The sequence below is a fragment of the Diabrotica undecimpunctata genome, chromosome 3 (genome assembly GCF_040954645.1).
Source record: "Diabrotica undecimpunctata isolate CICGRU chromosome 3, icDiaUnde3, whole genome shotgun sequence".
In the NCBI taxonomy this organism is placed as follows: Eukaryota; Metazoa; Arthropoda; class Insecta; order Coleoptera; family Chrysomelidae; genus Diabrotica; species Diabrotica undecimpunctata.
This window is the reverse complement of record NC_092805.1, coordinates 727,943-872,121: the sequence shown is the minus strand read 5'-3', so window position 1 is coordinate 872,121 and position 144,179 is coordinate 727,943. Positions and strand designations below refer to the sequence as shown.

At 32.9% G+C, this 144,179-nt stretch overlaps 1 protein-coding gene across 1 annotated transcript; it reads right to left on the bottom strand.

The window, feature by feature from the left end:
• Nucleotides 1-42,279: 42,279 nt before the first annotated feature.
• LOC140437928 (uncharacterized) lies at nt 42,280-142,639 on the bottom strand. The gene is made up of 24 exons (XM_072527714.1): nt 142,549-142,639; nt 139,248-139,322; nt 135,926-136,196; nt 132,374-132,608; nt 129,080-129,350; nt 128,923-129,026; nt 124,072-124,264; nt 119,718-119,894; nt 119,291-119,390; nt 116,562-116,744; nt 114,450-114,544; nt 111,194-111,344; nt 104,540-104,652; nt 71,768-71,848; nt 70,940-71,210; nt 68,089-68,320; nt 64,865-65,135; nt 59,606-59,709; nt 53,937-54,129; nt 50,352-50,525; nt 48,053-48,152; nt 45,763-45,945; nt 43,262-43,356; nt 42,280-42,589 (listed from the first exon to the last, which is right to left on the bottom strand). The coding sequence occupies exons 1-24, from the start codon at nt 142,585-142,587 to the stop codon at nt 42,434-42,436; spliced, it is 3,867 nt and encodes a 1,288-aa protein (XP_072383815.1). The 5' UTR covers nt 142,588-142,639; the 3' UTR covers nt 42,280-42,433.
• Between the last annotated feature and the right edge of the window lie 1,540 nt (nt 142,640-144,179).

The window sequence follows — 144,179 nt, the reverse complement described above, 5'->3', positions numbered from 1 at the left end:
CACAAAATGCAATGAACACCGCTTAATCAGTTTAATGAGTCACTTGCTGAAACTCTTTCTTAGGATATTACACTCAAGAATGTACAAGATACTAGAAGAACTTAGCGGGTCAACACAATTCGGTTTTAAGGGAGGACTAGGAACAAGAGATGCAATTTTATGTTTGAACACCTTAATACAAAACTGTTTAGATCAACGAAAAGATGTCTACCTCACCTTCATCGACTACGAGAAGGCATTTGACAATGTTAAACATGATATCATGATGGAACTACTACATAGGGCCAACATTGACCAGAAGGAGATCAGAATTATTCAGAATCTATACTGGAACCAAATGGCAAAGGTGAGGATTGAGCAAGACCAATATACGGATGAATTTGAAATCCGGAAAGGTGTCCGCCAAGGCTGCATACTCTCTCCGATGCTTTTTAATTTATATGTTAAAAATATATTTGCGGAAGCATTAGAAGACACGGAATTAGGCATTAAGGTGAACGGCATACCAATTAGCAACCTACGCTATGAGGACGACACAGTGATTATAACTGATAATTTGGAAGATCAGCAGTTATTACTTGATAGGGTGAATAGCATAGGTAAAAAATATGGCCTCAAAATCAACATTTTGAAAACGAAATATATGGTCATTAGCAGAAACCCTCCAGAAAACCCGATAATATGCATAGGTGACGATCGCATAAAACGCGTGAAAACTTTTAAATACCTTGGAACCACAATCAATGACCAATCGGATCCGCAATAAGAGATAAAAACCCGAATACAAATGGCAAGACAAGCTTTTGTGAAATTCAGACCGCTCCTATGTAATCAAAACCTAAATTTCGAAATACGCTACAGAATGGTCAAGTGCTACATATGGTCCATCTTGCTTTATGGCATGGAAACGTGGACTTTGAAAAAAACATTTATCAACAAACTTGAAGCATTTGAAATGTGGTCATTGAGAAGAATGATGCGCATACCTTGGGTGGATAGAGTTCGAAACGATGACGTCCTTAAGAGAGCCGGCGTGGAAAGAGAACTCTTTGAATTAATTAAAAAACGCAAGATTGGTTACCTTGGGCACATATTGAGAGGAGCAAAATATGAAATACCACAGTTAATCCTACAAGGGAAGATCGAAGGTAGGAGAGGAGCCGGCCGCAAACAATTATCCTGGTTAAGGAATATTAAAGAATGGACAGGAATACACAATACAGGCGAGCTGTGTCACGCCGCCAAGAACAGAATTCTAGTAATGAGATAGTCGCCTACGCACTTTGGTGTATGGCATGTTAAGAAGAAGAAGATGGACTCAAACAATTACAGTATAAAAACATAGGTAGACCACCTACAGATGGACAGACGACGTCAAAAGAATCGCTGAGAATCGACTGCTGGAAACTCGAGATCGACAGAGCTGAAAGGAATAAGGAATAAGGAATAGGATCATATTCAAAGAAGAACGATACAAGTTTTTTTCTGTTCTACTAAAATATGTATATCTTATAATAAAATATGACACTTTGATAAATCGACCTTTAATTCAAAATTTTGTATTTAAAACAATTTTGAAAGATTATAACAGCAAATTTTAAGGTCTTCTTTTTTTCTGTAATCTATTTATGTTTATAATCTACTACTTCACCTAGATATATACCCTGGTTATATATTTTTTTATTATTTTGTTATTTTGCTTTATAATTCTGCACCGCATTTTTCGCTGAACTCGAACAATTTACGGCGTTTATTTCATTTTAATGATAGTGGTAACATTAAGTACCCGTAGTATTTATATGGTTCAATGTGTGCATCGTCATATCTTTATATTTATATCATTATAAAAATATTAATTACTACATAAGTTATTTTATCAGTTTAATGTGCAATGCTCTACTTAATTAATAAATGATCTATCGTTGTTTTCTCCCGCTTTTACTTTCTGGTTAGTCGCTGCTTTCTTCGTCTATACAGTTTTGTAAAAAATATTTGGTTCTTTATTCTTACAGATCCTGAAATGGATTATTAATTTTTTTATTATTTTAGCCGGATTTTGTCTGAATATGTAAATTTGTCGAATACTTGTATTTTTTGTGCTTACATGCAACTGACTTCGAATCAACTCTAATTTTATTAGCGAGAAGCAAATCTTTACAATATTTTAAATATTAGATATTTACAAAATTAATAGCGTTTAGGTAATTTAGCGAATATTTAGAGAATATTAAACATGCCGTAATGCTGGCAGGGAGAGAAAATTTAACACCGAAAGAAAGGAAACATAAAGAATGGATGAATGAGGAAATACTACAGTTGATGTGTGAAAGAAGGGTACACAAAACAAATAATCCGATAAGATACAAAGAAACAGATAAACTGATAAAAAAGAAAATAAGAGAAGCTAGAGAAAGATGGCTAAGTGAGCAATGCCAGGAGTTGGAACAACTGGAGCCAAAATATGACTTTTTTAATGTACACAAAAAGATTAAAGAAATGACAGGAAGGAGAAGAACAACACAGACAGGACAGATCAAAGATACAGATGGTTTACTCATAACAGATTTACAACAAAAAATGAATCGATGGACAGAATACATATCACAACTTTTTGATGACAAAGATAGACAAGAAATCTCAAACGAATATACAGATGATACAGGGCCTGATATAATCAGAGAAGAAATAGATTATGCAATCAAACAAGCGAAAAGTGGTAAGGCCCCCGGTCCTGATGAAATTCCCGTAGAACTGCTCAAACTTATGGACGATGAATCTATTAAAATACTCCTAGATCTATTTAACACAATATATAGAACTGGAATAATACCTAGTGAATGGCTCCGTTCGACCTTTATACTACTGCCAAAAAAGGCAAATACAAGGGAATGCAGCGAATATCGTACGATAGCTTTGATGAGTCATGCTCTAAAACTGTTCCTGAAAATAATCCATAATAGGATCTATAGGAAATTAGACGTAGACATCAGTAACACTCAGATGAGATTCAGAAAAGGGCTGGGTACAAGGGAGGCTCTGTTTGCAATGAACGTTCTCTCACAGAGATGCTTAGACATGAACCAAGAAATTTACACCTGCTTTATTGATTTCGAAAAGGCCTTTGACAAAGTACAACATGAACCACTAAGACAAATTCTAATAAAGAAAAATATAGACAGCCGAGATATTCGAATTATATGCAACCTATATTGGAATCAAACAGCAAATGTGAAGGTTGAGGGTAGGCTAACAGAAGAAATTCAAATCCGTCGAGGAGTCCGGCAGGGATGCATCTTGTCGCCACTTTTATTTAATCTGTATAGTGAAGCTATTTGTGAACAAGCACTCGAGGAAGAAGATCTTGGTCTGATAATAAATAGTGAGACGATCAACAATATAAGGTATGCTGACGATACGGTTCTCCTAACGGGAACGCTAGTAGAACTACAACATCTCGTTCAAAGTCTCAATATATACTGTAACAGTTACGGCTTGAAAATTAATTTGAAAAAAACTAAATTTATGATAATCACGAAATCAAAGAACATCAGAGCTAATCTTGTAATAGACAATACAACGATTGAGCGTGTGTCCTGTTATAAATATCTAGGTGCTTGGATCACAGACGATACTGATCAAACAAAAGAGATTAGATGTAGAATAGAAATCGCTAGATCAGTCTTTAATAGAATGCGCAAACTCTTTTGTTATCGTGATATCAATATAAAGTTACGAATACGAATGCTGCGGTGTTATGTCTTTTCTACCCTGTTGTATGGAGTAGAGGCTTGGACACTAAAACAGTTGACCACAAAAAACATCGAAGCTTTCGAGATGTGGTGCTATAGGCGCATTCTCAGAATATCATGGATGGACCGCGTCACTAACACGCAAGTACTCCAAACTTTAGACAAAAGATGCGAAATTCTAAATGAGATAAAAACTAGAAAGATGGAATACTTGGGGCACATTGTGAGAGGTGAAAAGTACGAACTTTTAAAAAATATCATGCAGGGCAAAATTAAGGGCAAAAGAAGTGTGGGAAGAAGAAAAATATCGTGGCTTCGTAATCTACGTGAATGGTTCGGGTGTAGTTCGATTGAACTTTTTAGGCGCGCTGCTAACAAAGTCGCAGTGGCCATGATGATTTCCAATCTCCGCTAGGAGTGGCACGAGAAGAAGAAGAATTTAGCACATTTGCGGAAAACAATTTGCATCAAGTACTTTCTCCAGGTTGTTTGGGATACCTTCATTGCTTCTTCTTACAGAGAAACTGGACAGTCTATAATAAAATGTATGGGGAAACATCCCCAAACTTTAATGTTTGGTTTATTATTCTGAAGATTGGACACTGAAAATTGCCGCCAGTTTTGCCACTTAGGATCAGCGATTTGGTAACACTTAAAAACATTAATAGCTATCACATATTTCACGACCATAGAGTCAGCTGAGTCGACTGCTTCTCACACTTATTAGCTTCTTCATTTCCGGGAATTCCAATATGTGATGGGGTCCAAACGAAAATTACCTCCTTATTAAAATTTTGGATATCTATCAGATTTTGTTTGATTTTTCCTAAAATGTGATTCTCTGGGTATATATATTGTTATGATCTGCTTTGAACCTGTTGGTGTTGATGGGACTCCAACTGCTTTAATTAATTAATCAAAAAAATTTTACTAATTAAGCAAATCAAAACATAAATAAAAAACAAATCTCAGGGTTCAATTTTTATATAAATCCACTTCATTCGTTATTTCTAGTATTTCTTAGTTGTTTTATTATCGGTGTGGATACGGGAAAATAAAAATACACACATAAATTCAATAAAAATTATCAATACCATTTATTTTATCAACAGGAATTAAATATTTATTTATGCAATTTTCTTAATTCTAGTATATGTATATAATACTAAAAATACGAAGAGAGAATCTTATTTCTCATTGTCTCCTTTGTAACTAAAACCAACTTTAACAATTTATAACAAACAAATCTGATTGAATTTGGATAATTTTATAATAATGAAATGTTATGAAATTTAATATGCAATATGGTATTTAATATAAAAAACCCATACAATTATGTTACAAAAGAAAACGACTGACCTTTGCTGATAAATCGACAATGTCAGCACACGTAAAATTTTTCCATCCTGGACTGTGTTGTAACCAAAAGAAATCGTCCACGTTCCCCAACAATATGTTTCTGCTACTCTGCAAATTCTGCGTTTCTTCTTGTTCACTGCTTCCCACAGTGCTCGTTCTTATCTTCTCCTAATGCAATTCTCCACCTTTTTTTTTTAATCACTTCTACTTTTTATGACCCAACGATCTCTTTTATCGACTTGGTGCCACAAATTCAAACAAACTTTTCCTCGTTACTTACACAACAGTACACATCAGACTCCAAGGAGTTTTCAAAAGAACCTCTCTACTTGGTCTATCACCCGTTACACTATTCTGCTAATAACACTTGTAACTTTTAACACAACCTACGGTAATTTTCTAATACAGGGTGTTCAAAACTGGACTTCTCCTTTCGATCGAACAAACACAACTCTCAAAATATTCTCATTCATTCTAGACATCGGCTCGTTCTCTCCTTCCATCACAAATTTCGTATTTGTTTGTTCTTTCTGGAGTTCCAATAATAAATACAATTCCTTATATCTTTATAACCACAACTTAATTCTACACTTTCCAAAAATTGTGTTATCTATTTTTAAGAAACTAATACAAAAGAATATTTTAAAAACTGTCTACTTTATACAATAATCGCTCTTTGAAATATATACATTATATATCCGTAAGAGGAGCAAATGCGGGTTCTGATCACTACTGCATCGAAAGTAATGTAACTGCGAGAATTTAAAAGTTTAAAAAAGGAAATAGGTTCTAAACATGAACAATACAATGTAGAAGGACTTAAAAATACAAACAGAAATAAAGAATATAAACAAAACATAAACATCACATTTATATGAAACATTATATAAAAGTCAAGTTATTCCAGAGCTCATCGAACAACCAATACAAAAGGTACATAATGTAGGATCGGAGGATATACCAGATATATCACGAGAGCAAATTCAACATGCCCTCAAAAATATGAAAAATAATAGAGCTCCGGGGGAAGATGGTGTAGTCATTGAGACAATTAAACTAGGAGGTCCACTTTTGATGTCCCGAATCCAAACACTTTTTATTCTATGTCTGCATAGTGAAAACATTCCAAGTAAATGGAAGAATTCGGTTACAATCCTCCTCCACAAAAAAGGGGATAAATCAGATCTCGAAAACTATAGGCCAATTAGTTTGCTTAACCACCTATACAAGCTCTTTACTCGAATACTGACAAACAGATTAGAAGCAAAACTCGATTTCTATCAATCAGAAGAACAGGCAGGATTTCGAGCGGGACACGGAACAAACGACCATTTGCAATGCCTTAAAACTCTAGTTGAAAAGTCTATCGAATATAACAGACCCCTTGCTCTTATCTTTGTCGACTTCCACAAAGCATTTGACACAGTCGAAACAGCTGCTATCTTAAAAGCACTATCAGAATGCAGAATAGATCACAAGTACGCAAATATTATTCGAAATATATACGAAAATGCGACAACAACCGTTAACCTCCATTGCATGACTGAGAAGATAAAAATTGGCAGAGGGGTGCGGCAGGGAGATACCTTGTCGCCAAAACTATTTATAACAGTTATGGAGTACGCATTTAAACGGCTAGAGTGGGGATCAAAGGGTATTAGCAACGATGGAAAGATATTCAATCATCTCAGATATGCCGATGATATTGTTCTCATAACAGACAACTTAGGAGAAGCCAGAGTTATGCTACAACAACTACAGCAAGTAACCCAGAAAGTCGGTTTAAAAATAAACTATGGAAAAACAAAAATGATGACCAATCTCTTCCCCAATGAGCTAATAGAAATCGAAAAGTCGCCCATAGAACTTTTGGAAAAATATGTGTATTTGGGTCACGAAATAAGGGTAACGCGAGATAACCAAACATGCGAGCTACTCAGAAGAATAAGTCTGGGTTGGGCTGCATTCAGAAAAATGAGAGACGTATTTAAAACAAATATACCGATCCATTTAAAAAGAAAAGCTTTTAACCAGTGCGTTCTACCAGTCCTCACATACGGAGCAGAAACCTTAACTCTCACAAAAACATCAGCCGAAAAATTGAGAAGGATACAACGAAAGATGGAAAGATCAATGTTTGGAATAAGCTTAAGAAATAGAATAAGAAACGAGGAAGTTCGTAGACGAACCGGAGTGGAAGACATTATCGAACATATTACAAGGCAAAAATGGAGATGGGCAGGACATGTTGCAAGAATGAAAGACGACAGTTAGACAAAAAAATTGCTTGAGTGGAGACCACGGGCTGACAAGCGAAGCCGAGGAAGACCCCCAACGCGATGGACCGACGACCTCAAAAGAATCGTGACCAATTGGATAGCAGAGGCGCAGAACAGAAGCAGATGGAAAAGTCTAGAGGAGGCCTATGTTCAACAATGGACAACTCAGGGCTGATTGATGATGATGATTACAAAACAGACTAAAACATGAAAACATAAATGAAGAGTGGGAAGGGTGCAGAAACATCATAAAAGAAGCAGCTGAAGAATTATTAGGCATAAAAGGTAAACAAAGAAGAACAAGAACGAATGACTGTTTTGACGAAGAATATTAGATTATAATAGAGATGCAAAACAAAGCATATTTAATTATGCAACAGGAGTACAGAACCCGACAAACAGAAAGAAGAGAGAGACTATGAACAAAGAACTTCAAGAACTACAAGGTTTAAGTAAGCCAATAGAGACGAGAAAACTTTACCAAAAACTGAACAAAAGCAAAAAGGAATTCAAACAAAATAAATAAAGAGATAAGAAGGGTAATAGATTGACATAACAGTAAGAAAAACTGAGAAGATGGAATTCCTGAACGAGACTGATAATGTTTTAGATTATATTTATATATTACATGTTCGTTTGTATTACTCCATTTAAAGTTTTTTTTTATCAAAATATTGCTTTTAATTTTGTATTCTTAATATGCCATAGGGTAAATAACAAACAAATTCTCCGCTTCTGATACGCGTCTTGGTAAAACTCATGACAGCTATGACTCATTTCATTATTTCTTTGCTGGAGTATAGCTCACAGAAATATTGTATTCAAACACCTACAGATAATTACTTGCTATGCAATGCATAGCAAAGCATCGCATCGCTGATCGCATCATAGCAGTCTGTGTGAACGTACACTAAAAGCCGGAGCTGTCACTTCCGACATTGCCGATGAACCGAAGATTTTTTGTACGCCATCGCTGGCGTTTTTGTCTGCACCCGTATTCCTAAATAAGTATCCGTGTTATACCCACCAAACGGTGTACCAATCTAAACGACGCCTACTCTGGCTCAAGATTTAAATTACGTGGTCAACAGAGAGTGTGACTATGCTCCCTGTGTGCCGGGTTAAAAAGCGTATCTGACACAATACTTAAAGGCGCTGAACGGGTCAAGCGATCCAAAGCCAATAAACAAAGATCATTCTACGAAATGGCGAAGATAAGTAAATCCCCGAATTTGCACCATTTCTTATCGTACGCCCTCGTATAATATTTAACATAATTATTTCTCTAAAATGTAACAGTTCCTACATTTTTGTTTAATGTTTACTATTGTTTTAGTCTACTTGTATAAAACTATCTGACCCAATTACTTCGTTTCTCATTTTATCTCTCGTCTGTAATCTAAAGCAATGAATAACCCTGTACATGATCTTTCTCACGTCCACCGTTAGTTTCTATTCTAATATATATTTTTAGACCTTATCATTATCACAATAGAATTCATATTAGAAACCGTCTACAAGAGACATTTATATGTATTTGTTTATGAGTTTATGACCGATCTACTTTTTTATAATTAACACTATTTACAGTGTTTTCTGCGCTTTCTTTTCCACTAAGTATTTAAGAGAACATCAATCAACGTAATTACCTGAGTATTTATCCTAATTACACGCCGGGCCGAAAGATTTTGCTTAGAGCCAAGATTTTTTTAACCTACTGACTTGTTCTTTGTCATTTACGCCATAAGCAGTCATCGAGTCGGTCAATTTTACTTTTGTCGGTGTATATGTCGTGACTAATATACACATATAATCATATTTTACAATTATTTGAAATCCACTTGTAGAAAATAACAAAGAAATTTAATCTTTTTTTGTATCGCCTTGTCCAAATCATTTTTACGCTGCAGCAAAGGATTTGTAAATTATTTTAGTTTATATATATATATATATATATATATATATATATATATATATATATATATATATATATATATATATATATAAATTAGACTCTAAACATCAAATCCCCCAAGACACATTATCTCTTATAAAACACTGCATGTCTAATACTTACGTTTTTTGATAACAATCACACGTCATCCGAAATCAATTTAATAAGGCAAATACTCTTACAAAACAGCTACCATAAAACCCAAATCAATAAGAGCATTCAAAAACATCTAAGCCTTGCCGCCGGATCAACAGACTGCCCCCCATCCTATATGGGTCAAACTAATCGTACAATCCAAAATAGCATTTATGAACATTCCATTTCTGTCCGTAATTCCCATTTAATTTCAGCTATAGGTCAACACCATCTTCATTTTCACAAAATTGATTTTTTTCTGATTTCTGGTTTTGGAAAGAGATTATTTGTGGTTACTGGTAACAACTGGTCATGTCGGTTACAAGAAAACTAAGTAAAATGCAGGAAAGGAAAGAGGATAACAGATACGAAGAAGTAATTGTAAAAGAGGGATCTGACAATGAGGATAATGTTGCAGTATTTAAGAAAAAACAAGAAACAGGCATGTTAGAACATTTAATAAAGACAATGATAAAAACAGCAAGAAAATCGAAAAGGAAATAAAAAAAAATGATGGAGACAACAAGAAGAAAATCAAAAATGGCGAACCGAATAGAAGAAAATAGAATAGCGAAAAAAACAGAAATAAAACTAGAAAGTAAAAGGAAGAAAATAGAAATTTTACAAAAAATAAAAAAGATTGAAGAGAATTCATATAAAAAATAAGAACTTGGGTGGAACAGGTGGAAGAGAAACTGGAGAGAGCCCTGCAAGGAGATAAGGTGGAAACAAAGAAGGGGATTAAAGAAATCGAGAAGAAAGTGGAAGAAATGGGAAATAAAAAATTTTCCGGGAAAATCGAGAAGTACTCATACAAAAGGCTAGTGACATCAAGATCAAATTTGGCGGGACGTCAGAAAACAACATTCCGTAACTTTCATTAAAAGATTGAAAAATAAATTATAATTTATTGAAAATTATGAAGACTACAAAAAATAATTAGAAATTAAATAAAGGATGAAGCAGCTATATGGTTTGAAAGCAAAGAAAACAATATTGTATTCTAAATGGATTTTGAGTCTAAACTTGTAAAATACTATTGGGGAAAAACAAAACAGATATAAATTAACCAGGATTTCTGCAAAATGGAAAATATGATGAAATATTAGGCATATCTGAGGAAACGTATGCAAGTCAATTCTTGAACAATGCACAACATTTAGAATATAATTATACACCGGGAAAAATTGTTAAAATTAATAGCCCGTCATTTTGATGAAACTATGGAAGATCATGTGATATTACCAAACTATATTCAATAGACCACAAGGACAGTTTAATTAAAAATTATGGACAAAATTGATTCAGGGACGGGGACACCATAAATACAACAGACAAAGTAGATATGAGAGATTCAGTCCCAATGGACCTGCGGTAAATTGGAAACTTCTCAGGTAAACAAAAGGAATCCAAATACCATAGTAACAGGGAAGACTATTACAGATCGGAAAATTATAGACTAAAAAGCCGAGCTAAATAGGCTTGCTCTTATTGTTGTTATTTTTTTAAAACTTTCGTATGTTATGCTATGGTCTTTAACAAAGATTCTTTGTTTTTTTCTTTACTTCTGTGACTGTGACCAATAACTCTTTCACAAGAATTCCTTGTGGACTAAATTTTGTATTACAATTGACGATCGTACTCCGTTTTTTATTTTCCAATTGTGCATAAATAGATTCACCCAGAAGTGCTAATTAATGTCGGTCATACATTCATTATCGCCAACTGATAAAATTGCCCATAACAAAGTTAGAATGTAACACGCACGCATACCATCGGATTTTTCCTTTTTCTTAAAATGGTTACCGATGTCGTGCGGATATTTCGAATAATTAGACTGAGACTGCATAAACAGATCGTGTATTTATATCAACAAATATGTTTTTGTTGTTACTCTTCCTTATTCAGTTTTCATGCTTGTCGTTATCGGATGGCGCACCTAACCATTCTTCAAATACTAGGAATATTGTTTAACATCGAATGTTGTAGTCACATAAGCTACGCTTATATATACATATATACATATATATATATATATATATATATATATATATATATATATATATATATATATATTGTTATGATCCGAAATTGTAGAAAAAATTTTAAATGCAGAGAACAGGAAGAATATCCCAAATGTATAAAAAAATGTTATTGATATGAATTTATTGTGGACTATTATAATGAATGATTAAATTTAGAATATTCTATAGTATTAGCCGTGCTGGTTCTAGCTTGCGTGGGGAAGAGCTCTGAACTGAGTAGGGACTTTACAGCACTTCACGGAACACGAACTGGGCAAGGGCAGTCCTAACCCGACACAGCGCGTCCCAATGCCCATACAGGTCTAGTGTAAATTACTCACGATCACAAGCGACAACTACATCTTAGTTCAACTGGCTATGAGATTGCGATCAGGCAAGCCACGGGAAACCACCTGATTATCTTCCCAGAGAGCGTTATGATTGACGCAGTGGGGACAAAAATAATTAAAAAACATATGTGTACAACTAGAAGAACATGCTGACTGCCAAAAATCTTAAGAACTTTTCTCAAAAGTCAAATATCTAGCAAAAGACTTCAAACCGCAGACACAGATCATCAAAGATAATACTGAAAATACTATAACAAACCCAGACGGTATTGCAGAGGTGTGGAAACAATATTGCGAAATATTGCGCAAATATTGAAATTAGAAATTGAGGCGGCAATTAAAAAGCTAAAATTCAGAAAAGCATAAGGAGAAGATGGAATAACAGCTGAAACACTATAAGAAATGGGAGAATTAGGGACGGAAATATTGCTTAAAATTTGCAATGAGATCTGGAATACCGGAAAGTGGCCAAATGACTGGAGGAAACTCACATTTATTCCCATATATAAAACAGGTTCACTAACAGATTGCGGTAATTACCGTATAGTAGCATTGATATCACTAATCTCTCACTGACTAAAATCATTTTTCTGACCACAAATTCCACAAGAACAATGCGGATTTGTCCCAGGTAGAGAAACAAGAAAACATATTCTTAATATTCGTCAAATTATCTAAAAATCTCAAGAGTTTAACATAGAAACATATTAATGCTTTGTTAATTATTCCAAGGCCTTCGATGTCGTAAAATGGGATAAAATATTGCATCATGATCATCATCCAGCCCCATTTTCTTATTCATTGTTGGATATAGGCCTTATCCAAACGTCTCCAGTTCTCTCTATCTCTAGCTGCTGCAATCCAGTTTGTTTCTATTCTCTTTAGGTCGTCGGTCCATCGGGTGGGTGGTCTGCCTCGACTTCGCTTGTCGGCTCTTGGTCTCCACTCCAATAATCTCTTCGTCCATCTCCCGTCTTCCATTCTAGCAACATGTCCAGCCCACCTCCACTTTTGTTTATTGATTCGCTGTATAATATCGTCTACGCCAGTTCGTCGGCGTATCTCCTCATTTCTCACGCGATCTTTCAAGGTCAGGCCCAGTATTGATCTCTCCATTGTGTTACTCTCAGTTTTTCGGCAGTAGCTTTCGTTAAAGTTAGGGTCTCTGCTCCGTAGGTCAAGACTGGTAAAATGCATTTGTTAAATGCCTTCCTTTTCAGGTGAATTGGGGTATTTGTTTTAAAAATGTCTCTCATCCTTCCATATGCCGCCCATCCCAACGTGATTTGTCTATTTAGCTCGCAGGTTTGGTTGTCTCTGGTTATTCTAATTTCATGACCCAAGTATGTGTATTTATCGATTAATTCTACCTTGTTGTTATTGATCTGTATCTCTTCGCTGGGAACCATATTGGTCATTATTTTGGTTTTCTCGAAATTTATCTCCAGCCCAGTTTCTTGTAGTATGTCATTCAGTTCTTGGATCATGTCTTTGATCTCTCCCAGATTATCTGACAGAAGCACGATCTCGTCCGCAAAACGTAGATCTTTCTCCATCGATGGATATTTCTTTCTGTTGCCATGTTAGTCTTAAAATATGGCATACACTTAGAGAAATGGGTACGCCAGAACATCTAATCTATTTATTACAAAAACTATATGTAAATAATACTGCTAATGTAAGAGTTAATACTGTGGTTTTTGAAAACCTTTAAATTAAAATCTGGAGTTCGACAGGGATGCATAATCTCCCCAATTCTATTCAATATATATATATATATATATATATATATATATATATATATATATATATATAGTGAACATATTATGCACCAAGTTTTTGAGAACTGGCAAGGTGGAGCAACGATAGGAGGAAGAAAAATCAAAAACCAACGTTATGCTGATGACACTGTTATATTGGTGTCATTACGAGAAGAACTGGAACAAATTATGAATGGGCTAGGCACGGTGAGTACGGAATATGGTTTGAAAATAAATATGCAAAAAACCAAAGTGATGATCATCGATAGAATCAGAAACAACTATTTAGAGATAAGAATCATGGCAGGTTACGAAGTGGTCAGAAAATTTAATTACTTATGCTCCGTTATTACTAATAGTGGAGGTTGCGAAGATGAAATCCGTCGACGCATAACAATAGCCAGATCAGCAACAACCAAACTCACAAAAAATTGGGAGAACACTGACATCACAAAAAACATAAAATTACGCCTTGTTCGAGCATTGATATTTCTTATCGCCAACTATGCTTCAGAAACTTAGACAATAAAAAAGCCAATTTAAAGCGTATAAAGGCATTTGAAATGTGGTTCTACAATAGAATGTTGCGCATACTATGGACCGCCCATCGCACAAATAATTCATTTCTAGTAGAACTTAATATAAAAACTAGAGTCATCACAACTATCAACCAAAATATACTGAGATATTTTGGACATATAACTAGAAGAAAAGAAGTCATGGAGCGAATGATAGTTGAAGGTAACATTATATACAAAAGATCCAGAGGAAGACTCCAGTACGATGGTCGGACCAAATAAAGGACATGACTGGCTACTCATTCTCCGAAGCAAAACAACACGCACAGGAGAGAGATAATTGGACAGAAGTAGTCAAACAAATTACATGACGCCACTACATCCTTAAGAAGGAGAAAATATTGAGGAGGGTAGTATTAGATTTACCGTAGGTAAAATAGACAGTTTTTTTTTTCGTTAGCAAAATTCATTGGAAAAACCTTTTATTTGTTTCTTCGTGGTTTGATTAACAGTTTTTATTGTGATGGATTCGACCGTTACGTGATGAAAATTCATTTTATATAACAATAAAACACTAAAAACTCTTGTTTTCAAATTATCAGGCTTCAAAACAAACATAAGTTCTCCGTATTTTATAAACCTACCAATACTGTTACGACTATACACAATTTATCATCTCATCCTACACAACATACACTGGCAGCCTACCATAGCATATTGCCTATCCGTTACGAATGTTGGCGATCATCATGGCAATCTTTATCTTATCTGCAGCAGCGCGGAAAAGCTGCACATATGTTGTATTGAACCAGATTCTGAGGTTCTTTAACCAAGATGTTCTTCTTCTTCCTGGACAAATATTTTTCCTTGCAAGATGGCTTGAAGGAGAGAATATCTGGATTTATATACATAGTGGTGTATACAAACTTAAATGTGGCGACTGCCCAAAAACTTACATCGGGCAAACGGGTAAAACCTTGACCAAACGTATAGCAGAACACAAAAGGACTTTCAATAATAGGAAAACAGATTCTATGTACGCACTTTACCTTCAAGACAATAATCATTCTTTTAGTAACCAATTTCAAATTCTTTACATTTAAAATAAAGGCCTTAAGCTATCTTTATAAGCATCTATGGAAGTTAACAAACTAAAAAATACATCCATAATTCTAAATGACCATCTTGAGATAAACAGTTCTGCCCTCCTCAAATTATTCAGTTAAAGACTATAAAGTGTAAACACATACCAAAAATAGATTGCTTGAGAAAGACACTCTGCCAAAACAGCTGTAGTGATAAGAATTTATAATACATGGTTTTTAACATTTCTAGTATTTCGGAGAAAATTAAGTAGGCGGTTTCATTACAAAATTGGGAAGGGTTATTGGTTATTTTTGAAATACTAGAAGATGAGAGAGTGGAGGAGATTCTTCGAAAGGTATCTGTTGCTGACAGTAGAAGGAAGGACATCCAATCCTGACAAGTGATGGCAAATTTAAGCAGTTTAAAAGTAATTTGTGAATTAAAGTTAAAAAGAGATAGCAGTTCTGATCTATGGATGCTGATTGGGAAAACAAGGTTCTAAGGTGAAATTTGATTTTCCAGATAATATTTTGTTTTTGGTAATTGCTAGACTACATTGGCCTTAAGTAGAAGAGAAACAGAAACATTTGATGTCGTGGAAGCTCTGTGTTGTGCTGTTCCCAAAGATTCTGTTTATTTTGATCAAAAAGATTATTTTTTCACACAGAAAGAAAGACCACACTAAAAGAGATATATGTGGTTAAATTCGGTTTCACTCGATATAGATTCTCAACCATACCGATATTGCAATTCTTAGAAGGAATAAAGGAAGATATTTAACGGTACTTCTTAGGGTAAGAGCCCACCGCTACCTGCCTATATAATTTGGATATTACCAGAGTTAATTAAGAAAAAGCCATCACAAAAGTCGGTCGCAAAATCCCGTAAGCTGAAATCGCTAGCTCGCAAAATATTCGCTTTGCTTATTAATATATTATATTTGTAACTAAGTATTTCGACATAGAAACGACATTGCGCTAAGCAATTCTACTTGTAATTATATATACTAGCCTCAGTGAAAAGTGTAGTGAAATATCTCATAACACAGTGTTTCCGGACAGCTATCAGAAATTGCTATTTAATCTTAGTATTAAATATAAGTTAGTGTTTAATCTGTTTTTCATTCCAGCCCTTGGCTGGTGGTCCTTTGATTCTTTAAAATAAGTTATTGTTTAACCAATATGTAAGAGAAGAAATACTCAAGTAAACGTTTTAATAGTTGTAACAGAAATTACGTTTACAGATATTTATTTTAAGTATTTGTTTAAGTATATTAATTAAGTTTTTTTGTTTGCATTGAAACCATTTATATAGAATTAGCAAACAACGTGATTTGACACCAAAGGTATATTATAACGTAATAAAATTTTATGTAACTTTAAAAATCCCGCCAATAACCCTTACGGTTTTTTGCGGTAAGAAATAAATAAAGCACAGATGTCTTATATACGTTTAGTATGTTCACGTACGCCCTTGCAAAACCTAAACATTAAAAAAAAGAAGTAATGTCTTTTATGTACAAGACAGATGTTTCAAATTAGTAATTTAAAACCTAATGAACTACAAGAAAGGCTGTAAAATTGTTTTAAATAATAATTATTGTCCCCAAAGGAATACCTAGAGTTGTTTCCAAGATTGTTTACATGACGGTAATTTTTATGGGGATTTTAATGATAAATCTTTGTAATTTGTTTTTTGTTATTTATATGTAAATATAAATTAAAATATAAAAACCTGAAAGATATATGTACAATTATTTGATAAGACAAAAAATAATTATTGCTGATAAAGCACTTTAGGAATTTAGTACAAATGCAAAACGTAATTTTAGTGCTAATGACCGACTTAAAGAACTCGATGGATTAATGAACATGGCTTTAATGGTTCTATATACAGGGTTGCGAAAAAATCTAGCAACAAAGTGCTATCTTTGAAATGAATAATTGTGAAATAAATTTTTTGCGTTCTTAGATGACCATTAAAGTAGAATGAATGATATATCACCTAACATAATATAAATTTATTCAAAGAATAATTTGAAACAAACCTATTTTACAGTACATAAAACCGCATAATTAGACTAAATCAAAGTTGCTTTATTACCACATTTGCAAAATATGTGACAATAAGAAAGCGTTCTCTCTATTTAACGGCTTGAGGGATTTTTAGCACAAAACAGAATTTCAAGAAGATGTAAAATTTCAGATGTAATGATTGGATTTGTAATATTATGGTCTTAAATGTTTTTTAGACCATAATATTATGTATGAATGGAGTGTGTCATTTTACAATATGCAGATGACTTCTGTTTTTATGTTAAGAAAAAAACTTTTTAACAATGTTTTAATGCCCTTAACCCTCTAATACTAATGTTTCTTTAACATACGTAAATGCTAACTATATGTAAATTTTATGTACTCACTGTTTTAGGTCTACCGTAGAATGGGGTGACTTTGATTCTATAAGGTGACTTTGATAAAACATGAATATTTTGTTTCAAGAGAGTATACAACCCAAATGTTTCGTCCGTTATGGTGGTTGTCTGAACTTGATTTCAGTGCACATGTTGATTCACTATAGCAGAAGGTGTTTGTGGCCAGTATCAAAAGTATACGGTTGTAAATTCACCATTGAAGTTGAATTTGAAGATTTTATATTGTGTTACTAAATTTAAACATACAGCTCTTACAATAGAATTGCAGGTAATTTTGTGTATGTTGCCTTAATGTAGGTCTAGTTGTCACTATTTTAAAATATTTAACCTAACTTATTTCCGTAACTACTCCATGAAATTGAATGATTTCTTATCCGGGGTCACTTTGATACATTTTTCGGGGTGACTTTGATACTTTATTTCTTTTTATAGTTTGCTTAATGAAACTTCAAACCGTTAATTATTTTCAGGATTTGGTCATTATCTGCATGAAAAGAAAAAATGCCGCGAGTTTATAAACGAAAGTTGGGATCAAGAAGCTACAAGAACTTCTCTGACGAAACTCTTGAACATGCTCTGCTTCAAATAGTAAACGGAAACTTGTCTGTTAAAGCCGCTTCAGAAAGATTTAAAATTCCGTATGGTACTTTATATAATAAATACAAAGGGAAGCATGTGAAGAAGCCAGGGGGCCAAACTGCGTTGAGGGAGCTGGAGGAAAAATCAATCGTGTCCTGCATTGTCAAATGTGCAGATTGGGGATTTCCATTATCGACGCTAGATGTACAACTTTTCACTAAGAGTTATTTAGAAAGAACTGGAAGAATTATCTCTAAATTTAAAAACGGGGTAAGTCCTGATAACGACTGGGTAAAACTTTTTTTAGAGAGACATAGTCAGCAAATCTCTGAACGACTTGCGTCTAACATTACTAGAGCTCGGGCAGGTGTCACAAAAGAAACGATAGAATCATATTTCAATAATTTAAGAACAACTCTCTCAAATTGCCCTCCATCACACGTTTTCAATTACGATGAAACCAACGTTAGTGATGATCCGGGGAAAAGAAGATTGCTTTATAGAAGAGGGACCAAATATCCAGAACAAATCACTAATCATAGTAAAGCCGCCACATCAATAATGATGTGCGGTGCTGCTGATGGTACACTACTTCCTCCTTATATAATATATCGCAGCGAACATATGTGGGATGCATGGACATTAGGAGGTCCACAGGGCTCTCCTTGTTGTAGTAGTGGATGTTGCGCAAGAGGAGCTAGATATAACCGAACAAAAAATGGGTGGATGGAGGTAACTTGTTTTACAGACTGGTTTGAGACCATATTATTACCCCACGCAAGACGGCTGGAAGGTAAAAAAGTTATGATCGGCGACAACTTGGCGTCTCACTTTTCAGATCATGTTTTAGAATTGTGTGAATTGCACAATATTGAATTTGCGTGCCTTCCCAGTAATTCAACACACATATGCCAGCCTTTGGATGTGTCTTTTTTTAAACCCATGAAAGTCTCTTGGCGAAAAGTTTTGACGGAATTTAAATTGCTACACCCAAAAATTACTGGTGTACCTAAAGATCAATTTCCGTCGTTATTAAAAAAATGCTTGGAATTAATGGATCAGACAATTGCAAAAACTGAGTACAAATGTGGAGATTGTGAAAAAAGTGCAATTAAGAGAGTTTTGAAGAATGGGTTCGAGGCTTGTGGCATGGTCCCTTTCGATCCAAATAAAGTCTTGAGTAAGATTACACCAATCATCCATGATGTTGATTATGTAGAACCTCTGATTAACGACAGCCTCACAGACTATCTGATGAATAAAAAGTCCGAGATAGAAGTTACTAAACGGCAAAGTAAAAAGAAACTTCATATCCAACCTGGTAAAAGTGTAAGTCGACATATAACGGCAGATGACAGCTCCTCCGATAGCAAGTTAAACAGCTATAATAGTGAAAGCGAAAATAAAATTGAAAATGAAGATTCTGTGGAGGACCAATCATATGAAGATGAGATGAATACAAAACCCTCCCTTGCTGAATTGAATGTTGGAACTTATGTGCTTGTAAAAATTATGTCAGGTAAACAAAAATGTAAAAATTACGTATATGCCGGAAGGATACAAGAGAAATTACCTTTTGACGAATACGAACTCATTGGATTAAATCACTGGATGAGACCCATAAACATTTTAAAGTTGTGGAGACCGACGTTTTTAACGCTCCTTTCGATGATATCTTAGCAATTCTGAAGACCCCATCGGTTGAAACAAATGAAACAGCAACTACATGTACATTTCCTGGCAGAGTTGATGTTAAAGAAAAATAACTTTGATTTTGTTTCCGTTCAAAATACATTCTTTTGGCTTTTTTTACTATTTTATACTGTTTTACTAATTTGCTAAAATGTTTTTTACCTGAATAAAGTATTAGCTACCTGTAAAATTATTTATTATATACTAATTATTGTGCCTATAGCAGCTGTCAAAGTCACCCCAAAAATTAAAATTGAAATATCTAAAAATTGGCTTGATCGATTTAAAAATGGGTTGACATTGACACCATTACAGCTTTTATGCATCGTCCAAGCTATTTTAAAATAGGGTATCAAAGTGACCCCACATCAATGGGTGATTTTGATATACCATTACTTTTTTTTTTGAGAAAATCCTCAATTTAAAGATATATATACTAACAGTACAAATTACATAAACATAAGATGCATCCCAATGGACATTTTTCCACATTTTTGGGATCACCCATTCAAAAGTTACGTAAGAAAATATAACAAAAATTAACAAAGTCACCCCGTTCTACGGTAGTATTTTATTTTAATTTTATATCTAATTAAAACAAAATGAACATAAAATAGATACTTTTAACACAGAACAGAATCTTGTAATAATATGTACACGATAAACCTGTGCATATAATAAACATTACAAATATAGAAACGATAACCTTCTATTGATGTACACATTCCATACACATTTTTATTTGATGCTCTTCACACAAGGCACTCCCACACTTGTAACATTTGGTAGTTGTCATTCGTTTCTTTGCTATAGAGCATAAACCACAGTAAGTCCGTTTTCCTTTCCCTTGGAGACCTCGGTGGTCTTCAGCAACATGCGTTAAATTCAAAATCATGGAAAGACTCTCTTTGAGACTTCTTGATAAAGTTGGTACTATTTGGAGTCTTATTTGTTGCCACGGCTTCGTTAATTGTTCGTGTAGTTTCAGCATAAAATTTAATCTTGATAATGGCTCCTGTTTGTCTTTAGTTTTGAGACATTTGGTCAAACGTATCTACAGCTCCTTTAGTTATATTATATGTATGGATTATTTCGGGATTTGTTGTTTCATGATTAATGTTTCCAAAAAAAGCATATTTGAAAGTAGAAGAACTGTCTTATTTTGTTTAAGTTTATAAGATAATAAAGTCATGTTTTCATCGTACACAAACATACTTGAACCGCAGTTCCAAGTTTTGTTATCGAGCAATTCAGGAGGCATTTCTCCTTTATTTTTCCGGAGTGTTTTCCACAGTTTTCAATAAACAATTTCAAATTTAAGATATTGGAGCAAAACTACTTTCTTTTTTTACGTTTTTCTCTTGTCAAGAGGTTATCAAATCGTAAAGAATTGATCAAAAAGGTAAACCTTTTTTTACTCATCTTTGCTTTATATCTATGGCCACAATAAGTGCTATCAAACAAAACGTCAGCTGAGAGGTGAATATTTTTTAAAGCCACAGATAAAAATAGCAAACCTTACAGTGCTTTCAGTTCAGGCAATGTCGTTTCTAAAACAGTAGCTTTTTTTGTTTGGTACTTCTCTCGTAACTCTGCAATTTTTTAGTTTGATTTTCTTCAATCTTCTTCATTTTAAGCTGTTACCACTTGGTCATCTGCAAAGCTTAATGTGTATAAGAAGTTGTCCCGGATTGGTATTCCCATCCCTTCACATTTCCTTTTCCACGGTTTAAACATAAAAATATGTGAAACGCATAACATCTAACCGTTCCGAGATTCTTATACAATCAAATTTCACTGGTAAATAAAAATTTTAGTGACTTACTTGCACTAATAACACACATATAACAATTAATTTACTATTGCACCGACCTACATTTCCCACATAATTAAACACAACATTTTTAATTTTTATCGGCGATTGTAATTAAATTTTTTACCTTTTATCGGTTAACTTCACGGTAAATATCGTTTATGGAGATATTATACATAGTATACATATATATTACCATCACTAATAATAATTTTGTGCTAATACCGTATGAGTATGGTTGACATTTATGATTGACGTGGTATTTGTGGAGTTTTAAATAGTGAACTATTGAAAGTAATGAGTAAAGCAGTAAGAAAATTAAAATAAGTACTTAACATCCAACCAAATCTACATGATTATTACCATACTCTGGTACGAAGTCCGTTCGATATACAGATTGGTTGGTACATTTTATTAAAAAATGCAAAGATTTTTATTAAAAAACGTAGAATTCTTAATATGTAGGCAATATAAGCAAATAATTTATTATTTATTATACAAAGTCAATTAAATGACTTTGTTAATTTTAATTTAACACAAGTATCTTTGAATTGAATATTTCTGAAAGGGCTTAAGTGCTATTTCGGCCATTTTTCTGTTAATATGCGAAAATAATTATTGACCCAAAACCTACCGTTTTGTTGCAGAAATGAAAATATCTGTGAAATATAATATGCTTTGGTGTCTTCAACCTACATTGTAGTGTTTATTATATTCTTTATGATCGTACGTAATCTATTATTGATTTTAAATTTGTTATTTTTAATTGGTGGTTTTCACATATTTTAAATTGTCACTATTATCATTCTTGGTAATTTATACATAATATCAGTCTCAATGGCCAAGAAAGAAGAAACTAAGATCTGTTACTTAAAAGTCGATTTTTGTCTCTTCTTAACTCTCTCGGTGTTTTCATTGCCCTAGTGGATAAGTAGTCATGGAGTGTATATTTACTGCTAAAATCAATTTATTGTATTGTGTGCAGGACTAATTTATATAAATTCATTCCAAATGAAACTATTCCAATAAACAACAAACTTATATCTTTTGATGTTTTATCTTTGCTGAGCAAAAATTGGAGAGAAAATTAAACGTCCTTTTAAATTTACGTCTCATTTGACTCCTTTTTCTATAATATTCAGAGATTCTACAGTATTCACTGCCTTCCCTCGCTCAACCGTTTCCATCTCTCTCAGTTGTCCCATTCTCCATCGTTTAGGCCTCTCTTACTCATGGCGTCGTCTACTTTGTTCCTCCAGGATCTTCGGGGTCGTCCTCTTTTCCTCCTTCTTATGGGGCTGTAGTCAAGGCTTTCTCTAAGTATATTTTGAATAGGGTTGGAGATGTGGAACAACCCTGCAGGAGGCCTTTTGTTGTGGTGAAATCTCCTATAATTCTTGTTCCTATTTTAATGCACTTTACTTTTTTTATACAGAGATTTTGTAGCTTTTATGAGTTCCGTCTGTATTTCTAATTTATACATTGTCTCCCATTTTACCTTTTATCGCTTGCTTTATCTTTTCTCGCAGTATCTTCCCATATAATCTTTCTATTGATGATATTACGCTTATTCTTCTGTAGTTTTCGCATCGATTTCTATCCCCTTTCTTAAATATAGATGTCATATATGCCTCCGTCCATTCCCTTGGGAGCTGTTATCGATTTATGTCTTTCTGAAGTATCCATTTTATCATCCGGTGTAATTTTTTTGAGCCGTACTTTATAAGCTCAGGTGAGATGCCTCCAGGTCCCGGTGCTTTCTTATTTTTTATTGCTTTTATGGCCTTTCTCATTTCCCTATGTTATTTTTATTTCTCGTGGTGAGGATCTGCTTCGTCTTCGCCTGTTTTCTTTTCAATTGAATTGTGGTCTTTGTTCTGTTAACAGTTTTTTGTAATAGTCCTTCCATTCTTTGTCCTGTATATAGTTACCAACTTATTTTTTTGAGTTTTGTTTTAATCCTCCCAGTACTTTCCATGACTCCGAAGGTCTTGTACCTCCTATGCATGTTTGAATATTTAAGCAGGTTCTTTCCCATTCTTCATTCTTTTGTTGTGTTATTTGTTCTATCACTGCTTTACTTTTTTGTCTATATTCTTTATAAACTTCTTCGTTGTTTGTAGTCAGCCATTTTCTGTACAGTTGCTTATTTTCTTCAATTATTCTTTTTGTTGTTTCATTTATTTCATAATAGTGCTATTTATTTGTTATATGTTCTTTCTCTCCAAGTGCTTCGAATGCTGCTTGTTTTATACTCGCCTTTATATGCTCGTATATTTCCTATACGTTCTTTATATAGTTCTCCTATTGATTGTTCTTGGAGAAGTTCTATATTGTATTGTTTTTCTCTTATAGTGTTCAACTATTCTTCTGTAGAGGGGTTCTTTCTATGTTTCAAATTAATGCTCATTTTTGCTGTCAGTAGTTTATGGTCAGTTCCACATTCTGTGGAATGTGGGAACCCCTTTTCTTTTATCTGTAATTAGAAATTTGGATAAAAACACTTTATTTATTTGAAAGATTTTATAGAAAACGTATATGTGTGTCAAAACTTTTTATTGAAGATTTTGTCTTTAAGAAAACTGTATTTGGCTTTTATTTTCGTATTTTTTTTTATTTTGATATGCGATATACTGTAACCAATTGCAAATTACTAATTGGCAGTTGCAAATTTTCCCTAGGCAAAACCCATCAAATATAGCAGACCTACTTTCACGCATCTTGTCATTATTTTTTTCGTATCATTTTGTATGTATAATGACTTTTAAGATTTAGCTCCTCGTTAACTTGGTGCTTTATGTATCGGTGGTAATTATCTCTTTTTTTTTCTGCATTTTTTACTCGCAATGTAAATTTTACGAATCTCTTCAAGGTTGATGTAATTAATGTACTGGAAAAACTAGACTGACTGCGATTTAAGAACGAATATTTGAGTTATTATTGATGAGGTAGAAACTAGATCAAATGCCTGACATTTGGTACAATTTAAAAAATCGGAACAACTAAGTACTGAAGCCTTTTAGTAAGGGAACGACAATAAACTAGCTTACAGGGCGGTCCTTGAAGTACACACAACCAAACTTATGTGGAATCATTTGATATTTCTTATTATTTCAAGAGAATTTAGAAAAACTAACAAAAGAATTTAAGGAATATTTATTTTAAAACAATTTAATTACCAATACATAAACATTAAACAAAACGGTAAATTCTTGAAATAATAAATTGGAACCACAAGTCAATAAAATATAAATTTTCAATTTAAACCGAGTATTGTAATTTAAACCTATAGTTCACGATGGCATGCTCCTAAACAAATTCTTCATATTTTATTATAGCAGGTTGTTCCATTCTTCAAGAGTAGCTTGTACTAGCTACGCCGTGTTTTGTGGATTCTCCCGGTCAGCTTTAATTCTTCTTTTAAGCATATCCCATAATTACTCTATAGGGTTAAGGTCGGGTGAGCAAGTAGGCCACTCCAGAACAGTGATATCTTCTACTTCAAGGAAGTCTGTAGTCACTCTGATGGTATGTGGAGGAGCATTTTTATGCATGAAAATTAAATTTTCTCTCATTGCACCTCTCCAAAGCCTAACAATAGGTTCTAGAACCACATCAACATACCTTGCAGCTGTTAAAGTTGGTTGAATAGAAATTAAAGAAGATATTTTACTGATCATGCCTCCTCAGTACATGACACTTCCTCCTTTATAGCTGTGTAGGAACCTTGGCATACAATTTCTTTTGTAGAAGTAGGTGAATCGTGAAAAATAGTTCTCCTTTAATTCTTAGAAATAATCCCTGTTTCATTTAATTATCATTCGACGAGAATATAAATTTTTACCTAAGTAAAGTAAGTATATAAAATAATGAATAAAAGAATCATTTAAGCCTCGGCATCACAAAAAAATTTGGCGTAATAGACCAAGATAATGTACGGCATTGTGCCGAAGGTTATTCAAAAAAGAGATATCATTGCAGTTGAAATAAAAATTGAACAAAAAAGATGTGGAGATGAGAAACTTTTGAAGAAATGGCATGTCAAATCAACTTGGCTCGATCAGATTCTGTCGCACTAGTAATAATAGTCTTCCTAAAAATTTTTTTTACGAATCAAGGGCATACAAAATTATGTCCATGCTGAAAAAGTCGAACCTTATAGAGTTGAATTCCAGTGCAGATGTTTTCTTAGCACTTTATAATCCCACTGAATTGACTGTAGAAGATAGTGGAGGTGAAGACTGTGTAGGAATATTCAATAACCTAAACAAAATTATGTTGGATGCGGAATCAGAAGCTGTAATTGATCAAAAAAAAAGAGAGAAGAATCGACGAAGAAAATATAAATCCATATGAAAAGGAGGCAGATCTTCAAAGTGTGGCACAAGTTCAGGAAGAGATTAAGATGGAAACAGAAATAGAAACACAATATGAAGAAATTCAAGATATTTAGGTGGCATCTACTGAGATTCGTGCAAAAAGTGTAACTCTCCTACCGCAGAAATGGATTCAAGGAGATTTACCAGATCAAAATTCCCTTTACTTAGATATTGAACATAAAAAAACTCAATGGAACACATACTCTCCTTCATTTTATTCAATTACTCACTCCTTTACAGATCTTTGATTTTTTTTTCAATGAAGAGCTTTTAACAAATATTGTAAGGACAGTTGCTCACTTTGAGGTGATTTTGGTACCTTTTATGTATTTGTAAGGCTACACCTTCTTTGGCCCTGTTTTCTTTTGCTACTCCACTGTAGATTAGTATGTATTTACGTAATTTTGATTGACCTTTTCCTTTCTTTTTCTTGTTTCTTGTAGAGCACAAATGTCTATTCCTTTCTCTTTCAGCACTTGGGTTAATTCTTGGTCCCTTGAGTTGAGCGATCTGATATTCCAAGTAGTAATTCTCATTTAGGTTTTGGATGTTTTTCGCTTGTCCTTATTTTTTGCCGCATTCGTCTTCATAGTATCAATCCGTTTCCGAGGCTGTACATTTGTTCTTTGAGCAGTACAGATTTCAAGTTCGTTAGTTCCCATGAACTGCCCGTTTTCTAGTGGGTGCCTAAGTTAACATCTAATAAAAAGAATGCCGATGGCTACTAATTCTAAGGATTGGCATATCTTAACCAAAAAATTCCAACGGGATTACTTAAAGAAAGCACCATTGCAAAACAATCAACTACTTTTAATCGAAAATTAAAATCAAAAAACTAAATGGCGACCATTTGAAGATAAAGTTGAAAAAAATCGATTTTTTTACCAATTTTTGCATGTTAAAATTAATTTTTTTAGTTTTTCTTTTCTAAAGAGTCGTTAATTGTCTTATAATGACGCTTTCTTTAAGCAATTTAATTTTGAAAATAAAAAATTTTTTAGCTTTCTAATCTGTACAGTTGTGTATTTTCTCGTTGAAAATTTCAGAAAAAAATTTAATAGTATTTACCAGTGGTGCATAAACGCACCAGTCGTTTTTCTATAAAAAATTTCAATTTGTTTTTCATTTTTGTTTTAATTACACTAATTATCAAAAGCACGTTTTTGAAAATATTTTTCTCATTATTACAGTTACCTTTTAAATGTGGATAAGTAACTCGAGACTATAATACATAATGTTCTAATGTAATAATGCATCCTTTTTAAGTCTCAAAGTTCAGAAAAGGTCTATCTCGACGTTAAATGCACACATTTTCTCTTGGTGCGTAATCTTAAATCTTTAAAATGATAATATACATCAAGCATACGCAAACGAGTAGATTCTGTAGTAGATTACTCCTTTTTTATTTTAAATAGTCAACTAAGGTATCATTTAAAACGGCGATATGTATGCACGAGACGATTAAATCCAACAATGGACTGGCTCTTTTATTATGTGTGGAAGGTAAAAGGTTATGGCACGGTTAAACAATAATTGATTAGCATAGCAATTGTTGGCGATACAAAAAGAAAGTAAAAATGTTTGTATAATTTAGTAAATTGCTTTCCTTTTTTAGGGAAAAGGGGTTAAGTAAAGACAGATCAAATAAACCAACGATTTTAATAATAATAACTACGTGGAATCTACAAATTCTACAAGAATATAAAATATCAAAGGTATAAACAAGTGTCTCGAATATAAAATAAACATTTTTTCTTGGAACTATTGCAATAGTTCTTAAGAAAATGAAAAAGAACTTCATAAGTCAAAAGATTGTAACAAAAAACAATTTTTTGCCCCTCAACTTCCAACAAAGTAGTGTTTAGGTTAAGTTAGTATAGTGTATAACCTTCACGGTTGTTGATTACTGTCCTACATCTGTAAGGCATGGACTCAGGATCAGATGGTCAATGTCTTGCTGCAGTATTCTCCCCCACCCCATTGAAAGGCCCTCAAACAGTTGCTGTCTTGTATTGAACGCAATATTTTGTGGTAAAATACTTTTACCCAATATGTCGCATATATGCTCAATTGGGTTTAAATCTGGCGATTGTGCAGGCTATGGTAAAACCTTAATTCCATTATCTTCGACGAATTTTCGCACGACCCTGGCAATATGCAGACGCTCATTGTGGTGCATTAATTGAAATTGGGGATCAGCTTATTGTCTGGTTCTTCCACCAAGAGTGATGTCACCCCATACCATTATACAACCGCCTTGCTGTCTATGAATCTCCTGCGTGGTGGCCAATTGTTCAGTTATAGAAGTAACAAAGAAAAGGCCCACTCATGTCTAACCAAATTTGCGTGTTTTTGTGCCCACTGAAGTCGATGAGTGCGATTTCCTCTGGATAACACGCCTCACTTGTAATTATGATGCAGTTTTAGTACGATATCGCAAAGCCTGCAACTTAATAAAACGGTTGTCAATCTGGTTGGTTATACTTGTACGGCCTGTATGACGTTCAATGACATCACCAGTATCTTGACGCCTTAACCAAAAACGATTAATGATACTTCTGTTCGTGTGGAGGGCATCAGTAACGTCTTTTGGACTTCTGCCAGCTTGAAGCACCTCGATAGCACGCCACTGCGTTTTGCGATTTAAATGATGTCTCTCCATTAATCTCAATTGAAAAACTAAATAAAAATCCAAATAGACATCGAAAATCAAGTATCAATAAAGAAATATTACTATTTATCTCATAGCTAAAAACGCATATTGAAGTTTTGTTAAATTTTTTATAGCCATTCTTATCAGTATTACCCTTCAATGGACACAATAAACGACAAAACAGCAAAAATAATTAGTTAGTTAATAATTATTTTTGTATTTGCAGTTAACATTGATTCATGATGAACTATTAATATAGGTGTACCCTGATTATTTTGATGTGTGTATAATCACATCAAAAGACGTCACGTCAATAAAATTTTAATGGATTTATTTAATGCTCTTTATTCAACAAGGAAGACTATTAAAATAGAGGGTGCTCTCCACAATTAAAACGGTCTATATACATGATTGCTCAAAACCTAAAGATTATAAATATTGAAATATTTATAAAAACAATATCACCACCCCAACTGCACCAAATTAGATAACTCTTTTTTTGTTGGGTTTGTTATAATAAGGAGAAGGTTTGGTAAAAGATAATTTTCAAAACATTGTACGGAAAGACTTAAAAAACAGTTTTTTTACCATTTTAAATCGCAATATAACTAATAGATGGAGCCGTACTATGACTAAGAAAGGAAGGTAGGATTAACAAAATAAATGCCAGTATGCATAGATTGAACAACAACCATACTACACTAAATATTCCGCTTCCAGTTCGATAACCAAAGTCAAGGAATGTCGGTTGCGGTTAATACTTGGATGAGGGACCGCTTGGGAACATGGCATTACGCCATTTTCATACGGTATATGTATTCTGCAGGTATGAAAATAGGTTGAAAGGTATGAAATGAGGTATGAAAAATCTATTTTTCATACCTCTAAGGGGTAAAGGTGATCCAACCTAAACATTTTATTTGTATTTTTAAAAAATACAAATTTTTATGCTTTTATCTTCTTCTTTAAGTGCCTTCTCCGGGACGGAGGTTGGCAACTATCATAGCTATCCTAATGTTAGATGCTGCCGCTTTAAATAGTTCGATTGATGTGCATCCTCACCATTCCCTGAAGTTACGCAACCATGAGATTTATTTCCTTCCTACACTTCTCTCTTAATTAAAGTATGTTGTATCTTGCATTACGCATAACATGCCCAGGTGCATGTTATGCGTAACATTGCAGCACATTGCAGCACATTGCAGCTTTCGTGTCTTGATGGTTTCCAATATTTCCATTTTTTTGTTGGCTCTTCTCATTACTTCGCTGTTTGTTACATGCTCGGTCATGATATCTTCAGGATTCTTCTATACACCCACAGTTCAAATGCCTCTAACTTTTTAGTAGTCAACGCGTTAAGTATCCATGCTTCTATTCCGTAAAGCAGATTCGAGAAAATATATTACCTTGCCAGCCTAACTCTTAAGTCTAATTTCAGTTCTCTTGCACAAAGTACCTTTCTCATTTTATTGAAGTTTTTTTGTGCTTTCTCTATTTGAACTTTGATTTATTTGGAGTAATCGTTTGTGTGAATAATTATTGTGTCAAGATAATTGTAGTTTTCAACTTGCTCTAAAGTTTTACTGTTAATTGTCAGGCTTTCATCATTATTTTAAGTTTTTGATATCCTCATAAATTTAGTTTTTTTTGATGTTTATTAATAATCCATATTCTTCTCCACACTCAACTATCTTGTTCATTAGCTTTTGGAAGTCGTGGAGGTTGTCTGCTATTATGATAGTATCGTCAGCATATCTAATGTTGTTAATTGGTATTCCATTGACCTTTATTCCTGCTGTTTCTCCCTCAAGAGCTCTTTTCATAATTTCTTCAGAGAAATTTCTTCAGTATGCATTAAATAGTAGTGGTGACAATACACACTCCTGTCGCACTCCTCTTTTAATTTTGAACTCTTCTGATGTGTGTTTATTAATGCGTATGTGTACCTGCTGTTTATAATATAGATTTGTTATAATTCAAAGGTCATCGTCTTGTAATCGTATTGTAATTGTAATTGTTTGATGATGTTGATCAATTATCGCTCTTTGCGCATGGTGTTTAGTACACGATCGTTATATATTTGTGCTGTCCACGTGATTCTGAGCATGCGACGGTAACACAATAACTCGAACGCTTCAAATTTATTAAGATTTTTTATTTTTGTTGTCCAGGTTTCACATACATAGAACCAAGCGGACCAGACGTAGCATTTCAATACTCTTAGACCTATGGTCAATGACAGACTTCTATTGCAAGATACGAAACGCCAGTTAATAGTTTTTTCGTGCAATTTCTATTCTAATCTAAATTTTTTCGTCACTTTCAACCCTGCAGTCAATCCAACTACCCAGATATCTAAAGTAGTCCACCATTTCCAGGATTTTGTTATTTAATTTTAGTACTGAGTCTTCGATATTAATTTTTCCAACCTTTGTTTCCTTTGCCTTGATTGTTAAGCCTTTTTCACTGCATTCGTTGTTGACAGGGTTTATTAGGATTCGAAGGTCTTCTAGGCTCTCTGTTATCATGGCGGTGTCATCTGCGGATCTGCACATACAACCCTTAATTTCTACCCCTTTATCACCAACTCCTATTGTTTAATAGCGAAATTAGTGTGACAGTTATTAGTGTCACAGAGTTAGTTGCCACACTCCTTCGAGACAGCGTGACCGATTTTTCTAAATTGTATATGTATATTTGGTTGAATATACTACTTTGAATTTTCTTCCAGGAAGATGTTTTCATTTAAATCTGTTAACACAGTTATAGATCAGAATGACGCTGTCAACTGTCCTACAGACTTTTTGAATTCATTGGAATTGCCTGGACTCCCACCTAACTTTAATTTACAATTAAAAGTAGGATCAGTTGTCATTATGCTGCGTAGCAATAATCAACCTCGACTATGTAATGAAATGTAACTGACTTTGAAATGGTTAATGAATAATATCCTTGCGGCAACTGATATATCAGTATCCCATTATTTTGCACATACTGATGATTTCGACGAACGTACGATTTGATTTTAAACGTTTACAATTTCCCGTGCTTTTGGCATCTGCAATAACAATAAACAAATCACAAAGCCAACCGTTGGAAGTTTACGAAATTTACTTATGTTTGAGCTATTTTTCGGGTATTGCAAAACTGTCATTGTTGTATCTTTATTTAACAAAAAAAATATTTTTATCAGAAAGCATTAAATTGATTCAACTTTTTTCATGCATAATACGTTTGAGTGTTTTTTATTTGTTTTATTTTCTTAGACACTATTTTAAGATATAAAAAAGTTGTGCGTAATTTGATTTAAATTTAAAAAATTTCTCGCTGCGTTTTTCTTCTCGTAATAAACCTCTTGTTAATTGCTCAGCATTATTTATAATTCCGTACTCTATTTGCCCCAGATCTGCTAATAATACTCTCTCGCCATTTACCATTCGGTGAAACAATGTACGAATTTGTCGAAAACCTACTAATTGGCACAGTGGCACTGGCTTGTAAACATGCTGACAGGTAAAAAACTTTCATTTTTTTTTAAATTGCCGCTTACCTTTCGAGATTAAAGATATACTTACTAATTAGTCAACAGAGTTTAGAAAATAATAATTTTAGCTAATTTGACTTTAACAAGTTTCTTTTATTGCTTTAGGAAAACAATTATCATTTAAGTCGTAAACTGTGCAGCTGTTAAATTTGGCATGAGAATAGGATTTAGACTAAATAATTTAGTACTTATTCCAACGTAACGATAAATTGTTTCAGAGGAGTACTGACAATATTGTTATGGGGTTTGTATTTGTACAGTTGCCACAATGATATTGTTATCCTTAATTTATGTGGACTTGTTTTATTTTGGCCAGTATCTTGTCATGAAAATGGTTTTTGCATTTTTGCATCCGACCCGGAACCAATATGGCATCGAGAGTAATTCGGGTCACTACATAATATATCTTCACTTTCTGCTACTGTAATATTTGGAGAAATTCTCTTGGGAATATAATAGTGGTCTTCCCTTGCTTTCTGCACCACAATATTGCTTGTGGTAGTTCAGTTTCAAATCCACCCAAGATCATTTCATTTGCGGTTTGAGCTGATACTAGTGATCGCTACTGCGCTTCACCAGGGAGGGATGAGAAACAGGGAATTAGATTTTGGAAGGAAAAAGGGATGGGGCACAGTTTTTCTAAGCATGCCTCGCATATATATATATATATATATATATATATATATATATATATATATATATATATATATAGTAGTTCATATGCGCCTACGTGTACCATCGTGCATAGTTTTTTCTATAAAAATTTACCGCCGAAAGTTTTTGCACTGGTTAAAAAAGACCAAGATTTAGCAAACATGTTACGCGCAACAATGTGGAGAATACTCCATGAAATGAACTTTATTTTTTACAAACGAGGAGTAAAGTCAAGCCTGATTGAACGGCCCGATAATCTAAAATGGAGTCATCAGTATTTTCGTGAGATAAAAAATTTCGTTCTCAAGGATACACCGTCGTTTATTTGGACAAAATTTGGGTGAATGTTCGACATAGTGTTTCCAAAGAATGGAAGGACCTCTCAGTGACTTCAAACAGGAATGCCTTTGTGAAGGGGTTGTCAACCGGCCTAAAACAGCCGACACAACGAGGCCACCGATTTGTGCATGCAGGTAGCGCATTATGCTTTGTAGAAGATGCTGCTTTTTGGTTTTTACCTAAAAAACAAACTCAGAGGACTATCATCATAAGATGGATGGTCCTATATTTAAACAATGATTTAAGAAAAAGCTGCTTCCCATTCTTTCAGAGAAAACTGTTGTGGTGATGGACAACGCTTCGTATCATTCTAGGAGAGAAGACGTGATTCCGACACAAGCCTTCAATAAAGATCAAATTAAGACACGGTTGCTAGAGAAAGATATCTTTTGATGAAAGTTGGTTAGTAAATTTGATCTTAATCTAAAAAAAAATAATATAATTCAGCCAATAATTTAACGGAGCATTTATTAATTTTAATCCGGTGCCAAGTTTACCAGGTCAGCTTGTCTTTAATAAAAACACGATGTTCCTCTTACCTTACGGTAGCTGCGACAATGCTTATTGCAGCAATTGTATGCAAATTTAACATACGCTTAACCGTACAAGATGTAAAGAACTAGTGCTTGGTCGAAAGCATAGCTCCTCGTATCTTAATTTAATTATAACCTTTTTACAGTTACTACAGATATATTTAAAATTTATAGTGTTTTGGTCTGTTAGAAACTTTAGTGTAGTATGTGTTTTATTTCTAGCATAAGAAAATAAGAAAATACGGAACAATATTACCGTTTTTAAAACGTGTTTATTACGTTTTGTAATTAATATTCTACAAGTAGACGTGAATATAAAATAAAATGCAAAATAATAGTAAAGTAGACGATCGACGAGACAATTTTTTTACCTTGTTTAGGCTATTGCCTCTTCAAGGAAGTGGTAGTTTTTTTTTCGGAGTAAGGGGGTGTTGTAAACGTGATGACGAATGCTTGTGGAGATGCAGGTGAATTATGTGGATGTGGCCAGAAGGTGGCCTGTATGATGTAGACGAAACTCTTAAATAGGAAACCAAGTTTCTGAGAATAAGGTCCTCTCCTAACAAGGTTATCCAGCCATGAACATTGCGACAGTTGGAGGATTTGAATAAAAAAAGTTGTGTTTTGGAGGCGTTTATGGTCACTCTCCATTTATTGCACCACCTAATAACGAGGTCCAAATAGTTGTGTGCTCTTTCGAATACAGACAATTGTCCAAGTGCTCTATGTGGCCTTAAAGGAAGGAGTGCAGTGTCATCCGCATACAGAAGAAGGGTTTCCGATCTATACTGCGGGCGGGGATGTCACTATTGTAGACTGTGTATAATATTGGAGCAAGAATTGTGCCCTGGGGAACTCCAGCTTGTAGAGTAAAGGGTGTGGATAAAATGTCGCCAACTTTGATCCTGATCGTCTGATTGTAGAGATAGGAATTTCTTAGCTTAACGAAAGGTGTGGGCAATCCAGCAAGGTGGAGTTTTTTGGTCAGGCCTGTGTGCCAGACCTGATCGAATGCCTTCTGGATGTCTAGGAATATTCCTATAACGTGACGTGTTTCCTTTCTTTAATTGATTTTAAGATGAAAGTTGTTGCTTCAACCAATGCATTTTGCGAGGAATGTCCAGCCCTGAATCCGAATTGGTAATTTGGAATGGCGAGGTGAGCGTCTAGGAATTCTACGAGTCTTTCCTTAATGATCCTCTAGTAGACTTTACCTAGGGTGCTCAGTAGAGAAATGGGTCTATACGATTCAGGGTTGGTTGGGGGTTTCCCTTGTTTGGGAATCATAAAATTGTGCTGGCCACTTTCCATGGGATTAGAAAATAGCTCAGTGTAAGACATGCGTTGATTATATTGGTGAGCAACGGGATTATATTCTCTGAAAGATTTTTAGGGCTTCTTCTAGGAATGCCATCTGGGCTAGGAGATGTGTTTTTACCAATGGGACGCATCTGTCTGACGGTATACTCAGTCACAGAGGTCATCATCGGGTGAGGATGAGATATAAAGTAGACCAGGGAAATTAGCAAAAAAAAGCTTTTTTCGTGACCTTCTTTGATATCTAACAACCTCTTAGGTAAGAAACAAGATATGCAACAGATTAAACGTTATTTTTTACTTATAAATAATATATAAACAATGAAAAATCGCTATTTGATTTTATTTTTAGTACTAAAGGTGAAGACTGTTAAATTATATGGAAAAGTGACGCAATTTTAGTGAAAAAACATAGAAAATACTTTAAAATGAGGTGGTGTGAAGTTATGATTGGTAATTTGTTTCTAAACTGTTGCAAAAATAGCTTCAAAAGTCTATTTTTTGAAAATTATTAATACCTTTTCTAAAATTATACAAAAAGCTTTAATTTAGCGTGAGAATGGTAACAATATGACAAACATTCATATATAAAAATTTCAAGAAATTTCATTTAACAGTTATTGCAAAATTGAAATTGTTTATCCCAAAAAGCTTTTATCTACAACGTTGTTATGTGTAAACTATTGGGTCTACATGAATTTTTAAAGCACCAAATTGAAGAGAATGGCTGATTTTATCAAATTAAATCATCTAACGATTAAAAAGTTTATGCTAAATATTGTAAAATGATTTTACAAAAGTACTGTGATTTGAAGCTGATAAACATTTAAAATAGACACATCAACATGCAACATGTAGAAACTTTTTTTTGTTCGAAATTTTGACATTTTGACACGAGTTAAAAAAAACGATGTCTTACTATCCTTAAAACCCAAATTATTTCTTTTTTATTTAATTTACCAGGGCTTTGTTTATAAGCATAAAGAAATTAAAAAGCACCATTTAATGAAAGCAACAAATCCAATAAAAGTGATTTCGAAATAAGATATCTACTTAAAACTTTTAGTAAACAATAATAGTGGCGAATCTTTGCTAAACAAAAAAGGAGACACATTGTGAAACATTTTATACAAATTGGACTATACTTGGGAAAAGCCTGAAAGAACATCTGCGCTTATAGAAAACAGAGCAAACGATTTGTTGGAGCAGGCACCAACATTTTTTATCTGAATTATTATTCCCCCGGAAGACATCGCTTAAGGCATCGATCCACTATCAAGTTAACTTGCGACATTTATTGCTGAAGAGACCCTCAGACTTGTGTAGACACGTCTTGAGAGTTCATCCACAAGCTCACGTTACTTTCATAGTCGCTCTCAGCAAGTAGCTGGCCAGTTAACTGTATAAACATTTGTACAATAGTGTCTGGATAGTTATTTTAACTTTCGTTACGCATCCGAAATAATTTGCGAGAGTTTTATAAAATTAAGATGGCGGATAAAAAGTGTTGGTTGAAATAGGAAACCGTAGACTTAATATCGCAATGGGAATTATTTCCGGAGCTCTGGGACATAAAAACTAAAGATTATCGCAATAGAATAAAAAAACAAAATGCTTTAAAAAGTTTATCAGTGACATTCAAAACGAGTGAAAGTGAAATTTCTAGTAAACTACACAATTTACGAACACAAGAACTGCAAAAATCTGAACTGAAACCTAGTGGTTCTGGAACTGATGATCAAAAGTACCTGGTGGTGCATAAGAACCAGCGCGACGTGCCATAAGAAAATTATGCAATACACATATTGCGGATACTATGATTATTGTTTTTTCTGGAGATAGTTCCACTGGTGTTTTTAAAACGTGAAATTTATTGGCTATAATACCGAATGCATTTTCAACAATGCGTCTAGCTCGTAACAAATGATAATTAAATATGAGACTAGGTGCTGGTTGTCTATGAAACGGATAAGGCTTCAATAAATACGTTTTTAATTCAAAGGCGTCATTAGATACAACAACATAAGTTATATTTTTGGTACGTCCTTTTAAAGGTTGAGCAGGTGTAGATTGATTGAGTTGGTTGATAGAGCATGCGATAGTGAGCAAATAATAAATACACCTCCATTTGAAATTTTTCCATTACAGCCAATATCAACGTATATAAACTTATATATTGCATCAACCAATGCCATTAACACTATGCTATTAAATCCTTTGTAATTGTAATATACACTGCCCCTATATTCAGGTGCTTTCATAGCTATGTGTTTTCCATCTAACGCACCTACGCAGTGTGGGAAGTTTTAATACTTTTCAAATAAATTTGAGTGCCTATCTTATTTTTCAAAGTAGAATTGGATGACTCTAACCGGGAAAGCAAAAAGAGATAGAAAACCATATCTAAACAAACCGAGCATACTTTTATATTACAAAAAGCAATAAAAATTATCGATAAACCAACTGACGAATTTCAAATTTTTGGTGACTTCGTAGCATGTTAGTTAAGAAATCTCCGGTACCCATCATACCAAACAAAACTAAAAAGAAATATTCAACTGCAAGTCCTGTTATATAAGGTTCATCAAGACCTTCATCAAAAGCCTCATTTTTTCCAATTTCAATGTTTGCTCACCACAGAAGGTAATTTATTATATATTTGTATGTTAAAAATGTCACACTTACTTTAAGGTATTCATTTTTCAGAACTTCATACAGAGTTTTGCAACATTCTGGAATTAGGCGACCAATCGTACATATATAGATATACAGATATGCAGATATACATATACAGATATACATATACAGATATGCAGATGACACTATAGTTTTTGCCGATAATCTGAATGACTTACAGATATTAACAAATCGCATAACAGAAGTCAGCTACAGATACGGACTAGATCTTAACATAAAGAAAACCAAATTTATGACAATTAGTAAAAAACCAATACTAAACGCTCAACTTACAATCAACCAACAGAATATCGAAAGAGTCGAGCAATATACATATCTAGGCACCAATTTAAATAGCCAATGGGACCACTCAACAGAAATTAAACAGCGAATAATAAAAGCAAAAGCAGCATTCGTTAGAATGAGAACTATTTTCAACAGTCGAGACATATCATTAAAAACAAAATGCCGTCTATTGAACTGCTACATATTCACAGTTCTGCTCTACGGAATGGAAGCATGGACACTGACTGTTGCATCTATGAATCGGCTCGAAGCTTTCGAAATGTGGTGTTATAGGCGCATCTTACGTATATCCTGGGTTGACAGAGTTACTAATGTGGAGGTCCTGCGTAGAATGGGGAAAGAATGTGAAATTCTCATGACCGTCAAAACTAAAATGTTGGAATATCTAGGACATGTAATGAGAAATCAAGAACGTTACGGCCTTCTCCAGCTGATTCTCCAAGGAAAAGTAAATGGTAAGAGAGGACCGGGAAGAAGACGCATTTCCTGGCTTCAAAATTTACGAAAGTGGTATAACACGACTACCACTGAACTGTTCCGCGCTGCAATAAACAAAGTAAAGATAGCCGTGATGATCGCCAACATCCGGAACGGATAGGCACTTTAAGAAGAAGAAAATCGTACATACAGGAATCCTGAACAAGTACATGAGAGCGTTGGTACGAGTCTCTTGAAATTCTTAATAACAATAATTATGTACTTTTATATAAGTAAAACTTTCTATAAGTATATATTGGACTAATATTTTATTATTATTTTCACCTATCCGTTGCCAAAAATCTCAGGGTTACACATAAACGTTCTCTTGCTAAACTAGACGGACGCATTTTTGTGTCAGTTTTTGATGTAATTGGGTTAACATTGTTCAAGATATAATTGAAGTCATTAACACTCATACGCAGAAAATTATTAGATTCTGTAGGATCCTCCTCTCTCTCAACTCAGTTAAACGTTTCACAAAAACCAAGTGTAGATCTTCTTAAAATCCAATCTCTCACCAAAACATTTCTTTTTTTCTTCTCTTTGATTTTTAATAGAATTAATATAAGATTCAGTCTATACACCTCCGACATTTATTCCGCAAAAACCTTACATACCTCTCTCTACAATAATTGCAAAGAGTAACGTGCCTCAATATTTGCGTTATGTGTACACACTTGCAGAAGTCGCTCTCACAAGAACAGTTGCAAGTTATTTGCTAGTAGACAGGTGCCTTTATAGATTTTTTTTTATTTAGAAAATCGCATCGACCAAATGGCCATTAGCGAAAAATTAGTGGATTACATTAGGTACAATTACTTCAATACAATTTGGTTTATTAAATATTGTGGTATACTTATTAATGTCTTTCAAGACATATAGATTATCCTGATATAAAAGCTGCTTTATTTGCTTGTATTTCTAAAATGTGAAAACAATAAACAAATTAATAAAAATGTTTCGACAGGAACTTTAAAATGAGTTTTGGAATGATCATAATATTTATTATTCAACATGCTGTTGGCATGTGTTAATTTTCTGTATATATTCGATATTTCAATATAACTCTTCGTATTGGCAGAGTTAACAGTATAAAAGGCACACTTAATTTATGCGGTCGCCGTCAGTTACTTCTTAATACTCAATAAATCGTCTAATAGCTAAAAGCCACAGCGGCGCAACGTTTATAAGAAAAAGCGTTAGACCTAAACCTCTATCAGTATTCTCAACATTAGCAATAACCGATTGAGATCGTGACAGTATGCAAAAAATAATTCGATCGAAGTTTATTTGTTGTTGGAGCAAATATAGGTAGATACGGTATCATCTGTTAATCTAATTTATTTTGCGGTCTTTTGTGAAGTCAACTGTACCTAATTGTGTACATGAAAGCTGGTAATAAAAAACGTTGAATATTAATGGAGATGTATAACACATTAGCTATATTATCAGAAAAGAAAATTACAACTACGAAAACAATAAAACAAAAAATTAGATTTTTGTAGCTATACTCGATTTGAAAATGCTTGATAGTACTGCTTTTTAAATTTATTTTTATATATTCTTTATATAGAGGGCAACATCCCGGAGAAATGGCTTAAATCGATATTTGTACCTCTACCAAAAAACAACAATCCCAAATCATGTAATGACTATAGATTGATAAGCCTAATGTGCCACCCTTTAAAGATTCTCTTGAAAATTGTTCAAAACCGAATTTATAAGAAATGTGAGGAGCAGATAGATCAAACGCAGTTTGGCTTCAGAGGAGGCATGGGTACAAGAGAGGCAATTTTTGCGTTGACGGTACTCTTGCAAAAATGTCGGGAATATATCAAGAGTGCATAGGTATGCTTTATAGACTTTAGGAAGGCCTTTGACTGAGTGCAACATATGAAGTTAATAAATGAATTAAAAAACATCAATTTAGACAAACAAGACATTGAGTTTATTAAGGCTATATACTGGAACCAGAAAGCAGTAGTAAAGGTGAACGATATAGAAACAAATAATATACCGATTGCGAGAGGGGTCAGGCAACGATGCGTCTTGTATCCGACGCTTTTCAACGTGTACTCACAGGTCATATTCAGAAAAGCCTTATGGGAAAGAAAAGAGGGAATAACAATATGTGGAGAAATCGTAAACACCATTAGATTTGCAGATGACACGGTAATTATGGCTGAGAGTCTAGAAGAACTACAAACATTACTAGATGCAATAAATAGTGAATGCATTCAAATGGGCCCTCTATCTTCCCACTTCGTCATTATCATTGTCAGTAGCTTCTTTTAGCTGATTATAAAAATTATCGTAGACTGGCGGAATATAAGGAAATAAATTTTTGAATTTTTTCTCTTTGAGGCTCTTTGAATTTTTTTTTAATGTTTGACAACTCTATTGTTACAGGTTTGCCTTTTCTTATGACATTAACTTCTTGTTATTCTCCATTGACACTATGTTTGACAAAAAATAACTCAACAAAAAAATAACTCAACAATTTGTGATTTAAATCGAAAGCTGTATGTTCCAGCAAAATCTAAGCGCTGCTTGCTTGGCAGGAAAACGTGCGTTTTTATTAACAATCTTTAAAAGAGGTCCAAAACTGTAAAAATCATTCTGTGTCATCTGCGTAACAACAAAAGGATTCTTTCTATTTGCTTTCATAATAATATCTGCCCAACTTTCTGGTGAATAAATAACTGGTGCACGGTTTCTCTGGCGTTTCTCAATTTAAGCAAAATCCCGGTCTGATGGCATAATAGAATGACCACTTAACTACTGATGACTAATGACACTGAACTAACTAAAATCAATTTGAGTTCTTACAATCGTTTGATTATTTTTTTCAAATGATTTACATTTATAGATTCGCCTGTAAGGTAGCGATAAATCAGGCGATTGATACCACATATTCTTCTTGGCAAAATTATATCAGACGATCGCCCTTGTCATTGAGTGTAACTAATCCGTATCCTCTAGCGATATCAGCTAATTTTTCTTTGCCGATTTTTGCATTAAAGTCGCCTAGTATAATATTGATGTGGTGTTTCTTGAGGATTTTTGTGATTTTTCCGTTATTTCTGCATAAAATTCTTCTACCTCATTCTCTTCTATGTCTGTTGTAGGTCCATGTACTTGTATTATATTGAGTATAGTGTTTTTACGTTTAAGTTGTGGTAACGCTATCATCTAAATATTTCGAAGATGCATAAGTTGTATAAAAATAAAGTTTTCCAGGCATTAACAAAGTGAGAAGAGGCCCATCCAAAAGTTATCTACTGTGAAAGTTTCTTCAGAGGATATATTGAAAAAAAATCGGCTAGAGCAGACCGTCTTGCTTTACTCCTTTCAAGATCTTCACCTGTTTAGTCAACTTGCCTTCGACTCTGACTCTGTTTTGTTCTATTGTACCCTATTTTTTGTTTGTCTTCTTGTGCTTTTAAATATTCGGTTTTAATAATATAAGTATTACAATAATCTTCTGATAACTTAAAAGCTACAATATTATGAATAACCTACACGAGAATATGGATCTAATCTTAACATTTGCTGCATTTCTCTGACTTGATCTATTTGTAATTTAAAAGTTAATGAAGAAAGAGAGAAAATATAGAGCTGGATAACATTTTTGTGTTTTAAGAAAATAAAACAATAACTAAACATCATGTTGTGTTATCAACAATTTTTTTATTTCTACCAATTTAATTGATAAGGCACTATCATTATTATTATTAGCATAATTCACAATCACAACAATAAAAAAATACTTTAAGTGGTTAATATATCACAGAATTGTTACACCTAAATCTAAGTTTCTTCATCTTCCTGTTAAAATTTTCATCTTTTGTTTGAGCCACGGATACGAATACAGACCCCTTTCGTTGATTCGGTTTTCTCTAAATTTCTTCCAGTCTTCTTTTATTTTTGGATCTTCTGGACCCCACGTTTCGGTTGAGAATGTTTTCTTGAACATCTACAAAAAAATTGTTATTTAGTTTTATTTACTGAATATTACTGTCATCAAGAGTTTATAAATGTATAAAAAAACTAGTTATATACAAGGATGCTGTTATTTTGATATTGTCAATTCTTCTCAACTCCCAGTATCAGTCATCGTTCTTGATCATATTGCCGATTTTGTTTAATATCTTCTAGTAATATTCTTGTGCACAACTGTTGCCACTGATACTCGTTTTAAAATAGAACAGTTCTAGTGCTTTTTTCGTATTACATAATTTTAACTTGAATATTTAAAGGAACTTCCTCAAGTTTTATGTTTTAACATTGTGTTGGTTCGATTATAAATTCAAAACATTCTCGCTTAAATTTTTCTAGTTAACATAAAATCAATTAAATCTCGCCACAATTTTTTTAAAAATTTACCATTCCTCATGTACTCAATAAGTCTAAAAATTACGGAGCATGCCCTAATTACTCCAAAGAATATACTTTAAAATATTCAAGAAGACCAAAATTACAGCAAATAAAGTCGAAAACTCGATAAAATTTATATACCTAACATACGAGTATATTCAGGACTTTCCTTAAAAAGATTTTGATGCCAGAACAAACATTAAATGTTTATTCTCCAGAATTAAGAAGAAACCTGCTTTTTATGTTACTGGTCAAAGCAACTTATACTTACTTTTGTAATAGAGCAGTGTCCATTTTTACCCAGAAAATAAAGTAACCATCCAAACAGTTGAATTATCACTATACCAATAATGCTCCAACCCAACACTAAAAAACAATAAAAATGTTAAACATCAGTAAAATTGAAAATTTGAAATCAGTTCCCGATATTTAATAAAGTGTTGCTGAAATAGAAACCAAATACTTTAGTAATTTTGATGTCTATCGGTTTTTATTTTGTTTAATATGTTAATAAACCCAGCAGAATTGATATTTTTGAGTTATTTCAGTGTATTTTGGATTTCTTCTTTTGTAATTCAATATATGCTTGCGTGTATTGCATGTAATGCAATTCCATGATACTATACCCATAGTCACATGATGCAATTCCATCTTCTGTTTAATTTTCATCGTCTATCTTTAGTCGTACAATACTTCCAAATATTTTTTCCATCCTTGTTCTGATATTTTTTGTTTGTTTACTATTTTTATAATGCAGTATTGAGTTTTTAGGTCGTTTTTATGGACAGCTTTTTGAAATATTTAACAGTTTGTTTAGATAGTTCCTATTATCTTCTCCAGCTTGCTTTTTTATTGCTATATTTTTTCTTTGATTTTCTTTCTAGTATTTTTCCCCATCACATGAAACCTTATGTAAAATTTCTTCTTTAATTTTCTTTCTGTGTTCTCTCAGTTTTCGTATAAATTAGGTTATCATTTTGTGTTTTTTCTTTTTTGTATTACAATTGTTTCTTTTACAATTTTGGTTATTATGCAAGACCATATGTTTTAAAAGTTTTTCAAAATTTTCTTCTTTGCATTGTTACTTATTGGTATCTTTTCAGTCTCTCTGTTAATTTGGTTTAGTAAATAAACACAACGCAAAATTCTAGGGATATTTTTATAAATAGACGTATTTTGTTTATCTGTAATCAACTTAAAAAAAATAATACAAAATTTGTAGTTTAAATTGTTGTTTAATATGTCAAAAACCATAAATTGCAAAAAAAAGAGAAAATTGGAGCAAAAAAAAAATATATTAAAAATCACCCATGTTTCACATACCACCATAAAATGTCAAAAATACGAAAAAATATAAACTTAAAATAAGGTATGGCCACCACGTTGGTTTATCACAGCTATACATCTACTGTTCATGCTCCGAATCACATTGTTAATGTCTGCTTGAGGTAGTTGTGTCCATTGTTCTCTCAGAAGCTCTTTTAATTGAAACTCATTGTAGGTATTGCCCATATGTGGAGTAATTCTTCGTTGAAATATGTCCCATACATGCTCAATGGGATTCAAGTCCGGTGATTGTGCTGGCCACGGCAATACATCAATACCCTCGTTATCCAACCAGTTTGTTACAATATGCGCAACATGTGGTCGGGCATTATCATGCATAAAGTAAAAATATTCTCCAACAGCTGCAGCAAACGGGCGCACAACAGGTTCAAGAATAGTGTCCAAATATTGCTGACTTGTGAGAAAGCCACGTGGGAAAACGAGGTCAGTTCTTCCGCCAATCATGATTCCGCCCCATACTATTAATGTACCATCTCTGTATGCATACACTTCTTGAAGATGTCGTAATCGTTCTCCATCTCCAGGTCGTCTCCAAACTCTTGTCCGACGAGAATCTGGATGAAATCCATATCTAGACTCGTCACTAAACAAAACTGTGGCCCACTCATTGTCAGTCCAATTCTGAAACTCTTGACACCAGGTTAATCTTGCAGCGCGATTGCCTCTAGATAGAGATGGACATCTCAGTGGTCGCCGACTACGAAGATTGGCTTCTTGGAGACGATTCCTCACAGTACTGCTGCTAATTGTTACATTATGTGCAAGCTGTAATTCATTAACCAGCTCGGGTGCTGTGATTGTTGGCTGCCTTCTGGCATTTAAAATTAAATATCGGTCTTGAGCGACGGTTGTAGAGCGACCACGTCCTGGATGTTGCTCGGCTGGACTCCCAGTGTCTCTAAACCGACGCCACAAACGACTTACGATGCTTTTGGAGACACCCAATTGGTCAGCAACTTGAGTTTTTCGCATACCAGCTTGAAGAAGGCTCACGGCTCTATTCATCTCGTCCAACGTTAAATGTTGTCGTTGCATGGTAAAAAGGCAATATCTTTAACTCACCTATTAAGCAAGAATGGTATAAAGTGACTAAAATTAAAAATAAACAAAACATAAAAATGTCGATTTTTTTGTCCCTTATAAAAAACATTCTAAAACACGTATTGCTATCAGTTTTACATTTTTTTTTAATAAGAAGTGAGTGTCTGTATTAACAATTATAGTACAAGCAAATTTATATCGTCATGAAATTTCTGTCATTGCTATTGTCAAATTATTAAAATATCCTTAGACTTTTGCGTTGTGTGTATAAAGCTGCTGGTAACAGATAACTGTTAAAATACAGTAATTGTTGTATAAATAATTGTTGAGTAAATTTACCGTTAAACGAAAATATAAATAGTAGTCTATTTATTCAGTACTTACTTGTTAATCCAGTAGGATAATATAAACTATATATTCCATAAACGAGTGGTTTTAATGTGGATACGAAATAAATGAAAATTACTATCAGTAGTAAGGGCATGACTACGCCCCAAGAAATTCTCCAATATACTCCTACTTTTTTCTTCATCATAAATTCCAAATCGATGCAGAAGTTTTCTACTCCTAAAAAATAACTTTTTAGTATTATTCAGGTATAGTGTACCACAGTAAAGCGATTCCTTGTTTAGTTTTCAAATATGGAAATTTTTGATGGAATCCCAACTGTTTATAAGACTTTTTAAGCATAGGCTTAAGACTTGATGGCAGCTACCTAAGCGATTTTAATCCGCATACCGAATTTTTTTGTTATCCGACAACAAAAAAGGTGCTTTATTATTGACAATTAGTGGTTTTATTGACAATTCTACTATTCAAAAAAGAAGATAAAAAACAGCCAGAAAACTACACAGGTATAAACTTGTTAAATACTACGCTAAAACTTACAACTAAAATTTAACAAGTGCTAATAAATCGGAGGATAAGTTTAGCAGATGTACAAGAGCGTTTTTCAAGATCTCTTCGGAGTAGGCATTAAAAAGAATTGGTGACAATACGCATTTCGGTCTCACTTCCGTCTAATTTCTATTTCTCTTGACAGCTGTTTGTTAACACGTACTTTTGCTCGCTGTTTATAGTATAAATTTGATATGATCCTGAGTTGGTTGTAGTCAGTCTTCTTTGATTTCAGGACATTCATTAATTGTTTATGTCGTACTTTATCGAATGCTTTATTATAGTCAATAAAACATGCGTATATATCTTGATTGACGTCCAGGTATCTTTGTATCAGTATATTAAGTAAAAAAAGAGCTTCATGTGGATGAAGGATTCAAACCAAATTGTGGATCATTAACGTCTATATCCAGTTTGTGATATATTCGGTTATAGATCAATAGGTAATAGATAAGTTCCCCTAAATATTATAAAAACCACCGAAAACATCTACCAAAACAACAAAATGGAAGTTAGAATAGATGGACAACTTACAGAACCTATAGAAATAGGCAGCGTAATAAGACAAGGGAATTCATTGATCCCATGCTCTTCAATTTGATCATGAATGAAATCATCAAAAGCGTTAACAAAGGAAGAGGATACAAAATGGGAAAAAAAAATAAAAATATTCTATTACAAATACGACGCAATATTAATAGCTCAAAATGAAGACAGTCTGCAAAGACTTGTTCACAGATTTAACATAAGAGCAAAAAAATTTAATATTAGAATCTCATCTCCGAAATCTAAAACAATAGTAGTCAGCAAAGAACCAACCAGATATAAAATAGAACTAGTAATGGAAACTAGTAAATTAAACTAGTAATGGAAATAAAATACCTAGGAACTACACTATACAGCTATGGAGACTTGGACAAAGAAGTGAGAGATCAAGTAGAAAAAGCAAACAGACTGGCAGAATGCCTTAACTAACACTGAGATGAAGTCACGAAATTTTTAAAGCCAGTGTAAGATCAATAATAAGATATGCCTCAGAAACAAGACCCGACACAGCCACGACGCAAAGGCTACTGGAAACAGCAGAGAATAGAGTACTGAGAAGAATTACAGGAAATACGCTAAGAGATCGAAAGAGAAGTGAAGACATTAAAAAAAATTTAACGTACAGTGTACAAATGAATGGACACAAAATAGAAAAAAAGAATAGAATAGTCACATAAGCAGAATGGAGGAGACCAGCGTCCTCAAAATAGATAAGTCACCAATCGGCAAAAGAAGTATCGGACAACCGCGCAATAGATGGAGTGACAACCTTTCATAGAGCTATTAATCCGCCAATGTACAAGGAGAATTGCATTCCGAGTCAATGCACAGTTGTGACCCGAGGAAAATCATTATTTGTTTGATTAAATCCAGATGAGTTTAATTAAACTTAGAGGACATTAGTTCATAATTTTTTATTTGGTCACTCTTTGAGAGATATGAAATGATAAAATACAACGAAGAAATGGTATATCATCATAGAATACATTAGAAAGTTAAAGCTAAAATATTCTTGGCACATTGAATAATAAAGGAATAATTATAATTATCATTATCACCATGCAATTCCTAAAGATTATGGCTAGTACACAGTATTTTGAAAATCCTATTTTGAAATGTAGTGGAATATTGTGTAACTTTGTGTTTTTCTGCTAATGTAATACTTTTTTATTTCTCCAAGAGGAGAATTACAGTGTAGAATGGAAAAATAGAAAAAAACAATTATACATACCGTAAAGAAAAGTAATGGCGAATACCTCCAAAATGGCACACACAAATATTACAAAAGTTCCTCCAAAGTGGTCTACCAAATCCAAAATATATTGCCCACCCTAAAATAAAAGAAAACAAGAATTTATTTATTTTGAAAGTAATTATTTTTTTATTATGATTGTTTATTTATTGCTAATGATTGCAGGATGAATTCCTGCATTGTTTCAAAACCAAAATCGAACCATCAGCAACGCCAGGATAAAAGAATATCATTGTAGAATGCACAAGTCAACAATAACTACATCAAGTGTAGTGCACCAATTGTTACAGTGTTGCAAAAAATATGTAAAAAAAAACAGAATACACCGATAAATATATTTTGTGTAATGTAAAACACCCACACAATTAGAAAGGCTGTAATGTTTGCCGCGACTGAGCATTTTCGGTCAGAAAATTCAGAAGTCAACACAAAAGGAACCTCCTTCCTTCTCTATCCTTTATCCTTGTGTGCTGCCTCAGACAGAGAGTAACCGGTAGCGCACTTTATTTGGTCTGACCATCGGAGTGGCGATCTTCCTCGAGTTCTTTTACCATCTACTTTGCCTTCAACCACTAACCTCTCCATGCCTTCCATTCGTCTGGTAATGTGTCCAAAGTACATGATTGTGGTAAGCCTAGTATTGATGTTGAGTTCTGTCAATATTGAGACATTTGTGCGATGTGCTGTCCAGGGTATGCGCATAATTCTACGATATACCCACATTTCAAAGGCTATTATACGTCGTAAGTCGGACTTTTTAATGTTCCAAGTTTCTGACGCATAGGTAGCGAGAGAAAAGATAAGCGACAAAATGAACAATAATATCAAAAAGTGCACAAATAGAATTCAGAAGTCAACATAAAATGAAAAATAATATTGAAAAGACCTACAAAAAATTGTCGAGCTAATAATGATGAAGATGATAATAAATATACTGTTAATATCAGAGAGTCATTCAATTCAATACACTGCTCTCCAGTATGTCGCAGATTATATGTCCCAGGGTATGGTTCAGGCTCAGAGTATGTTTCAGGATGGGATGAAAAATGTAAAAAATTGTATCAAGAATACAAAGAATGCCAAGACCGAGAAATTGCGGACGAACTACTGCACAGTTTTTATGCAGCTAGACGACAAAAATGGATGGAAATGTTGAAAAATTAGACTTTAGTAAATCAAGCAAAAAAGCATGGTCTTTACTTAGAAAACTTGGTAATAGCAGACTTCCAACTAGAGGCAAAGTACCAATAGCTTTCAACAAAGTGGCCTCAGATATTACTGCGCTTCAGATATCCTCCATTTCTAAGATCAGGAAGATTTCAACCTTACCAACGCTTGGAGAAGACAAGGGGATAGCGACTCACCACAAGAAGCACACCAAATGGTCCGTATCGATCAGAAACCGCCAGGCTTTGAAGTGACCTGCAATGCATGGACAACGCTAAACAGAATAAGCAGCGGTAGATGTGCTGACAGCTTATATATTTATGGGGAAAAGCCCTTACTCCTGAGTGTAATTTTGGTGCGCTACGACAGGCCGTCCTCCACATTGTTGAAGAATGCTCTCGAAGGCTATTCCCAGGAGTTTTGATGAGTTCCTGATTGCGACGGAAAATGTTTTACATTATATTATTGATACATTAAATGTTCCTTTGTAATACTTGATACGATAAAAAAACTGCTCTTCAGCTCTTTAGAATAACAGAAAATATTCAGCTGGAAATTTTATCCCATCGTACCAATTCGGATTTTGAGAAAACCACTCTACAATCAAACAGTGTTACAGAATCATCAATAAAATTAAAAGTTTGGAAGGGAAAACATATGTATCTCAGTATTTCTTGACAGACACCAATCTTTTGACAAAGTTTGGTACACAGGACTACGTTATACCATTAAGAACGTTACTTTTCAGTGATTATAAGATAAGGGCAGTGTGCTTCAAGCATTTCTTCATATAAAATATACTACGGATGTCCCTCTTACTGATAACGCAGTAATAACAACATTGGCAGGTAATATTTAACACAGAAGTGAAATATCTAGGACTTCGTTAGCTATGTTACCTTTATCACACACTTTTTTAAGCAGGTATCTTAAATAAATCGGCTGAGAAAAATTTAATAATAAATAGAAGACAAAGTACTCATCAATATCGTGTATATTTAGCAGTTGAATCCAAATATCCAAAACAAAATCATGTGAACGTTTTATATTATATTTTAAATGCAACAGTATAATATTATCAATAATTAAATATATTATAACAGCAACTTACTGGAGTAATATAAATGAGTCCAACCAAGAAGAGTACCATGGAAGTGAAGGCAGCTATTTTCCAGTCTGCTATATTAAATGCGTCTTTAATGGCAGTATTTAAAGTTGCGTGAGTAGCCACTAAACTTCCTACTCCAAGAACAAATAACATGAAGAAGAACGTAATGGAAAACAACTAAAAATAATATAAAACAAAGAGTAAAAAAGACGTAATTAATGCCATATCACTTAATCAATCCCGTTTTACATAGATATACATTTTAAATAGATTTAATGATAGGGAATAATAGCTTTAATAATGTTTTGGTGACAAAAAAAAGTATTGAAAATATAATTTCATATTTTTAAAGTAATTACCAAATTTGATTTATGTTTTATATAGTTCTTATCTATGTTATGCTGAAAGCTCTATCACTAAATAAATTTTTGTTTTTTTATTTTTCTCTCAGTTATTGAGGTACAAATATTATTTATACATGAACTTCGAACGCGACTTTGGTATTTTATCCGGCTATACCGTATTTGTAATCTTTTCTTTATCACTCTGTATCTGTTCCAATATGTAGTAGAAAAACAATGCATTAATTAAATATAGATCATTTTTTCCTGAGCAGGATTTTGAAATGCGAGAAAAGTGTTCATCGTGCGGTCTAAGAAAGAAAATTGTTAAGTTGTAGCCCTATGATGCACACGTGCCTCGCAAATTTTCAAGAATAAACCTACATACTGGTATTGCAGCGGCACAATCCAGTCTAATCAGTGAATAATTCAGTTCGGATCCACTTTTTATCGTATTAACGTGTAGTAGTAAAGTACGGAAAAAATGGGTGATTATGAAAACTGTCAAAGAAAACTACAAGAAGTAATGGATGATATATTGTCAGATGAAGAGATGTTGAATATTAATCGGAGATTTACATCGAAGGTACTGATTATTCCGAGTCATCTAATTATTCTTCATCTCCTGTTTAGCAACAAAAGAAAAAATTTACTCAATGCTTCTAATTACTCTAATAAAATATATTAATCCAGTACATCATTTGATGTACAAATCAAAAGTGTTAAACGTTGAACAAGCAAATCGTGCTGACCACATGAAAACTAATCCTGTTAGCAGTCATACAAATCTAATCAATGAAACAATACCTAGTTCTTCTACAGTGTTGAAATGGACTAAATGGATGAAAACTAAATGACTGGCGCCCAAGAGAAGACAAACGCAGCAGAGGACGACCACCAACACGATGGATGGACGACATTGGACGAATATCCAAAAAATGGCACAGAAAGCAAATGAAAGAAGCAGAGAACCGTGAAGAATGGCGAAAAATGGGAGATACCTATGTCCAGCAGTGGACAGAAGAGGTTGCATGATGATGATGATGTTGAAATGGAATGAGGTAACCGGAAACAATTTCAAACATTTCAATATTTTCGGGAAAGAGTTGAATATAAATGATATTTCAGATAATGCCAGAGCATGATAACCAGACTATTGATTTTTTTACTGTTTGTGGATGACGATATCGTGAATTTTATGGTACAAGAAACCAACAAATACGCTTCTCAAAAAGCAATTTACTTCAATTAGTAGGATATTACTACTTACGAATTGAAAATCTTGATGAGTATACAGATTTGTATGGGATTAGTTCAGATGCCGAGTGTGACATCCTATTGGTCTAAAAATGTCTTATATTTAAACATAAAATCATCAGTGTCCAGAAATCGATTTAAGCTTCTTTTGGGCCACTGGCATTTCTCTAGTAATTTAATGGAAATACAGATATTTTACACCTACTTTACAAGATTCCCTTCAAAATTATATCAGTCAAAAATTTCAGAACGCCGTTACTTCTTCACGCAATGTTTACATCGACGAAACCCGTTATGCCCTTTCGAGGACGTCTTAGTTTTCTGCAGTATATAAAAAACAAAAGATACTAGTATGGGGTAAAAGTTTTTAAACTTGGTCTTGAATAAGGTTATATATAACCTTACGTACCAACATTAATTGTTATGGAGCTCTGTAAAAATGTATTTTTAGTGGTGAAACCATATTTGTGGATAACTATTATATCAGTATTGAACTTTATCACACATTAATGGACAGACAAATTCATCTGGTATACACCTTAAAAAATACAAAAAGGGAATTTCAAAAGATGTAGAACAAAACAAATTAAAAAGACAAATTTCTTGTTAAGAAGAGTAATTCTGGAGTGGTGATAATAAAGTGGCCTGATAAACGTGAAGTTTTCATGCTAACAACAAAACACACATATAACATGGTTACTGTAAAGTCCAAAAATGGAACTAAAAAGGAAAAATCAAGAGGAAAGAAAACATCAACGCTATTAGAGACTATCACCAAAACAAAAGTTTCATTGAGCTCTCTGATCAACTAAAAGCTTATTCTTCTTGATTCAATTTAAAAAAGATATTGTCAAAAATTTGTTGAATATAACCTCAAAGAAAAATTCTTCATTACTAGGGAGATTACAATAACGAAGTAAAGATTACTAGTAGACATAGATTACTAGTAGACATAGATAAAAACACCGTAGAAAATACGCAACATTTAGGCTACAATGTAGCATTCTAAATATATACAGTGGGACAAATTTTGTTGTGTACCTTGCTTTGCTTCTGTTCATAAATGTACAATATAGAAATTGTAAAATAATGATTTCGTACATTTTTGTTTTTATTTTATTGTTGGGATACGAATTTTATGTTTATAAATCTGAGCGAATTTTTTTCATTTTATACATTTTTAAATTTATTTTGTTCATTTTTCAAATACAATAAAATTTCTAAATCTTATCTAAATTCATTGATTTTTTAATTACCTAACAAACTAAATAGAAACAATAACAAATATAATATACATAACACAAAAATATTAGGTTGTCTATGATATTGTGACATTCAACCCCTTATAAAATCGAATATATTGCGGTCTGACTTGGGCCGATTAACTTAATTTGTTCAATGAGGCATGTACTTTTATTTTTCATACTATTTTTACTCAAACGTAAAGCAATTCTGTGCAGCGTGGTTTGGAGTAAAACATAACATGGGGGCATATGTGTGAGGCGCAGCCTGTTAAGTTACATTCGTGGGAGACAAACTTGCCTCACATGGCGATCAACGTGTTAACAATCAGATCCCACAAAAGAGGACATAGACTTCTTTCTGCGGACAGTTATAACTCACATCTCACATAAGGCTCTTTACCATACAGTTGATTCACCTAAGCTTCTCTCGTCTATTCTCTACATTACCCTCACATCTAAAAGTATGGTTTTCCGTTCTGGATTAGATAGTTCACCACAGCACAGTGGGTAGCAGCAGGTGGACGTCTCCGAAAGTTATCAAAAATGCACAAATTAGTAGTAAGCTTTTATCTTTCTCTTTTTGGGATATTCAAGGTATTTTGTTCGTAGTATATATTAAAAGAAAAAGAATCATAATAAACTTACTACAAATAAAGAAGAATAAAGTTCTCTTTCAACGAGACAATGCACTATATCACAGGACTTGAATGAAATATAATTTGTGAAATATTTTAATAAAAACTCACCCAAGGGACAAAGGTAAATTTAGAAAGAGCATCTGGGTATGATATAAATGCCAGTCCGGTACCTCCACCAGCTGATATGACTTCACTGGGTGGTACGTTCATTTCGTGTGCTAAATTTCCCAAAATACCAAAAATGGTAAATCCAGACAGAAGAGATGTAAATGTATCCAACGTTGTTACCACGAGAGCATCCCTGAAAAAATTGGAAAAAAGTATTTTTATATTTATTAACTATCTTACATGGTAATTAACAAAAATTTCAGTTTAAAATATGTTTATTTAGACATTCAGATTTCTACATCCAAAACTGTTTTCGAATTACAAATTATTTTGATTTTTTAATTGGCACTACAACAAATTCTTCTAATAATTTAGTTTTCTTATATGATTCTTCTAAAGGTTATTCTCGGGTTACTCTCATGTAATCGAATGAAATATCCTTTAAGAAAGCCGTCCCAGGAAAGTACTTCAAAATATTAACAATATTATTTTATTGAAATGTATATATGTATATTATCTTCTTTATTTATTCTGATATACATTAAGCTCTCGTTTGATGCGGTGCGTTCCACAGAAAAAGCGCATATAAAAAAATCGCATAAAAAAGAGATTACTTGCCTTGAAAAAGTAATGATACCTTCAATAGCCTTCTAAAATTACATAAAATCAAAACAAAAACAAAAAAGTTTCCAGAAATTAAAAGAAATAGGCTGCATGAAAAATTACTTTGAATATATGAAAGAAATCCATACAAAACCTTAAAAAAAATTTGAAGCCAGTAATTTTTTATGTACCTCACGATATCCTGACATGCAGTTCTGCAGCTCACGTTGTAATTTAAAGGCTCGTTCAGAATTGGGGCCATTCATAAGAAAATGATTTTCTAATTTACTGCATAGTTAATAGGCGAGCGGTTTACCCCTCAAAAGACGCTTAGAAACAGAATATACCGACTAAAATTCTTTTTGCATTTCTAATGCACCAAACCATTTTTATTCGATTCTATATATTATTCCAAGATGAAATGTATTTTTTTTTTAATTTTTACAAGTGGGCCGGCAATTGTTATTAACAAATAACTTATACAATTAAGCAATTTCACCGAATTGCTTCGAAATCAATTTTTTTAGGTGTATCTCATCAAAATAAACACTTTTTCTCTCTTGATAATTTTTCGAAAAATGCTTCCTTTTCGAGTTATTTGCATTTTTTTGTTGAAAAAATGCCTTAATTAGTGATTTTTGGGATTTTTTTTCTAAAAAACTACTAAATGAATTGCAATTCTACAAATAGCTTTATAATCTTTAAACCGTCGAGTACAAGTTAGAATATTTTGACAAGGATAATTTTTTTCTATCTTGCTAAAAACGTGGACCCAAATATTTCGAATATGCCTTTCGAGCAGTCTACCGCTAAGTGTTTACAGCGGTTGCGGCGATACAGGCGTGCGGCGCGTAGAAATATTTGTTTAAATTTAAAAAATTAATTCAATACAAATATTACGTACAATTAATTAAAAAAAAAAGATATTTCTAATTATTTTTATATAGACATATTATAATTAAAACAATTAAAATTAATTTTTTACAATGCTATAATAATGTAATTTTTCTTTTAATATACGTGGTGACTATATTATTGAATGTTTTATTACAGTGAAATACATTAAGCAATATATAATTAATTTTCATTGAAAAATATAATAAAATTAAAATATAATATTAATTATACATCGTTTTCATTGTCAATAATTTGAAAATTTTCGTCAACAGCAACAGGATTTCCATCTAATAAGCTGATTTCATTGTCTTCAATAGAGTCGTCTTTACCATTTTTACAATTCTTTGGTGTATATGCACATACTGCGCAGTATTCTAAATTATAGGAAATACAATTACAATTTTTCGTAGAACATTTTCCGGTACATGAGCAGAAATACTTTTGTAACATATCTAAATTAGTTTCGCCTTCAAAATAATTATTATTATTATTTTCCATTGTCCAACCATGGGTTAATGGATCAAGAAATGAAATAATATTGTTTTTTGCATGAATCCATTCATTTATTTGCCACTTTGCTCTTAAGTAATGTTGTAATAATGCTGGTTTCGAAGGTGGTAATTTTTCATTAGATGCTCTTTTTTAATGCAATATTGTATCTTAATTCATTTATGGATTCATGATATTTTTTAAACTTATTTTGAGGGTCATACAGTTTAGATAAAAATAGAGTCAAAACCTTCTAGTCCTTTATCTAAAGGTAAAGTAGGCAAATTTCTTAATTTTTCCAATTGACTATCAGTTAATTTCTGCAAAGCTTTATAAGCCTTCTTTTTTCCCATATCATAAAATGAACTTGTGGTATCACAACCTGTTATAGAATGCATTATTAGGATACTGTTGCACATTATTTTTCCGATTTCTTTTGCAATTTGATGTACAGGTATATATCGAGAACGATCCACATTTTTTACAATATTTCCTATGTGAAACCATAAAAGTGGTTCACTTGTGAAATCATGATAATGAGATAAAAGTAAAATAAATATATCTGAGTCTGGAGATTTAACAATAATTTGAATTTTTTTATCCAAATGCTGCTGTTGTAATTTAAAAGCGTGAAAAATAACCCTAGTATCTGCTTCTAAGTGATTACATTCTAAATTTGAATCATAATACTGATTATTTTCTATCACATATGCTTTACTTCGAGGTTCGAAAGCACCAGAAATAATCAACTTTTTATTGCTTTCCATTGGTAAATGAATATTTTTTTTAATATAATTTCCAATGAATTCAACTAAATTCGATTTACTATAACACGCTTAACGGGATACTCTCGAAAGGCATATTCGAAATATTTGGGTCCACGTTTTTAGCGAGATTGAAACCATTTATCCTTGTCAAAATATTCTAACTTGTACTCGACGGTTTAAAGATTATATAGCTATTTGTAAAATTGCAATTCATTTAGTAGTTTTTTAGAAAAAAAATCCCGAAAATCACTAATTAATGCATTTTTTCAACAAAAAAATGCAAATAACTCGAAAAGAAAGCATTTTTCGAAAAATTATCAAGAGAGAAAAAGTGTTTATTTTGATGAGATACACATAAAAAAATTGATTTCGAAACAATTCGGTAAAATTGCTTTTCTGTATAAGTTATTTGTTAATAACAATTGCCGGCCCACTTGTAAAAATTAAAAAAAAAATACATTTCATCTTTGAAAAATATATAGAATCGAATAAAAAAGGTTTGGTGCATTAGAAATGCAAAAAGAATTTTAGTCGGTTGATGCTCTGCTTATAGGGGTAAACCGCTCGCCTATAAAGACCTTCTCGAATTAATTTGGCAGTGAGAGGGGTTGGTTTTTCTTCCTCATCATTATCATCTTCCAGACTCACGACGCCATGTAAAGTTAGATCTTAAGTTTGATCAATTATATCATGGTCACCTAATGCATCATCCACAAGCAATTCATCCATATTATCGTGACTGAAGGTAATAAAAACCATCTCCGCCAATTTCATGTGCCAAATTAATTATTTTATCTGATATTGTCGATGTTTGAATGATTGCATTGCTTGTTACATATGCTGGCCATACCTTTTTCCAACAGTCATTTAAAGTTCTTGGTCTTATTTGAGCGGAAGTAGATGCAACATGAATCAATCAACCAAAAATAGAAAATTGCTTCCACAAGTCTTTTACTGTTAAGGTCTCATTTTCTAGTTTACTCATAATGGATTTGTAAGATGTAATATTTTTTAAAAGTTGCAATTATGCCTTAAACTAATGGCTGAATAAGGCTTGTTGTATTGGGCAGAAGAAATACTATTTCATCGTTTGGATGTTTTAAGTGTGGATGACCTGCTGCATTTTCAATAATTAATAAAACTTTAAGTACGAAAGATTTTTCCTTCATATTATAGACTTCTACTTCTGGCACAAAGCAATTATTAAACCATTCTGTAAAAATAGCTGTTGTCACCCAAGATTCATCATTCTTGTTAGTCATCCAATAAACTGGCAGTTGTTTTAAATCTTTATCTTTTAAAGCAGGTGGTCTAAGAGATTTATTTATTAAAAGCGGTTTCAACATCCGATCTCCTGGGGCATTTCTACAAAGTAATAATGTTTCTTGATATTTAGTTGCTTTATGTCCACTTGCAGTTTTTACATCCTTCGCAATGTAAGTACGGTTAGGCCTTTTTTTGTTCCAATACAGTCCCGTTTCATCAGGGCAGCGTTAAATACTTGATCGGCAAAATAGTCCCATCTTCAATAATTTTCGCTAGCTCCTGGTGAAATATTTTTACTTCTGTAGCACTCTTTCCTGTAATTATGATATTATGAAGTGTATTTCTTTTTATAAACACGGTTAGCCATCCTTTGCTAGCTGAAAATTTTTTACCAGCTTGGGAAGTGGAAGTTGGCGGCTCTTACTGTTTCATAAGAGTTTTTTCCTGGATTAAATAACCACTTACAGGAATTCTTCTTTGAATTAGTTCCTCATTCCAAATTACGATGGCTCTTTTTGTTCTTTCTAATAAAACATCCCTTGAGTAAGATATAAATTTGACTCTTAATTTTGTACCAGAAATTATAGATTTTCTTATAGCAACTTAATTCTTCTTAATTGCTCTTACAGTTGATTTGCCTAAATTAAAATGTTTTCAAATTGCCGTAGATCCTTCTTATTTTCCTAAGCGATCTAAAATTGCAATTTTCGTTTCCAACAAAATTTATTGTCTTTGATGTTTTTTTTTTTCTCCATTGGGCCAAATAATATCTTAAAAAAAGAAATAAAAAAATTAAACAATGATATTGAGATGGCAAAAACCTCCTCTAATGAAAAATAAAACTTTACGACACTCACTTGAAACGTTTCAATCTGAAAACTGTGCTGCTTATTATACTGCAACTTAAAATCAGTAACATTTTAAACAAATTATTGTAAAACCAAGCACCGCTAAGAGAAAAATTACTTTAAAACAATAACATGTTAAACCTTTCAATGCGAAACTCGCAATGATGTAATAGGGACAGCATGTAACAAGGGAATCCCTGAATTGCAAAGGCTCACTTTACTGACATCTGGATGTGAATAGTTAATATTTAATTATAATAGTTAATAATAGAAATTTTTGGATGAAATACAAAACACACAACTTTAAAATCGCATAAAAATAATTCACATAAAAAGAGACCTTGCTGTATATTCTTTATATTCAGAACAATATTCTTTTAATAACAGAAAAACTGAAAATCAAAGCGTCAAAAACAAATATTATATTACAAAGATCTAAACGACATTAAGTACGTCTTTTAGTATAATCTAAATGAGCATATTATTTTTCTTGACTTGTACTTAAAACATGAATAAAAATAACAAGATTCTATTTTTTCGTGATATGTTTTGCATTATTTTGACATTGACATTTCTTTTCTTTGTTTTGTCATGGTAGTTTTTTTTTCAAATTAGTGGTAAAATGCGCATATTCAAGCGTTAGGATATTTCTCCACATCCTTTTTCTGCTGCTGATCACTACATTTTTCAGGTTTACTTGGAAATGTGTAAGTTTATGATTGAAACAAGGATATTACATATATGGTAATAAAACAGTTTATCATAAATATTGTTTGATTTTTAAAGCAATAAATCATACCTGTTAATATTATGATCAAATTTGTTGTACGAAGAAAGAGTTATAATTGAACCAAACCCAACTCCAAGGGAAAAGAAACATTGCGTCACGGCTGCATACCAGACCTAAAAAATACATTGAAATTTATTTATAAAAAACATATTAAAATCAACGTGACGCATAATAGTAATATTTCGCTCTTTTTATCACGTTAAGTACACTTATGGTTGATGTTAAGAGGTGAAAAAGAGTCCTGAATGCAACGCTAATACAACTTGGGGAAATATGACTTAAATCCTATTAGAGAATCTGTCAAATATTATTGATATACTTGAAAATCTTTAAGGAAAACACTAAAAAATGTTAGAAAATAAATATCTATGTTTTTGTTCAGTCTTAAACCCACAGAGACTGCGTTGTGGTCTTCGTGATGTTCATATATATAGATTTTGTCTCTGGTAGTTTCTATTAACTTATATCCACTGCAAATTTCTGTAATTAGAGCAGTCAATTTTGTTGAGAATCTTTCTTATATTCTGGGGACGTTTTCGTATTATTTTAACATTAATTTTCCATTGCAAAATAAACGTATTATAAATGATCGTAAAAAATGGGTAAACACTGAAGTACGCTCATCTAGTAGTAACTTAAAAAAACTTGCATGTTTTATCTAGATCCGGTCCGTGTCTTTGTGAATATTACAAGTTAGAAAAAAAGAAACACCAGAAACTTTTATGTTTGACAAAGAAAAATTATTACCAGAATATTATTTCGTCATGAGATAATCCTACAAAAAGTGCCTGAAGACTTGTTGCCGACGTGACTAATAATGTTGACAATAATAGAAGGAAAAATATATGTCTAAAATCAGATGAAAATTGTGTAATAGAGGAATGCCCTATTGTTGCTAACATGTTCAATGTTTTCTTTAAGAATACTCCAATTGAGGTACGTTCTAAAATTCCCAGTCATCAAAATAGTACTTTAAGGAAACCGCCTTATAATGAAAATGACAATTTTTTACAATTATGTCCTTACACTCCAAATGAGCTGAGTGAATTATTGATAGGAAAATTGAAATCTTCAAAATCGTGTGGATTTGATGAAATACCTCAATTTTTATAAAAAAAAGTAATTCCATTCATATTATCACCTTTAACAGTTCCAATAAACTTGTCTTTTTGCAATGGTATTTTCCCGGATTATCTAAAGGTGGGTACAGTCGTTCCTGTACATAAGAAAGGTGATCCAAAGAATATTAGTAATTATCGCCCAATAACTGTCCCTTTAGTGTTTTCAAAAATATTCGAATACTGTTATCTTAACAGATTAAACTCTTATTTATTGGAGAAAGGTATTGTTAGTAAATATCAGCATGGCTTTCAGGCAGGTAAGTCTACAAATACAGCAGTTCATTCATTTTATGAGACTTTAACTAACTATATTGATGCGGATGAATGCCCTGTCGGGATTTTTTGTGATCTCAGTAGGGCATTTGACTGTGTCGATCATACGTTACTCATTAATAAGTTAGAAAATATTGGAATAAAAGATCTCTCTCTAAAATGGATAGAATCCTACCTATCAGAACGTCGTCAGTATGTCTCCTTAACAGATGTATCCCAACAATCAGTAAATATTTGCAAATCAGATTACATTTACATTCATATGGGTGTTCCACAAGGTTCTGTAATTGGCCCAATATTATTTCTTATTTACCTTAATGATATTGTCTCAATAAATTCTGCTGTACAGTTTACACTTTATGCAGATGATACTTCAATATTTATATCAGATAAATCACATATATCTCTTGAAAATAAATGTAACGAACTTTTGTGTGATCTTAGTAATTGGTTTTCCTCGAATTACTTACATCTTATTGCGGATAAAACGCATGCTATTCATTTCCACAATAGACAGAAACATCTGTTAGATATCGAACTATCAATATATTCTAAACAAATTGAAAAAGTTCATTGCCTTAAGTTTTTGGGTTTGTATGTTGATGAATGTCTTAATTGGAAAAGGCAATGTGATGATATTATTTCCAAAATAAACTCATCATGCTACCTACTTCGAAACCTCAAAGATATACTAAGTGAAAAACAGCTAATTATGCTGTATTATGCTCAGGTGGAGTCTCGTTTGCGGTATGGCATAGTATTTTGGGGTAGGTCTTGTAAATTCAGTGAAGTCTTTCTGTCTCAAAAGAGAATAGTCCGTTGTATTGCTGGTATTTCTCGAATCACTAGCTGTAAGAGTTACTTTACTAGATATAAACTTTTAACTGTGCCGTGTTTATATATTTTTGAAGTTTGTGTTTTTATTCATTTAAATCTTGAGAAATTTAAAACTAATAGTCAATTGACAATATAAATACAAGGCAGAATCAAAAATTACATGTGCCTTTTTCTAAAGGAAATATGCATTTTTACTCACCTGCAATAATAGGTCAAAGAATATATAATAAGTTACCTGAGCCAATAAAAAAATGTAAGAATATGAAAATATTTAAATTAACTTTAAAAGATTTTTTATTGCAGAATACGTTTTATTCTGTTGATGAATATTTTAGTAGTTGACATTATTTTAAGTATATGCTAGTAATTTTACATTTTCTATTTGTGTTTGTCTTGTAATGTTAGGTTTAGCGTAATTTTAGATTTACATTTATATTTACTTATTTTGTTTTCTAAACTGTGACTGATCCTATACAAATTGTATTTGTCAAAAAGGAAATAAAGTATTATTATTATTATTATTGTCGAATATCACTCGAGAGAAAATTATTTACCGCCAAAATCTTCTTCTGGTTTCATTAAAGTTTGTTGCCTTTTGACAATTTTCGCTTATGAAATTTTGACAAAATCACTCGACTGACGTTTCGTGATTTAACTGTCAAAATTTAATTCGCGAAAATTGCCAGATAACACACTGTCACACCAGTCGAAAATATTGCCGGCAAAATTTTCTCTCTTTTGATATTATATACCAAAATATTACAGTTATTTTCTTCATTTCCGAGGTCGATTTTGGTTCGTCTGATTGTTGTGTTGCCTATCAACTAGAATAGTATTTGTTTTCAATATATCTCGAAATATTTGACTCTAATTTTTAAAAAGTCAGATAAAATCAGTCTAATGTTCTTATCTGCTCGCAAGGGAGACTTGATATGCAGATTTTATTCGGAAAATCATTGAGTTGATTTTATTCCGTCTTTCAAACGCTCTCCTAATATGTTTTCCGTTAAATAGTTGTAAAGACGGTAGGTATACATCCTCGTCTGGCTTCTTGTTTTAATTGAAATTGATTAGAAAGTATATTAGGCGCTTTTACAAATCCTGTAATATGGTTGTATAGCTTAATTATAATAGAAGTTATTCACCATATATGTGATGTCATTTGACTTTGTCGAACGCCTTGTCATACTAAATACAGCAGATACATAATAAGATATTAAATTCCCTTGATTTCTCAATCACATGTGCGGTATTCAAAAGACGTTCTCGTATACTTTTACCTTTTGCAGAATTAGATCTGCTTTTTGGTATTTCTCTTGGTCGGAAAGTTTTCAGTATCTCCTTGATGATTTGTAGCGATATTTTGCTGGTATGTAAAATAATAGAGACATTTCTGTAGCTGTCGAATTTACGAAAACTGCATTTTTGTTTATTATCAATATGTTAGGTTATGTCCAGTCAGAGGACATTGATAATATAGGAATATTGTATTGTATAACAAAGGAATAAAATCAATATTATTTCGGTTTCTTCTTTAGCAGTGAGTTTTTCTGCTGGTAGCATACCTGGACCTGGTACTTTGTTGAATTTGAGCTTATTGATCGGGAGTCGTACTTCGCTCTCAATTATATCAGATTCTTTAGCTATAATTTTGGTGGATATGTTCCAAGTGTTGGTCATCTTTGTATAGACCATAGTAGTATAATCTTCTCATATGTGATGTATTTTCTTTTTTTATTCTTTAGGCTACTGTGTGATCTTCAACAGCTCTCGATGTATGGATTTGATGATGGGTCCCAACTCTCTTACATATATTGTGGTAATATCTGTCAACCTTGTATTTCTATCTAATTTTTTCAGTCATGTCTCATACACAAGTTTTTTGCTGCCTTCTTGAACACTAATTTGACGAAGATTTCTTCTATTATCAATATTATCTATAGGATATTAGCCTTCCTCCGCAAAGCACGTATTCCCACATTTCTCATGTCTTCATTGATGTTATCAAGGAACTTTATTCTGGGTCTTCCACTTCTCTGGCCAATGGGTCTATCAAGGAGCGTTTTTCTAGCTGGGTCGTTTTGTTCCATCCGCATTACATGCCTTATCCACCTCAGACGTTCTATCATAATATGTTTTACGATATCTGGTTATATCTGGTATATTCTATAACGTTCGAAGTTATATCGTCTTCTTCACACTCCATTGTCATTTACTGCTCCATAGAATTGCCTTAGTACGTTTCTTTCGAAGCATCCTAACATGTTTTTATTACTTTTTGTTAGAGTCCAGGTCTCTGAACCATATGTTAGGACTAGGCGTATTTTTGTTTTGTAGTTTTATTTTTGTATTTCTCAATATAATTGTAGATTTAAGGAAATTAAGCCCAAAATAGCATCTGTTGGCCATGCTATATAGCTTTCCGTAGTTTTGTGCTCTTCTTTGCAATTAAATTTATTAACTTCTCAAAATCTTCACAACTCAGTCTAGTGAAATTCTTTAGTGGATGAAGTCCATTTCTCGTAATAATAAATTATAAGTACGGTATAGATACAATTTTCGTACCCACTGACTATGTCATTTGTTGTTGTTTTTGGCAATTTTACAAATAATAACAAAGACCTAAGCTCAAAGTCAGTGTTAATTTTTTTATCTAGTAAACTTAATTTTTAGGAAAAAGAGACTCCAAACACTGCAAGCAACTAGAACATTTTAAGCGAATGCAATTCGCGTGAACAGCAAGATTTTTTGTTCGTACTGTCTGGACCCACCTTTAGGCGCAACCCTTGATTTGAACCCCCATGCTTTGTGTACTGATAAGAAGTGGCGGCATAGTTTCTAAAGTTATTACTACATTTTGTAGTAATAACTTATATGTGATTCGTGCTGGGTCAACTACTTGCATGTAGTCTACTAATTCCCCAAAGTAATAGGTAATACAAGGTAGATGTATTGGAAGAAATGAGTGGATAATGATATAGACTGAAGGGTAGCAAGCGAGTAAACTAAGAAAATGAAAATTTTGTTTATAATTTACCTCTGCGTCCAATAATTTGGTGAAATCAGCCTTTATAAAATAAAGCATTCCTTCTGTAGCACCTTCCAGTGTAGCCGCTCTGATAAACAGTATGAACATAACTACATAGGGAAAGATAGCAAGGAAGTACGAAGCCTTTCCGGAACTTTTCACGCCTCTTACAGATACTAAGTATGTTATTAGCCAAGTGACCAGTACAAGAATAGTCAGTTTCCAGTCTGGTAATCCTATTCCGTCACTAATATTGTCGACTTCTTTTAAAACCTCTCTCCTAAAATTTAGCAAATATAATTAATAACAATTATCAACAATTAACAATTATAAAACAAACGTGAAATTTGAATATAATCATGATAAGTAGTGTACAATTTTTTTTCTAGAACTGGAAGTAAAAGCGTTTCTTACAACTGTTGCAGCTTAGATAGCTTTTACAATATTTACCCGCCGCCGAACTTTATTTTTGGGCGTATAAGCCATTAATATGACGTTTACGCGAAAATTCCAAGACTAATAGGCAAAATGCAATTAAGACGGTGAAATTAAATAGCAGTTTAAAATTCAAAACGATGTAGCAGGCAGTAGGCCCCAGCATAAATAGTAGACCTGGATTGTGTAGCGTGATCTCCGTGAGTGAAGCATTTTAAATAGAGCGGAAATTTTGTAAAAAACGTAGATTTTTTTGTGTTTTCTAACTGTTCCACTAGTAGACTTACTGACAAGGAGGGACTTAGGCTTCCTCTGGTACCGATTTCTTAACCACTCCTTCGAGAGTTGTCTGGATGTTTATCCCAATTAGACGCCAAATGTAAGCTGTAACTAGGAAGAATCTGTTCGTTGTTTTTCCTCCTATATACTATTCTCCAATAGTAGGGTGTAATGAGCTTAAGTAGCGATCAATTCAATGTAACGGGATATAAAGGGCCTGCAAGGTTCTTCTTCTTTTGACATCATAACCCTGGATGGGTCTTTGCCTGTCTGACTATGTCCTTCGCCGTTCGCCTCGCAGATATAAGAATACGGCCGAGGCAATTTACCCTGCCTGTTGTAAGAGGCGACTAATGGGAAGGAAATAAGAGGTGGAGAGCCGTCGTTTGAGGTATCGGGTTTGTAGAAACGCACGCAGGGCTCTTCGGCGTTACGGTCACGGGTCTCTCCTAGTATCCGAGACGAGACTCTCGAGGGACCACTCTACTCTCATTTCCACAAGAGCCAGGTGAGGTTGAACAAGCTGCGACCCTGACGCACTCCTTCCCCATAAGGGGTGCTGGGACACGGCACGTACTCACTTTGGGAGATACAAGAGTGGTAGAGGAGAGATCCTCGGCTACCTGTCTATGTGCGAGGTGGAATTCCTCTACCTGCATTCACCTTTCTGCCCCGGGGGGAAGGGATAACGAATGGGTGTTCGTAATCGCAACACATGTACTACGGGGAGGGTGGAGCCCCGCGATGCTTTGTGCAACGCGCCACCCTCATAATGGTGTCGGACTCGTAGGGGCTAGTGGTTCCGCTTACGGTCGTATGCCGAAAGGCCAGGTAGACCAGGGTTTTGCCAATGTTTTCATTGGAGGGAACACGAACATATTTAATGGCTATGTCCTTCCATTTATATCTCTCTTAAGCCCATCTTCTCCATTGTCTTATATTCATGGTTTTCAGGTCGTCTTCTACGTCATCCAATCATCTCGTCCTGTGCCTTCTTTTTTTCCGCCTTCCTACCGGCTTCCACTGTAACACCTTCTTTGTCGTTTTCGTGTCTTCTTGTCGCTGAACCTGTCTCAGCCATGACAGTCTTTAACTTTTCACAAATCTTACAACGTCATACCCTTTGTTCAGTTCATTAACCTCATTGTTTCTCCTGATTCTCCATGTGCCGCCTTCCTCTTGCACCGGGCCTTATACTTTTCTTAGTATCTTTCTTTCGAATGTCCTGAGTTGGGCTTCCTCTTTTTTCGTTATTACCCAGGTTTCACAACCATAGGTTACTAGGGATCTAATCAAAGTTCTGTAGATAGTCTTTTTGATTTTTTTGTCCAATAATTTCTATGTCATCAATCTTTTATTAGCATAGTATGTACGATTTCTACTGGAAATACGTGCATTAATTTCACTACTTACGAAATTCTTCTGATTGATTTCTGTGCCCAGATATGTGAAGACATCCACACGTTTAATAGAGCCTGCAAGGTACTTTTATAATATACCTGATAGTTATATCAGTAACTTAGCAATTGAACTAAGTTGTTCTTCACAGTCGATGCCTTAAGTCAAATAAGCGCTCTTTTTCGGCTACGAACTATATGTAGAGCAATACGATTGGCCGTATTAATACATAAAAACAAGTTAAAATGAAAAAAGATGATTGCATTTCCTTTTAATTTCAGCTTCACCATTGCTTTACACGTGTTTCGAAGTATTTACCTCTTATCAGGAGCACGTTTGGTAGGTTAAACTGAAATGAAATGTTCTCATTATTCAACCGTTATAGTAACATAAGATGTCTGGGTATGGTAGTAGCGAGCTCTACATGAAGCAAAGAGAAATCATAAGGTGCTTCTCTTCGATTGTGAATTAGGTGAACTGTAAATTCCAGCTTACTGAAAGTTATTGAACGATGTTAGGAATACCGTTTTATTTCGACAATACGTCTATAGTTTACTCTTAAAAAACATCATCTTTTGCAGTTTTTACGTAAATAAAAAGAAATACAATCGTCTACTTTCATTTCAACGTATTTTCTCTACGTAAAGAGTGCAAAACATGGTGTTTTTTAAGGGTAAATTGTAGTTGTATTGTCGGAATAACAATGATGTATTTCTAACATCGTAAATATTTCTCATAGGAAAGATAAATGTTACCCTTATGCCCCAGCAAAAGTGATCTCATAATAAAGTTTCGATGGTAAAAATGATATTCTTCCTTTTTGATTACTGCTTCAAAAAACTCTAAAATAGCCCTTTTGGAGCGAAAAATGCTTAAAACCTTGCCTAAATGCCTAAAAATTTACTATGGGCTATCTGTGAAATTTCATTGACAAAAAGCAACATTTAATAAACGCACATTATTTACCATTCAATCTTTAATATTAAATTAATTTTGCTAGAGATAGTGTTAAAATTTCCATGTCAATTGTTTCTATTAATATCTTCTAGACATTAGGATTTACTGTCCAGCAAAAAGGTTATGCACTGATTATAACTCTTAATAAAAAAAATTAATCTTACCTGAAATACATTTCGGATGAACTGATTGTTTCAACCCCCGTTACCGAAGTATTGGCATGATCCAAACAGGTCAAATTTCTTGAATCTAAATACTCCTGCCAGCTATCTTGACAAGTAGCCCATGGAAAATTTGACGTAAATGAATTAAATAAGTAGACTAACGTTATGGCCATGATGATGCAGTAGTACGAGGCTACACAGAAACTTCCTACAACTTGCCCATAACCTATGCCTAGGAGAAATAAAATACAAATATAAAAACATGGTTCATCATGGCCGTACCTACAACAACATATGGCGATCCTACATTAAAATAATATATTGCATACAATAGTTTTTGTTGCAGTCTTAAAAAATTAACGTATGACATAATACGTGGCAACAAGTAGTTCAAATATCGGTATTTTCCTCCTTTTTCATGGCTGTTCTTCCGTTTCGCTATCTGTCTCCAAGAAATTGGCCAGATTGATATCATTTTTTCTTAAATTTTTTTTAAAGTACTGGCTCTTTAAATAGCGTTTTACATTTAAATGATAGACTTGGATCATGAGTCTTAGTTTTTTAGGTGTTTGGTTCTGGAAAAAATCCGTTTCTTTTGTCGTTTATTTACTTTCTCTAATGACATGTTTTGTAATGTGTCAATGGTTAGAAGATCCTAAAAGTATCTTACGTGCAGTTCATTAAGCATTACCCAGGATACACCACGAGAAGAGAAACCAGCTATATATGACACTTTATATAAGTTAGCGTTACTTAGGGGCACTACCATGAATCGGTGCTAGTTTTTTCACTTCTGATCTAGAGTTTTTATTGACTCAATAATACATGAGTATGCGTTTTTTGTAGTTAATAATTTTTTAATGTAATGGTAAAAATTTCTTCTTTTTCCCCTTCTTTCTTTTTATAAGCAATTCTGCTTGATCATTGGTGGATTATTACCTCTATGGAAGGTTGTCACTCCGTCTTTTGCGCAGTCGTTCGATATTTCTTCTGCCGATTGGTGACCACGGGTTTCCTCCATTCGGCTTATTTGTATGGATTCATTTATACACTGTACGTTACATTTTCTTTTAATGTTAATTTTTTTTTTTCGATTTCCCAGCGTATTTCCATATCTTATCTTCTCTCTGTACTTAATTTTTCTCAGTACTCTTATCTCTGCCGTTTCCAGTAGCCTATGTGCTGTGGCTATGTTTGGTCTTGTTTCTGAGGCATATGTCATTATATACTGGCCTTATAAATGTTTGAAATCCTCTCATTGTTAACATGTCTGTTTCGCCATATAGTATTATTAAGGCATCTTGTCAGTCTATTTACTTTTTGAGCTCTTTTGATTTGATTATGATCTCTCACATCTTTGTCCAGATCTCCATAGCTAAACAGTGTTATTCCCAGGTATTTTATTTCCGTTACTTGTTTAATACTGATGCCATCAATTTCTATTTTACATCTGGTTGATTCTTTGCTGACTACAATTGCTTTAGTTTTCTGAAATGAGATAGTCATATTAAATTATTTTGCTTCTATCTTAAATCTGTGAACCAGTTTTTGCAGACTATCTTGGGCTATCAATATTACGTCGTCTGCGTAACAGAGTATTTTTATTTCTTTGTTTCCTATTCTGTGTCCTCTTTATTAACGCTTTTGTTCGCAAAATTTCATCCATTATAAAATTGAAGAGCATGAGGCTCAGTAAGTCCCCTTCTCTTATTCCGCTGCCGATTTCTATAAGTTTTGTAAGTTGTCCATCTATTCTGATTTCCATTTTGTAGTTTTGATAGATGTTTTCGATAGTTTTTATAACATCTCTATTATACAGAAGATAAATTACATCTTTGAGTCTTACTCTATCAAACGCTTTCTTTAGGTTAATCAAACACAGAAATGCTGGTCTATTATCATCATCATCACTGGCTCGACAACCCTTTTTGCGTCTTGGCCTGTTCCAGGATTCTTCTCCATTCTGATCTCTTTCGTGCTTTTTTTCTCCAGTTTTTTTATTTTTAAGGTTGTTATATCATTTTCTATTTGTTCTAAGTATCTCAGTTTCGGTCTTCCTCTTGTTCTTTTTCCTACTGGCATCTGTTTGAATATTTTGTTTGGTATTTCGCCTTCTTCCATTCTTTCTACATGTCCTATCCAACGCAGCCTTCCTATTTTAATGAATGTTATAATATCCGGATCCTGGTATATTTTGTATAGTTCAGAGTTGTATCGTCTTCGCCATATTCCGTTTTCTTTTGTGCCCTTATGTGTCGCAAGATTTTTCTTTCGAAGGTGGCTAACAACGTTTCCTCTCTTTTAGTGAGTGTCCAGGTTTCTGAGCCATATGTGAGTACCGGTCTTATTAGGGTTTTACATATTTGGCATTTTGTCTTTCTTGCGACGTTATCTGATTTTAGGTGTCTAATTAAGCCATGGTAACATTTATTTGCAATAAATATTCGCCTCTTCACTTCCTCCGTAACGTTATTATCAGACGTGACTAGGGATCCCAAGTATATAAAGTTTTTTACCCCCTCTATGTTGTATTCAATTCTATTATACTCTAATCAATTCTCAGTAATTTGGTTTATAACGAATATTGCATCTGTACCCGATCTTCCACTAAGAAATCCCTGTTGTTCATCTATTAGTCCGACTGCAGTTTTGTTAGGTGGATCGAGTAGCTCGACAGAACTGTTGTCGGTTCCAAGTCCGGATAAAGCAGAAGGGGATAATCAGACCAAGTTAGTACTCTACTGATAGACTTTAAAACCATATAGCTCATAGAAACAGGATTATGCATCAGAACAGTAAAAATTTCATCGAAATAATTTAAAAATTAAGAATAAAAAGTGTGAATATTTACCTTTAAGTACAGGCGACAGTTTCGTATACATTTTAATGGATCCTCTATTCGAAAATTGCCCTAACGCCATCTCCATGTAATACATTGGTCTTCCGATAAACGTTAGAATAATTAAATACGGTATAAGGAAAGCTCCTCCACCATTTTTGTTTGCGATAAAGGGAAATCGCCAAATATTTCCCAATCCTACCGACATAGCGATGCAGGACATCAAAAACTCCGTACTGTTGCCCCATTGTGATCTTTCCTTAGTTTCTTCGTTTGTTGTAACCTGAAATATATAAATATTTTTTTCATAATACGTAATATAATTAAAAGCAAAGTCAATTTCGGTTTTATACGACCGCGTTTGAAAAATTTCTAGCTCGATCCGACAACCTACTATTACCACTCACAATGAAATAAATTCATTAATGAAATAAGCCAATGCTAGAAGAAAGATGTGTTCGAAATTTTGTTATCAAGTGATATTTTTCTAAAATTATTTGATTTTCTACTTTTATTGGAGAGTTTAAACCGATTATATTATTTGTGTAATATATCTTTATTTCAAGTTTGTCAGTTGCGGTCAATTTTACCATCAAACCTGGCCTTTATATTTTTGGTTTTTTTACGCTCAAGTTTTAATCTAGTATTCTGTGTTGTTAATCTATTTTACATTCATTGTTTTCATGTTGTTTTATATTGTTATTTTCTTATTGATCTAGTAAATCTTCAGTCCTTGTCTTCGTCTTGATTTCGTTGTCTACGAAGTATTATAATGCCTCTCCATCTTTGAGATTAGAGTAAAGAATTATTCCTTCAAGTTACAAAAAGATGGGTACTTACCGTTACAGCAGTTAAATCTCCATTGGGTTCCTTTTCATAATCGGAAGGTTCTTTTTGGAACCCTAAATTTTCCAGCCCGACCTAAAACAAAACAAAATTTTATGTAAATTATGTGACAATAATAATAATTGGTTTCCTTAATAAAAAAATTGATAGCACGAATCGCTAAGTGAGCGCAACAATTTTATGAGCAAAAAACATTATGAATATAATTAAATGCATGTGAATAAAGCACTATCTTTTGATTTCGAAGTGAGAGAGCTTTGTGAAATGCCACAAATTTGTAATTCTTTGTGGAAAGTTTCAAAGTTAATTTTGTTATGGGTCATAACGCTCTAATTGCGGCCCTGGCGTAACAGTTATTCTAAAAGTTAAATTAACCACTTTGTCTACAAACTTCTCGAACTCTTTATCTGTATTTTTTTGAAATTTCGTGTTAAAGTGCTGATTCAGCATTCGTACCTTTACTGGAATTCTAGAACAGATGTTCGTGTATATAAACTGTTCGCCTCCTTTGAATAGACAGTAAGTGTGTTTGTAAGCGATACCCATATTATTGTAGGCGAAAATTATTCATCATCATCATCATCATCATCATCCAGCCTTCATTTATCACGTCCACTGCTGAACATAGGCCTCCCTTAAATTCCTCCATTCTTTGCGATTCTGTACTCTTTGTTGCCAATTTTTGGTCACACACCTGATGTAATGAGCCCAAAGTGTAGGTGGTCTTCCTCTACTACGTTTGTCTCCTCTTGGCCTCCAATGTGTAAGTGGAGTAATATCTCATTAATAATTTATAATTATTAATGAGATATTTGTTAGTTATTTAGTTAGTTATTTATCAATAAATTTAAAGCAATTTTGCAAAGTTTTTTAAAGCTGAAACAATAATTTTTAACATTAGGGGGTTTTGAAACTTCGCACGTATAAAAGCTAATGTATAGGTACTTGAAAAAGCCCCATGAAGTGACTATTTTGCAATTGTTTTTTACCAAATTTGTTATAACTCCGGTTTTAACAATCGGATCAAAGTTTACTAAACGTCGTAAAATTAAATATCTCTAATAGTTTAGAAGATACAATAATTTAAACAATTAAGCTGTTATAAACAAATCAGACAGATAACACGGTATCCAGAGAACTTAAAAGTGCATACTCAAGCCCCCCTGGCTCCTAGAGTATAGCCAATAATATTTAAAAACAATTCTCGTAGAGTGTTGTTTTCGACTATAAATATTTACAAAATGACCCGAAAGTTAGTAATTTTATTCACAAAAAAGTTTAATAAAAACGTTGGCTGTGCTCCAACACTCATCTCAAAATTGCGTACAGTACTTTTTTTATAATCTATTCGCGTAAAAAATTACAAAATGCTGAAAGGAAAACCTCCATGCAAATTCTTTCAATGCCAACCGCATTTTTAATGCAATTTGATACAGATCTAATTAATACTATTTTCAGAACAATGAACACAGGAATGCGAAATTAATAAGGAATAGATTAACATATGTATATGTACTTATTAAAATAATTATTTCCTTAAAACCAAACGGTAAAATAGTTGTTACTTTGATATGAAATCAACTCTTTGATGTTGATTATTTCTTATAAGTAGTTAGTCTTTTATTTAAATATATTTATTTGTAAATATGTCAAAGAAATCGTCAATATTCAGAAAATGTTCCTCTTGTAAATTATTAAGAACTTTAATAGAACGGTTTTCATAATTTCACATCATTCAGCATAATAGTATAAGTAATATGGTACAGGTAGTGTCCATGATTAATTAAACATTAGATAAAATGTGATATAAAGGTTCAAAATTAAGCATTTGGATACATCAACAACTCTAGTTGCCACCTAGAACCCATTCAGACAATGCGGTTCAGCTGCGGGTCAGCAACAACCCCTATTGAGAATGTTACGTTGCCATGCAGGGTATCTGTTAAATACTTTTTCCGTCGACCGTCCATTTATGATCAATTTTAATAATAATAATAATATTCTCCCGTTTTATACCGCTTCGCGGCTTTGGGAGTATAGCAGGGTAGTCTATATATCTAGGGCCTACGGTATACAAGGAAGGTAACATGGCCAGTGCTACGCTTCAACCGCCTATTATTACCCCTGGTTTTACCCAAGGTACTCATTTTATTCAGGCTGAGTCGACCTGGGGCCTATAGACATTTTTAAAAATGTCGCTTGCGCTATGCAGGCCCTACTTTTTCCGTCGACCGTCCATTTATGATCAATTTTAACACCCTCAAAATCATTGATGACCCCTATTAATGAATGATTTTCTATTAATGAACGATTTCATTATAGGCAACATAACATACATTGCTTGCATAAACTAATTAAACGCTCTGTGATTGGCAGTGACCTGTGGTGTAGGCAACCAAACATATACCTATTTATATTGCCACTACAAAATTTAAAATTAAGTAGCCGCTGTTAGTACTATTTGTCATTGTATGTCATTATTTATCGTTAAGTAAATAAAAATTTAAACTAAGATATCTTTATTTCTGAAAAGTACGGTCGACGGAAAAGTTTTGTAACGAACTCGTGAATTCAAATGGCGATTAACAATCTCGAACATTAACGCGCTCGCCCCGCTCACGCGTTAAAATATCTCAATTGTTAATCGCCGTAATATTAATACACTTGTTGGTTAAATAACTATAACATCACAACATATTTTTAACTATAATGTAACACATAACAAATTTTGTTACTTTTTAATGCTTTTACCCAGATATTTAGTGACTTGACTCTTGTACACCAGGTAGTAATTCACTTATGATGGAATTTTTAGTCTCAAAACGTTCTGTGATGTAGCCCGAAAGGTTCTATTTAATTTTATACCTTTTATAAAAGATTTTTAAATAAAACTTTTGTGATTCATGATGTATAGCCACCTACAGGAATTTCATTTTTCTTGTGGATTGAAAATTCTTTCAAAAAAGTTCAATTTATATATAACAGATACGATTGGGTGAACAACGAAGAAGAAAAGCTAAAGAAATCTTTATACAAATATTTGAAAGTTTTAAAAGGTATATGAGAAGTAGCTGATCAAAAATTCCTTAAGACGTACAGCTGATTTTGTTTGGTTTATTTTAAACAATCTTAAACAAATTTTAAACATATCGACCACATAGTTTGAGTTATTCAATTTGTTTATCCCAGAGAGCGATTATTTAAACAACTATGCTTGCCCAAACAGCCACTCTAGAGGTATTTTATAAAACGAAATCGTTCGTTGTATTTAAAAAACAGTTTGAAAAAGGGATAACTAACTAGCTAGCTAGCTTCTAAACATTTATAATAGCTTTGATATTCATTATGTCACACGGTTGTAAGTAGAACACTTTCCAAAAAAAAAATAGAAACTTCTATAACCAGTATCAAGAAACAAGCTGAGATATTGCAATGGACAGTTCTGATCTCCACTTTTTAGTAGCGGTATTTTACAAGAACCCCCATTTTAACGGGTTCTAACTTTTTACTTCTTCACTGTGTATGCCATCTATCAGTTGGGTCATAAAATTTGGAAATTTTTTCACAATTGGTTAAGTTCGAGCTCTAATTGTTAATAAACAATGGAAATATAGTTTATTTATTTTAGATTATTATGATTATATTATAAAAAAATGCTATTTGGTTTCCTATAGGTCATCAAAGGTTCTGTTTTTTTTTAAAGTGTGTTTCTTCACCAGCGTTTAAAAAATGTTAAAGTTATTATAAATATTTATAAGCTAAAAAGTAATCCCTTTTTCAAACTAATTTTTAATAACAAATTTAATTAACTCTTGGTATCTTTTTTATATACCTTAAAAACTAAGCCTCAAAAAATCGATTACGATTTACAAAATACCTCTGGAGGGACTACTTGAGCAAGTACAGTTATTTAAATAAATACTCTTGAATAACTTAGCTATTTGGTCAATCCATTTGAAATTTAGTACACTTTAATAACTCATTAAATGTCGTCACAGTTTTGAATAGGAATATTACATGTCCTTATGCAAAATAACGAAGTTATTACCTTTTATAAATTACAGCAAAATTAAGGGTTTTTGCAACTATCTTGGTGAATTCTAAATTTATTTTAATTTAGAAACACGCAGATTAAAGAACATTTTTAAATTTACAATTGTCATTTAAACTTTTTCCTCTAAACGTTTTATAGGCAAAGAAATGACTTTTTGACTCGTTTAAAAGATTGTTTAAAACAAAAACAAAGCAAACTCAGCTTTATATCTTCACGGATTTTTTATCAGCTACCCCTCATACATTTTTTTAAACCTTCTTTATGTGTAGAAGTATCTGTATAAGAATTTTCACCAGATAGACTGGTCTATTATTATTTATTCAAATTATAGTAGACTTTTTTGGTGGGGATTGAGTACCTGGGGTTTTCTACGCAATAAGGGTATGCTATCATTGTTAATATTGAGAACGGTGAAATAAATTGTACTTAAATTATAGGACATAGAAAAAGTAAATATTCACAGCTCTCACTGTATTAATGTTGTTGCTTAATGACTTAAATCAAAAATACGACTTTTATATAACTGTAATTTATGTTATCTTTTTAGTAAAATGGAATTTTTCAGACAAGTTGCAACATTTTTTTTTGTTTAAAAAATATGATCAAAATCATCTGAGTTTTAAAATAGATAAGATTTCCCAACCGTATAAGTATAAATCACAAGCAGACCTAGTTTTGTTTAGACGAATGGATAGATTATAAACGAGTTAATCCTCCAAAATAAATAAAAATATAATAAACGGGAATTAAACGTTCGTTAACATAGTTAACATGGTAATCGTAAAGCGAGATTATAGGTGGTATCATATACTTCTGAAGGATTATACTTAAGCACCAAGATTGAAGGTTATAATTTTGCAACTGTATTACGATAAAATTGCAGTCATTGTGAAAATAAATATAATAAATCTGTAAGGACTAGATTGAACGGAAACAGAAATATCACAAGCAAAAAATCGTCGGTTTGGTGTAATATTTCATTCAAGTGGAACAAATACAGTCCGATATATATCAAATCACAAACTAATTAATAATTACGAAGTATATATATACAGTGCCGGCAAAAAAACCTTTACATTGCCAAATAAATCATTAACTTCGAAGAAAAATTGTATGCGCTCTATCTCGCTTGTTTAGCATTTGAGGGAAGAAGGGATAACGTACTTGCAATGGCGGCTGTCTGTAGTTTACTGACCGCTTAGTTTCTTTAGTTAATTCTGCGTATTTTGTAGATACAGTATTCCACTGTAGATAGTTGGTTTTGTGCTAGTAGTCAGTGTTGAACTTCTTTTTATTTACTCAGTAAAGTTTGGGATCGTTAAATTCCAAATTGTAGTGAAAAATATGAGTCGAAAGAAACTCACACAACAGGAGAAAGTTCGTGCTTTAACATTACTTGGAAAAAGTGACTCTGTTATTACCATAGCACGTGATATATTGCCGTGAGAGGCAATTTATCAATTAAAACGGTCGACTGCGTCGTTGCCTTCAGAGATTGTTCCGAAAAGAAAACCTAGTTCTGGAGCTCATGAAAAAACATCATCTAGGACTGACACGATCATCAGGCATAGAGTAATATTGCCCTAATAAACCCTTGCATAAATACCACCTAACTCAAAAATAAACATTCGGATGTCCTTCAGAACGTTTCAATAAGCACGATTCGTCACCGGCTTCAGAAAGATCTAGCATTACCAAGTCGACGTGCTGCAAAGAAATTCTTCCTTACAAAAGCAATGAAGAAAAAAGATTAAATTTTTGTAAAAGGTATCAGTATTGGATATCTGAACAATGGAAAAAAGTCATGTTCAGTGGCAAAAGTACGTTCAGGTTAGTAAGAGGAAACTCCATATTTGTTCGTCGTCCACACACCGCGTCGAGGTAAGATCCAAAGTTTACAATTAAAACCGTCAAACATACTGAAAGTGTAATGGTATAGGGTGCGTCTAGTGGAAATAAAAGAAGGACAGGGTTGTATTTCTTGCCAAAGAATGTTGCAATGAGTGCAAGCAACTATCAAGAATTGATACAGGATGATCTGTTTAAAAAAAATTAACCAAACAGTAATTTCATTTTGTAGTTCACTTTGTATACAAATTTTAGTTAATGATTTCAATTAAACTTAATTTAAAAACTACAATATATTTTTTACCTTCTTGTATAAAATAAATAATTGTTTATTCATCACTTCTGTATATACATGGTATTGATTTCACACGGATTTCGAAATAAAAATGGTCATATCTTGTTAAATACTCCGTAATACATAATTACACTTAAAATTTCCGCGGGAGTTTGAGTATGAGTATGAGTTTTCTGTAGTTTTCCGGGTTTGACTCCGCGTAGAATAATTTTGGTTTTGATAAAAACTATTCTTTTGACGACGTTTCGGCAAGGTCGCACTTGCCATTGTCAAGGTGGGTATAGAGTATAGTGGATAGTCAAGTATAGAGGTAGAAATAGATCTTTGGACACAGTGGATGAATAATACAAAGAAGGTTACAACAAACTGAACTTAAAAGTAACGGCATTACATAAAACAGAAAATTTCCAATATATTTTACTTTTATAAAATTCTGGGGAAGGTAAAAATTTTAATAAATATATTTTAAAGCAACATTTAAAACAAAGTAAAAACTTACCATCATTAGTTTAACTGAAACTACAGTGTCACAATATCACGAAAAACTGTTTCAGTTGATGCTCGTTTTTAAATACTCTTTATAAAAAGTGTTGTCTATTAAGAAAAACATAAGATTTATTGACGTAAATAAAAATGTATACCATGGTCATGGCCACTCATTTCCGTATTGTAATTAAAATCATTTGTAATGAGTGGTGCCAGATAGTTAATCACTATCCTAATCCTAAAATTGGTTATTGTAGTATAATAATTCGTTTATGAAATATTTTTAAATTGCAATAATTTAAATGTAAATACTATACATATATTTTGCATTATGATTTTCCGGTCATGAACGTGTTAAATTGATGTTTTCATCGCTAATAGCAGTTTACGGATCGTGTTTTTTATATAATATAATGATTATAGACACTAATATAATCCCAAGGATTACATAAACAGAAATCTATTTGCCACCCTGATAGATATTTCAAAATTTTTCTTCCATTAGACAGCCCTCAAAAAATCTAGATGAAAAATATGTCTTTTTATATGAATGAAAGAGTCACAACTCATATATTAGTAACATATGAAAAGCTCAGGGCTAAAAGGATAATGGTCCAAAAAAACAAGTTTTGAGAAATTTTAAGTTTTTAAACTAGATATAAAAATAATTAAGGACCCTTAAGCTAGCAGGGACAAATGAACTGAATCCAATTTAACCTACGTAATATTTTTTTACCCATTTTTCACTAATTTATTATAACCCTACTAATTTTTCACCACCAAACCAACCTTAAGGGGAGCGATTCTGCTGGCTTAAGGTTCAAGCTAGCGGAATTCGGAAAAAAAAACTTTTTGCTTACGTCATTTTTTTCCCATTTTTCACTAATTTAATACCACCTTAATAATTTTTCACCACCAAACCACCCTTAATGGGAGCGATTCTGCTGGATTAAGGTTAAAACTAGTAGAATTCCCAAAATAATATTTATGATATACCACAGTAGTCTGCTAGGTTTTTATGAATTTATTACCACCTTAATAAATTTTCACCCGTTAACTAGCCCTCATGAAAAGTCAATATTTCTGCTAGATTAAAATTTAAGGGGAAAATTTTTTTTCAAATTCACTCTTCTCTACTTATAACTGAAATAAAAAACTGTTTTTTACATGTTTACTAAACTTAAACCACCCTGATAATCTTGAACCCCTAAACCAATCTTATTAGGAAACGTTCCTGCTAGCTTACTATTAAGTTAGTTTTAACGAATTTTATTACCACCTTAGTAATTATTCACCCCTCAACTGCCTCTTATAAAAAGCCAATAATTCTGTTAGGTTTAAATTTGAGGTGAAAAAATATTCTTTTACAATTTCACTCTCCTCTACTTATAACTGAAATAAAAAAGTATTCTGTTAAGTTTAGACTACACTATGATCACCATGATAATTTCACCAAGTTTTTGGGTTATCGACTTATAAAAATTTGTATAAATATAAATTTATTTATCTATTAACCTCATGAAATCTCAGACTAAATGGATGAAGGTCTACTAACGTGTCTTAAAATGAAACTAAAATACAGATAAGGTAGTCTATATTTTCCAAAGTACTACCATACAGATCTGCTTCTGTTAATTACATAAAACTACAAATACAGTAGAAGATTGTTAGTAATAGATACAATGAACAGCTTTAAGCAAGTGGAAGTGCGTCAAAATATGCTCCAGAACTTTTTTCAAATGCTGAATATCGTCGCATTTTACTTTATTTAAATGTAAAAGTACACAAGCAATAATAGCAGAGACCTTTGTGGTCAGCAATCTGAACTAGGTGGACTGTCATACTTTTAGCCTGCATATGTAGCACCTTCATTCTTTTAACTTAGAAGACGTATTTTTCAAAGCTAAATGGCTGGTACATCATCATCTTTTTTGCTTAGTTAGATACCATACAATATTTTACGTGAGATAAAGTACAAGAAATCAGTATTATCTCCATAATGACAAATAATGGACCCTCGTCGCTTTAGCTTTAAGCTAAAATAAAGCAAATACATATACAAGTCACATAGAAAATTTAAAATTAACACTATGGCGAGGCCAACACGCCAAGTGTGCAAACTGCAATGGTTAACATCTGCAGCTCCTATATGGAATAAAATATGAAAGCCAACTATCAAGAAACCACCAAAAAAGAGGCAACGAATTAAGTAAAAACATATACCATATTCATTATAACCTCCATAGAAATAATGATAACCAACTACATAGGAAGGGCCAACAGAAGAGGTGATTCGCCAGGAGACACCAGGAAAAATGCTACTTTTTTTAAACACAGAGGTAGAAGTTAATTGGTTCACTAACAAAAAAAAAACAGTTTCTGAATCAGGCAAGTAGATGGTACATTAGAGTTATCTATCTCTGAATATAATTAGATTTTATTTCTGAAAACATAGACTGATTCATAATTGAGGAGCAACTAAATCAAAAATATATGATTTTGAGTTATTGACAAATTGAATTATACCTAGTTAAAAGTAAATAGTCGAGTTATGGGCCTACAGAAGAATATTAAGAATAAGGTTTTCAATACAATTAAAGTCAGAAAACTGCAATATCTGGGACATGTCATGAGAGGCGAGCGTTATAACTTATTGCAATTAATAATGCAAGGAGGAATACAGGGTAGAAGGAGTCGCGGAAGAAGACTCATCTCCTGGTTAAACGATTTAAGAGTTTGGTTTAATTTACTAAAATGTGAGACGTTATATCTAGTATTTGTGTAAAAGACGGTAACAAGGGAAGTCGAAAGAGAATGGCTAAAGTGTCTAAAAGATCGATTAAAAAAAGTAAAAGGTAAAAACACATTAAGATTTATTATTTCTAGCTGTTTTAAATGGTGATTTAAATTATTTGTAGGTATGAAGATAAAGATCCGTTACTAAAGAAGTTTAAGAGGTCATGTAATCATTCAGGTACCTAACAGCTGTAAATGCAATAATATTAAACTATCTGATATAAGATGATTAATATGCCCACGCTCATTTAATACTCTTTATCATGCAATACCCATAAAGGGTACCAGACCCACAAGAGTTTGTCTAAAATTGTTGTCAAAAGCTCTAGGAATCAGTGAGCGAGGAGTAAACACAGTTCGTACAAAGAAACACAATACTATTGCTCTAAATGAACGAAGAGGGGGAGATAAGGTTTCTCATAAAACAGTTAAGATAAAGAAAAATATTATTCAATTTATTGGAAACATAAAAGGCTGCGAAAGTTACTATAACAGATCAAAATCAAACATAATCTGTTGATCTACCAACCTTAATATATCAAAATCCCAAACTTAATTAAAGCACAAAATTAAAATAGCAAAGGATAACAAGTAAAAAAGCAACTTAATATTACATTAGAGAATTCCTAATAAAAGAGGCAACGCTTTTTATGAGTTAGCAAGAAAAGTGCCACCGGATTTAATCCCCTTTTGCTTTGATATGCAGCAAGTGCCCCTTCCACGAACACCTATTAGTGATGCTTTTTATGCTCAACAAACGAGTTTTAACGTTTTATGCTGTATTGACATGCCCCCTAAAAGTCCTGTATTCTATATATGGACAGAAGGTATGGCTGGACGCTAATCGATGGAAGTATTATCTACTGCTTGATCTTAAAATGGGATTTAATGCATTATTGTTAACTTTATCACCTGAATTCATTAAATCTTGAAAATAAACAAAAAGTTCGTTTATTTTGTCACGGATGTGGAGGACAAGATAAAAACGCACATGTTATCTATGCCCTCTACTATAGGCTGAAGAAAAAATCGCCTGAAAACTTAACTGAAATTCATCTTACATTCCCTGTTAGAGGTCACAGCTTCTTACCAGCTGACAGAGTGTTTGGGCACGTTAAAAAAGCCTTAAGAAAATGTGCTTCTTTACAGACAAAAGAAGAATATGAAGAAATTTACCGATTTTTGGAGCTGTAAAAACCCTATCAGCTAATTGGATTCTGTATAATGTTATACAATTGCAATCATATTTAAAAAAATTTTATGGAATATCAGATGTTAAAAGAATTATATTGAAGAAAAATCATGCTTCATCAATAACCATTACTTGCATTGAGAACTTTAGGTTCGAAAGTAATTCTGAAGTTTCTAAAACGCTGCTTAAGAAAGGCAAAAAAGACTCACAGTTGACACTAAAAACCGCGAGATTAGGAAGACCACTAAAAGAAAAGAAAAAAAATCGTTAAACATTTACTGAAACAAAAATTTGAAAATACGTGGGAAGAAGAAGAAGAACTTAACTGGTATAATGACATTCTAGAAAACCGAAACGATGACACCGCTAATGAAGGTAATGAAATGGAAAAGGAATGTGATTGTCTAGAAGATGATATACCCCTACACATTTGAGAAGCTTTGTTTTATAAATAATAATAGTATTTTCGTATACTGGTGTTTTATTTTAGACATTTAGGTGTTTACTTATTTAGCAAAATGACATAAATCCAACCAACGGTTAAGCAAAACGCAATAAATCCATTCATATGGAGCAAAATCCACACAATGTTTAAGCAAACTGAGATAAATCCAACAAAATAAAAGCTTTAAAAATTGGTAACTCCGAAATTTAACACAAAACTCCAGCTTTCTATCAAAAATAATGTTATTAATAAAGTTCTATAGTTCAATAAAATATTTACTTTTCTTCTTCTTCTTCGTGTGCCATCTTCTCTAAGAAGGTTGGCAACCATCATGGCAATTCGCACTTTCGATAACGCTGCTCTAAAGAGGTCAGCAGAAGTGCAGTTAATATGCAGTGTCTAATGCAACTGTACGAACAAACAACTCCTTCTAAAGTACCTAAGTAAGCAAAATACATTCTTACACATAACAAAATGAACAGAACTGTGATTGCCATCTTTTGGTAATTTGCGCAAACTGAACAAAACTTTAACAGAAATATTTTCTTAAGCATTTATTACAGTTTGGTTAAATATGATGAATTTATCTCAGTTTGCTTGATCTTAAAATGGGATTTAATCCATTTTTGTTTGGTTTTGAATTATTCATATATTGGATTTAAAGCACATTGCCTGAAATGAATAATTCACAATGTAGATTGAACTTAACCAAATATGTTGTAGTAATTAATTAATAAATGTAACAAAAACCTAAATTTATCGCTTTTTGCTCAGTTGTTCCTCAATTATAGCTGATCGGTACACCTTAATTAAATAAAATGTATAGTAATACGAAAACACAGTTAAGTATCTTTTTATAGATTCTTCTTTGTATTTTGAATTTCTCGATATGGCCTTTTTGTGGTTCTATTTTTTCTGATTCAGGTGCTGTTGTGATCTGCCAACTTTTCCGCAAACCTTTTTTTATCTGCAACCCTCTGATTTCTGTGAGATAGTTTCTACTTGCCGTCAGTTCCTTTATTCTTTGTGTATTTTTCACACTGTTTATTGGATTTTCTGAATGAATATCTTTTATTATTTGTCGAGTCTTTTATTCTCGGCGGTACTTTTAGTTGAATTTTATTTGTTCATTCTCTTTTCTTTTTAATAATCTCTTTACTAAGTGCTTTAAAAACTGCTGAGTGATGATGTTTTGTGGATATTTTTCTTTTGTGAATAACATGAAAAAATCAGTTTTGTTAGGATCGGTTATCCAATAAGTTAAGTTTTCTGATACCATCTTTAATATTAGAGTTATTGTGTTGAAAAGTTTTCGCCATGCTGTACTATTATTCTAATACAAAAGAAACAAACATCACCTGTTGTCAACAAAGAAAGATTTATAGACAAGATCATTCACGCTTAGCAATGACCGTTGACTAAGATGGGACAAGTAGTGTTGCTTTTACAGCAAACCGCATGGACATCTGCTGTTTTCCTAAAACTATCCAAATTTTCTAGGTAGTTTACTCCGGACATCTGGGATTTTTACACAACTGAATGTTTGAGATCGATAGAGAAACTACTATTCTATGTGAAAAAGATATAAAGTCAAATTTACAAAAAATTGACATATTATGTTGTTTTTCAAATAAATGCTTCAATTGTTTTGTTTTTGTGCTGACCAGATATTGCTTTTTATATGTTATATTTTCTTTCTTCATCTCTACCCAAGTTAGGTGGTTATCGATGTAGATTGGATTGTTTCCTTTCAGCTTTAGTTTTCTTATTGTTAACCATTATTTTTTTTTATTGTTACGAAGCTTTAGGTACCTTACCATTAGAATTTTTAGTTGTAATTGTTCTCTTCCTTTTCCTATTCACTATTTGGATTATTTTTCTTAATTTTTTATTATTGTACCTTGTTGTTGATGGAATGGCTTATGACAACTTATGAAAATAGAAGGTATTTAAGACTAAACTGACCATCAAAATAAAACTATACTTGAGGCTAAAAACAGAACAGTTAAAAATAATTTTTGTATCATCACTTACAGTGGGTGGCCAAATTATTAGGGACACTGCATATATTTTTGTATTTTCTACTTTAAATTATTTTTTTGACCAAAAAAATTGGTGTTCATATCTGTATTTTACTTGGTAATTCTTCTGGTATAACTATTAAAATTTTTGATAAGCGGCAACACTGGCAGACTGCTTATCTATAAAATAATAATTATTGTTGCATCTCAGTTTTTGCTCAGTTGCTTTTTAACCCTACAATGCTCAATTTTTAATTTTAGATTGGAAAAAATTATATGTATAGCTATTTTATAAAGTAGTCCGAAAAAAATGCTTAAAAAAATTTAAAGTTATTTATTTTTAAATTTCAGGACATTTTCGGTTATGTATCAAATTTGATACAAAATGCATTTGGGCAAAATTATATATAGGAAATAAAATACTTAGTACCTTTATAGTATAATATTTTTATTGATGAAATTGAAAGAAACAGTTTGAATCATTATTAAAACATAAGTGCAAGCCACATTTGTCACATTTAACATAGGTTAACTTTTTACAATTTGGCTTTTTGCATCGGATTCGATCGCTAGTGTAGATTGGCCAATGTCCTACAGCATCTGTTCGATTATCTTTTGGAGGAATATAGCTTGTTGGCCCGTTCTTTTTCTTCAATTGTATATCCTGTTCAATAGAACTTGTAGATGGTCGTCCTCGCTACTTTTCTGCTGTATCTTTCATTTCTGCTCCACTCAGCTCGTCTTCAAATACCACTGGAATATTAGATACGTCTATATTTTCTACATCTGCATCATTATTCAAGTCGTCAATATCACTTACATCACAATCATCTTCACTATCATCCCAATTGTCGACTATAACTTGCAATTCTTTATCTGATAAGGGCCTCTTCATATACCAGCTAGACATCTAAAATGATACCCAAATTACATTATGTATCATAAATGATACAAACAAATTTTTTACCATACCTTTAAAAATAATAGTAGATGCTGAATAAAACTAATACTGGATGACTTGTGGATGTGTAATAAACAGAAAACGCAATTTTGCACATTCAATTTTGATTAATAACCACCTATAAAAAAATTTTAAACTCAGCGTTATCGTCAACACGACGGTTAAGTGATAACTGACTAATTCGCGCGTTTTATAAAATATTAGACGACGGTGCAAGGTTACAAAATGTGTATAATATAATAGAGTGGTATATATCGAATATGTTACATAGTGCTGTTTGGACTTAATATTATTTCACTGTGTTATACATGTAAATTCTGGGTATGTTTCATATATGATACATTGAGCAGTAAATTGTTTTTGGTCGGTTTTCGTGTCAGATATATTTAACAGGTAAGTAATTATTTGTTATTTAGTAATTTTTGCTACATTTAATGACACGAGTTTATTTAAAAAGATTGTTTAAATTCAAAATTATTTTTTTAGCATGGGCAAAATTGCAGACTTGTCTCCAGGGAAAATTAAAGAAATAAAAACATTATTACTGCACTCGAGGCTTTCCCAGAGAGTTATAGCAACTACTGCAGGTGTTTCAAAGTCTGTAGTTAATCGAATAAAAATAAAAATGAATTCAAACGAGGCATTGGAACCGGGCCGTGTTGGAAAATGTGGCAGGAAAAGGATTACTACTCCTCGTACTGATCGTAAAATTAGGGATATTTGTCTCCAAAATCGTAAAAAGAGTGTGACACATCTGACTACGATGATTAATGATGAAGGAATTAATGTTTCCAGAAGGACAGTACGACGACGACTGGCCGAAGAGAATCTGCTAGGTCGCCGGCCTATGAAAAAACCACGGCTCACCGAAGCAATGAAGAGAAGATGACTCCAATGGGCCAAAGAACACCGAAGTATGACTGTTGAAGACTGGAGTCGAGTAAGTATGACTTTTTTTAACGAATGAAGTTTGTGAACAGCGTTCACATTATCATTTTTACAGGTATGCTTCTCCGACGAATCAATATTTCAGATTTTGGTGGATAAAAGTGCGTTTGTCCGACGACGTCCTGGGGAGCAGTTCCATCCAGATTGCATTGTGGAGAGAGTTAAACATCCGGTGAGTGTCATGGTGTGGTCTGTAATCTCGGCAAAGGGTATGGGACGCTTATACATCGTGGAAGGGACAATGAGACAGGACCAGTATAAGCGAGTACTTGAAACTCGGCTACTGCCCCAGCTCAAAGAATGGTTCCCTGGTGAAAAAAATTACATTTTTATGCACGATTCTGCACCGTGCCACGAAGCCAGGAGTGTAACTTCATATCTGATCAAAGAAAATATTGCAGTTCTGCCCTGGCCGGGAAACTCACCTGACATGAACCCTATAGAGAGCATGTGAAAGTTAACCAAACGGGAGATCGCCAAAGATGTTATCACCACGAAGCGGCAGTTGATTGAAGCTCTTATTAGAGAATGGCATCATAACCCTAACTTAAAACACAACGCAGGAGTTTGTATTCAGAGCATGCCCCGACGCGTAGAAGCTGTAATTGCAGCAAAGGGTGGCATCACTAAATATTAAAATTAGTCATATTATGTTAAAAAAAATTTTGCGAAAAAAATAAATAGTTTTACTAACAAAACTTAATGTTTTTGTGACCCTAATTTCTCAATCTCTTATACAAAAAATAAATGCAAGCCTTAAAGCCAACAAATTTCAAAAAAAAATTCAGTAAAACTAAAAAATTCTTTTACTGTCCCTAATAGTTTGGCCACCCACTGTAAATTGAGATAACTGTAACTGTTTTTAATTTATTTTATGTTTTCTTTCAAATACGGTCATAAATAAATAAGGTTGATAGAGTAATAAAACTTTTAAGGCAAAATACTATCCAACAAATTAGATAAACACGCTGAAATATGTGTTTATAACATTATAAAATTTAGCAGTAAAATTCAAATTAATTACTAATGTTTGACTGTAAAATGATCTACATATTGCTAAAGGTATAATTTTGTTATATAACTCAGAGAGACTGGTTAATAAGAGACAATTTTCAAATCGCAATACGAGAAATTTACCCTCGGTGGAATAATGTAATTGCTGTGACATTTAGTCGTTTCCTACTTTGGTTCATAACTGACTAATTGTATCGAGTTACATTGTATATAAAACAACTTTTAGAAATCCACTATTGACAATATTTTCAAGTGAAAAGTCTCTGTAGAAAAAAACAAAACAAAGAAATTTAAAATCACATTTAGCTTGAAACATCATCAACCAATAATCGACACCGCTGAATATAGGCCTTCTCTAAAATCTTCCATTCAAATATATCCTGCGCTATTGCAATCAAGTTGGTACATATCCTCTTTATGTCATCACTTCAAGATTTTTTTGGTCCATCTATTATCTTTCACTCTAGCGATGTGTCCTGCCCACTTCCATTTAATTTTAACTATTTAGCTATGTACAAATGTCCCTTGACAATCCGACAGGTATGGGACCAAAGGGATGTCGGATTACCAAAATTGTCCGGATTACCAAAAGTGATTATATATTTGGCATTGTTTCGCTAGCAATGGGCTACAATATTTTTAAATTTTATGAGTAAAATGCTACCCAGATTAATATGCAAATGAAACACCCATTTCGGCTAACTAAAACATGTTTATTAACAGAAATATGAAAGCTAATAAATATAATGTACATACAGTGCGTAAATAATAACTTATAAACATTATAAGTACTAATAACTAAATGCCGCAACTAAGGCAGATTAATTATGGACGTATATAAATACGTATGTACTGTGCTCTCACTTTGATCTACAAAAGACTGATGAAGCATGCAGAAAGAAAAAGAATAATCCAAGATGAACAATTCGGATTCAGAAAAGGAAGGAATTGTGAACTACAACTAGCAAGAATAATCAGCGACACGAAGATAAGATTCAATAGGAAACAAAGGACAGGACTAGCCATACTTGACATCGAAAAAGCGTATGACACAGTTTGGAAAAAGGCACTAATCTACAAAATGGACAAAGCTGGGCTTCCTCACTATCTAATTAATATATGTGATATTTATTTATCTAATAAAACATTTCAAGTTTCAGCACACCAAAAGAAGTCAACTATACAAAAAGTCCAGGAGGGGATGCCCCAAAGCAGCATCCTATCACCAATATTATACAATATATTTGTTTCAGATCTACCAACAGACCCAAGAACTTCAACAGCCCTTTACGCGGATGATACAGCAGTGTATGCAACCGGAAAAGACGACAGAAGAATCATCAGGAATATGGAAAGTCACTTAGGAAAAATCACAAACTACACGGACAAATGGAAGATAAAAATCAACGCGGAAAAGATGCAGTTCATCATATTCACACAGGAAAAGAACCCACCAGCAAACGAAATCACAGTAGGAGGAAACAGGATCCAAGCAACAAACTCAGTCAACTACCTAGGAGTCCACCTCGATAGGAAACTTAACTTCCGGTTGCATACCCAAAAAACTAAGGTAAAAGCCAATGTAGCTAAAAAACTAATACTTCCTTATATTTTCAAGTCCAGCCCACTATCGAAGGCCAAGAAGATTCAGTTATACCAGGCCTACGTTAGATCGGTAATGTTATATGCAGTTCCAGTATGGAGTTCAATAGCAGAGACCAACTGGAGGAGTCTGGAAGCCACGGAAACGTCATGTTACAGAATAATAGATGGATTAACATGGGAAGATAGAATCACAAATGCAACCATCAAAAAAAGGCTCCAGTATACACCACTGAGGGAGGTGGCCGTGAAAAGAACAAGTTATTTCTTCAACCAGGCCACAAGAAGACTCCATAAGACCAGGGATATCCTCGAGAAGAACAGGGTCCAGAGGATATACAGAAATACCCATAAACTGATCGACCATCTGATCAGAGTCTAGCCGGGTGGTTGCCGAAGAATAACCAAACAGGGCAGTAGGTACGATGCCAAAATAAGTACCTACAGAAGAAGATGTCAAGGACACACCAATAGAACTTAGGACCCGAAAGGAAGAACAATCAGCAGCAGGCGGTGCAATATCGGGACGTCGATATGAAGAAATGAGATATAAATTTGAAATGTCATATTTTATTAGGGCAATAAATGTTTTTATTTTTATTTTATATCTCACTTTGAAGAAATCTTTGATTGTCTTTTACTTTTTCTTGTCAAGAAAGTCTGTTATTGCTTGTTCTTGTATCTCATTTAATACCAAAATTTTTTCAGTCATATGATCTTTCCTCGCACCAACGCATTAAAGTGTCAGCAGCCAATATAGCATCATCATAGTTGACGGTGAAAGATTTTTCATCCTGTGCTTCCTGGGTCACGTGTTAATCAGATTCTCTCATTTCTTTAATTATTTCTTCATCTGTATTGTCAGCATTAAGATTGTCATCTAAAATCCACTCTTGTAAAGCTTCTCTTATTTCTGATGAATTAGTCATATCGTTTCAAATTTGAAATGCAGCATCTAGTACAACTTGCATAGTTTGGTCAATGGATTCTTTGTTAACTTCGATTGGAAGAAGTTGGTTGTTCGGCCAAATATTTTTTAACGATCTATTCAGTGTAGTAAGCTTGAGTTTTTGCTACTACCCACAAGGAGTTGTTTCTGGTTATGTGCCCTAAGAGTTTTAATAACGTTTTGATCAATGGGCTGAATCAATGCAGTAGTATTTTTTGGTAAGTACATTCTTCTTCTTCTACGGCACTACAGCCCAAAATGAGCCTTGGCCTCCTTTATTTTTTGCCTCCACCCTTGTCTGTCTGTGGCTGCTCTTCTCCATACACGGACTCCTAAAAGTGCTTGTGCGTCGCTGCTTACTGTGTCTTCCCAGCGCTTTCTTGGCTTTCCAACTGGTCTCTTTCCCTGCATTCTGGCGTTCAGTGCTCGTTTTGGTAGCCTATCCTCTCCCATTCGTATCACATGTCCGGCCCATTGCAATCTTTGTATTCTAATGAAGTCTGACAGGGGTGTTTCCTTATACAGTTGATAGAGCTCGTTGTTATATCGAATTCTGAAGATTCCGTTTGCCCTCACAGGTCCTAGTATTCTCCTCAGTACTTTTCTTTCGAATGTGTCGAGTTTGTTTTTGGATGTTTCTTTCAGGACCCATGCTTCGCTGCCATAACATGCTATTGGCCGAATTAAAGTTTTATAGATTCTCATCTTTGTATTTCGGTGGACACTTTTAGACCGAAATATATGGGAGAGGGCAAAATAAGCTTTGTTTGCCTGCGTTATCCTTTTTCGTATTTCTCCATCCTCTGCTCCATCGGCATATATTTCTACTCCCAGGTATGTAAACTTTCCAACCGTTTCAATGTCATCTTCATGCATAATGTTTTGTGGGATTATATTTCTTCTCGTCTGTACCATAATTTTTGTTTTTTCTGTGTTAATTTCCAGACCTAGCCTTTTCGTTTGTGTTTTTAACTCTGCGTATGCTTCCTGTGCTCCTGTTGATGTTCTACTCATAATATTAATATCATCGGCGTAGGCAGCCAGTTGAACCGTTTTATTGGTCAGTAGGTTTTCTCGTCCAGTTTGCATTTGCCTAACCGCATACTCCAGTGCCAGGTTAAACAATGTTGGTGCCAGCCCATCTCCCTGCTTTAGTCCCTGCGAGATTTTGAAAAAGTCTGTCCGGTTGTTTTGTATTCGTACACATGCCTGAGTTTCATCCATTGTGGCTTTAATGAGTCTAATCAGCTTATGTGGTATTGCTAATTCTGCCAATATATAGTATAGTCTGTCCCTTTTGACTGAATCGTATGCCTGTTTGAAGTCTACAAACACGTTGTGAACATCAATGTCGTGTTCCCACGATTTGCTCAAGACCTGCTTGACTGTAAATATTTGATCCATTGTCGATCTTCCCCGTCTGAAGCCCGTCTGATATTCTCCAATAATATTTTCTGATAGTGGTTGGAGTCGCTGGTTTATAATATACGTGAGGACTTTATACGCTGTACATAGTAGAGAAATTCCACGGTAGTTTTTGCACTGGAGTTTGTCTCCTTTTTTATAGATTGGGCATACTATACTTTTCTTCCATTCGTCGGGTATTTTCTCTTCTTGCCATATTTCTTTGGTAAGCGCGTGGATATGACTTGATAGGTGGTTGCCACCTACCTTATACAGTTCTGATAAGTACATTACCTCGATATATATTTATTGGCAGTTTCGATTTTTAATTCGTCCTTACCAGGATGTTCTGGAGCACTATCTAACAAGAGGAGGGCTTTTACTGGCAGTTTCTTTTTTTTTTAGTTTATCTTTAACTTGTGGGACAAATCTGTTCTTGTACCAATCCAGAAAAACTTGTTTTGTCACCCAGCCATGGCTTTGCCACATATACGTAATTGGTACCTTTTCAATTTTAAATTATTTATAGGTACGATTTTTTTATACTCACGATTAGCAATTTCAATTTGTGGGATCCTGGTGCATGGTGAGACGTTCTTTCTGAAGTTTTCTACCGTGCGTTGCCGCAAGTTTAGACCGGTTTCATCAGCGTTATAAAGTTGTTCAGGAATTAGATCTAATTTGGTTATCTTTTTGCTCAAATTCTGAATATATTCAGATATCTCAGACTCATCTGAACTCAACTTCTCTCCACTCATCTGCGAAAATTGTATTCCGTACCGTTTTTTGAATGTTGTCAAACCAACCTTGACTAGCACGAAAATCAATTTTCTTTGTTAATTAAAAAACTGAGCTTTATTTTTTAAAATGTCATCTGAAATAGGAGCTTGTCTGCTTCATTATTGCTTAGACTAGATGTGCAGAGCTTCTTGAACATCAGGAAATTCACTCATTTTAAGGGTATTTCATATTGTAGCTCGTCCAATATCACAGAATCTAGATATCCTAGTCGGAGTTTCACCACACTCGCATATAATATCCCATTTATCTTTTAGAGTCAGCGTTTTGTGTTTTCGTTTTGAACTTGTGCTCGCCATTGACCTAAATTTTCTAAACGAATTAAATAAAAGTTGGGCGATTTCAGTACAAGCAGTCACAGCGGCGACCTTGACGGGAGGTGCGTCGGACTACCGAGCGTGTCGGATTGCAAAACGTCGGAGCATCAAAGGTGTTCTGTAAGTCCATTAAAAAAAAAACTGCAAGGTTTACATGAAATTCTCTGCTCAAATTTCTATGGGCTATATATTGGACAAACCAATCAACTACTTACACACGAATAAGCTTTCACAAATATGTCAAAACATATTTGTGACAATGTTTTGATCATTATTTGATTTTGACGATTAATTGTGATGTTTAAATTGCAATAAACTTGTGCATGCTCCGCTTCATAAGAAATTTCTTTTTAAATTTTATTATGTTTTTTGATAAAGTGTTTTTTAGGCTATAATAATTCTTAAAAAAGGCATGCATATCCTGCCGAAACGTTGAAAAGAAAGTGAATAACCAATATATATTGTTGTATGTTATAGACTATGTTTTTTATTTTCATTTCGTAGTATTATCTTTTCAATGACCACTAAATAACCTTTTAAATGTCTCATGCAAAGTTAACATTTAATATTACAATTATCTTAAATCTTCATGTGATTCTTGACCTTATGAAGTGACTTATTATTCCGGCTAAATGAGTGAAGAACCGACAATATTTTAATTTAAGGACGTCTGAAAATATATTTTTTTCAACTTTGTCAATATTCTGCAACGTTTCCTTCCGGGATGTATGACTCGCCTTGATCTTTTTAAGGTGAACAACAATTTTAATTTAGTTGAATGGGTAAGTATGAGAGTGTATTATATAGATTAGGAATTGCATATAAGGAAATGAGTGTGATTAGTTAATATTACTTCAGAGCAAAAGTACAAGGGGAGACATTTTTTATATTCTTATAAATATTTTCATACTTAATTTTACATAATATCTAAATCAATATTCATATTGCTTATCCAGTATTTTATGGTTCTCTTACCCAAATCTTTCCTATATGTCCAAACTGGTTTTATAAAACAATCTATCTATATAAAAGACTATGATGACATTTCACACCGTTCGCCCAGTAAATTTTTAAGGTAGAATTTAATACAAAATAATTTAAAGCTTTATTTTAGTTTAGATTTAAAATTCTAGCGTCAACTAGGAAAGAAATCTAAACAGATAAACTGATAGATAATAAATTAAAATTATCTGACATAAAAAATATAAAATATTTATTTGCCAAATAAAGTACTGAATAAAAAGTTATCTGAAAAATAAATTGTGTTTATTGTAGTTCGTTATTATCTTATAGGTTATCACGAAATCAAAAATATAACCCAAATATTGTTGTTACGTGTAAGTTAGACATGGATATTAAAAAAATTAAAGAATTCGGAGAGTGTGATCAGTACGATGTTTAATGTTTATAAATTTAGTGCGAGAATATAATACTTGATGCAGAATTGAACATTTAAATTTTTGTAATGATAAAGACTGTTTAAAAAGTTAAGATTAAGTAAACTGACAATGATATATATTCTGAGAAAATATTCTAAATAGTTGTTAATAAATGAATATAAAAGTAGGTGTATACATATTTTCATTTACTTAGTTTAGGGATTTAATATTCTCATAATCTTGATAATTAAAAAATGGATTAATTAACCCTTTTCAAGAGATATTGGTGCTATTGATTCAATAATACTACTATCGGATTTCAAAATAAAAAATATAGTACCTAGTACATACTACATAGTACCTAGGTTGTCGGATTCTTTTAATAATTATAAAATCCATTCAATTATAATATATAAAAAACACTCAGAGTAAGTATATAAAATATCCAGAGTTTAGTAGGATATTTTCAAAACTTTCAATAATCTTTCTATGTAATTTATGGAATATTGATTTTAAATTCGGCCATTTTATTGATACTTCTTGGATGGGTTTTTCTAGGTACCTACCAGGTGAGAATAAATAATTCTGCATTCTTGATAAGAAGTTTAAATGGAGATAATAGAAATGGATTCTTACAAGGAGATTATGATTTTGATTATAAAGTAAAGCCATTTTTAAGTCCAGGGCTACACCTGGACCAAACCCTGTGTTGGAAAGAACACATCACCAAAAGAAGAAAACAAATAAAACTAAGACAAAAAGAAATTAATTTTTTAATTGGAAAAAACTCCAAGCTGTCAATAAATAATAAAATTCTAATTTATAAAACAGTTATCAAACCAATATGGACATATGGCATAGAGCTGTGGGGCTGTAGTAGTAAATCTAATATTGCTATTATGGCTAGATGCCAATCAAAAATCTTAAGAGCAATTGTTGATGCACCCTGGTACGTAACCAACCAAAGAATCTATGAGGATCTCAATATCTCTACAGTGAAAGAAGTATACCAGCAAAAGAAATTACAATACATCCAAAAAGTGGAACACACACTCCAATCCATTAATTTCCGCAATACCTCAACATCGAGTTATCAGAAGACTAAAGCGACGTTGGCCAACAGACCAGTAACATGGACCCGTGATTTTCTCACTGGAGGGGACCACAGCACGCCAGAACCAAGGGACAGGACCTAAAGTCATCACATTAACTTATAGAATACATTGTTTTATTTTGATTGTTAATTTATTAGTTATATAAAAAAAATTTAATCCACTAAACAATCCAATTTCTATAATGAATTTCATATTAGAATCAGATATGCAACATAACTTTTTATGTATGGAAGAGAATGTTTAACTACTATTTCATCCCGTGGAACTGGCTGTAAGGTTGAAAAGATTCAACTGTTCTAATCTACAGCAACATTCTACGAGTATAACCTAGCGAGAGATCAAAATTAAGACAATTTTGAAGATGAATTGCTTAATGAAGAGATTACTAAACTTTTTAAAGTTGAATATGTTTGAGCTAACCTTATATAATATTCTAGTGTTACGGAAAAACCTGAGAAGAATCATTAAACATGTGTTATTTTTTTATTCGTTATTATATTTTTCTTTAAGTACATAATTTAATTTATTCCTGCCACCATAAAATGTATAATCAAAAGAGATATTAAAACATTATTGTGATTTCTTTGGCAATTAACACAACATTGGTTTGTTCCGAAATAAATTTAACATTTATCTTACAGATAAGTAACCGCGACACAATTTTACGTGAAAAGATAGGTACATTCTATTTTATAAATAAATCTCTCTTCTTCAAATAACTATCTGTCAGATAGGACAATATTTATCTAAGGTGAAAAGACCGACCGTTTCATGCAAGAGGTTTATTGTTTTAAAAATTAAGTTTCTAATTCTTTTGAAAATTTTGTTGATCTTAAAAGATTGGTTGCGAATTTGGTGATCGGTAAAAAATATAATACAAAACTCGAGCTTTTCCAACAAATGAATTGCCAAACTAGAATTACACTGGTTTTAAACGTAGGTCGATTTTATAAGACGACTTTACGCAAAAAGTTCAGCTACTTCAGCAAAAAGAGATTTATTTGTTATGACAGTTAATTAACAACAGATTAAAATATTATTCTGTTGTCGTCCTAGCCTTAAATAGGAGGAAGATAAAAAAAATTATGTGGAGTGATTGTAAATGCAATTGACTGGATCCCCCTTCGCGGGCAAAATCACTAATTGCCTATAATTTTCTTCAATACTTTTAATTAATTAAAATAGTATCCATTGTACTCCTCTCGTTTACAATGGATCAACTTCCTACTAAAAATTGAAGTAATTTTTTGGTTTTCAACAAGGTACTTTTCTACATAGATTGTCTTCTTCTCTTGGCCTTACAACCCTCTTTGTTCCCGACTTCCTGACATCTATCCATCTATCTTTTAAGGACCTTTGTCTTGTATTTTCTTGTGTTACTTCTTGTCATTCGACCATTTTTCTACAACACCAAGCCAATTTACTCTCTGGGTTTTTATAAATGTAATAATATCTTCGCTTTCCATTAATTCGTCTAACTTGTTAGTCCAGTCGTCAGAGAATTGACTCCTAAAAGTGATACGAACAAGCTGAATTTTGCCAAAAATTTTGAGACACCAAAAAAGATGCAAAAAAGTTTACCACTTTTACCCCTGGGTGTGTGTGTGTGTGCTTGGGATATTAACTGCGAAATTTTTACCCCTGGGCTTCCCCCTAAAACGTCCTTCGTAGGGTGGTAAGAACGCAAAAAAATCGATTTACCAATAATCAGTATGCTTCAGAAAAAAATGTTTCAATTAAAAAAAGTAGCTGATATAATTTTAAATAAAAATGTTCTCTCAGAAACATCGCTTGAAGCAACCGTCGATTTGAAATGTCAGTTACGCGAGCGAAATCAATTTTCAATAAAATTTGTATCAGTTCGACGGTAAAAATTCGATATCTTTTGATCCAAGTGTCCTATCGATATAAATCAAAATGCGTTTTAAAGGTAAAGAGTGCATCTTTCACATTCACGTGACGTATTTTGCCGAGAATAAACTCACTTTTTATAAAGGTGTTAAATACATAAACGTGGCGCGACTTTTGCCATGTTTTACAATTCTGGTGGGATCAATAAAATTGATTACTTTCATTGACCATTCGTAGTAAAATTTCCATGTTTAGAGATCAAATTTAAAACCTATGACATGAAATTTCAATTTTAAGTTGTAGCAACAAATAAGAGGCAATTTAATGATTTACATTACAAACGATCGCACGTTACGGGAAATGCCTTCAAGAAGACGGTTTTTGATGTAGTTGACATTGATACTGAACTGACATTCAAGATCGACGGTCGCTTTAAGGGTTGTTTGTGAGAGAACGATTCATTCTACACAAAAAGTGCTAATAAACATTTTTATTTAAAATCATCTCAGCTACATTTTTTATTTAAAATTATTTTTTCTACTGCGTAAAGATTATTGGTAAACCTTCTTTTTTTTGCGTTTTTATCACCCTACGAAGAGGGTTTTAGAGAAAGCCCAAGGGTAAAAGTGGTGAATTTAATTGCATCATTTTTGGGGTCTAAAAAATAATATTCTCGTCAAAACTCAGCTTGTTCTTATAATTTTTAGAGAACCAGTGTTATTTTCGTCTCAGACGACTGAAGTACAAATGGAGCTTCCCCAGTATATTCTCGTCGCTTGGGTGGTTTATACTAGCAGTTTGCAATGACCATGGCGTTATCTTCACAAAATTCATAAAATCTCTGTCCTCGATCGTTACGTAGTCACGCCATAAAAGTAGTTATTTCTTGAATACGATTGCTGGCCCTTTGTTATGCTGACTTTACATTTACGAGTACTCGGATCCGAATAGCTCGGATTTGAGTTACGAGTAGAACTGCGATCGTTTACATTAAATCCGAGCGATCAGAGTTGTTTCAAAGAGAATTTAAAAATGGCGCCATCAAGAAAGAAACGAGCTGCTGTTGCCCTAGTGTTATTAAACATTTTAAAAAGAAAAATAAATGTGGTAAGTGGTAATGGTCATGATATCCGCAATAGTCTCGTACGCCTTATTTCTTTTGATAATGTCCCGATACTCCTTCAGTTTGAAATTCCATAAACATTCAAAAGAACGGTAAAGATCGATAAATTGATCCATTTGGTCTGCAGAAAATCTTAGTTCCGCCATTTTTAATTTGGAATTTCCACCACTTTGACGCTCACTCGTAGAGGAACTGACAGGAACTCGTACTGCTACTCGGTTTGCGTTCAACTTCAATCGGAGCTCGGATCCGGGTCCTGATTCTATTTCATTTCGATGTTGAAATTTAAAAGCGACTACGCCATGACAGTCGCAATCGCTAGCGATTCTCATTCATTTCGATTGTAGTTAAAACTGGGGATATTTACTTTATCATTTTGACACTGCTGAAAATTTGGGTTGGCCCTGTTGTATATTGGCTGCACTACGCTTGTTGATGGTTTGTTTTGTTTACGTTACGTGAACGTCTTTTTTTCTTGTTTGAGTTGTTAAATCATAAATAGTGGCCATTCTCAATTATATTTTAAATTAAAAAAAAGATGGCAAGAAAAAAAAACGATATGGGAGATCCTTAAGTTATAACCACTAAGATTTGACTTAGTAGTTATATTCTAATATATTTTTAAATTTACTGCAGCTTAGTAATATAACCCTAAACATTTTGGGTATCCTAGAGGCATAAACACCTTCTTCCAAATATCGTTCTAATACCCTTATTAAATAATTTGCAGCTTGTTTATTAAGCCGGAATTGCTGCCTAAATTGAGCATCACTTAGTGAAAAAGAATTTTGAGTATCCCGTAACATTCGTGAAATAGTGACGTCAGTGACATAAAATTAGTGACGTCGTTTGGTTAGTTCAGCTGAAATCCACAAGGTTCGCAAAGACGCATTTCGACGTCGCCATATTAATTTCGACATGTTTTGAGTCGAAATATCAATTAGAATCACGGCCCCGAGTGACAAGAGGCTTCGTGTAGACGTTTATACTTCCGAGTTGCACTCCGAGTAGAATAACTCAGATCAATAATTGTACATTTATATTTGTATTACCCGTACTGTAGCTACACTGATACAAAAGCAATTATAGCTACCGAAGTGACCATGGGCTATTTTATTACAATACATATTACATTACCCTATCTCTTCCATAAAATTAACTACCTCACATATATACAATTTTTATTAATCATAAATTGCAGAATAAGACTTGTCAATTAATCCTTCAATCACAGTTCTTTTTACATTTACTTACAACATTTATATCAACCTTGTATCATACAGTGGCACTTCGCAATATTCTAGAACCTAATTTGCTTTGTCGTGGTTAGATTTGAACATTCACACTTTCTTTTTAAATTCGTAATATGCAATTAAAGTTATCTGATTCGATAATTTCACGTTTCACACACAAATAGTCAACGCTTTTCTACAAAAAAAACGGTACTGCTGGAAAAATAGATCAAATAATCATCAATAATTTAAAAATAGAAAATAAATTCGTTCTAATTTTTATATCTTATATCAGGTAAATATTCAGCGAATTTATTCATGATGCATCGATAACGAAAAATAAGACAATATATGGGTGATTCGTAAAAAATAAGTTTGATTTTACCCGCAGATTCTCTATCGGAACAAATTAACTTTTTGCTTAATAACTGGGGCCAAATATTAGCTGCAAGTGTTTTATTTCACTAAATATTTTATACACGGCAGTAAAACACATTAGGTTATAATAAATATTACGTTGATGTTTCGATTTCCAATGCGTAAATCGTTTTCAAGAACTTTCTGAAATAAAATTAGTGCCTATTACTATCATGCTTAGTATTTAAGGAAGAAATAGAGCATATCTTTACTGGACGATGTCTAGGTTCATTCTAATTTGTAAATCGATGTAAAGTGTATTATTCAAATCACCCTATGTTTACTCAGTAGAACGTGTGGCGTTAAAATATTGATCCATTGTGCCAGTGGCTAAGTCAAATTGAAACCATATATTGAATTTCGGAAACGAGCCAGATTCTATTAATTTGGTCAGCTAGTATATAAATAGAGACTTATCATTATTTCAGTATCAGTAAGATTACCAGAAGAAAACCCCTAAGAAAAGTCATATCTCTAAATCCATCAAAAATTAATGACTTCCAACAAAACCTAGAAGAAGCTTCTTTAGACCAAGCAGATAGTGACCCTGAGAGTACTAGGATCTATCTCAAAGATAAGGTAGTCGACGCTGCAGAAGACAGTGAAGCAGCAGTTACCACGAACCACGAAAAGAACATAAAACTAGATACGGAACAAACGATAAATTCAGAGCGTTATCGAAAGAAATCAGAAAACAGTGCCACAAAGACAAAGCTGATTACATCTCTCAAATATGCAGAGATAGAAAAGGAAGGTAATTTAAAAACCGATACTGACGAAATATTGGAAATATGGCAAAACTACTGTGACAAGCTATATAAAAATAACGAGGTACCAGCAGAAAATTAATGGCCCTCTGACTACCCTAGAGAACCTACTGTCTTACTCGTTGAAGTAAAGATGAAATTAAATCGTTAAAGAGCCATAAATCCCTAGGCATTGATTCAATACCAGTTGAAATACTACAGTTTCTAGGTAACAAAGGACAACATATCATCCATTCTATCTGTTTGGAATTCAGGCAAATGGCCATCATATTGGTGTACCTCAATTTATATCCCGCTACACAAAAAAAAACTACTACCAGATATGAAAACTAACGCACACTATTACTAATAACGCATGCTTTGTGTTTAAACAGATTAAAAACCTATCTACATTACCAAATACCTTATACAACAAGAGGGGTTTATAAAGGGTAATGGTATACGAGAACAAATCCTGAACCTAAGACAACTCATTGAAAATTCTAGAGAATTTGAACTACCTATGACTATATGCTTCGTTGACTACCAAAAGGCATTTGATTGTGTAAGCTGGATAAATCTGTGGTCCATTTTAATAGAAATGAGCACACCAATGCACCTGGTGATATTTATTAAAAATCTGTACCGGTCCAATATAGCAACAGTATGACTAGATGAGAAGTCTTCAAAACAATTCCAGACCGAGAGAGGTGTTAAATAAGGATGCGTGTTGTCCTCTGACTTATTCAACATTTATGGTGAACATGTCATGAGGATAGCTTTAGATGGATGGGCCGAAGGAGTAACAGCGGCTGGTAGGAAGATCTCCAATTTAAGTTTTGCTGCTGACACTACACTTATAGTAGCAAATGCAAAAACAAGTTAGTTGGTCACGTGGTTCACAGAGGTGACAATAGTTTGGAGAGAATAATTATTTCTGGAAACGTTTCGAGGAGAAGATCAAGACGATCACCAACTAGATGGTCCGACCAAATTTAAAATCCAGCTGGAAACTCATTTTGCGAAGCTCTCAGAGCAGCTAAAGGTAGAGACCAATGGAGAAAACTTGTTAGGAATATTGTTAGAAACCGTCAAACGACACTGAGGTCTCAATCTGCCTACTCCTCAGTATCAAGTGACAAGAATTATTATAAAAATTTAAACAAATGATTCAATGTTGTTATTAATCGGTTGACATTTATGACTTTTACTAAATTTTGACAATCGTCACGAATCGAATCTTTTAGTGTCAGATATTCTTTTAATTTTTTACTTCTTATTTAATGTCTATATTTTGTTAGTTATTTTTTATGCAGTTTTTAATTCAAACCTGCTTAGAGTAAATAAGCTAGTGAATCGATGTCAAGAACCGCTATTCTACGACGCTACCCATGACGACGGCATCTTGTTGTGCTAGTTCGTGACGCTCACCTCAGCATTTTACTGTAGAGCAAAAAAGTATAAAAGTTTCGCTTCAAAACTGAAAAGGGTGACTGGAGACAGTCTGGAGGATGAATGAAGTTGGCTGAAGTTAGCTTTGCAATGGATGGATAAAAAACCCATTAATTTTCTAAGCAATTTTCACAAACTTGAAAAAACTGTCACTATGAAGAGGAAATAAAAGGATGGGACATCAGTGTAAATTAACTGCAAGCAATTAGTAAAAGATTACAAACAAATATATAGAACAAATATATGAGCTTTATAGATAAATCTGATATGTTAGTATCTTGCTAGGAATTGGACAGAAAATCCAAAAAGTGGTGTCATATTTTTTTTTCCATTTTGTTAACCTAACATTACTAAACTCATATAAAATTTTTAAACACACTGGTACGAGAATGTCTTTAAACAATACAATGTTTCATTCTACAATTAAAAGCATTTTTACAGCAACCATTATAGTATTTTTTTTGAAAACTAAAAAGTTACAGTATTACTCACTGATTTTGGTTTATATTATTCACTAGATTTTTCTTTTTTTAACCAATTGAAGAAGTTTTCAAGACCGACTATTCTAATGCCATTATACGCTTCGAATCGGCTTTTTGATGGTCCGAGTTTCTGAAACGTAGATAGCGATAAAAAATATTAATGCTCCTTTTTTATTATTCCATTTATGTTGTTTTTCTAGTGTTTATAACTATCAACACGAGGCACGTTTTTAATACATTTTAAAATGCGGTAAAGTGAACGTAAATCATTATTAAATCTGTGTTTAATTTTCGTTGTCAAATTATTTTCCCATTGTGTAATTTTTTATACATATTCTAAACTGAATACTAGATTAAAAAAAATGTTTGGTTTAATACCAGTGATAGCTTTTATGCCTTTACTCGGCATTTAAATTTGTCAACAAATCAAAAGTGGACGTGCTCTAAAATTGTATGATCGTGTTTTTAATTTATGTTTTTTAATTGCCGCAATTTATGTAAGTCTACTAACATTTACAGATTATACGTTTATTTCACTCTCGAAAAACATTCCGGACGTAATTAAAATAATCCATAAACAGCAAATAAATACTGGCCATAAATTTAATTTCTTTTTTAATTAGATAATTTTAGCACCCAGCTTCTATCGATATTTTTATACTGTAATAGACATATTGTCTGGTAAACATTTCTAGGCAAAGAAGATAAAAAAAAAGGTTCAATAGGCGGTACTGTAGATTATCGCCAAGTTTTATATTAATGAACAAAATTGCTGTTTTACTATTCTCTTTAGGTAGTTAAAGGCTGGTTATGGAGCTCGGTGGTAATATGAGATGTCAACTCTTATATTGCAATAAAACTCTGGGAAATGTCCAACCCTTTCCAACGAAAGGGGTATAAAATATCCTTATTAAAAATAGGATGGGCAGGACATCTGGCAAGATCACAGCAGAACAACCCTCCTAGAAGAATCCTTATTCACAACCTGTATGAAGTAGAAGTAGGGGTAGGCCAAAACTCAGATGGAGGGATAGTGTAGATGAGGATAGTAGACAAATAGGCGCAGCAAACTGGCAACAGTTGGCAATGAATAGAACTGACTGACGTAATAGACTTGGGAAGGTCGAGGCTCTTTTATAGGGCTGTAGCACCAATGATGATGATGATAATGAAATAAAAGAGTCAAGGGATTAATATCCTCATAATAAAATGTTAAAATGCGTTAGTAAAATATAAAAAATATCAAAATATATAGGGTGTCCCATATAAAAGACATAAGTTGGTATTATATTTCTTTAGTGAGACCCCATAAAAAAATTTTCGTATGCCACTCAACGCTTTCATGATATTTCTATCAAAAGTTCTAATAAAGTTTAAAAAAAAAATGTTTTAATAAAGAAGATATTTAACCCTGATATTTTCAACATTTTTCAATAACCGCCCTGTATGTCCCTACTTTGAAGAGCTATTGATGATTGGGCAATCATTACTTTAAAGAAAAATGAAGTCATGACATCTTAACAACTTTTTTTCTATCTCTTTTAGTTATCGGTATACTCTACAAACATACCAATTTGGGACACCCTGTACAAAGTAAAAACAAATTACAAAAAATATTCCATAAAAAAATTTAGAGTGAGCTCAATAAATGAAAAATGGTTGCCCTTTATGTAAGTAATCTTTTTAATTAACTCTATAACATAAGTCAAATATCCATCATAATAAAAACTTGGTCCCAAAAAAATATTTTTTTTAATAAAAGCTTTATTATAAACTCCAATTTTTAATAATTAACAATTAGTAAGTCAATAATTATTTACTATTTAATAAAGTACCTACCGGAAAGTCCTTGTCCATAATAATAGAATCCTGAGTTTGTCCTTCTACTCTCACCATCACGCATAACACAATACACTGGCGATCATTAACTGAATTCGAACTTGCTGCATTCTCTTACCTGTAACATTATTTATAAGCAGGTGGGGAAATATTTTGTAACTTATTAATCAGCCACAAGATCAACAAAAAATATTTGCGGAATATAAACTGGACTTAACCCTGATTAAAAAAAAATATGCGACAAAGCGGAGTAATAACTCGATATAAACATAAATACACAAAAAAATTGAAATTGGTTAAACAAACATATGATTTTATTAGTTTCTTTATTTTTTTGGTAATGAAAATATCAACAAAAACATAATAGATAGACTAGACAGTTTTAAATCTTAAAATTTTGCCAAAAAGGAAAGCAAGTAATAAAATCATCATCGTCATTAGCCAGGCAACCCTCAAAAACATAATTGATGGACTAAACTTTTAAAATTCTAAAATCTTTTCAAAAAGGAAGACAAATAATAGAATAGAATAGAATTTATTTAGTCAACATACAAAAATAGTTTTATTTTTGCCAAAATAGTGACCCTCTTTACATACATGCATATAAAAATTTTCTGCAAAATATTACAAAAAGATATTTAATATTTACAATTTAAGAAACGACAAACACACTAAATAAAATTATAAACACATGAAATATCGTCGTATTAGGCAAATACCCGGACCAAACTAGTACTATTGTGTAAAAACTGTACTTAGGTACTCCGTTTTTGAATAGAAACAATGTTTTAGAAAGTGTGATTTGATTTTACGCTTAAACTTTTGACTTCATCTGGCAAAAAGTTACAAACCAAGATCAGCCGAATTTTGTATGCTCTTTGTTAATCTAAAACGTTGTCTAGATCTCTAGATCTTGTATTGTAATCATGGAGTTGGATTTTATGTTAAACTTACCTTTGTTGGCATGAATTTTAATCAGCGTCTCATATATATATATATATATATATATATATATATATATATATATATATATATATATATATATATATATATATATATATATATAGTGAAGGCAGTGACATAATACCTAAATCCAGGAATAGAGGTTTACAGTGTCCCCTATACTCTGCTCTTGCAAGCATCTTCACTACTCTTTTTTGTAGTTTAAAAATTCGATCTGTGTGACAAGAATAACCCCAAACAGTTATTCCGTACTGTAAATAGCTATGGAAGAGTACAAAGTAGCACATTCCAAGGGTACTGTTGGGAAACATTAAAACTAAGTTGCGTATTAAAAACATTCTTGTAGCAAGTCTAAAACTTAAGTAATCTATATGAACACTCCAATCCAAACTATCGTCTAGGAAGATTTGGTATAGTTTAACTATATTTTTTTTCTTATTTGTTAGGTATGATCTAAACAGATTAAGAGTGCTACCCCTAATACCGTATTTATGCATTTTTTTAACAGTAATTCTTGCGAAACAGAGTCGAATGCTTTGGATAAGTCACAGAATGTTAGAGACACAAAATGCCCTCCCTCCAAGCTATCAACTAGCTTGGAGGAAGCTCCAAGGCAGAATAAGAACATGGTTGTAATTCAGATGGTGTCTTCTTTGGTGGTAACTAGAAGGTTTAAAGTAATCTACCATCGATTTCCTGAAGGGGGCCATTTATTTTTGCCATGTGATCGTAAATTTGCTCTGATTAAAATGAAAAAACGCACATAACTTTATTTGCCGGAAGAGTGGTATTCAAAAGTGGAGCGAACATCAAAAACGTTTTGATCATAGGAGACTTTCGTTCATATTTTCGACCATTCTTTAAAAAACTTTTAAAAGCTTTACAGTCTCAAAATACAAAAGTTTTAAATATGAGGATAAAAACATCACAGTTTCCTTATTCCACAATATTGAAAGTATAAACGAAACTTTCTTCCCCTTTAAACTTAACGCAGATTAAGTTGCTTTAAGGGAATGGAATGTAGCCGAACTTATATTGCGAACCTTCCAGTAAATCCAAAAAAACTCCAAAACTGAAGGGAACTTAAGGATTTCATTCTTGCAGTATATCAAGGATATTGTGATTCTTTGGAATCACAAAAGCAACAGCAGGAAGAAAGTGAAAACGACACCCTGAAAAGTATGATCATTCAGGGAAAGATATAAGGTAAACGTGGTGATAGTAGAAGAAGAACATTATGGCTGAAAAATCGAATAGAATCGAATCGACGATCGATAACGGGCATAAAACTAGAAGACGAAGACCATAAATATACTCAATGACATTAGAAGTGTTACACCTAGAAGGAATAAATTCTTGAACTTAATTTTTTGGCAACAGAATGACAACATTTAAAACATGCTATGATAACAATATCAATGTTTTATCTTTTCTACTTTTTGTAAAAATTAAGTCTTACCTTTAAATTTTTTTGTGAAGATACCAATTTGTAAAAACCGGTTTGTATAGAAATTTTTAGTTATTATTCCTCAGTCTAATTGTATTCAGTATAAGAAAATGCCTCGAGTTCGAAGACATCAAAATTACCACCATGTAAGCGATTTTGACAGGGGCAGAATTATTGCGTATAGAGATATGGGTTTGCGTATCGCGAAATAGGCCGTCGCGTTAATTGTACGGCAATGACGGTTATGCGTGTCTGTCGTGTGTAGACAAACGAAGGTAGAGGAACACGAAGAAGACCTACTGGTCAACCGAGGCGTACCACAGAGCATCAAGATAGGCGCTTTAGATTACTTGCTCTGCGAGACCGTTTTGCTACTACGCGTCAAATTGCTGACCAATGGTTTGGAGTAGTAGGTAGACCTGTTAGTATGCGTACACTATATCGTCGCATTCGAGCATTTGGACTGGTTTCATTCCGCCCACGACTGCGTGTTCCTTTGACTGCGGATCACTGTCATCAACGTTTGAATTGGTGCAGAGAACGGCAGCATTGGGTGGCAGAATAGCGTAATGTAGCATTCAGCGATGAATTAAGATTCTGTTTAGGAATGCATGATGGTCGTAGGATTGTAAGACGCCACCTTGGAGAGCGACGAGATATCGGGTTTGCTGCTGAGAGACATGTACACAGCACAGTTAGAGTAATGGTTTGGGGGGCTATTGCCTATGGTAGCCTATCACCACTTGTGTTTATTCGAGGCAATATGACAGCTGCGCGTTATGTTGATGACATCTTACAAACCACTTTACTGCCTTATCTCGACGGCCGTTGAGACGTCCTTTTTCAGCAAGACAACGCGCGTCCCCATATTGCTCGTCAAATTATGGACTTTCTCCAAGAAGCTGGCGTTAATGTTTTGCCGTGGCCACCCCGTGTTCCGGATTTAAATCCTATCGAACATGTATGGGATATGATGGAAAGGAGAGTGTCCACTTTGCACCATCCTCCACAGACTCTGGCACAGTTAATACATGAAGTTCAAGTTTCTTGGAACGAGGTGCCACAAGCAGTTATCGATCATCTCATTTTGTCAATGCCTAGACGTATAGAGGAGTGTATTCAGCTACGGGGTCGCCAAACACATTATTAATTTTTTTTGATTACTTGTTAATAAATATTCTTGACAACGTTATCGTTTCATTCTTGATGTAAATCTACCATGTTGCCAAAAAATTAAGTTCAAGAAATTATTCCTTCTGGGTGTAACACTTCTAATGTCACTGAGTATATTATTAATCAAAAATATGAGCATTAGAAACGTTTCGAAATGCGTTTAATAAGCTTTTAACTAAAAATGTGTAGGTAAACTTAAAATCAGTTTCGATAAAATCGTTTTTATCGTCTCTTGTTAAATTACCTTTTTGGTTTTTACCGAGTTATCATTTTGGGGTATTATTTTTGAACAATTTTTTCAAATGTCCACCATTTTGTTCCTTTTAGAGAATTGTCAATTTTTCTGGTAAACCATCATGCAAGGGCACTTTTTTTAAACACTTCTCGAATTTTATATTTCAGATTTGCCATTTCAGAGATTAACTGTCCGCCATGGAGCCAGCTTTAAAATTCAGGGCCAATAAAAAAAAGAAAAAACCTTTTTTATAATCTTCAAAAGTTGTGCAGTAATAAAAAAATTAAAAAAAATTACTGCCATGCATGATAGATCAGTTACAGAAAAAAATAGTAAAAAATGTAAAAAAAATTTTGAATTCTATACGGTGCTAGTATCTTAAATATATCCTACAAGGAGATGAGAGATCCGTAAATTAAAATATTCGAAACTAAAATACCATTCAGGTGTGTCAAATGTGTTAATTGCAATTTAGCTTCAAATAACTTGTTTACAAGTCAATTTGCTAAGCAATTTTATTATTGTTAAAGTTAGATCGAAATTATAAGTTATTATGATGTTAAATAAGTACTTGTAAATATACAAAATAAATACTCATGAAGTATCTATTAGCGATAGTCGTAGAGAGATGTTTAATTTTATGATTAACAGAAACGACTGACAGTAGAAAACTTCCTCCCATTTGTTTAATTTCGTAGAAAAATATTAAGGAAGGAATTTAGCAAAAATTTAGTAGAAATTTAGGATGAATATATTAACACGATAATATTGATTAATGTATTTACACATAATACTAGAGAGAATAAAACTTTTTTACTACCATAAATAGTAGTTCAGTTTACAATAATTGTTTGACGCTTTATCGATTTTGTGGAACCAATAAAGAACTTTTTTTTATTTAGAAATTACAGCCGCATCCACCATAATGGTTATTAGCGGCGGCTACAGAATTACAAAATTAGAGTTTATAAAATATTCCTGTAGATTGTAAGAAATTTACAATATTATTGAAACAGCTGAAAAATTAGTGCCTAATAAATTACATATACTGTTAGGTATATTAAATGTAACACGAAAATTGGCAAAACTATGGCATTCAATTAATAAATGGTTAACGGTAACTTGTACATTACATGTTTCACTTTATTGGTGGATCACTTTTGGACAATAAATATGAATGAGTAAGTTTCGTGTGTCCAATTCGTAGTCTCGTTATCACCAATTGTTCTCTTCTGTGCCTGGTTGATGGTTGATTCTTTATAAAAGGTTTTATATCACGCACGGTATTTCGATAGTCGAGTTTTTCTATATCGGCACATTTAGCAATTTGCCAATGCCAATGAATGTGGGATGGAATCCATATAAATCTGATACTCCTAGAATTTTCTTGAGCCTGGATGACTTCTAGTTTTATCAGTTTTTCAAGGGGACCTTTAGAATAGATCTGTTTAAGGGTTTGAAGGGTGCTTAGTGAGTCACTAAAGATAACAGAGTTGGGAATATTATTAGAATTTATATGCATGATAGCTTTAAGCATTGTATAGAGCTCAGCGGAGAAAATCGAAAAGAAGGTTGGAAGACGAAATTGATATGTATCGCTTGGGGTAACGAATTCAGCACCTACTCCTTTATCACACTTGCATCTGTAAAGATGCATCTGTAAAGATTTTATAACAATGTTCGTAATGCTGACGGAGAATTAGATCTAGATTATTCTTAATCTCGGCGTGACTATTAATATGTTTGTCAAATTGGGTTAGACCAGTATATATTTGGAGTATTAATTATCCAAGGTGAGGGGCTTTTAATATTGATTGGAAAAGTATTTGGGAATTCGATATTAAGACATTTCAGGTAACACCGTACTCGCTCTTAGTAAGGCTTATGTTTGGTACTATTGGTAAAGAGATTTATTAAGTGAACGTATTATTAAATAGAGGTTTGTTTACATTTGAGGCTATTGACGTGACGTGTGATAGCGTTAAGGAAATTCGGCGGTGATATAATGAAGGCTCCCCACTTTCACAATCTAAACTTTCCACCGGTGACGTTCGAAATGCGCCAAGAGATAGTCCAAGTGCTGTGTTGTAGATAGAGTCTAACTGTTTTAAAAATATGGGGGAAGCAAAGGCGTAAGAGACTAATCCATAATCAATTTTTAATTTAATTAGAGTTCTGTATTTAGTAAGTAAGGTAGAGAGCTCGGAGCCCCAATATTTATTTGACAGTGCTCTCATTAGATTAAGTTTCTTATTACAAGTCAATACTAATTGCCTAATATGTTCTTTTCAAGTAAGTTGATTATCAAACCACATACCTAAGAATTGTATACATGATTTGAAGGATAGCGATGTATTGAAAAACTTAAGATTGAGGTTGTTTGAGAAGTTCTTTTTTGAGAATACCATACCTACGGGTTTTTGTGACCGAGAATTGACCAGTATCGCGAGAACACTTTTCGAGTATTTGTAAGAAACTTATAATTTTATATTAGGGTAACCAAAGTCAATATATTTTTGATACCCGCTGTATATTCAGTTTGACGGTTCATAAAGTCTGAAATATTTGACAATATTTGAATGTTTTTTGAAGTAATTCGAGGTAAGCGAGATTTAAGTCGCCAGAAGCGCTGAAAGCCTTCGACTTTCTAATATTCTTCTATTTACTATCAACTTCGAATATACCCCTAATATTTTTTGCTTTGTTGTTATACTAGACACTCAAAAACAAATCAAATTATCATAATTTAAAATAAAACGATTTACATAGATACGATTTGAAATTTTTATTAATTAAACGTTAAATATTATCACAGTTAACATTCATATATCCTAAAGTCCGGTAATTGTCTTCAATTTTCTTCTAAACCACGATCGCCTTTTTAAAGTATTGGCGATTGATGCGTCTTGTCTGTATTTTTTCCAATCTTCCTTCACTTTCGGATCGTCAGGCTCCCATGTACTTGTCGAAAACGTATTGGAAATCATCTAAAATGTTGAATTAGAGGTATTTAGCCATTCTAAAGTAAACAAAATACCATAATTTAATGCCATGCTGGAACAACGTTAAAACCGCTAATATTTTCATATATGGGTTTTCTTTGAAACAACATTCTATATGTGTAAAATAATGTACTGCTGACTGGGGGGAATATTATAAGGCTTAACCTACATGTTTTGGTAGTTTGAAAATTAGTCAACCTTCAACTTTCGATGGAACAACGTTGTATGTGTAAAAGTGGATCGTGTTTCGCGCCAAATTTTCTGCACGTGTTTTGTAAGTCAACGTTTTCAATCGTGTAATTTGTCATTTCGAGCTAAAATTGGTGTTAGTATAACCAAGTCAGTGATCGCCCAAATTAGCAGAGGGAAAACACGAAAGCTAACATTGATAACTGGAAGCAGAATATTAGAAAACGTCGCAGAGATGCTGGTGATTCGTACGTTTGGTCTAAAGAAGTACCCAAAGAAGCTCTAAGTTGCCCAGATGAAGTGAGTTAAAAAATCTAAACTATTTACATGTTTTAAAACAATATTTATTTTAGGTGTGTATTTGTAAATGTAAGTAGTCTGCTACGGATTGTTCTGCTGAGTTATTAGAGGGCAATCACGCATAAATATTTAAAACGTTTAGAGAACTAAGTTACAATGGCTAATCAAAATTTTTATCGCAGTCTCTTTCGCTGCAAAAGAGAAAAAGAAAAAGGGTTGGGGAAGCAACATCTCGTCGTCAGTGTACAGTAGAAAACATAAGGGTATGTAAAGCAACGGTATATTATATATTTTCAATAACCGCTAGAAGACTCTAGTACCTCGTTGATAAAATAAAAGCAGGAGAAAATCTAAATGATCAACGTGACAAACATACTAATCGTCCCAAAAAACTCATGATGACAGATGCAGAGAAAATATGTGAACAGATTAGTTCATTAGTTCCGCAGCAAGAAAATCCTTATACCATAAATGCTTCTTCTAAAAGTTGCCTTCCAGCTGATTTAAGCATCTCAAAAATGTACAGATTATTTTTGAAAATGTACCCTGATACAAAAATGTCTCTACGAACCTACCACGACATTTTTAAAAGTAAATTCAACTTGGGTTTTGGACTTTCCAGATAGTTCATGTTGTGACAAGCTCTTTATCAAGCTTTCTTCTGCTAGCGATGAGTGTGAAAGAAAGAAAATAGAAACTGAAAGTAAATTTCATCATATGCGAGCGAAAGCATTAAAACAGGATACTGAAATTGCAAAAGTAAATGCTAATTATGTCTTTTTATGTACTGATTTGCAATATGTTCTTTTTTGATCTAATCTAACTTACTAATCAATCTTCTATCAGCGACAACTTTCTTCGTATAACTACGCTGTTCATAATATGGGGAGTAAAAACTGGTACAATGATGCTGTGTAACGAAGTAATGACGCATTGAGGCTCCCCTGAGATAGCATCAGCATTGCTACTTTATATAACTGAAAACTTCAATCGTCTTAATCCAGGCCAAGAAAAAAAATTTGTTATTTGGTCAGATAGATGTTTCGGAGAAAATAACAATTGGAAAGTCATAACTCATAACATTACTTCGACTACTACTGTTCATAGAACGCAATAAGAAACTTTCATCGGTTTATATCCCGTTTCAGTAAACAGATGTAATTGCAAAATCTAAAGTTAAAATCACATTTAAAGTTATCTACGTCAGTAGCGCACCTAGATTTTCCCTCTGGGGGGGGTTTTGGTTGGTCACCAAAATTTTTTTATGATGTTACCTCCATTTTGAGTCCTTAAAATATGTAAGTAACAGTGTCGGAATAGGGTCCTGGGGGGGGGGTGTTTAACCCCCAAACCCCCTCCCCCTCGGTGCGCCACTGATCTACGTGCATCAAACATTTTTTTTAAATTTCATCAACGCAGAAAATGTAGTATGGAAAGATCCAAAGTACAAAATAACAGTCTGTGTGGATACAAATTAGCTCAGAAAATCCCACAACACTATTCAACCATGGTCACCGGTTTCTCAACACGTGTCTCGCGATACTAACACTGAGATCACGATATAGAGCATATTTGCGCCTGTATACAATTGAAAAGAGGATTCGCGGTATTTTTCGCATAACTATAAGCGGGAAAGGGAGAGAATGTCTGTTGCTAGCGGCAGTCAACAATAGAGAAATACCTCTGTTGCTAACGATAGTCAATAGGGAAGAGAGAAGATGTCTGTCGCTAGCGATAGTCAACAGGCAAAAGAGAAGACGTCTGTTACTAGCGATAGTCAACAGGGAAGAGAGCGTACGTCTGTTGCTATCGATTGTCAACAGGGAAGAGAGAATACCTCTGCTCCTAGCGATAGTCAACAGGCAAGAGAGAGTCTTTTCCGTTTGCTACCTTACAACTGTCTGTATTTCTAGTGGGATTGAAGTGGGTTAGATTGATTGATTGAAGAAAGGGTTAGAGTAAGGTAATGATTGAAAAATTGTGGTAGAATGATAGTAATTAATACAGCGAAAAAATGACATGTTATTTCGCATGTTAAAAATAAAAAATATATGTTCATAAATGCTTTTTTTACGCTCAAAAATATATATTTTTTATTAACCAATTCTAAGGTGTTTTTTTCAATTTGTCAACAAAATGTGATTTAACGTTTACAACGTTGTTCCAGCATAGCATTCAATTAATAAACTAAAAACACAAAAATCGACAAATTAAATAAAAATATGGGAGACATTTTAGGAACGTTTTTTGTTATTCACTGTACTATTCTATGCTTGGAGGTAGTCAAGTTACGTGAAAATAATATATTAATATTAAAGTTTTCTTATTAGTTACTCAGACTTTTAAAGGCGTATGTATTGGTTGTATTTTTTGTTTGCTCACCAGTATCTTCATTCTTTACTTTTTAATCGCAAATCTAGGATATCTTGCACCAATCTCGCTGTATGAAGAGCCAGTTCTGGTGCAGTTGTATACTGTTGTTCCGATGGAGCATGATGTCGTTGTGGCTGCATAAATGTAGCACCCAATTGAAATTCCTCATCTAACTCGTCACTCTTGTACAACAAAACACTTTAAACAAAGTAAAATCATAATACTCACCTGTTTGATATTAAAGTTTTTGTGTTTGTACATATAATACAGAAGCCAAAATATCATTTGTAGTACAACCAGGCCTACAAGACTCCATCCCATAACTAAAACAATTTAAAATAATACCTAATTATTAAGAAATCATTAGACTATAATAACATGAAGAAAATGCTATAAGTTATCAAGTGCTGGGTTTAATTTCTTGATGATTTAGCAAATTTGCTTCAAGTTTTTACTCTTTAAAGTATGATTTATTTCCCTACAACATTGAATATTTCGGTAAGAAACTCAGTTTTATCTTTTTAAGATTTGTCTTACACTTTTAGTTGTTTAATTATTTGATCTCCATCCTTTCTAGCATTCATTCTCTTTATAGATTTTTTCTATTTGGTTTTCCCTTATTAATTAATAATAAACCCACCAGGCTTCCGGGTTGAACCGCGTCGATTATTACTGTGCCGAGCTTTCGACATCCTCTCTTTTGTCTTCTTCATGGATTTCGAGGTCTTAGTCTCCCAAACCCCCAGACGCTACTACACTTATCGGTAATCAATGCACTACTGCTACTGGAAGCAGCGGACGGTTCTTTTATACCTTTGCGTCGATGGTAACGTGGTTTGGGTGGAGGTTGACGTGGGGGTTTCTTAACATTTCTTTTGATTGGAGAGTGAAGAGAACGATATTATCTTTATGAGAGGTCTCCATGTCGAAGGTAACCAGATGCCGTCATCTCTTTTATTTTGACAATTTGGTTTTTTTCAACGTCTATGGCTTCTCGGATAATTCTTGGTTTATAGAAGCGTATGGGGGCTATGGTTCTGGAGTTTTCAAAATGGAATTTGTGACCTGTATAAAGATGGTGTTGATCTAGAGCTGAAATTGAATCGGAATTGTGAACAGAAATGGAATGTTCATAAATCCTATTTTGAATTTTAAGATTAGTTTGGCCTATATTAACAAGGAATTTTTAAACTCTGTGTTGTTCATTTGGAATGTTATCTTGGACTGATCGGACAAGAGATGAAAGTTTTTGTCGGGGGATAGATATTGTTTTTATTTCTCTTGATTCAAGAATTTTGTCGATTTTATCATACACCGTTGATGTAAGGAAAATAAGCTTTCGTATGATGAGGGTCTGAATCTTCAGAGGAATCTCAACAGAGTGATGAAAATTTTTGGGATTGGTTTTTCTTTATGACTGAGTGATGAGTGACTGAGGAGTCGACAGATTGAGACCTCAGTGCCGTTTGACGGTTCTTGTATTTATACAGAACACGATACTGCCACGTCATGAGTGAAGGGAGTAGGCAGATTGAGACCCCGAACTCGAACGGAACCGTATCCTTCTTGATAATAGCTCCAACATTTGTGCCGTAACGTCAAATATTAAATTCTTAACGCGGAGCTGCCCGAGAATTTAGTAATTTTCATTTACCTGATCACGGAAATTTAATCGAACATATATGCTTGTATAGAGGACAGTGTCAATCTCAAAACTGTTTTGTATGAAGTATTTTCACTTGACACATTTTTTGATGTAAGGTTTTTTAACCTTTCGTTTTAGTATTCTTGCGTACAGCTCATAATCATCTTTATGTTAGTTCCCAGGTAAGTGAAATTCTCACCTTATTTTTATTCTAGGGTGCTGTCTGCTTTCTTTTTGATCTTGAATATAACTTAATTGTGTTTAAGGTACTCTAAGTTTCATCTACTTTCACTTCTTTTCGTTAATGACTAGGCTTACTTTTTCTGCTAAAGTTTGAAAATCACTGCATATGTCCCTCGATACATCTACAAATCCAGCTATAACTAGATAATAATAACATATACTGCGTGATAATAATACAACATAATATATAATAGATTCGAAATATCTACATAAGCCAATGTCTGATAGCGCTTTGTTCTTAAACTCCATGTTCTGTTAAAATTGCTATCTTAGACACAGATTAAACAGAGTTGCAGATAGAGAGTCTTTTTTGTCTGTTTACGGAATCATATGTTTGTTTAAAATTGGTTTGCCTCAGTGTAAAAATATACTAAAATTTTATAAAATAAAAGTCCAACTTTGATAGATGTAATATTGTCTAAGTAACTTTATTGTAGTAAGCGAAATCTCACCTGTCAGACTCAAAGGATACGAGAGACTGTAGATACCATACACCATAGGTTTCAAGGTTCCGACAAAATAAATAAAAATAGCAATTAAAAAAATTGGCATCGCTAGCCCCCAAGTGATTCTCCAATAAATTCCGACTTTTCGTTTGGTCATAAATTCTACATCCATACATAAGTTATTAATTCCTAAAACAATAATTTTAAATATGAAATAAAAAAAAAAAATAAAACTGTAGGATTGTACAGAGCTGTAGAGTAATCAAAAAAAATCTTAATTAAGGCCATGAATAGGCCTTTCTTCTTGTGAGTAGCTCATACGCTCATACACGAAAGATCCAAAACAAATATAAATCTAACCTAACATTTGTAAATAAAACAATTGTTTAATTTCTTTTAAACACGATTTTATAGAAAGTACCTAATCTTAAACAGGTTTAAGTCCTTTTTGTTACTTTTGTAACATACACAGGAGATCTATCTAATCTTGTCAGAGATATAATAAAACTTACAAACAAGGTCACACAAAGTTAATCTAGTTTGATCGACTGTTGTCACTTTTAGATTGTTTAAAAATTTTTAAGAATATGAATATTGTGTTACGATAAATAATGACGTGTCATATGACTCAAAACTGTAAACATATTTATTACTAATATCTTTTCTATTCTAGTTATTTCGGCGCTCAGTTGAAAGACCTGTCTACCTGAATTGTGATGAGTCACCCGCGACTTGAAATTTCCAAAAGTAGGCCTAATAAAACCAGTTTGAGCTTCTGGTCTCTTCGATGGGATCGCCGCAATTCTCGAATAGCGGGATTTTATATTTAAAGAGGAATTTTGTTGTAACAGTTACAGTTAGTTTTTGAACATCGCGTCGCATTTTAAAATGCAACGCACGTATTATAATAAATGTAGACAAATTATATAATTATTGGTGTAAAATAAATTAGTAATAAAGACTTTAATAAATTTGCAAGTGTTATAAATAGAACCTTTAATAATAAATAAAAAACAATAAAAATATAACAATTGTGTAAAATGTATTAACATAAGAAACTGACCACTTTAGAATCGAGGATCCCAGTCATGGCAATAATGTTTGTAGTAAAGCAGTGACTCGAGAATGAATTTACTTTAACAATGTTCATTACAGCCTAAATTAGATGTTACAAGGAGCATTTTCAAGAATGCATTAAACAAATTTACTAAAAAGTGATGCAAAAGTTAAGGTGGAATACGAAATTAATTTAGAAATATTTACACAAATATTTTCGTGCTTGTCTCGCCAAATCTCTATTAATGGTAGTATAAATAACGTGAAAAATAATTATGTGTCTCATCCGAATTTAGTACAATACCAATTTATGATCGTTTCCTATTCCTGCTGATGTTAGTGCTCCTACATCCAAGATTTGAAAGGGGTGTAACTCTCTATTGGACAAAATATAGTCTACCATAGATCTTTTCACACATACATGTGATAACAAAACAACAGAATACACCACAGAGATAAAAGTCGTAAGCATATAGGATGAAGAAAGCAGAAACATATATATCACAGAAAGTGATGGAGTCGAAGAAAGCTGGGCAAAAATTAAGTCTATTATCTTAGCCTCGGCCAAGGAAGTTCTCGGTGAAAGAAATATAAATAGAAATAAATCGTTCCTACGGCGAAGAACTTAATGGTTTTATACAGAAGTGAAGGAAAAATGTAAAGAAACAAAAAAAGCTTACTTGAAATACATGTCAACCAAAACACAAGAGGCATACCATACTTACAAGACAATTAGAAACGAAACTTCGAATGGGAATGCTTTTCAAAAGAAATAGAACATGATTTTTACGGTGTGCAAAAGGAAATATGGCGCTTTATAATAGGTCAAAGAACGTAGGTAAAGAAACTAATAGAACCAAAACAGATAGAAAGGGGTTAGTGAATTGACTATCTAAAAAAGCTCTATGTAGAGGAAGAACAAACGACGCTAGAACCGGAAACACCGAAACTATACCGAAAATATAAATGCACAGAAAAACAGATACATTAACACTGAGCTGAAGTCAAGAATTTATAAAACAAGTGTAAGACCAATAATATGCCCCAGAAACAAGACCCGATACAACCACAACGCAAAGACTACTGAAAACGGTAGAGATAAAAGGACTGAGAAGAAATATAGGAAATACGTTCAGAGATTGAAAGAATAGTGAAGACATTAGAAGAAAATGTAACATACAGTATATACATAAATGGACACAAAATACAAAAAATGGAATAACCACATAAGCAGAATGGAGGAGACCACTGTCCTCAAAATAGCAAGAGATAAGTCACCAATCGACAAAAGAAGTATCAGACGACCGAGTAAAAGATGAAGTGACAACCTACCATAGAGGTATTAATCCGCCAATGAACAAGCAGAATTGCTTATAAAGAGAGAGAAGAAGAAGAAGAAAAATAAGTAGATGTTTTGATGCATTTAGATACCAAGTGTAAAAACATATCTGTATTGTTAGAATGACATATTTGTGTATAGCATATTGTTAAACTATTATTCTTAACTATGGTGTTATATTATTCAAAATTTTTAAAAAAATAAACGTGCTAAAAGTACGTAAAATTTTGTATTATCAACGAAATAAATTATGATAACGAAATCAAATGGGTCAAATATTTATACAGAATAACCAATCTTAATGCTAGCAGAGAACTAAATAGAGCAAACGTTTTCTTACCATATAGAAATATTATCGCCAATGTTTCCAATATTGCGCATATAAATACGACAAAAGTACCTCCAAAATGGTCCACTAAATCTAACACATACTGACCACCCTGAAAAATATACCAAAATATACAGATATAATATATCTATCTATACATTAAACATTCTGAAATGCTTTTAATATACGAAAATTTTTCGGAATAAAGTAAGAAGAAACTTAGAATTTTATGTATTCAAAAATTTCTTCTGAAGTTCCAAAGCTTTATTCTATCCCTGTTTGTTTTTAACATATTTGAAATTTTTTTATTGTATTTTTCATATTTTTTCATATCTGACGTTAATTAAATGCAATTTTATATTCCCAAAGTTTCTAAATACTAGTTTTTATTTAAATAAACAATATATTTTTCTAAAATACATTTAATTTGTTAACTTACCGAGGTAGTATAGACCAGTCCAAGGCTAAACAAGGCAAAAGCAGTAACTGAAGCTATGATCCAATCAGGAATGTTTATAAAGGCATCTTTGATGGATGTTATGACGGTGGCATGAGCAGCCACTAAAGTTCCAATGCCCAAAACGAAAAGCATAAAGAAAAATGTTATGGAAAATGCCTAAAACATAACTTATTTATAATGTCTCTAAACTCTATAACTCTATAACTTATTTATAATGTCTCTAAATAACAGTCTCTAAATGACAGAGACAGAAAAGGTACTATAAAAGTTAAAAATTACAAAATACCCCGACAATTTTTTTTATGTAAAAGTGGTTACAATTAAATTTGCTGAAACTTTGCAGGGAGGTATATTTGGTGATGCTGATCAAAACTTCTCAATGTCTCAAGACTTAATCAATAAATCCATGAGTTATAGAACTACAAAGTGTCCAAACCAAACTACAAACCAAAATCGTAAATTTGGAAAGCGGTCCCACGAATTTAATATACGGCATGTGAATCTCAATAAAGACAAATATGGTATCGGAATGACATCTCTGAAGAAATTATTAATTTTACTATCGCGTAGTGTCAGAGAAAAGAACTAATTACAAAATACAAGAGAAAATGCAGAAAGTAATCAAGCTTTCGGCAAAAATAAAAAACTACAAATCCAAAATTCTAATCGAAATGACAAATAACAATCTAATTAATGACGGAGAAGACGGATAACATAATCAAATACAAACATAAAAATAAGATCTCTAGAGTCACGAATTGGACTGTAATTGGAAGCCAAAAAAAAAGAGAAAAGACTCAGGAAACCATGGTGGGGTCAAATAAAATAAAGCTGTATATGACGCTTGGTACTTAATGGGATCGGCTCCAACTTCGTGACCAGATTGAGTACCTATTCGTGGTGATTACAAATCTGGCGATCTGGCTGAAACCCGCAATATGGTAAAGAGGAGAGTCGGTCTACTCAACGCTCTATGTGCAAAATTTGGACGGACACATTCACGTACACTCATACACACGTACAAAACCAACATCAGGCCCGTGATTGAATACAGGGCTAATATAATATATGCCCTGTGATGGCCTAACACAACAACTGCTAGGACTGGAGACGAAAATTCTGTTTTAAGTAAATTACAAACGATAGGACTACCCCTCCGCCCTCATACATCATTTATTGAACATCCAGTCCATAAATAAGAGGCTCTCTTTTCAGAGCAGGAGTTATATGATTAAAACCATTAGAGGCCAAATCTTCAGAGCCAAAAACACAATTAAAACTACCTGCTCATCTTTGGGCAATGTATTCATCAGACACCCCAAAAGAAAACTACCCTTCCTCCCTACTAAACTACTTACCTTAGCCAGCAACGAACTCACTAATGAATACATGGACGTCCTAGAGACAACTTTACTTTTTTACTTTACTATTGAAACTAGATAAATAGCTCACTTCGAGCTCTGCTACGGACCGGCAGGGATCAGTTTTGTGTAGTTTCCAGATCCTATTGCACAATTATACCTGTCTTTAGGGAGGATACAGCCACAGCTGCCCTCAACGCAACAATAATTCATATTCAATTATTTATATATTTAAATACAGTCATATGTTATTTATATCCATTACCAAAAAAAATCGGTTGCCTGTAAAGTCGGTTTTACGGGCGAAGATTTTACGTGACAACGTCTTTTTCTCGGTAGAATATTTATTGATATGAATACTATTAAATTGCACAATAGGAACAAGGAATTGAATGAAAATAAGAATTGCACAAATTTTAACTATAGAAATATATTTTGTTTACTAAAACATTGTACATGTAAACTTAAACTTAACTAATTTCTATTTGAGTGATTTTGTTGAGGATAGGACGATGATAGGAGAAATATGAAATGAAAGGAAGTGTTTCTGCTGTAATGTGTCTTGAACGCCAAGAACGCTCGAGAAAGACAGAGACCAGTGATGTTCCGTGGAGCTTATCCAATATCGGGAGATGCCTTCGGCAAAATTCGGTAGATTTCGGTAGATCATATGCAATGACGTAAATTATATATATATATATATATATATATATATATATATATATATATATATATATATATATATATATATATATATATATATATATATATATATATATTATAATACAGTGCGTCCAATTAAGTGAACACCATAATGGAATTTTTTTTTAGTTTTATGACCTAAAACCTAAAATCAATCATCAATTAAATTTTTTGAGCCATATACACGAGGTTTGTCAAAAAATATGAACATAAAATTCATATTTTTTTATAAACTGCCTATATTACTAAAAAAATTTAATATCTGATGATTGTATTCTAAGTTTTAGATCATTCAGAACTTTTTAGAAAGAATAACTTTTTTCCATAAAACTAAAAATAGAAAAGTTTCCCATTATGGTGGCGACTTAATGGTTCAAAAGTTAAAGACCTTAAATAATTATGCTGAACTAATTATTAGAAATATCCATAATTCATTGAATTTTGTTTAATAAATAAAGAATCAAATTATTGGGACCAAATGCTCACATCAGCTATTATGATACAAATAAGGTTTAATAATATTTTGAGAAATAGTTATAGGTCATAATATTTACAGAAAGTTAAAACGTTCTGGTTCAAATAGATGTAACAACCATTATCTGCTAATGGATTAAGTCGGCAGTCAAAGAAAACCGACAGCACACACACCGTCATTTAGCTAATAATTTATCACTTGATACTTGAGATTCTTTGAGAATTGAAGAGACGTGTGTGAATGATTATGATTACGGAATGATGTTTATACAATATGTTATTATTAGGTATAAAATTACGAACTTGAATCTCGGGGTATTTCGCTTTCTTTGCATCTTTGCAAATATATTTTTAAACACTATAGGGAAGTATCAAATGAATTTTAATACAAACGTATTAAAAATACCAAGTATTAGGTTACACTGAAAAGTTTTTTGATGGTAACAGAAATAAAAAGATAAATTGTATTATCCGAATTTATTTTCAAGTCATTGTGATATTTGTTTTAAAATTAGGTAGATTCAAGAAGCAGTTCGGTAGATCGGTAGATAGGAATCAAATTCGGTAGATCTACCGAAAAATCGGTAGACGGAACAACACTGACAGAGACACAAGCACGGAAGCACGCACCGATTCAACGCGCCTAATTCTCTAGTGCTGCGCGCGCAGCGGACCGATCATGTTTGAGTGGGAGAGAGACGCAAGGCATTCGCCGATCCGGCGGGCCTCTCTCTCGTTCGGTGACTCACTGTAACAGACGTGAGCGGGCGTTACACTTTTTCATGAATGACTCCGAGCCACAACCTAATTTAAGACGTTGTCACGTCAAAATAATTTCTTAAAAGAACCGCTTAAGCACCTCTGACTACCCTGAACAGCTACCTCCTCCGCAGGAATAAACATCCACCTAGCTAATACCACCGGGAGACACAACTACCTCAGTGCCAACACCCACAAAACGAACGACTTCCAAACGAACGAAACTGAAGAGGTGACTTCTTCTTCTTCTAGTACCGTCTCCACTAATGAAGGTTGCTTCATAATAGCTGCAGCAACTCGTTCTTATCATTTCTAAGTATGTGCCTCAAATATGCTGTCTTTTGCCTTTTAATGGTGGTCAAAAGTTATCTGTCTCTTCCCATTCTGTGCAACAACATTTCGTTCGTAATATATGATCGGTCCATGGTATCTTCAAAATTCTCCTAAAAAGCCACATCTCCAAAGGTTCCAGTTTTCTCATTAGGCCAATATTAACAGTCCAGGCTTCAACACCATAAAGAAGAATAGAGTGGATATAACATTTTAACATCCGATATCGGATTTGCAGATTGAGTCTTTGGTTACTTAGAAATTTCCTCATCTTCAAAAAGGCTGCTCTTGATTGCTTTATTCTTGAGTGTATGACTTGACTCCTAAGTATTTCATTTTGTCCACTTGCTCAATATTTACATTATTTATCTGGATCCTTGTAATGACTTTGCTCCTCTTGCTGATAACCATGGTTTTTATTTTTTTTATGTTTATTGTTAAACCAAACTGTTTCCCAGTATCACAAATTGTGTAACACAGGTGACAGACACCTAAACCCACCAAAAAGAACCAATCCAATCAGAGAAAAACACATCAGCTTAGTAGCTACCTTGGTACTGCCTTTCTATTGTATCAACTTTACAGTCGTTTTTGGGAGCAGTCGATTATGATTTACAAATAAATACATGCATAATTTACGGTCAAAAATAAACGATACATACATCTCATAATGAAAGATTCAATTAAACGTATTTTTGCGTACTTACCCAAGGTACAAAGGTAAATTTGGAAATAGCATCAGGATATGACACAAATGCCAAACCAGTGCCGCTACCTTTCGATATAACTTCGCTCGGAGGTACATTCAATTCATGTGCTAAGTTACCGAGAATGCCAAATATGGTAAAACCTGATAGAAGAGATGTAAAAGTGTCCAATGTGGTAATAATAAATGCATCCCTAAAACAAGACAAAATCTGATAATCTAATTTATTATCTAATTTATCCAAAGGATTACAATTATTCCAAAACGTTTTCGTTTCAGCCGGACCATCACCAATGAAACATTTTAAAAAATGAGTTGAAGACTAGTTAATGAAATAGGTTTAAAAACCTTTAAATTAGATGACAATCATGGTTATATTAAATTTATTAAGGTGAAAACACAAGGTTCATGTTATGAGATTTCACCTAAAGGAAACATACTTTTCCCCTGCTCACTTTGCCCAACGACTGAAACAAGCCAACTGTGTAGTTTGTTGTTTAGCATGCCTTCTTATTTTCATTGTTGTTTAAATCCACAAAGAACATAGGTAAGACATTTTTTGTTTTATAATTTATGGTGTTCCATATTTGTTCGACTTCATGTTCATGCTATTTTGAATTTCATCTGGATTTGTGGAATGATGTATTTTTTTTTTAGTACAAACCTGAAGCATTTTTTTATTGAACGTGCTTTTTTCGTCCTGAACGTTGTTTTTTTTTCTATAAAGACTTTAGTAATCTTAGAATAAACTTCTCAGGATTTTGATTGTACTTAGAGCCGTTAGACGATTGTTATTTTCTACCTTACCTAGGAATATAGGAGGAGGTTCATTATTTTCTCAGTAGTTGCATCAGTTGGATTATTTTCATCTTCAGAGTTAAGATTGCCAGTAATCTTAATGGTAGTTTGTCTTTGTTTTTTAATTTTTTATTTCGAGATTCGAAATCTTTTTTGATAATTGACAGTTTGCCATTGATAAGTTAGCTTATGTGGAATTTTGTGTTACGTTAGTAAATTGAGTATCTGCTGGACTTTTATGTATTTTATAAGTTCTATTTAAATATTTGCTATTGTCTGTTGTTGGTAAATCATCGTGGAAGGGATTTAGTTAGAATGTCATTAATTTATCATCAATTAACTATTTTGTTTGTAGCATGTAGCGGAATTGGTTTGTATAAGTTTGTAACATTAATAACATTCATAAATCCCGGCTAAAACTATAAGCTCTCGCTCCAAAACAAAGCACGTTATTGGCAGAACAAGCTTTAGCGGGAAATTTTCGTTGATGGTCGCTAGTTCAATCATTATGATTGGCACAGTGCATCCCCCAACCCCCGAAACACAACGAGTGACCAAGTTCGTTCGATTACTTCCCAAAAATTTCTTTCACTCATTTTGTGAAAGTAAAAGCAACAGGTCGTTTGTCTTGCATTTTGGAAAACACGTTATAAGTACCGCCATTTTGCATAAATATTTTTAATTTGTATTTTAATTACCAATTTCACTTCTTTGACAACTTTACAAAGATTATTAGAAACAGGTTAACAATTAAATTTGACAAATTTCAACCAATAGAACAAGGCGGATTTAAAAAAAAATTACACCACCTGTGACCATCTATACTTTGAAAATTCTAATAGAAAAGACTAACGAATACAATCTCCCATTATGTCTGTCTTTTATAGGTTATGAAAAAGCTTTTGATAGCGTAGAACTGTGGGCAATAGAAGAAGCATTAGTCAACAACCGGATCGACTCCAGGTACAGAGTATTAATACATAATATTTACGAACAAGCTGAAATGATAGCAACGTTGGGTAATGGAATCGAAACAAGACCAGTAAAAATCAACCGAGGCGTAAGACAAGGAGACACAATATCTCCAAAATTATTTACAGCCCTAGAAGATATCTTTAAGTCAATAGACTGGGAAAATAAAGGTATCCCTATTAATGAAAGATACTTATGAACCATATTATATACGCAGATGATGTAGTACTAATAGCCGACACGTGGAATGCACTGAATACGATGATTGAGGAGCTACACACAGAATCCCTAAAAAAAGGACTGAAAATTAATTTTAGAAAAACTAAACTCATGTCAAATAAAGATGACAAACCTATGATAAACATCCAAGGGACATAGATAGAACACGTAGATAAATATACATATCTGAGTCAACATTTCAAGGTAAGCAAAGAAAATCAGACTACTGAAATAAGCAGATGTGTAAAAATGGGATGGGTAGCATTTGGTAGACTCTCATACGTACTTAAAAATAAAAACATACCTCAAAGACTGCGATGTTTAATTCCTGTATCCTACCTGAACTTAGATATGGAGCTCAAATCTGGACATTTACTAAAATAAACATGCAGAAGAATAAAAAAACTCTAGAGAGCTATCAAACGATAGCTGGGTATCTCACTCAAAGGCCATATGACCAATGAAGATATTCGTAATAGAACAAAAGTAAAAGATGCTGTCGAACAGGCAGCTAAACTGAAATAGAAATGGGCTGGACATAACGAACGTCTTAAGGATGGTCGATGGAATAAAGAAATCGGGAATTGGCGGCCATATAAAGCCAAAAGACCACGAGGAAGACACAGCAAATGTGCTGGAACGACGATATTAAAAAAACTGCAGGACCAATTTGGAAAAGTCCTACAAACAACAGAGATGAATGGCGAGAATTAGGAGAGGCCCATATTCGGCAATCCGAATAGAGAGAAGAGCTTAAAAACATGGACAAACTTTTGATTAATATTCTATTTATTTGAGTCACACTAGTGCATTTAAATATAAGTCTTCGGCTACATACGGTGTAATAAATGTATTACCTTCTTCCTCTTCCTACTTTATAAATACGCAAAATGCCTGTTTTAGCCTTAATTGACGTTGTCTGACCATCTTTTCCTCGGTCGTCCCAATGATCTTCTTCCATTTGGCGATTTGTCTCTTGCTATTCGTACTATTCTATTTTCTGTCATTCTTTCGATGTTTTGATTCCATTCCACTTTTCTTCTTTTGGTCCACGCGTTTATTTCCTCTATACCACATCTCGCTCGTATTTCCTCACTTCTTACTCTGTCTCTTAGAGTTTGGTTTGTTATTTTTCGTAAGACTTTCTTTTCTGTTGTTTCCAGTAGTCTTTGTGTTTTCGCCGTATCTGCTCTTGTTTGCGCTGTGTACGTCATTATCGGTCTTATTGTTGATTTATATATCCTGGTTTTCGTTTCCGTTGTGAGGTATTTGTTTCTCCAGATTGTGTTGTTAAGACATCCTGCTGCTCTGTTTGCTATATTCACTTGTTTTTGTACTTCTTCTTCCACTTTTCCGTAGCTTGACAGTTTTATTCCCAAGTATTCAGTTTTCATCACTTGTTCAATTATTTTGTTATTTACGACTACTTTACATCTTCTCGGTTCCGCTGATATCACTATCGCTTCTTTATCTTCTATCGATATATTCTTATCGAATTCTTTAATTAATCTTTGTAGGTCATCTTCATTTTCGGCTGTTATTATGGCGTCGTCGGCGTAGCATATTATCCTTGTTTCCTTTTCTCTCATTCTATATCCTCTTCTTTTTTTTAACTTTCTTTATGATTCCATCCATTATCAGATTAAATATTAATGGGCACAGTGAATCTCCTTGTCTAATGCCAGTTTCATATTTAATAGGTTGTGATAGTTTTCCCTTACATTTTACCATAGCTATGTTATCTTTATATATATTCTCAATGGTTTTTACTAAATCCAGTGATATTCCCTTTTCATATAATAAATGTATCGTGTCCCGAATTCTCACTCTATCAAACGGTTTCTTCAAATCTATCAGACACATATATGCCGGTTTGTTGTATTCCAACGACTTTTCATTTATTTTTCTTATTACAAAAATTGCATCCGTGCATGATCTTCCTATCCGAAATCCTTGCTGTTCCTCTTGCAGAGATATTCGTTCGTTTATTTTTGTCGCTATTACTCTTGTTGTCAATTTGAGTGTTGTATTTAATAGATTTATTGCTCGATAATTGTTGGGGTTTTTCTTATCTCCTTTTTTGAAGAACATCACCATGATCGCTCTCCTCCATTCATCTGGTATTCTGTTCGTGTTGATTATTTTATTAATAAGAAAATAAAATATATAAAGATATAAATGTATTACCGTATATATTTTTATTTGTAAATATCATTAAGCTCATTTTACTCTATCTTTAGCTAATTTAGACTTGATGGTAATATATATATATATATATATATATATATATATATATATATATATATATTTGGTATTATTAATTAGGTTTTCCAAAAGATCCTTTAAAAATTCGGGGAGGGCCCTAGACTTATCTCTTTTATCTCGAAATTCCGTTGTTTAAAACTATATTCACTACATATTATGTTATCCTCTGGTCAATATCTTTTCTAAAGAATCCCTCCAAATCTCTTCCGAACTAAGCAACTGGGGAAATGTTTCTTATTTGTGTGCACATACAGTCTAATATTGTCTTCCTCCCCTTTTAGTTTCTCTTGCAGTGCTTTAGTTGTATTCCATTATAATTGGTAATATTTTCAATTTACCCAAATTAATCTGTATAAGTTAAAAAAAAATTAATTAAGTAACATTCAAAATTTATACTTTACATCGGACAAATAGTACGAGAAATTTTTGTTTTGAATTTCCCTAATTCGCTATAACTACCACAATAGAAGTAAATGCCTATTGATGCTGTATGCACAATGCACTTTGGACTTAAATATACCTATTGTAATAGCATTCTTAGGTATGATCATTCTTTTTGTCTGCACCTATGCATTAATTTAAAAATATATGTACATACCTGTTAATATCATGATCGAATCTATTGTATGAAGAAAAAGTTATAATTTGTCCAAAACTAACCCCCAAGGAAAAGAAACATTGTGTCACAGCTGCGTACCATACCTAAAAAGCTTTTGCACCTTATAATACAATCATAAAAGCAATACAGAATTTACCTCTGCTTTTAGAAGTTTGCTAAAATCAGCTTTGATAAAATAAAGCATTCCATCAACAGCTCCGTCCAAAGTGACCGATCTTATGAACAAGATTATCATAATCACGTAGGGAAATATCGCTAGGAAATATGACGCCTTTCCAGAACTTTTTACTCCTTTAACTGATACGAGGAACGTTATGGTCCAAGTAAAGAATAGAAGAAGAGCGAGTCTCCAGTTTGGCAATCCAATGCCGTCAGATATATCGTCGGTTTCATCTAAAACATCTCTCCTGAAAAAAAAATTAATAATAATAAATTTGCTATTAGATCGCTTCTATATCAGCTGAAGTTGAAGCTGAAAATATTTTTATTTAGAATTAATGGGTCTCAACTATTCGGGGTCATTGACCCATTTTACAACAAAATGTTACATTCGATATAAATATACGGTTATGCAAGTATTATTTTTATACGGAATTAAGCCGCAATAAATATTGATTGTAATTTTTTTTATTAACTTCATTGTACAACATTCTACAACAATCTGCCCATTGGGCATTAAGCATTTGGTATGGTAAAAAATGCAGACATGCAGAGAATTACTCCAGTGAGTAACCTCTTTACAATTCTAAAATTAAAATTTTATTGGTTTGAATACACTTATTATGTTCAGTTGGACAAGTCGGATGGCAATTGCCGTTTTAGCCTACGCACTTCAAAGACGTTCCGCACATTTAGTTGTCGAGCAAACGCATTAAGATGCTCTAGCACTCACAGTATTTAACACTAAAACGTTGTATGGCTTCTTTCACGGTTTCTAGGGAGATGTGGTGTTGAATCACCTCGTTGGATACATAGTATGGCGCATTGACTATGGCACGCAGCACCTTGTTTTGGAATCTCTGTTCAAAAAAAAAATTTAAACTGTTTGTCCTTGTGTAGTGTAGTGTAATGTGAAATTTTATGTTTGTGACATTCTATGATTGTTGAATAGACTAAAATTGATGAAATGCCCCTGAAGATGTTCTAGGAAGCTAAACTACTTGTGCAAGATTTAATTAATAAACTGTACTCGATATCTGCCTTTTATTTGATCAAAGATTTTTTTAATATTATTGACTGTTATTGACATATTTTGTTTATGTAAAGTGTTTATTTACGTAGCACAAAAAATAGTCCACAATTTTTGTAATAGTTTGACTTATTTTCTTATTACTAAACAAATTACAATTAATTAAAAATTAGAACAGAACATATCAGTCTTTAAGAACGATCTTAAACAAAAATAAAACATTATTTCACTAAGACTTATCATAAAAAAATATAAGAGATGATAAAAAACATAATAAAATTAAGCCGGAATATTATTACAGTCATTGCAAAGTGGATTTGATTATTCCAAACAAAGATACTTTTTAAAAATCGAACAAAGATATTTCGTTTTATTTTTTTTCCATCCACAGTCACCACACCTCCCAATTGCTCCCGGTTTTCTATGAAGTGGCACGACATCCTCAACCAAATGCCAGATCTCTTGTAGTAGAATCCTTGGGTATATAGACATTTCGGCTTCGATTCTTCTCGTGGTTGGACATAAGACTAAATGCTAAATTTGTCAAAACTTCTCGTCGAGTCGTTGTGAAATTTAGAATGTTACAATTTTAAATAACAAAGGAATTTATTGCTGTAACATTAAAAAGGCTGTACAAAACAACCATAGTCCATCTTCTACTACAACGTGCTACATCATATTGTGCGCATAATTTATCTACGGTATTAACACCGCTTTTTGTGCCGTTATATGCTAATATGATTTTCGGTCTTCCAGTTACAGGATCAACGTCGTCCCTATGGTGCATAGTGGAATATAACAGAACGTGTTTTTTTGGTTTATATGACACTAGTGTTCCTCTTAAACCAAACCCAAATGTACTAGATCCAATAGGTCGTCCTTGATTGTTAGAGATATATACAGGAATTTCTCTTCTATTTACTCTTATGATTTCCAAGTGAGTTAAATCCTTTTCCTTTAAGCTTATACGAAGATCAACGCTGTTGTACCAATTGTCGGTGGTAACATTTCTCTTAAATCCGTGGAGATGTTGACAGGCCCATTCCGTCACTGCCTGGGTACTAGTGTCTAGATAGTATGGACCACCCACTTGGTTTTTGCCAACGTATACTTCCACGTTACTGGTATAAAATAATTTCGCATCAGACGGTGCAAATGTTTTTATATCGTATTTATTGGGTTTGCTTGGTATGTACTGGCGGAAAGAGCACCATCCTCCCCCAACTTTTCGTACACGGTTACGTATTGCGAATGAGAGAAACATTTTTTCTGATTTTCGTTCCATTTGGTAATAAGATCATGCCTTGTATTGATATCATCAGTTCGCATGTACCTTAGTAAATTTCTAAATCTCGTGATGTTCATTGTCAGTCGGAAGTCTTCTATACCAGTGCGGTTCGTTTTCCACAAATTTCTTGTATTAAGGTGACTTTCCTTTCTTACACCTGCAAGATATAAGAGACCCAAAAGAGCACGAATTTCATCAATATTTGTTGGGTGTATATCTCGATCGCGACTGAACTTCTGCTTTTCTGCTACTAGTTTTGTATCAGTCCCGTCAACAATTATTTACAACATATCAGTATCAAATAGATTGTTCCAGATATCTAAAATATCGGTTTTCTGCCTGACACATTGTTTTGAACCCGGAAGCTGCACAACAATATTTTCACTTCGAGTTCTGACGTTCTTAGGGGTAATATTCTTAGCCCATCTTGTTTTATTATCTTTACCCAAAAAATATGGACCAATGGCAAAATCTGTCTTATCATCTAATCCCTCATTTTCCTGTTCCGTATCGCTTTCCTTCTAGTTTTCTTTTACATGATCTTCTTCTCCCGATTCCTCTTTATCGTCATACTCATTACCCGTCGAAACTGCTTCAAAAAGTGCTAACAATCAAAAGTTTTATTATAAAAGGACAATTATTTTTAAGTTGTACTATACTGTATTGAATCCCATCAAACGGCTTAACTTTGATTGTATAGTTGCAAGTTTTATTGTATGAATAGTTACGTTCGTACCAAAAATATTTGAAGTTGTAAATGATAGTAGTTTTATTATTAAATTATATTACCTTATTACCTTGGATGTTAATCTAATGTATTAAGGAAACACAATATATTAGATTAACCTGCAATTATGCTCATACTTTTTAACGTCTTATTTAGTACAATAAACAATAAATATGTTGTACTTAAAATGTTTGCGTTTTAAAAACTAAACTATATAACATCTTACCTGAAATACATCTCTGATGATGTTATAGTACCATTTTTTGTATCAGTCCCATTGCTGAATTGGTCTACGCAGGTTATATTCCTAGAATACAAATAATCCTGCCATCGGTCTTGACAGGTAGCCCATGGGAAACTCGAAGTAAATGAGTTGAAAAAATACACCAGTGTAATTGCTGTTATGACAGCGTAATAGGAAGCACAGAAAAATGTTCCTAAAATTTGCCCGTAGCCTATACCTATAATAAATAACACATGTATCAATATATCGACAAAGAGGCGAATGTTATGGTGTTTTGAAGATAAAAACCCCATAAAAACAAAAATATTAATTGATTATCGTTCTATAGTGATCATGCTAATAACCTAGTTGCGCAAATTACGAGAAAAATTTCGCAACTTTTAAAGAGCCCTTTTGATTAGAGATAGTCAATAAATTTTAAATATTTGATAAATATTTCATAAACTAAAAGTGCACTTTTATTGGCAGAACTATTAACCCTTTAATTGGCAGAACTATTTTTTTGTAAAAACATTTAAATAGTAGAAGTAATTCATTAACAAGACAAAATTTGTAAAAAAAATTTCTTTATTAGAAGGGCTAGAAAGGGTGGTATATATAGCTACCAGGGTGCATTTTGACAAACAACTATAGTGTATTTTTATGTATGAGAGAGTAATAAAACAATAAATTATGTATGCAAATCTCTAAACTGTTGATACGGGTGACTCAATGAAAAACAGATATTTGTCAACAAGTTTACAGAAGTATATAGGAAAACAATTTTAAATTGAGTATGACCACCAGGTATAAAGGTTGGAGCAGAATAGAATACAATAGTTGTGAGAGTTACTAATCCCTAAATAAGGTTGCCAGTGTCGGAGTGATGGAGGTTAACAGGTACTAATGAATTTGCAAGAAATGTAAGATGTTTATTTTATTGGTTATATATAACCAATAAAAGTTTAATAAGTACCTACCTATTTGCAAAATAAAGTTTAATTCTTTGCCTATTTGCAAAATAAAGTTTAATTCTTTAGATAAAATAAAACGTTTTATTTTATCTGAAATGAGTGCATTCCACGAAGTAAGGGTTTCAACAATCAAACATTTAATTCTTTAAATACAGGAATCTACGACAGTAATTGACTAGATAATTACCTTCTAAACTTATTCCACAGAAAATGTGATAGTGGGTTTTTCCATTTTGTATATAGGAAGGTCCAAGTGGCGTATTCAAAATTCTTAACAGTTCACTAAAAGTAGGTACTTCAGTTGCAAGGTGCAGTTTAGTGTGTATACTAGTGTTATGGAAAATTTGGAAGTGCCGTGTAAACGCCGAAAAATTGGTCCTCTAACAGTTAATGAAAAAACATTAATATTTAATTGTTTTAAATCATTTACAGACAAACGTTTATATGAAAGTGTTGATGAGACCGTTGAGTTAGTTAGCAGTACACTTGGTGTTGGGAAATCTACGATTTACAGAGTTATTAAAGAAGAGAAATGTGGTAGTTTTCAAATGCCATGTAATGCTCCAGGGAAACCAAAATTTCAAATAGAATATCATTTTAAAGAAGGACTTCGACGGAAAGTGCATGAATTCTACTTTAGACAAGAATTTCCAACATTGGATAAAGTTCTTGTCTTAGTTCGAGATGATAAGGATTACCCAGAAATGAGTCGAAGTACGTTATGGAAACTTTTAAAAGAAATAGGCTTCCGCTGGAAAAAGAATCCCAGAAAGTCTATTTTATTAGAAAGAAGTGATATTGTCATATGGAGAAGACATTTTCTAAGAACCATAAAGGAAATAAGAAATTAAAAAAGAAAAATATTTTATCTTGATGAAACATGGATCAACGAGGGTCATACACCAAATAAATTTTGGCAGGATGAAACTGTTACAAGTCAAAGGCACGCTTTTGTAAATAACTTATCTACTGGTTTAAACCCACCATCAGGAAAGGGACGCAGGCTGATAATAGTACACATTGGCAGTTCAGACGGTTTTGTTGAAGGTGGTTTATTAACTTTTGAATCAACTCGTACCGGTGACTACCATGAAGACATGAACGCTGATGTCTTTCAAGAATGGTTCGAACAAATGATAGATCTTCTTCCTAAGAACTGTGTAATAGTAATGGATAATGCAAGTTATCACTCCAGACTTATAGAAGGACTGCCCACAACCAAGTGGTTAAAAAAAGACTTGCAGAATTGGCTGAGTTCAAAAAATATTACATACCATCCCGGATCTATAAGAAAGGAACTTTATTCGTTGTGTGCCCTTCATAAAGAAAAATTTTAAAAATACGAAATTGATGAAATTGACAAAAATCGTGGAATGACAGTACTTAGATCCCCACCATATCATTGTGAATTAAACTTGATTGAACTGGTATGGGCACAGATAAAGAGTGAAGTTTCAAGAAAAAATACCACTTTTAAAATTCATGATGTTAAACAGTTGTTTTTGGAGGCCGTAAATAATGTAAAACCTGAAAACTGGGAAAAGGCAGTAAATCACACTATTAAAGAAGAGGAAAAAATGTGGAAGCTGGACAATATTACTGATAAAATGATCGAGCCAGTTATTATAAATCTTGGTTCTGAAAGTTCATCTTCTGAATCTGATTTGGATTTGTAACAAGTAGCTGTAAGTTTTATATTAATATTTTTATTCATCTATTTAACATACCTTAGACGGTTTTAAAAACTCCTTTTCTCTTTTGTAATTTTTAAAAATTAAAAAAAATGTGAATTTTTTAAAACCCTTTTTAATGTAGGCCAGTCAGTTCTAATATAGTGTGTGATAAAAGAGGTCACTTTTGTTTACATACACATAACACTTTATAACACTGAAATAATTCATTTATTTTTTACAATTATTCAAAGTAATTTTTCAATTAATCTTGAGCACGCCCATGGAGTGGTCGGAGCTACCAGTTAAAATTATGCTAATTACTCTCTCGTTCATAAAAATAAACTATAATACTTACTGGGCAGTCGTATATATGGCGACCGATAAAAATACAAAAATTACAAAAATTTATAAGAAATATACTTTATTTTAAATATATAAAAAAACTAATACAGCAATAATTAAAATTTATTATCTAAGAACTTTCTATCTACTATGGTAGGGTGCAAAGCAGTATTTGTTTCGTTTCTGCGAAAAGAAATCTAGACGGAAAAAAATCCTCTGTCCACATGTGCCTTCCCTTCCTCTATCTGTTTAAAAGTTAAAAAGTTTGACAAAAAGAATTATTATTAAATTATTTTAAGTTGAACTTTCATATTTATACTTTGTAAGAGATTTCTAACGTATTAAATACGGTTTTTTACGAAATATTAGTCACAGTAGATAATTGGAAGAGTATATTTATGTGACGAGGAGTGCCCGTTACACAACATGTAAACTTTTTCAATTTTATTAAAACCCATAAAAATAATAAATAATAAAATTACTTGATTCAATATAAATACAAGTTTCTCGCTAGTCTACAATACCGCCTACTGTACCGCTTTTTTAACAAATTCGTAACTGTTTACCTTTCAGCACAGGTGACAGCTTGCTGTACATCTTAATAGATCCTCTACTAGAAAACTGACCAAGAATCATCTCCAAATAATACATCGGTCTTCCAATCACGGTTAAAGTTATGAGGTACGGTATCAGAAAAGCTCCTCCACCATTTTTGTTAGCGATAAAGGGAAACCTCCAAATATTTCCTAATCCAATTGACATTGCAATGCACGACATCAGGAATTCGTTACCATTTTCCCATTGAGAGCGTTCAACGGGCTTGGAAAGTTGAGTATTCTGAAAAATAGTTTTTTTTAATGAATCAACAGAAATTTTTATTTAATTACGGATTATTTCATTTACGACTTTATTTACATTCTTTAATACACCAGGTATAATTTGTAAATTGTAGTTATAAGACATATAATTTACCTGAAGGAAAATGTTTAGTGACATCCTCTTAATAAATTCATAATGCTGCAAATATCATAATCTTAAAGTAACTTATTTTCCTACAATTCTTGTTTATTTTTCTTGTAATTCCTTTCTATTCTTTGAGAAATCTTATTTAGTTAGCTGCTCTTTAGCCCATTGCTCAAAAATTTAAAAATCAAAATTTTCTTCGAAACGTTTGTCATATCTTGGCTAATTGACGACAACTCAATTGATGATATTTAATTACGAAACACCGTCGTTATAAAGCTAACACCACCACAAAAGAATTCAAGGCAAAGATGAGTCAATATGAAAGTCTAAACGGAGGGCTAAGATGTATTAAATCAATTACTGCCACATTATAGTCAGGCACATAATATATGAGCAGAAGAAAGAGATGAAAAGACAAAAATAAGAATGGAGAATGAAGACCTGAACATCATCGGAGTATACGGCACAGAAAATAACAAGCCTCAAACAACAAGGAAAACGTTTTATGAGCAATTACAACAAGTAGTAGATCAAGTCAGAGCAAAGATGATAATATTAGAGGATTTTAACCTCGAATTGGCAATCAAGTAATGCCCGATGATAAACTTCTGCGCAAATAACGAACTTAGAATAAACAACACATTTTTTGACCACAAATACCAACACAAATATACATTTAATATCACCCGTGGAAAAAGGTCTATGATAGATTATGTTATAACCAACAGAGATATACATCCATCGAAAATAATCGACATAAAATGCCTCAACTTAGCAGATGTAGATAGCGACCATAGCTTATGCACATAGTATTATGCAAAATAAGAATCATCCTGAAATACTTTCCACCCTAGAGAGCGGCGCCAACACAAACAAAAATCAAAGTCGAAGGACTAAATACGAAATTTACGAAATACTTATACAGTAAAGGAATATCAGAGAAGATCGCTAAGGATGAAATATTAGAAAACGATAACATCAAGAAAAGCTGGAAAAAACTCAAAAATAATATTAACGCAGCAACAAAACCACTTGGAGAGGGGAAAGTAACAAACACTAACATACCAAAAAAGAAAACACCATGGTTTAAAGAAGAAGTAAAGACAACATGTAAAGAAAAGAAGAAAGCCTTTTTACAATACAGAACACAATAAACACAACAGGCAGGAGGTGAAGACAAACAAGTGCATAAGACAAGTGCAAGAAAAATCATTAGAATACAACAAACCGGTATATCTATGTTTCGTGGATCTTAAGAAGACATTTGACCGGTCAACTTAAAAGACATTATCAACTTATTGTACGCGAGGGAGATAGCTCTAGGAATAATCAAAAGGATTGAAAATATTTACCAAAACAACACAATAAAAGTAAAAGTGGAAGAAGAACTAACCGACTCTATTGAAGCTGGCAATGGGATAAGACAATGAGATTCCCTGAGTCCTCTATTGTTCAACCTGATTATGGAAGAAATTAATATAAAATGACAACGGATAAAAATGAAAAGTAGAAACTAAAAATGGATACCAAATGGGAGAAAAACAACTTATAATAATCAGCTATGCAGACGACTCTCTCAAAGTGAAAACGATTTACATCGTATGCTGCGCCAATTTAATAACACCGTCAGAAAATTTAACATGTTAATTTCCCCAAAAAGAACAAAATCTTACAACAGCAAATTTACTAGGATGTAAATTGAAACTGGAATGCCAGATAATAGAACAAGTGATGGAATTTGTATATCTAGGCATCACATTCTCTAGCTACGGAAAGCTCGAAACTGAAGTGGAAGATCAAGTGAATGGAGAAAACATCAAGAACTGGGTAAGAAATAGAAGAATAGAATGAAACGATCATATAAGTCGAATGAAAACAAATAGAGTAGTAAAGACGGACGGCAAGAGACGGTTCCCCAATAGGAAGACGATCAGTAAGAAAACCACGAAAACGGTGGAACGACAACCTACTGGAGGCACATTGAAAAACAGACAAAGTCATGTTTACATAAAAAGAAGAAGAAAAAGAAAGAGATGAGATAAAACATATGGGGAAAAGAGGAATCACCAATGCTGGTGATTACAAGGTAGTTAAAAGTCTAGCGAGAAACAAATTACCTGGAACAGATAATCTCCATGTGGAACTATGTTACAAACATGGAAATACTTGCTTATTAGGACAAAGCGATAAAAATCACAGCAGATATGAGCTACTCCAATGCATTTTGAAAGGTAAAATTGAAGGAAAAAGGGCCCCAGGGCAAAGAAGAATATCCTGGCTTGTTAACCTGAGAACATGGTATAGAAAGACCTCAACACAGCTATTCCGTATAGCAACCAACAAAGTCATCATAGCCAGAATGATCTTAAACGTTCGAAACGGACAGGCACCCTAAGAAGGAAAAGATGGATAGAAAAGACTGGAGGAAAGATGTTCAGGCTAGTAGAACCTGCATAGGGTTGTAAAACTAGAATTATAATGATGATGACTTTTTATTTATGCAAGATTATGCTCGACCATAAGTTGTTGTATAACTAATCGACAACTTAACTATCTGAATCTAAATTTCCTAGAGCATGGACACACTTAATGCAGCATAGTTCGTGCTAACTAAATAAAATTCTTATAAAAATTAAAGAAACTATTTTCTACATAAGAGTTAATTCCACAAAATATCTTCTGCATATTAATTAGGTATACATTTAGATAAATGGAAGCAGTTATAAAATACGGATAATAGTAATCTCCGATGTGCAGTTTTCAATTTTACAGCTCAATTTACACTGCATCATATTGGTAAGTTTGTTAAATTTAGTTAAAATTCTTTTTGCTACAATTCAAGTATTAAAACTTCACCAAAAAAGTTTTTTGGTATACCCGACTAGCATTAATTTTTGCCCACAATTTTATTCTAATACTTACTGAAGATTGCTCCGTTTTTAAATCATTTTCTAGATCAGTGGGACCTCGGTCAAAAGCCGGATTCTCCAACCCAATCTAAAAAAAGGAATTGAAAAATTATATCAAGATTTAAATAAATTAATTAAGTATATATAGATGAAATAATTGAAAAAAGAAAATCTTTGAGGAGACTAACAACTGAAGGTGAAATAACTAATAGAGCCGAAACATATAGAACAGAATACATAGATCAACCTCGCAAGATTAAAGCATATTTTCCCACGATGTATTTCACATTATCAGACATTTCGTGATAGTACTAATATGTTTGTTTAATATCTACGTAATTCTTACACATTTCGTAATACTGCAATCGGATTTTTTAGTTTCTTTTGTTCATTCCAGAAACTTCATACTTCAGTTGTGTGTATTTTTGCTGTGGATGGATTACAAAAAACATAAATCAAACTGGAGGAAAATGAAGGGAGAGATTTTATTTAAAATATGTTTAGTTGTTAGCACCTTTATAAACACAATATGTTAAGATGCTTTTTTCAGTTCGATGCCTTTGTGTTAAATAGACTGTTAAAATCTTACCAATTGTATCAAGAAAAGTAACCAAGTACCACTTAACCAAATTAAAACTAGGTAATAGGTTTAAACAAAGAGAAAGAATCATCGATGAGAATAAAAATTGATATATATATCGTCCATTAGATTAGAAATAATCAACAAGATGGTATTTTTTAATCAATATTACAGAAAAATAGATAATACACGATGATGAGGAAAAAAATGATCTACAACATTCAAAAAGATTTTTGGAACAACATTTCATGTTGCTTTTCTCATTTTATCTATATTTTTGCCTCTTACCATTTAATAAGCAATTAGTTATCTACTTTAGTTCATTGTATACATATCAAGTTGTAACAAGTATTATTTTTATAAACCGTGAACTATTCCATTGTATATTGTATGTTTCAAGGTGTTCGAGTTTTTCGATCAAAATTTAACAACAAGTAAAATCAATATCTTCATAGAATATGATTTAACCAATATTTATTTTATTTTAATTTAGTAACCGTATATACGCTATGTAAATTAAAAGAGAGTAGGTATTTTGATTTGTATAATTAAACATTCAAAACACATCGATTGGGATATAGCCACAGACGAGAGCAGACCAATTAAACATGAAAGTTCTAAAAACCTTGTTCAACAAATCCTTTATCTCCTCCGATTAAGCCAACAAAGAAAAAAACAGCTGAAAAAATCTTATACACAAATCCTAGCTTCCTCAAGACTTTCTCTACAGTCGTCCCTATCCATCGCCTTCCTCCGCCAAGCACGTATTCCCATATTTCTCATGTCTTCATCGATGTTATCAATGAACCTTGCTCTGGGTCTTCATCTTCTTCTCTGGCCAATGGGTCTATTAATGAGCGCTTTTTTAGCTGGGTCATTTTGTTCCAACCGAATTACACGCCCTATCCACCTCAGACGTCCTATCGTAATATGTTTTACGATATCCGGTTCCTGGTATATTCTATAAAGTTCGAAGTTGTATCTTCGAAGTCTACTCAACACTCCATTGTTATTCACTGCTCCATAAATTCGCCTTAGTACTTTTCTTTCGAAACATCCTAACATGTTTTCATTATTTTTTGTTAGAGTACAGGTCTTTATTTGTACATTTTATCAAATTGACCTGAGCTTTGTCCTGTTAATCGTTTAAAGTCTAGGTAGTTTCAATTGAAATATATGCGATATTTCTACCTGGAGGGATTACAAAGGTCTTCCAATGCATGTTCATCTTTTAGGTTCATCATTAGGTTTATTATTCCCGTTAAATATGCTATCGCAAATCCCTTAATATACTTATGTTTTTAATAATGGCATAATAAACATTTTCAAAATTTAATTTCTAGTAATTCTTCGAAATATATACAGTCCAATATATGTAGGTCTTTAGGGGATTAGTACCCTTATCTTCGAAGACATTTAATGTTATTCTGATATTTTAATAAATTATAAAAGTTCCTCACCTATTAAAATCTGTGAAACCTTTATTTCCAACAGTAAAGTTAAGGTAGTTAATTGTGTTTGTTAAATATATCAAAATGAAGTGTAACCCAATGTGAATCAAACGGTATGCAGAACTGAGATTAGAAGGAGAACACTTTTTGCACAAAAAACAGGAGAAATTCCATAAATAAGCTTGACATCTCTAAATCATTGTAAATTATAGGCATTTAGATAGTAAATGTAAAAAATTTTAACGAAAATGATAATAAAGGACGTGGGTTTCATCCCTCATTTTTTTATTGGGTATCATTTTTCTTGTAATTTTTTATGTTTCCCTATTATAAGACAGACTATTTCTCTTATTAACCCTGCTAATTAAGATTAATCTAATTTCATTATTAAATCATATATTTGAAAATTATTATAGAAAGTATTGGTTTCCTAAAAATAATTTATATTCGCTGTTGTTCCAGATTAACGCAAGCCAAAAATTTATTGTAGACCAACACGAATAAGTTACAATCAAGGGCATCGCAGTAGTCGTTAAAACTTAGTTTGCTGCCTTTTTCTTCCAAAAACAACGATTAATGTCAGTTCAATGAAGATTTGTGCAGAGCAATGATGGCATCAAATATACCATTAAAAAAATTAACAAATATTTAAGGTCATTTTTGTAAAAGTACTGTACATAATATACATAAAGAATCTACTGTGAGGAGTCTACTGTCGATTTCGATACTGTATATAAGGAAACTATGCTGCAGATAAAGACATTTATTGGTGACAACAACTTTTTCATTATGGTTGATTAAACTATAGATTCTTATGGTCGATATATAACACATCTATTAATTAAGATGTTAGAGAAAAATAATCCAGGAATTTGAATAGTTTATAAAAATTATTGCTACGTTTGGGACAGGCAAATTTCAGATAATTTTAAAATTATTCTTAACTAGTTTATGGTATTCTGTTAAATATTATCAGTTGTATCACAAAAATTATTCTATTAATAATTTTCAAACGTTATAAAAATATTTTCGTTATAAAACAAATTATCGAAAACCGAAGAGAATTTAAACGAGGAACTCACATTGCATCTATAGATTTTAAAATAATCTTTGAATGGGTCGATAGACACAAAAAAAATTGAAATTATGAAAAAAGAGACCCAATAGATGAAATTAGATCAATATAATTACTTTGTGTATAGTATATCAAAAATCGCTCACTTTTTTCGACATGAAATACAATATTTCAACTACAAAATATATTATTATAAAGATGTACTTACTGATTTATCGTCAGTCATCTTAAAAGTATACTTATGCATGTATCAAATAAACAAACACTTTCATTTTCATTCTTCAATGTCTCAGCGATTGCATGCCTATGATATAACTATTTACTAACGTTCTTAAGGTTGTATAAATATATCAGGTGGGAATTAATTATAATTAAAAAAATTTAATTGCATTTATATAGTTATTCAGCAAAATACTTAGTTTGATGTTTTAATAAAATGTATTTTAATATAATGTAAAAACATGAGCAAATATTTTTGATTTTCGTCTTGAGATGTAACTGCTCTTTTATTAAGTGTATTAGTATTAGGTATTATCTGTAATGCGGAAAAAACAATTACAGTTTTAATAGCAATAAAAATTACTTAGAAGGATAAATGTATAAGTGAAAGTTGAAGGAAATGTATGTCAAAGTGTAAAGCAGTAATTTATGTTTTTCTGCTTGTAGAAGAATAGGGGAGTGGTAGGAACACTGAGACGTAAACCTTTCAATGATAATAACTTTTTTATTAAATGCTACCTTAAACTTATATTGTACCTTTATATGTGGAATATAAACAAGAACTGAAAATCATGTCGTTTTTTGATAAAAAAAAACACCTCAAAAATATTAAAACTAAAAATTACTAAATGTCTCACTGTTTCTTTCAATGTGGAAACACTAAGACGCAACAACTAACATTATTTTACGTTAAGACTGTCAAAGTTTAATTCAAATTTTAAATTGAACTTTGGTGCTTAGTTAACCCTTGCATTACAGGGGTCGGCAAAATCATTTTAATGTCTCTTTTTAATTTAATGTGAGGCATCTGGGACAACTGGAAAAAAATACCTGTTTTCACATTTAGCGCTTTTTCTTAAAAACGATATTTCAAAATCAGTTTCTTTGATTTGAGACAAGACTTTGCCTACATAGTATGTCCTTTGCTTAGAGTTTAATTCAACAAGCACATAATTCCCATTATTTATTGATTCGAAACTAATTGGTTCGGGATCTTCACCAATAAAATCCTCTCCTCCGCTGGAGTCTTGTAATTCCATTTCATTTTCAACTTGCTCATCAGAATCACTATCTAATACGCGCCTAGTTCCTTTTTTCTGTTTTGATGTTTTTTCTTTAGACTTAATTTTTTCCGAGGTATCCGCAGTTATCATCGTCTTTCCTTTGTGTTTTTTGTTGCGCTCTCCAGATTTTCTTGTCGGAGCTTTAGGATAACCCTTAAAAACTGTTGAGCTAACAAAGGTTTTCGTGATATCAGTATTACTTGGACCTGGATTTTCTACATCTAGAGATTCATTTATATTTTCAGCAGCAGCTTTAACTGCAACAAGTGGCCTATCTGTCACAAAACTTGACAAAAAATCTTCTTCAGTGAAGACATACCGATCAAATGGAAATATTCCGGTTTTTCGAAAAGCGCTTGTGATGTTAACTGGCATCATTGCTTGTGGATATGCTGTGCCCAGACCGGCTGCTACGTTATAAATTGTAAACGTCCAACAGCTGTAATCTGTTCGTACTATTTGGCGGTGTAGTTAGGATTATAACGCCATTATTTTTACATAAATCGATAAATGACTTTGATGATTATCCATTAGCAATAAAGAAGAATAAAGAAGG

What these genes read in the sequence shown, in the direction of transcription:
- LOC140437928 (XM_072527714.1), bottom strand. Translation starts at nt 142,587, where the DNA reads ATGCATAAGTATACTTTTAAGATGACTGACGATAAATCA. An exon ending in TTTGATCATAATATTAACAG is followed by an intron (nt 54,130 to 59,605) that starts GTATGATTTATT and finishes CAATTTTTTCAG; the next exon opens with GGATGCTCTCGTGGTAACAA. An exon ending in GACTCATTTATATTACTCCA is followed by an intron (nt 48,153 to 50,351) that starts GTAAGTTGCTGT and finishes CTTTTATTTTAG; the next exon opens with GGTGGGCAATATATTTTGGA.